The following is a 139405-nucleotide window of genomic DNA, read 5'->3' as shown; positions in this document are numbered from 1 at the left end:
TTTTTCATTTTTTCGAGAAAGGATTTTTACTAAGGCAGAAGTCGTAACTTTTTCATTCAAACAATAGATTTAAATTACAAAACTTGTAACTCTACAATAAAGACACTTAACATCACAATAAACTCACATAAATTCAGAAACTTAAAAACATAAAACTGACATTTAACGTTTGCTGAATTAAACCCATTAAAAATTAAACTGACACATAACTCCACATTTAACGTTTATTTAACAAAACTCCCCCGTAAACTTAAATGCTTCTGCCATCCTTCATGCCGATCAATTTCTTGTAGTTGTCAAGGAGTACCGTCGGTAGCGGTTTCGTGAAGATATCCGCGACTTGCTCTTGACTGGTCACATGTGTTAGCTCCACATTTCCTTCCTTTACTTGATCCCGGATGAAGTGAAATCGGACGTCAATATGCTTGCTTCTTTCATGATTTACCGGGTTCTTGGCTAGCTCCGACTTATTGTCAATTCGGATCACAGTTTGGCCGACTTGTTTTTCCTCCAGCTTGCTTAGCAAATTCCTGAGCCACATTGCATGACAAACACACCAAGATGCAGCTACATATTCAGCTTCACATGTCGACAGTGTCACAATAGGTTGCTTCTTCGAAATCCAAGTGAATGCCGTGTTGCCCATGAAAAACACATAACCAGCCGTGCTCTTTCGATCATCTACGTCTCCACACCAATCACTGTCAGAATATCCAATCAACTTGTATTTTGCCGAGCTCGAGTAATGTAACCCGTGTGAAACTGTACCTTGAACATACCTCAGAATTCTCTTTACCGCCTTCCAATGTGTGTATCTTGGCTCCTCCATGAACCGACTTACTATGCCGACACTCAACGAGATATCCGGCCTCGTGCATGTGAGATAGCGTAGGCTTCCCACCAAACTTCTGTACTTGCTTGCATCAACACAGTCTCCTCCATCAAACTTAGAAAGTTTTGAACCGGGTTCCATTGGTGTTGAAACCGGGTTGCAATCTTCCATCTTGTACTTTTTCAAAATCTTTTTTTGCATAAGCCTCCTGTGTCACGAAGATTCCCTTCTCATTTTGTTTTACTTTCAAATTGAGAAAGAACTTCATAAAACCGAGATCTGTCATTTCGAACTCTCTTGTCATTGTGCTCTTGAACTCTTGTATCATCTTGGCATTGTTTCCCATAAAAATGAGGTCGTCAACATAAAGAGCCACAATTAACAAGTCTCCTCCATTTTTCTTGACATAAACAGCATGTTCATATGGACACTGTTCAAGTCCATTCTCCTTGAAATATTTGTCAATACGAGCATTCCATGCTCGTGGTGCTTGCTTCAACCCGTAAAGTGCTTTCTTCAATCTCAGCACCTTCTTCTCTTCTCCTGCCTTCATGTAGCCCGGCGGTTGTTCCACATAAACTTCTTCTTCAAGAACACCATTCAGGAATGCCGACTTTACATCCATTTGATGTATTGGCCATCTGTATTGAGCAGCCTGTGAGATGAGTAGCCGAATTGTCTCCATCCTTGTAACAGGGGCAAACACCTCGTCATAGTCAATTCCAGCCTTCTGCTTATAACCTTTTGCAACTAGTCGAGCTTTATATCGTTTTATCTCCCCTTGAGCATTCATCTTCTTCTTGAACACCCACTTCACTCCAATGGGCCGACTTCCTTTTGGTAGCTCGGCTAACTCCCATGTGTTATTTCGGTCAATGGCTTCTATCTCCTCATCCATGGCGTCTTGCCATTTCTTATCTCGGATGGCTTCTTCAAAGCTTATATTTTCAGAATCTGCAAGAAGACAAACAAAATGTACCTCACTTGTTGACTCATATATGTCTTGTATGCTTCGCATCCTGGGTTGTCGTACCTCGTCTTCATCATCAGAAGCTTCAGGACTTGCCGGGTTGATAATTTGTGTTGTGATTCCGTCTTCAAAGTTTATCTCAGATGAATTGCTCCAATCCCACTCATTTGCTTCATTGAGCTTTACATCTCTGCTCACTATGACTTTCTTGTTGATGGGGTCAAACAGCTTATACCCCTTTGTTTTTTCATCATATCCAATAAAAACATATTTCTTGCTTTTATCCTCGAGCTTGGTTCTAAGCTGGTCCGGTATGTGTGCATAGGCCACACTACCAAAAACTCTGAGATGAGCCACTGAAGGCTTTTGACCGCTCCATGCTTCCTGTGGTGTTTTGTCATCCAAGCTTGAATGTGGACATCGATTCTGCACATACACAGCACACTGCACAGCTTCCGCCCAAAACTCCTTCGGCATCCTTTTGTTCTTCAGCATTGACCGAACCATGTCAAGAATAGTCCGGTTCTTCCTTTCAGCCACGCCATTCTGTTGTGGTGAGTATGGTGCTGTTAGAAACCTCCTTATCCCCTGTTCCTCACAGAACGACATAAACGTTGTTGAGGTATATTCCCCACCTCTGTCAGACCGCACCGATTTGATATATCTTCCTGTTGCTTTCTCAATCATCACCTTGAACTTTTTGAACACATCAAACACCTCAGACTTCTCCTTCAGAAAGTAAACCCAAGTTTTCCGTGAGAAATCATCAATAAAGGAAATAAAATACTTCTTACCGCTGAAGGAACCCGGATTGATGGGTCCACACAAGTCGGTATGTATTAGTTCCAGAGGTTGCTTAGCCCGGAATCTTGCCATCTTCTAAAACGTGGTCCTGGCATGCTTGCCAAGTACACAACTCTCACAAAACTTTCCTTCAAAGTTTATGTCAGGTAACCCGTCCACCATCTTTTTCTCTGCCAACTTGGTTAGACCACTATAATGTAGGTGACCAAACCGGAGATGCCAAAGTGACGCCTTATCTTCTACCTCGGCTTGTAAACATTCAACCTGTACACATTTCAAATTCAGTTTATACATACGATTCTTATCCATTTGAACTCGGACTATCATCCGACCTTGCTCATCTTTCAAATACAATACCCGGTCTTTCATAATAACCGAGTAACCTTTCTCCATCAGTTGACCCATGCTTAAAATATTGCTTTTTAGGTCGGGTACATAGTACACATCTCGAATTGAGCCAATTAACCCGTCCTTTTGTAGGAAACAGATCGTACCTCGGCCTTTTACCTCAACCTTTGAGGCATCCCCGAACGAAACATGTCCGGTTTCCACTTTTATCATCTTCTTGAAGAAGTGTTTATGTCCGCACATGTGGTTGCTCGCACCCGTGTCAAGATACCACTCCATGTCATCGTCAGGACTTCCTTCACTGTGTGTCATTAACAAGACACCATCCTTCATCTCACCTTCTGTGGCTAGGTTGGACGTCTCCTCCACCTTTTTCTCCTCTCTGCATTCTCTTGCGAAATGTCCGACTTTGCCACAGTTGTAACACTTGTCCGAGTTACAATCTTTCGCATAGTGACCAAACTTTCCACATTTGTGACACTCGATGTTTGAATAATGTGACCGACCTCCTCGTCGACCTCGTCCTCGTCCTCTCCAGTTTTGTTGATTTGACTGTCCTACCTCATCACCATACACTTCTTGACTTCGGCCTCGACCTCTACCACCACGGCTAGTACCTCGTCCACTGCGGCCACGTCCTCTACCTCAGAAACTTTGAGAATAGAGCATCTTCTCATCTTTAATTGTTGCTTTGGTCTGAAGTACCTGCTCAAGAGTTTCCTCCTTCTTTTTCTTTCTTTGTTCATGCGCTTCAAGGGAACCCGCCAACTCGTCAATGGTGAGTGTAGACAGATCCTTGGACTCCTCTATCGCACAAACCACGTTTTCGAACTGGTCTGTCAAAGATCTCAAGATTTTCTCCACCACTCTAGTGTCAGGTATATCTTCTCCATGTGTTATTTGCCAAGTACACAACTCTCACAAAACTTTCCTTCAAAGTTTATGTCAGGTAACCCGTCCACCATCTTTTTCTCTGCCAACTTGGTTAGACCACCATAATGTAGGTGACCAAACCGGAGATGCCAAAGTGACGCCTTATCTTCTACCTCGGCTTGTAAACATTCAACCTGTACACATTTCAAATTCAGTTTATACATACGATTCTTACCCATTTGAACTCGGACTATCATCCGACCTTGCTCATCTTTCAAATACAATACCCGGTCTTTCATAATAACCGAGTAACCTTTCTCCATCAGTTGACCCATGCTTAAAATATTACTTTTTCGGTCGGGTACATAGTACACATCTCGAATTGAGCCAATTAACCCGTCATTTTGTAGGAAACAGATCGTACCTCGGCCTTTTACCTCAACCTTTGAGGCATCCCTGAACGAAACATGTCCGGTTTCCACTTTTATCATCTTCTTGAAGAAGTGTTTATGTCCACACATGTGGTTGCTCGCACCCGTGTCAAGATACCACTCCATGTCATCGTCAGGACTTCCTTCACTGTGTGTCATTAACAAGACACCATCCTTCATCTCACCTTCTGTGGCTAGGTTGGACGTCTCCTCCACCTTTTTCTCCTCTCTGCATTCTCTTGCGAAATGTCCGACTTTGCCACAGTTGTAACACTTGTCCGATTTACAATCTTTCGCATAGTGACCAAACTTTCCACATTTGTGACACTCGATGTTTGAATAATGTGACTGACCTCCTCGTCGACCTCGTCCTCTCCAGTTTTGTTGATTTGACTGTCCTACCTCATCACCATACACTTCTTGACTTCGGCCTCGACCTCTACCATCACGGCTAGTACCTCGTCCACTGCGGCCACGTCCTCTACCTCGAAAACTTTGAGAATAGAGCATCTTCTCATCTTTAATTGTTGCTTTGGTCTGAAGTACCTGCTCAAGAGTTTCCTCCTTCTTTTTCTTTCTTTGTTCATGCGCTTCAAGGGAACCCGCCAACTCGTCAATGGTGAGTGTAGACAGATCCTTGGACTCCTCTATCGCACAAACCACGTTTTCGAACTGGTCTGTCAAAGATCTCAAGATTTTCTCCACCACTCTAGTGTCAGGTATATCTTCTCCATTCCGTTTCAACTGGTTCACAATTCCTTGAACCCGGGCAACGAACCCGGATACTCCTTCTGTGTCCTTCATCTTCATTCCCTCCAACTCGGCACGAAGGGTTTGAAGCCGGACTTGTTTAACCCGGTTAGCTCCTCTATAGACATTTGCCAAGATGTCCCAGGCTGCCTTTGAGGTCTCACAATTTGCTATCTTCTCAAACCCGGATTCGTCTACAGCTCGGAAGAGCATGAATAACGCCAGCTTGTCTTTTGCACGCGTCTCTTTCAACGCTTTAGTTTGAGCCGCCGAATAGCCTCCAGTATCCTGTGGTTCTACAAAACCTGCTTGAACATTCTCCCAAGCGTCCTGGGATCCGAGAAGAGCCTTCATCTGGATGCTCCAATTCTCGTAGTTCTCCTTCGTCAACTTAGGTAGTGCCATATCACTCCCCCTTTCCATAGCTCTGATACCAATTTGTTAGGAGAAGAGTAAAACAAAGGATTTTTACTAAGGCAGAAGTCGTAACTTTTTCATTCAAACAATAGATTTAAATTACAAAACTTGTAACTCTACAATAAAGACACTTAACATCACAATAAACTCACATAATTTCAGAAACTTAAAAACATAAAACTGACATTTAACGTTTGCTGAATTAAACCCATTAAAAACTAAATTGATTGTTGAATTAAACCCATTAAAAATTAAACTGACACATAACTCCACATTTAACGTTTATTTAACATGGATCGGGTTGGGTTGAGTCGGGTTGGCCCGTTTTGCCAACCCTACATAAATCCTCGACTTTCTTCAAGAGCAAGTTCGACTCCGAAAGATAAAAAGCTCTCATGTGCTTGTTCTATCTCCTGATTCGAGGATCTAGGGCATGACTACATGGTAGGTTGAAACTTTTGTTGCGATTCTGTGGCTAGGTCATTAGATTTACCCTTTTCGTTATCTGATTTCTCTTGCAACTAATTTAAGTTTTGCTTATGGTGAGGATAGTGCCACAAAGGACCAGCTCATCACTCCATGGACTTTCTCAGTTGCCAGGTGATCACTAACTAACATCTCAAATGTGGAAGGAAAAAAAAAAAAAAAACCTAGCAAGAAATTTTATGTAGCTTTTAGTTTCTGTACTCAAGTTTAATGATCTTGGATAATTTTATTAATAGTTTGAGAACAAAATCCACGATATTCGAGCAGCATCATTCGCTTCTTCCTTATGGCAATTTCTTAAGATCTTAGCATAGAGTTTGTGTGCTAATTAATCAAGCATTTTTTTGGTTACAGTGGCTCCACTTTGCTGAGAGATCCACACTACAATAAAGGGCTTGCCTTCACCGAGAAAGAAAGAGATGCTCATTACTTGCATGGCCTTTTGCCTCTAGCTGTCTTCACTCAGGATCTTCAAGTTAATTAGATGGCTCAGTGTTATGTTTGATGTATTCAATTATTTATTTACATAAATGGTACCTTAGATGCAGTGTGGTTTGGGGATTTTTGGCTAACTGATCTTCTTGTTATTCCGGTGTTCAGGAAAAGAGGTTGATGCACATTCTTCGCCAGTATGAGGTTCCTCTTCATACGTACATGGCCATGATGGATCTTCAGGTACTTGCTGACTTACATACAATCTTTCCCATGAAGCGTGCATATAACACACTATTGGGTTGCATCTTTAGAGTTGAGGCATGAAAATCTTGGGAAGTTCTAATTTTGCCATTGCTTTTTGCTGTGAATTCCATAATGTTTTTGAATTTGGTAGATGATAGTTTAATTAGTACCCTATATTGAGATACATAAATTTGTAATTTCAGTATGTCAAACAAACAACAATTGGCCTTCCTACGTGTTACCTTATTTTTTTTAAGTTCATTTATAGTTTGACTAAAGACTTAATCCGGTGGAATGTTTTGGAAACAAAATGGTCAAAACGCCTTGTGATTGAGGTGTAAAAAAATCCGAAATATGTGATGTTTAGTAAATATATTTAATAAAATAGGACATAATCAAAAAAAGATTTAAAAACTTAATTGTAAAATAGACTATTTGCTTACTTTAATGACGCCTGTCTATAAGTTTATCGATCGATTTATATTATATTACTTATTTTAAATTAAATTACTATTTAAATAATTTTAAATAATAAAATAATATTATTTGTTAAAAACTAATTGAATAAGTTAGACAAATAATATTGTACATTGAACCGTTAGTGGGGCAAGAGAGTCAAGTATGTAACCCAGAAGGGTGTTGCGATCACTGTAGGGGTGTCCTCTATAGCAATGGTATGGACCAAGGCTATTTGAGGTAATCCCAGGTGCTATATGATTATCAACAGGGTATGGTGTTTGAAGGGCTATAATGGTTCTCAAAAGCGATAGAGTAACAACTCATAAAATGGTGATCAAGTGTGTCCTTTGGTGTAGAAGATGAGGGGTATAGATAGTTAGGGTTGAGCCCTCATCTATGTAGGGGAGTGAACCAAGTCAACTGTCATGGGGAAGAGCCATATGAGACTGGCCTTGTTGTGGCAAGGCACTTTGTAGTTACTGCGATGCTGACAGCAGCTGTTGTGCTGTGCAGGGAAAAAGTGAGGAGAGAGTTATTTTGGGTGCCTGAGGAGGAAAAAAGGAAGGGGGAGTTTCCCAACGTAAGACACTATAGTGTCTTAAGTTGGGATGTTTGCCACAAACGCAGGAGGTAGCAGCGCTGGCACAACAACTTTGGTATTGTAGCTAGGGAATACTTCACCTCCGATCTCGCTTGAGTAGTTTAAATAAATTTCAATAACAATTTATTTCAATTGTTTCAAACGATTCATCTTCTAATTAATTGGTTGGTTAAATCCTAATTTCTTAGTGACTTTAACCTTTAATCCAATTAGAATTCTAATGTCTTAGTAATCCTTTTTAGATTAAGCCTTAAGCGCGATGAATTATAAAAGTTTGCAATTTCTACAAGCTTATGTCTAGATCATGCAAGAATTGATGTTTACCCCCATCAGGATTAAAATTTCAATATGTCTATTGTGAATCCTAACCCTCAAATCCCTCCTATATGAGTGATCAAGTCATACAAGAATGTATAAAATTATTCCAAGGTAAAACACAAACAATTTGAGATAATTTATTAAAGAAACAATTTAAACCAAACAAGGATTCACGTTGGATCGATATCCCTAATTACAAAAGAAACTTAGCCAAACATAGTTGGCTTAAACAAAATAAAGAAAATAAGAAGAAGTAGAAGAATTCATGAAGAAGAAGAAGAAAAGAAATCAATGTTGCCCAATTCTTCAAGTCTTTTCTCTCTCTGAAATTCTCCAATATCCAGCAAAAGCTCATAGAATTCTCTCAATTGTTTCTCTTAAAAAACTCCTAAGCCAAAAGTTTGTTTTAGGTTTCCTTTACTCTATTTATAAGGTGCATCAAATCTTCACCAAATCTTGCACATAATCCTCCTTTAGATACAATTTGATTTATTTTAAACAGTCACGTGCTTCTGGCGCTACTAGCATCATTCCCACGCTAATGGTGCGGTTGATATAAAACTGGGTTTTGTTCTGGCGCTTGTAGCGCCATACCGCAATACTGACACAATTGTTTTCGTGATCCTCGCGCTATTAGCGTGGTGAAACAGTAGCTCCAAGATCCTCTGGTGTTGTTGGTGTGGTTTTCGTGCTAATAGCACGGTGAAACAGGGACCCATGATATTTTGGCGCCAACCTAGTGCTCATGGCGCGGAAGGATTGTTGTCTACTTAACTTTGCTATGGTGAATTGATCTCTTTTCACTATAAAATTCCAACAAAATAAAAGATTTTCAGTGAGAGTAGGTATGAGCACAGTTTATCAACTTTATTACGAATACGAGCTCTTTTTACTTCAAAGTAGATTTAATTCTTGCTCTTTTAGGCCTTAAAAATATCATATGCTGGAGGCATATCACTGGTCAAAAACATAATATATATTATCAAATGCAAAAGACTCTTGAGTTTTTATGATTGGACATGATACTAACTTACAAATATATTGGTTTCAGATTTAAATTGTTAAATTGAAGCAATGTTTAAGTTAGAAGAAATTAAAACAATAAACGAGGAGCCGTCATTTAGTGAAAATCCCCTTAAAGCAATATTCTAGCCAATTTTTAGCAGTGGCGGAGCCAGCATAGCAACCCAGCTAGGCCCAAACCTTGTTACGGTATTTAGCCACTTCTAAAACGTGGCTAATTTTTGAAATTAGCCTGTAAAATAGCTATGGTTATTTAGCCACGTTAAAAAGTGGCTAAATTTTGAATTTTAGCCCGAGCCAAGGCCCCCTGCCCCAACATGGCTCCGCCACTGATTTTTAGTATCCAAGATGATGGATTAAGATCTTGTTTTCTTTGTAGAAGTTGTAGAGTCCAAAATACAAAACTATATTTTTGTTGTCAAAGTTGTTTTATGTTGTAGCTAATTAGCGAGCAAATCGTATTTCCTCGCTTTAGCGAGCAAAGGTAGCGAGCATGTCGTTTATGAAAGCCCATGGATCTTTTTGTTAAATAAGGCATGTATTAGGGTTTTCTAAACACTTTTTGATGGCTTAGGGACGACTTTGGAGGCAGAGGAGCTCTGTTCTGGACCTGAGAAGGTGGAGGAATGGTCAAAGTTTCACTATGGAGATCAGTTTATGAGTTCTTTTTGTGCTTTTCATTAGTTTCTTAATTGTTTTCTTAGTTTCCCTGACTATGTCAGGCTAGGTTTTTTGCAGTTAGGGTTAGATGGAACCAATGGATTTCTAGTAATATTTTTTCTTTTCCTGTAATTTGATTCAGTTTTATGTTATGCAATTAATCTGTTTTATCATTCTTGGCTTTGTTTATAAACTGATCACTCATATGTGAACACTTGAATCTTGTATGACTAAAGGGATATTGGTGTAGGATTTCGATTGGTTAATTGCTAGGTATTGCTTGATCTAGGGATAAACTTGTGAAATCTATTACCTTTAATTCTTATTCTTAATGCTTGCCTTAGGAAAGATCACTAAGGAATCATGGTTTTGAATAGGGTTAAAGATTGAAACAAAAAGGGGTTGAGTTTTAATTAATCATGAAAGAATTGTCAATAACATGAATTGAATGTTAATTTTTGAAATGGTAGATTCATCGAGAAGACAAATGGGAAATCAACACCCTAGCTACGCTTTGCATTCTTGATTTCACACCATTCTTGATTCTTGGTTCTTGATTATTATTCTTGTTAATTAATTGTTAGTTTTATTTTTCGTTTTTTATATATTTCAATCATATTTCCAACAACTTTTATGGTCAATCCAACTTTGATTGCATAGATAAAATTATTTCTTGATAAATCAATCCTTGTGGAAACAATATCTTACTTATCACTTTATTACTTGTACAACCTGTATGCTTGTCGTGATTGCAATAATATCCCTTCACATTTTCTACTCATGTATGATCTTTTACATGTTAGTTGTCACGCAGACTCACACCTAGTGAGGCTCATAGGGCTGAAAACGATTATGGCATTAGACTTTGCGTACTAAGAGAAAATCTCTAACACCCTAAATAAAAGGACCCTCACTTCCTCATTTTCCCATCTTCATTTGCTTGCTATTGCTATTACTATGCTAAAATCCCTCCTGAACCTATAACCATAGCTTAATTATACCTCTTCCTTTCACCTTCAGCTAGCCTGAGGCTAGGATGGTGACTCTATAGAGCTTTGATCTGTTCAATTGGCTCCGTTAAATCAACATATTTCACCCTTTACGAGAAAGGAATCATTCTTTCTTACTCTAATCAATTCAATGGCACTATATGTGAAGTTCAACCCTAGACCACATGGTGTTTGTAAGATAGTGTAGGCGAAGGGGCACTCCAACCTTGTCATCCAATTATCCATATAATTTATATCTAAGAGTAAGATGTGAATCTGTATATATGGAGACACATAGTTACGTCTTTGTCCAATATGATCCGAATTTGACTTTTTAAATTTTGTTTATCTTTTCGTGTAATCATATTACATTAAAGACAACGATATTTATCTTTTCGTTTTTTTAATAAAATATAAAACACATATATATATATTTCAATACATTCCGTTCATATATATATATATATATATATATATATATATATATATATATATATATTTTTTTCTTCTATTATCTATCTTTATTTTATCTATATTTTTATTCTATTTTTTATGTTTGTTTCCAAATATCATTTTCCGTTCATAAAAATATTTATTTATTTATTTATTTATTTATTTTTCTTTCTTCTTATTTATTTTCTCTATTACCTATTTTTATTTTCTCTATATTTTTATTTTCTATATGTTTCTTTTTTAAATTTTAAATTTTCTTTTCTTTTCTTTTATTTCCATCGATCTTTTTATTTGAATTTATTAATCACCAATCTCAATTAATTTAGAATAATAAAGATATTGTTATATTGTTGATGTTGGAAAATATATACGTCTAAATAATACTTCATTTCTTTGCGACCAATAGTTTAAGGGGTTTACTAATCTCATATTACATGAGATAGTACTCTCATGTGAGTGATACAAATATGTGAGGTCCACATGTTAAAAAGAAAAGAAAAAAGAAAAGAAAAAATTGACACAAAATTCTATGGATGTATGACATGAGATATGTATCTTATGCAACATAAGACTATCATTTCTCATAATTTAAATCAATGATGTAACACACCAACCAGAACTTTCAAATGGTCAATTTTCTTGCTTGTGTGAGAAACCATCTTAAATCTTTTAAACACAAACGTATCTTTCTTTGCTAGTTACACGTAAAAACCTAACCTCTTTAGCTTAATATATATAGATATAGACGTAGGGATAGTTGAGATTAAACTCCAATAGTTTGCGTATGTATATTATATTAGGCTTCCAATTTCCTTCAATGTCTCCATAATATTGCTTATAGCCAGCAGTTATCCATTTTGGCCTTTAAATCATAAAAGCTCAATATTTTATAAGGAAAACACTACTCTAAGCATTTACCAATCTTTACTATGCGAAATATTTCCAGTTTATTTGTATATTAAGGTACAATATAATAAGCATTAATTTTATTATATCCTTTAAAATTAGGTTTTAAAATTTTAAAAACTCACCCCACAATTTTTCACTCATATGTTTAATGGTATTACCAAATTGGCTCACGAGTAAAGCATTTCGTGGATGCCTACAATTAATAAGGATCATATCAATCACATCATTTATATATACGAAAATTCCCATTTTATACGTAATCCCTCCCAGAAATTCTCAAAGAGGTTGGGGGGTCTTCCCTGACCCTAGTGGAATAGCGGTGTCTAACCCCACTTAAACTTTTTTGTATTAAAAAAAAATAAAAAAATTCCCATTATATAAATGAAATGCAATTACAAAATTTATGCGTTGGTTTTATCATATACAAAATTTATACCATGAACTTGGTAAATGTTTTGGATGATCGTGAATTGACTATCCATCAAGGAATATCATATACCTACTTGTTGGATCCATGCATATTAGCTCATGGTTATCTGGTGCTATAATTTAATGTCAATTTAGCATTGTAGTTAGGTTATTTGGATGGAATTATGTGCATATTGATTAGTTTATTTATTTTATCTATTAAAAGTATATATTCACTAAAAACTCCTAGTTTATCACATTTTAAAGGGGCTAAAATCACAATAATTAATTTTCAAATATAGCTTAAAGCATGAAAATTTAAAGTTATTTAGTTAAAAAGCATTACCCTTGTTCCTTTGATATACCTAGGGGTGTAAATGGGCCAGGCTGGGTTGGGCTTTGGCCTTCCTGACCTAAGCCTACGTAAAAAAATATTCAGCCTATCTGGCCTATTGCCTACTAAAGGCTTTATTTATAGGCCAAGCCTGACCTATTTTAAAAAATTAGAGAGCCTTATATGGCTTACAGGCCTTGTAGGCCTCCATAGTGATATATTTTAAAAAAATTTAAAATATATGCACATAAATAAAGGCTTTATTTATGTGCATATATGAATCGGGGTTGGTAATTAAATTCATCATTTGATTTATATGAATCTAGGGATAGACATATGTATCGTACAATCTTTGTAATTATTATTTTTAGAGTTCATTTTTTCTAATGTTACTTTAGAAAATTTTGTCTAATGTTCACCGAAACGGTGTGATTTTGGAACGAAAATTATGGTGTGTTTCTAATGTTACTTTACAAAATCATGGTGTCTAATTTTAGTCTTTATCATTCTAATCTTTTAATCTTTCAACCCTAAAGCGACATCGTTTCGTTAAACATTAGACAAAATTTTCTAATATAACATTAGACACTTTATTCCCTTATTTTTAATACTTAAACCATTTTAAGAAACACCGAGAAATCGGGATTCTAAAAAGGGCGTAAAGGGTTAGAATAGCAAGATGTTGACTTTTAACAAAATTAGGAAAATTAATTGATAATATAAAAAAGGAGATTAATTAAGATTTTAATTAAGAGCATGAACGGGAGATAGAGAGAAATTGAATCCTTAATTATGCTTTTATTGATTGCGTAAACCTTTGTTCTTGTGTTTTGTTACTCTTTATTATTTTAATTATTATTTAATTTTTAATTAAATCTCTCAATCAAATTATCCAACGTAAGTAAAACTAATGAACTATTGTTTTCCCTGACTTTGAGTATAGAAAAGGTTTTATTGGAAGAGACTATATCCATGATTGCGTAATCTCTCCGCCTCAAGGGAATTCGTCCTTAACTTTCGGTCGGGATACTCTTGAAACAATTTCCAAAAAAAAAATGAACTGTTGTTCAAACACTAATTAAATAATACTCTACTCACTTATTAATGAGTGTACAACCATACATAGCTTCATAACAATAAAATTTCCAATTGACCTGATGAAGTCTAGTCGAGTACTCAACAATAATGCCATATCCCATTGGTTTAGTATAAAGCTTACAAGAAACTTAGAATGAGACAAAATGACAGTCGGCGTATGCATGAAGCTAGCACAATTAGTTCTGAATCTGTATCTATAGTATATATTAATATTACATGCAAAAGAGCAACATAAAGCACTAATATAGAAAACTCCACAACGTGGACAATAATTGCAGCAGCTGGTTCAACAAGTACTCCAAGTTAAGGATGAAGTTAGAAATGGAGGTAATCTCCAAAGAAATCATCAAACCCTCTTCTCCAACCCCTGACCATTTACGTCACTACCAACTCTCTTTTCTCGATCAAATCTCTCCCGTGGTGTATAACCCATTAGTTCTCTTTTACTCTTCCGATGGTACCACTGAATTCAACAGAACCACCATATCTAACCATTTGAAGAAATCTTTGTCAGATGTCTTAACCTATTTCTACCCTCTTGCTGGGCGAATCAATGGCAAGAACTTCATAGACTGCAACGACGATGGCATCCCTTACTTACAAGCAAAAGTGAAGTGTAAACTAGTCGATGTTATTCATAAGCCAGTTCCAGGAGAACTCAACCATTTGGTTCCATTTCAACTAGATGATATCACCGATATCCTATTTGGTGTTCAACTCAATGTTTTTGATTGTGGTGGTGTTGCAATCGGTGTTTGCCTTTCTCACCAGATTGCTGATGGTTTATCATTTTTCAAGTTCCTCAATAGTTGGGCAGCCATTGCTAACGGATCACAAGATGTGTTACCAAATCCACAATTTGTTTCAGCTAAGCTCTTCCCACCCAAAAATATATCTGGGTTTGATCCTCGAAGTGGCATCATAAAGGACAACATCATATGCAAGATGTTTGTGTTTGATGCTTCAGTTGTTGAAAATCTAAGGGCAAGATATGCAGATAAAACAAGCTTCGAAAACGAGAAGCTCCCAACTCGAGTGGAGGCATTATCTGCTTTCATTTGGAGTCGTTATGTGGCTGTGACCAGAGACCAATCAGGTTCACAGAGAACACATGCTGTTATTCACGCAGTGAACCTTCGTCCAAAGATGGAACCACCACTTCCTCCAGAGTCCTTTGGAAACTACTACCGAATCAGCATGACAATTCCATTGTTGAACACTGAAGAGGAGTGTCACGGGCTAGTGAAACAGGTAAGGGATCAAATAAAGAAGATTGACAAGGATTATGTGAGGAAACTACAAGAGGGAAACGAGCATTTGGATTTCCTTAAGAATAATTCATATAGAGTGCTTGTGAAGGGGGAGTTAGTGTCGTTTAGTTTCACTAGTTTGTGTAGGTTTCCTCTGTATGACTCTGATTTTGGTTGGGGAAAACCAACATGGGTTGGTTCACCTGCTTTAACTTTTAAAAATCTGGTTGTGTTCATCGACACCAAGACGGGTGATGGCATAGAAGCCTATGTTAGCTTGAAGGTGGAGGACATGGCAAAGTTCGAAGCAGATGAGGAGTTGCTTGCTTGTGTTAATAAAGACTGAACTTGTTGAATATGCATGCATGTGATGTAATTAATAAGGTGAAATCATCAATAAGTTGTGAAATAAGATGCATGCCAAACAAAAAGAGTAATCGTTTTCGTATTATTTGGTTTCTACTAGTACTTTTTAAAATACGTATGTGGATGCATTTGTTGGCATTTCAACATTATTAATGTCTGATGTACGTCTAGTATATGATGCTTTCTAACTTAAATGAAGTAAGGAATTAATCATAAATATCATAAATGTGTGAAAATAAGTCATAAATGCAAGAAATATTGATTAATTCCTTCTCAATCATTCTCTCTCACAATTTATGTGTTTTAATAGCAGGAAACACCAAAAAAAGAAGTGAACGAGAGAAGTGCAGTTTTTCAGCTGGCGCACTTTGCGCGGGACTTGGCGCAAAGTGCGCCATTTGATCCAATTTGTCCCTGTATCGTGGCGCACAATGCGCTGGAGGTGGCGCACAATGCGCGGGATTGGCACACTTTGCGCGGGACCTAGCGCAAAGTGCGCCATTTGATAGCTTTCCCTCTGTTTTCCCATGCAAATTGCGCCAGAGTTGGTGCAAAGTGCGTGGGCGATAATTTTAATTTTAATCTGATGCGAATTACTAAAAAAGGAGGCCCAATTGGAGACCAATTGAAAGTAGGTTTTCCTAAAACCTAATAAAAGGATCAGAAACAGAGAAATGAGGAATTCTTGACAACAAGGAAGAGAAAAACAACAAAGAGAGGGAGAATTCTTGGGAGCTTCTTGGAGTTTCAAAGAATCGAACGATCAAGACGGAAGATCTTCATCTCCTTCCTCTTCTTTAGGTTCTGAGTTTTAATTTCTTTTGTATTGATTTTGTCAGACATGAATATGTCTGGCTAGTTTTCATTATTGTGGTAAGGGTCACAACCCTTGATGTTATGGACCAATAATATATCAATAATCATACTCTACAAGCATACAACATAAAGACCATGCCTTTCCTTTACGTTTTACGTCTTAATTAAGGCTTCACACAAAGCCACAAGCCTTTAATCACTTTATTCTGACTTAGTTCAATTATTACAGAAGTTCAACTTCATTAATCTAGGGTCCACAAACCCCAAACATCAGTTCTGGATGAACAGTAAACTACTGTTCCTCGAAAGCCCAGAATATCTGGATGTTTGTCGAGGACATATCCGGATATCAATATCCGGATATCCATATCCGGATATTTCGCGACAGAATGCAGTTTCTGCATTTCGCGAAGATATCCATCAAAGGTTCAACTTTTAACACTTAAACACGTCCAAGGATTCATTTTTAAGCATATACAGGTTCATACTCAGATTACACATTTGTTTAACTTATTAAACATGTCAAGACATCTCTTTTACTCAACAAAACTCAAGATTAAAGGTGGTAACACTTACCCAAGCTTCAAGGCAGTAGCTATGGGTGCTCTTGGAGCTCACACTTCAGCTTCAAGGTGCTGACTACCAAGAAAACGAAAATGGACCAACAAAGATGGGTTCTTTCTTCACAAAGGAAGCTACTTGGAGCTTCTACAACCAAGAAATGTCTCCCACTCCTCCAATCAAGAACTCAGGCCACCACACTGACTCAAACAACCACCTAAACTCAGAATAAAAGACTTAACACTCACCCCAAGACTCAACCACACTCAACCAAGGTGTTTAGATGAAGAAATCAGGTAGAAAGGTGATGTATTTGGAGGTTTTAATGAAGAAAACGAAAATGGCAAGGTGAGGGTAAGGTGGCAGCAGCCAATGACCAACAAACTCACGAAGCATGGCCTAGGGTTCTGTGCATAAGTTGCATTTATAGCCACTTAACAAATAAGCACACATTATTAACATTAATTGCTAAGCGTAGCATTTTAATCCCAAACTCATGATTCTTAACCTACTCAATTTTACAAGAATTCTCATATTTTTCTTATATTTTTCGCAGCACCTTTCCGATACGCGCTTTTCCCATAGCCAGTATCAGTTCTGGAACCAGTTCTCATTATTTTAACTTGAAATTCGTTTTACAAGTCCTATATATTATTCTAGTAATATTCATGTATTTATTATAATTTTTTGGGATACTTTATCGGTACGTATTTATACCGACTAGCAGAACCGGCGTTTGCACTTTTCGTCAGAAAAGCGACTTTCAGCATTCTTAATCACTTACTACATTTATTTAAGCCTCATGATAATTATTAGAGTCAATTATGGAATTATTTCTTAATTTCACATAATTAATTAATTAACTTCCTTAATTAACGGTGCGGGTTCTTACAGTCGGCGTCTCTTTACCACAATATTTTCTCAAACATTTTCTCAACTTTCAATCTTTTGTTCTTGAATTTCTTTAAGAACCTTTGAATTATTTACATTTTCTTGAATTGTTCTCATTTATTTCACAAACCACAATTGTTCTTAAACTTTTTTTATTAATCCAACAAGAGAGGAATAGTTGTAATAACTTCGGTGCCTCAATCCTCGTGGAGATGATACTCTACTCATCATTTTATTACTTGCTACTATCGATAGACTTGCCGATTTTACGCAACAATACCTTTTCAAAAAAGGGTTTTATAAAAGTTATATTGTAGGAAAAATGTTGTGTCATGTTGTAGAAATTTATTTTATGTGTCTTAATTTTTTTTTTCTTCAAAAAATGCGGACTCCACAAAATGTTGTGTGTGTAGAAAATGTGATTGTATCACGTTCCATGATGAATATAAACCCCTTCAAAAAATATTGTCAAGTTAATGTAGTTTTAAAATAATTTTCTCATCGAATGCAAAAAGTATCGCGTATAATAGGTACGAGACTCGGTCCCGCGTGAAGATGGGATTAGATAGGTCGCGCTTCAGAAGGACGCGGGACTCAATTTTATTATTTCCGTTTCCCGTTTCCTGTATTTTTTTTACCCTTTTTATCTTGTGTTACTGAAATCCGTATTCTACAGTGAAACTTGGAGTATGTCCATGGTAACAGCACGAGCCACGAGGAATACCAACAAAAAATGATTGAGTCCGAAAACTAATGAAAGTGACATTTTCCGAAAAAAATTTTACTCAGTACTCGACAATGGGTCCACCGTGTAGACGCGGATTAAGATTTTTTATTCTTGAAAAGAACACAGAGGACGTTTACTATGGAAGAAATTTTTTATTACCGGTAATAAAAGATTATCTGAAATATGATGGAAATAATTTTTGTTTGGGTAAGTTACAAAAAGATATTTGGTAGGCATCGATTTTATTGAAAAAGTTGGATTCTTTTTAGTAATATCACTTTGGTTGATGTTAAAATATTAATAAAAATGCGTCATAAAATTACATTTTTATCCATTATGTTAAAATTATCAATAACAGAGACGTAGGTTAAAGCATTCGAGTCAAGTTTAAAATTTGTTTATGCAAAACAGCTATCTCAATTGCAAAACAAGTATCTCAATTCGTGGATTAAATTAAAGGTTTTATAAAAATTATATTGTAGAAAAAGTGATTGTGTAATGTTATAGTGATTCGTTTTGCGTGCCGTAATTTTCTTTTTTTCTTTTTTCTTCAAAAAATGTAGACCCCACAAAATATTGTGTGTGTAAAAAAGTTTGTTATATCATGTTAAATAACAAATATAAACCTCTTAAATTAATACCACGGTTTACAACGCATTTTTTTGTGTCATCATTTAGTACAAAAATATTTTCTCGGTTACATTATTATACCAGTTATTTTGGTCAAAACCACTTACCAAACATAGTAAACATTATTTACTTACATCACTTTTTCGTGATTTCCAACAGAAGCTACCTAGCAAATAGCTGTGTCTCAACTATACAGAAAAGATTCTATTATATAATATACGGAGCAGAGATTATTATATAATATACTAAGTAGAAATATACAAAGAAATTTTCATGATTTGCAAATCTCCTATACTAATCTTATATACTGTGAGACTACTATAATATTAACGAGATTGAACCTTGAAGTCTCTCATTCCTCGAAATAATATTCAAAAGAAAATTATTAAAAAGCAGTGCTTAATTAATGTTTGCAGCTTGGCGTGGGGAAGCACGTTCATATTCGCAGTGACGAGAGCTATCTTAATTATTATTTTTTAATAAGTTGAGTAGTACTATTTATTTAACATTACAACTTAACCACGACTTCTTATATTAATATCATTTTTCACCAAGTTAAATAATTCCTGTACTAAAAAAAAAAAAAGTCGTATTATGACTTACAACTCCACAACTCCACAACTCAATAAATAATTGCACGCCAAGATCTACAATTTTTTTTTTTTTTTTTTGGTATACTGATCTACACTCTTTTGGCTTGTATATATGGTGCAGATGTATGTGAACTGTTTCTGCAAACACGAGACGATAGAGAAGCACATTGTCAAACATTTTACAAGTGCAAGTTAAGGATGAAGTTAGAAATGGAGGTAATCTCCAAAGAAATCATCAAACCCTCTTCTCCAACCCCTCACCATCTTCGTCAATACCAACTCTCTTTTCTCGACCAAGTCGCTCCCTTGGTGTATAGCCCATTAGTTCTCTTTTACTCTTCCGACGGTACCACTGAATTCAAAAGAACCACCATATCCAACCATTTGAAGAAATCTTTGTCAGATGTCTTAACCCATTACTACCCTTTTGCTGGGAGAATCAATGACAAGAATTTCATAGAATGCAACGACGAGGGCATCCCTTACTTCCAAGCAAAAGTGAAGTGTAAACTTGTCGATGTTATTCATAAGCCAGTTCCAGGAGAACTCAAACATTTGGTTCCATTTGAACTAGATGATATCACCGATATCCTATTTGGTGTTCAACTTAATGTTTTTGAATGTGGTGGTATAGCAATCGGTGTTTGCCTTTCTCACCAGATTGCAGACGCTTTATCATTTTTCACGTTCATCAATAGTTGGGCAGCCATTGCTAATGGATCACAAGATGTGTTGCCAAATCCACAATTTGTTTCAGCTAAGCTCTTCCCACCCAAAAATACAACTGGGTTTGATCCTCGAAGTGGTATCATAAAGGACAACATCATATGCAAGATGTTTGTGTTTGATGCTTCCGTTGTTGAAAATTTAAGGGCAAGATATGCTGATACAACAAGCTTTGAAAACGAGAAGCACTTAACTCGAGTGGAGGCATTATCTGCATTCATTTGGAGTCGTTATGTGGCTGTGACTAGACACCAATCAGGTCCACAGAGAACACATGTTGTGGTTCACGCTGTGAACCTTCGTCCAAAGATGGAACCACCACTTCCTCCAGAGTCCTTTGGAAACTACTCTAGAATTTCTATGACTTTTCCATCGTTGAATACTGAAGAGGAGTGTCACGGGCTAGTGAAAGAGGTAAGGGATCAGATGAAGAAGATGGACAAGGATTATGTGAGAAAACTTCAAGAGGGAAATGAGCATTTGGATCTCCTTAAGGATAGTTTTGATAGAGTGCTTGTGAAGGGTGAGTTAGTAGCGTTTAATTTCACCAGTTTGTGTAGGTTTCCTTTGTATGATGCTGATTTCGGTTGGGGAAAACCAACGTGGGTAAGTGTACCTGTTTTAATGTTTAAAAATCTGGTTATGTTCGTTGACACCAAGACGGGTGGTGGCATAGAAACCTACGTTAGTTTGAAAGTGGAGGACATGGTAAAGTTCGAAGCAGACGAGGAGTTGCTTGCCTGTGTGAATAAGAAGCCTACTTATTCGTTCTTCATGAGTAAGTTGTAAAACAAGATATGCAAGACAAAAAGAGCAATCTTCTTCGTATTATGGAGTTTCTACTGTTAAATGTCTTTTGTCTCCTTGTTAATTTTCTTGTGTTAGTTACAAAGTTGAAAAGTTGTATTTCTTGTGTTTATGGGCGTTTATTGGTAATTTAATGACACTGCTATTAGTGATGTAATGGGGCTCTTTGTTGATAGTGATGAAATAAGCTCTTTCAGTTTTCAAAGAGGAATAAGATTAAACATTCACTTTTTAATATCTTATATGCGTGTCAAGAATACAAAATTTTATCACTTAATAGTGCTACGAGAGAGCCAAATTGTGAGTCAAATATGATATTTCATAGGTTCTCTTAATGGTGTTTTTCTCACACACAAGATACACAACAATTCTCTGAATATACCTATATTGTATTACTGATTCTACCAAGCCACTTTTCAAGAGTTACAATGTGCTTTTTATAAGCAACAACAAATGATTAAGAATAATAATGACTAACATAGGAAATCTAAACATATTAAATGTCCACTAACATATGCCTAGGAACACACCATAAACCAAAACAAAACCCTCCATATTTCTATTTTCTTTATTTAAATTAAAGATTAACCTAACAAAATATATGAATTCAGAGAGTTGAAAAAGTAAGAGTCATGACAGCAAATTCTAATTTTATGCAAACGGTCATATTGATGATCACTATATTTTACCTTCTGAACCATGACGTCCCACCAAATATTAGATAGAGTTTGTCATACAAAAGAAAAACTGTTAGTACATAGGTGTCCTAGAGACAATCTGAGAGTCAGATGGACTCATGTACTTCTTTATTTGTTATAAATAAATTTTATGAATAAAAGCATTATTTATCTTGTTTTATATTGCATGTCTCAAATATTGAATATGAGTAACTGGATAAAACCCTTGGAATGAAACGAGTGTCACATTGAGGATTTGTGATGGGGATCACGATCATGAGGGCTCAATGACACCACATGTCCATTGCCAGAAATATGTTCCTAGTCTAGAGATACCGATAATGGGCATTAGTGATCTCGGGTAAGACTAGCATGACTCAGTTACATGCATGGAGATGCAAGGTAGAGTCCTCGTGAGCTACAGACATGGAGATATCTTAGCTGACTCGTGGATGGACCTATTGGAGAATAGCTTGCACTGAATTAACCCACAAAGAGACATTACAAGGAAATCTTACAGATAGTATCATCAATAGGTAATGTCTCTTATTATTTGGGTGTGTCTTTCCTTAGACCTGATGTTGTCGTATAAATATGTGCCTCTGAAAGGCTTGCTTTGATTGTATACCTTGTCTGCGTGAAACATGGAGACTCGTAGGTATACTCTTGGGCAAGCCCTAAGGACTCAGGCCTAGTGTGACAAGCTGGAGGAATTCGTCAATCTCTGTGAGAGATTAGGTTATCCATTGACCGGTGAAATTGGGCTGACATTTACGGGACTCGAGAATCTATGCATAGTAAATGAGTCATGAGATGGCCCGCTCTTTAGAGTCCGTAATTGAAGATTTCCTGTTTCGACAAAAGCTAACCTTAAACCGCAAGGGTTGATATGTTTTCCTTGACCTAGGTCAATGGAATGGATAACTGAGACGAAAGGACAATTCACACGGTAACCAAATAGGTATAACAGGTTGATCATTCGATGAACTCAACTAGCTCTGGGACAACAAAGCATTGCTAGTGCTATGTGTTGTCATTAGATGGATTGGGCCTAATGAGCCCAAGCCCATTTATGTAAGTGGTTATGTTGGGCCTGATGGATCGCACACAAACACCTTAGGTTGTCTTGAATTCTAGCATATGTGTTTTGGGCCCAATAAGACATAATGGGCCTAAGTTGAAAAAGCCCACATGTTGAGCCAAGAGAGAGTAGGTGGCATCATGGGTTAAGTTGGACTTGATCCATGATGTAACGTAATTAATTTAAATATTAAATTAATAAAATTAATTTGAATTTGAATTTGAAATTTGAAATTTGAATTTAAATAAAATTAATTTAAATTCTAATTTTGAATTTGAAATTAGAATTTAAACATAGTCATTAAATTATATTTATTGAAAATGGAGAAAATAAAGGAAACCAATCAATTAGATTGATTGGAAACAAATCAATTGGATTGATTAACCAAAATTAAGAAAACCAATTAATTATATTAATTGGCTGAATTTGGGAAAGCAAATCAATTGGATTGATTGACCAAAATTAAAGAAAACCAACTAATTAAATTAATTGGCTGAAATTAAGAAAACAAATCAATTGGATTGATTGACCAAAATTAAGGAAACCAATTAATTAAATTAATTGGTTGAAATTTGGGAAACCAATCAATTGGATTGATTGGTTAAAATTAAGGAAACCAATTAATTAAATTAATTGGCTAAAATTGGTAAAACCAATCAATCCAATTGATTGGATAAAATTAAGAAAATTACCCAATAAGATTGGGATTTGATGAGGGCGCTGATTTGACCTAGTCTTAGGTGAAAGAGTCGTCACATCTATATATAGCCCCTCTTCTTCCTTAGTTTCGTATCTCTTCTTTTTCTCTAATTTTCTCCACTGAAACCTTAGACAACACACACATCAGTGTGGCAGCTATATCTACCTCTCTCTTAGAATAACCAAAGGCACCACTCAATCTCTATTCTTACTTGTGTCTTGTGTAAGAACCTGCACCGTTAATTAAGGAATTTAATTAATAAATTATGAGAAAATAGAAAATGATTCCATAATTGACCCTAATAATTATTATGAGGCTTTAATAATTATAGTAAGTGAGTAATAATGCTGAAAGTCGCTTTTCGGAAGAAAAGTGCAGATACCAGTTCTTCTAGTCGGTATAAATGAGTACCGAAAAAGTATCCCGGAAAATTAATGTAAGTGCATGATAATTACTAGAATGATATGTAGGACTTGTAAAACGAGTTTCAAGTTCAAATAATGAGAACTGATTTAGAAATCGGTACTGGCTTGGAAAAGCGCGTACCAAAAAATGCTCAGAAAATTATAAGAAAAATATGATAATTCTTGGAAAAATGTGTAGTTTCAGATTCCAAAGTTTGGGATTAAAATGCTAAGCGTAGCAATTAAAGTTAATACTGTGTGTTTAAGGGCGTTTGGGCTATAAATACCCTCTTTAAGGGCACTCAACCCTAGAAAATAGAATTTTGAGCGTGAGAGTGGCTGGCCAGAACTTTGAAACACTGTTCCATAGGCTTCTCTTCTCCCTCTTGAGACTTGAAGCCATTTTCTTCACACTTTCTTCTTGTAGACACCTTGAGTGAGTGGGAAACACTTTGGTGAGTGTGTTGGGAACATCATTCTGAGTTTTTACCTCTGTTGGAGGGTCCTTGTTTGCTGACTTTGGGGGTTGAGAGTGTTGAGCCTTTGTGGTGGCATTTTGGAGCTCAAAGGAGCTTCCTTGTGGTGTAAAAGAACTAACTTTGTGCACTATTTTCGTGTACAGTGAGAGACAGAACCTTGGAGCTGTTGTGTGAGCTCCAAAAGCACCTTTTTTCTGAGTTTGAGGTTGGTAAGCTTCACCACCTTTGATCTTGAGTTTTTGAGCTTAAAAATGGAACCTTGATGCATGTAAAGGTTAAAAGATGATAACTTAATGTTGGGGTTGGTCAAACACACCTAGAAATGCATGTTTAGGTGTTTAAAATCGGTAAAAACCTAGCCTTGATGGATATCTTCACGAAATGCAGTTTTTGCATTCTGTCATGAAATATCCGGATATCTGCCCGATGAATATCCGAATATGTGATATCCGGATATGGGATTTGGATATCCGAATATTGGATATCCGGATATGGGATTCTGGATATCCAGATATGTGATATCCGAATATTGCCAGTGAGATATCCGGATATGTGATATCCGGATATGGTCCCGAGGAATATCCGGATATTCTGGGATTTCGTAGAACAGTAGCTGTGTTGTGTGTACAGTAGGCTATTGGGGGTTGTGGACCTTAGATTGATGAAGTTGAACTTCTGTAATTAATGAACTAAGTCAGAATCGTTGTGATTAAGGACTTATGGCTTGGTAGGGAGCCTTAAGACGTAAAACGTAAGGAAAGGCGTTGTCTTTAAGTTATATGCTTGTGGTGCATTATTATTGATATAGTATTGGTCCATAACAGATTGTGAATCTGTTGTGTTTGGACTTTGAGCTGTGGACTCTCGGCCTTGGGTGTTAGCTTGCAAGGTAAGCTTTCGTGTCCTCGGTTTAGCCATGTTGTGGTTCCACCATGTCCCATGGGGGTATGGTTGTATGCATGATGTGTTACATGCTTTGAATATTTGAAATGTTGTTGAGCTTTATATGTAATGGCTTTTAATATGCATGTGTTGTTTCATCTTGACGGTATACCTGAGTATGTAGCGTCATACGATATGGTGATCCGGGGTGAATACAAGTAGCGTCTTGCACTAGTGTGGGTATTTGGCGTATGTAAATCATGCATTTCTCTGGCCAGTAGAATAGTATTGACACACATGACATGATTATCTGCTGCATTACACTGTTTTAGAAATGATATTGATGAACTGCTTTTAAACTTATTATTGCAAATGTAAGTGAGCTTGGGGTGGAAGATCCTTGAGGACCCCTTGTCTTACTGAGATTTCTTGTTTAGAGATCTCACCGCACGTTTGGGGAATTCTTATTTCAGGTTCCGGTAGTTTGGTGACTGATCCCTCTGGCGGCAGGAGACCAGAGCTTAGTTGATGATATTATGCTGTATTGCTGCCATGACTGGTTATGGATGCTGTTTATGTTTTCCGTTATTTATGTTTACGTTGTTGTTGAGACTGATGTTGGGCGTGTTGCCTTATTTGAGTGTGCATGGGGATTGTCCATGACACTTTATGTTAGTGCTTTAGATTGGAGTTGTATAAACTGTTAGATGGTCCGGTCTACGTTGTTGTAGTTCCGTAACTAGAGCCACACGTTTATTATCTATGTTATGAGGTATATTCAGATAGCTGTTTTATTGCAATTACATACAGGCGTTGTTTTATTAATTGATTAATAAGCAAGTTGGTAATGATAATGACATCATAATTGAAAAGAAAAAGATATTTCGCATTTTTATTAACCGCTGCTTAATACGATAGTATGATAACATGGCCGGATATATACGGGGTGTTACATCTTGCAACCTCCATTGAAGGATATTGGGCATTCGGTGAAGTGTTCTTCTCTTTCAAGACAACAAGGTGGTGTGGATTTCCATGGGAGGACTTTTGTTCTTGAAGTCTGAAGAATTGATCAAGAACGCATTTGATCAGGAATAATTATCCGAATAAAGGTATCAACTTTAAACCCTAACATGTCTATTGCATGATTCAAGGGTTGAACATGATTGAGGGTGGGTAAAGGTTGCTTCTTTCGCACAAATATTTAATTTTTCCCTCTTTTTTGTTCAAGGCCTACAAAAGGCAACTTACAAAAACTTCATCAAGAGTACTCTTACAGAATAATATAAAAAATTAAGAAAATTTTCATCCAATGTTAGAGAATAAACCATTTAAAAATACTCTCATCTAACACCTTAAAGTTTTGGGTTGAGATGGTTCTTTATATGATATTAGAGTTTCAGTGACCATAAGGTCACGAGCTTGATCCTCACTGTAACACCCCATATATATCCGGTAATGTTATCATAATATCGTATTAAGCTGCGCTTAATTAAAAATACGGAATTACTTTTTCTTTTCAATTATGATGTCATTAACATTACCAACTTGCTTAATAATCAATAATAAAACATCGCCTGTATGTAATTGCAATAAAACAGCTAACTGAAATACCTCAAAACATAGATAATATAAGTGTGGCTCTAGTCACGGAACTACAACAATGTAGACCGGACCATCAAACAGTTTATACAACTCCAATCTAAAAGTACTAACAGAAAGTGTCATGGACAATCCCCATGCTCACTCAAATAAGGCAACATGCCCAACATCAGTCTCAACAACAACATATCATAAATAGCGGAAAAACATAAACAACATCCAATTCCAGTCATGCTAACATAAAGCAGTAAAACATAATCAGCTAAGCTCCGGCCTCCTGCCGCCCGAGGCATCAGTACCCATACTACCTGATCCTGAAATAAAGAATTCCCCAAACGTGGGGTAAGATCTCTAATCTAGAAATCTCAGTAAGTCAGTGAGTCCTCAAGGATCTTCCACCCCAAGCTCACTTACATGTGCAATATAAGTTTAAAAGCAGTTTATCATTTCTAAAACCATGCAATGCAGCAGATAATCATGCCATGTGTGTCAATACTAATCTACTGGCCAGAGACAGTGCAGATATACGTCTATCACCTACACACCGTGCAAGTACCACTTGCATTCACCCCTGTACACCGTCTTGTATGGTGCTACATACTCAGGCTTCCCGTCAAGATGAAACAACATATGCATATTAAAAGCCATTACATGTAAAGTTCAATCAACATATCAAATATCCAAAAGCATGTACACAGCATGCATAAACCATACCCCCATGGGACATGGTGGAACCACAACATGGCTAAACCGAGGACACGAAAGCTTACCTTGCAAGCTAACTCCAAAAGCCAAGAGTCCACAGCTCAAAGTCCAAACACAGCAAATTCACAATCTGTTATGGACCAATACTGTATCAATAAAAATGCAACACAAGCATATAACTTAAAGACAACGCCTTTCCTTACGTTTTACGTCTTAAGGCTCCATACCAAGCCATAAGTCCTCAATCACAACGATTCTGACTTAGTTCATTAATTACAGAAGTTCAACTTCATCAATCTAGGGTCCACAAACCCCCAATAGCCTACTGTCCTCACATCACAGCTACTGTTCTTCGAAATCCCAGAATATCCGGATATTCCTTGGGGCATATCCGGATATCACATATCCGGATATCTCACTGGCAATATCCGGATATCACATATCCGGATATCCAGAATCTCATATCCGGATATTCAATATCCGGATATCCAAATCCCATATCCGGATATCACATATCCGGATATTAATCGGGCAGATATCCGGATATTTCACGACAGAATGCAGAAACTGCATTTCGTGAAGATATCCATCAAGGTTGGGTTTTTAACAATTTTAAGCACCTAAACATGCATTTCTAGGTGTGTTCAACATTACCCAACAACAAGCAATCATCTTTTAGCCTTTAGATGCATCAAGGTACCATTTTTAAGTTCAAAGACTCAAGACCAAAGGTGACAAGGCTTACCAAAGCTCAACCAGCCAACAAGAGGTTCTATTGGAGCTCAAAAGGTCACTCCAAGGTTCTGTCTCTCTCTGCACACGAAAATGGTATACCAAGGTAGTCCTTTTACTCAACAAGAAGGCTCCTTTAAGCCTCAAAACCCAATGAGCAAGGAGGCACTCCACCCAAACCCCAACTCAGAATACAAACAGCCCACAAACAGTGGCCAAACCTCAAGCACAGCACCCTCACACCCCCTCAAGATGTTTCCCAAGTGTTTTCCAAGTGAAAGGATGAAGAAAATCAAGAAAGATCAAGACTTGGTTCAAGAATGGAAGGAAAGGCCAATAGAGCAGTCACCAAGCAGCTGGTCAGCTCCCTCTCACGTTGGTTTTCTGTTTTATAGGGCTATGTGCCCCTTAAAAATGGGTATTTATAGCCCAAGCCACTTAAACACACAGTATTAACTTTAATTTCTACGCTTAGCATTTTAATCCCAAACTTTGAATTATGAAACTACATAATTTTCTAAGATTTATCATATTTTTCTTATAATTTTCTGAGCACTTTTTCGGTACGCACTTTTCCAAGCTTGTACCGGTTTCTAGCACCCGTTCTCATTATCGGGACTTGAAACTCGTTTTACAAGTCCTACCTATCATTCTAGTAATTGTCATGCACTTATTATAATTTTCCGGGATACTTTTTTGGTACGCATTTATACCGACTAACAGAATCGGTATCTGCACTTTTCTTCCGAAAAGCGACTTTCAGCATTATTACTCACTTATTATAATTATTTAAGCCTCTTAATAATTACTAGAGTCAATTATGAAATCATTTCCTAATTTTGCACAATTAATTAATTAAATACCTTAATTAACGGTGCGGGTTCTTACACTCACTATCCCACTTTCAAGTGCAATTAAAATAAGCACAAGGTAAAAAAAGAATGGATCTGTGCAATATTTACACTTCAAGCGCAAATAGCTCTTGTGTGAAGGAGTGTGTTAGAAATTAATATAAACCATTAAAAAGACTCTTACCTAAAACCTTAAGATTTTGGGTTAAAATGATTCTTTACAATGTTAGAAAATAATATAAATCATTAAAAAGACTTTTCACCTAAAACCTTAAGATTTTGGGTTAGGATTGTTCTTTATATGGTATCAGAACTTCAGTGACCATAAGGTTACGGGTTGGATCCTCACCTCCTCCACTTTTCAGTGAAGTTAAATTAAGCACAAAGTAAACAAGAAAATTGGTTGAGTTATTCAAGTGTGATAAGTCTCACATTGATTAGTAATGGACTAAGTAGAATGGATATTCTCTTACACTACTTGGGGTAAATGTAGAGAAAAAACTCAACATTTTCACCGTGTTAGAAGAAGGCTTGCTTGGATTAAAAAATTTGTGGTATAACTGAAATTGAATATCCAATTACTCATTTTCACCGTGTGAGATGTCTATGGTTACAATTGCTAACAATGAGAAACTTTGACGTGATTTCTTTCTTAATTATTCTTTGTCACTCACTCTATTTTCTTTTATATAAGGGTAAAGTAAAATTAATTGTCTCCTCCATAAATTCATCCCACCTAATTTTTTTATTGTCACTTTTTCATTTTTTTTCTTTTTTCAATAAATTCATTAGATGAAAGTTATATTTACAAATTTAACTATGTATTATTATTATTACTTATATTAATCGCCCAAAATTATGTAATTAATACTCATTTTTCTGCGATGTTTTTTTATATTAATTTAAGTATTGATTTTTTATTTTTATTTTTTTTACATTACATGGGAATTGAACACACACTACTACACTACATACACTTAACACACACCCCCACACCATTAGCCAACCCTAGTGGTTTTTAAATATCGATTTTGAAATGCATGTATATATCAACAAGAAAATGATTTCAGATTTAATTAATCATAAATCAAGCATTTTATCGTTTGTTTTTTAAAGTGCAAACAAAGTTTATTGATTTTATAGAAAAATAGATAAAACGATACGATTTTATACAATATCTGATCTTAAATAGAGAAAAATGAAAAAAAAAAAAAAAAACTTGTGAAAAAATGAAGGAGACTAATGAATCGGTTTTGCAACCAAACCGATGTAAAATAGGCGAACTGGTTAAGTTTGACCAATATTAAACTGGTATAAGTTGTTCATAGATTTTTTATTTTTTATTTAGTAGACATGCAGGATCAAACATAGAATTTGATTACGGATATTTGTAACTTCAACCACTACGCTAAACCAATTTATTTGTCATAATATTTTTATAATTATATTTATTACGTATTTTTATATAAATTTAATTCAAACGGTACTTATTACTTGAACTAATAAGCTATTGACTCAATATCTTGACTAAGGCCAGAGTTTTTTTAAAAAATAAGTTTTAGTAACATGGGCCGCCACGATTTCCTGCCTATTATGGGTAAAATTGAAGTGTGATGAAGGGCACATGGATAAGGTTAACATCTTCATAATTCTCGGCATGAAAATGATCTTCTTATTCGCCTTGGTGACGAGCTAGATAATTTAAAAAATGCTAGTGGGTTTATTATTTTTCATATTATAAGATATAAATTTATTTTCTACACAGATATAAGAGTATATGTGAAACTCATATTTTCTTTTTCTCTTTTCTCCTCATATGGCTCCACATATTTTTATGTGTGTGAAGATAAATTATCTCCTACAACATGAGAAATATTAAACTCATTTTTTAAATATTAACTTTTAACAAGATGAGTAATACTATTTTTTAAATATATAGTATTAACAACATGTTTGTTTTTTCCGTAGTCAATATAAATAAGTTATCTATATGGAATCTAAAATGACGTCGGACGGAAATCAAAATATTTTTATAATTATAATTTATTTCATAATTATAATAATCTTTTTTATCATAATTTTTTTATTTTTTAACTCAAAACAAAATCGTTTTGGGAATGAATGTAGATAAATAAACATTTAACTATATAGAAACACTAAATATTAATTTTAACAAGATGAGTAATACTATTTTTTAAATATATAGTATTAACAATTTAAGTAAGTCGTATTCTGACATTCAACTCACAACTCAGTCAATAATTGCAAGATGTATACTATTCTGGCGTGTATATATGATGTGAATTGTTTCTGCAAACTACAAGACAATCCATAAGCACCTCATAATTAAAAAATGCCACCACTTTATTTTTAATTTAAATATTAACTTTAACAAGATGAGTAATACTATTTTTAAATATTACAACTCAACTATGACTTGTTATTTTAATACTATCTTTTAACAAGTTAAGTAAGTCGTATTCTGACTTTCAACTCACAACTGTCAATAATATTAATGGCAAGTCATGACGTATAGTACTATTCTGGCGTGTATATATGGTGCAGATGCATGTCAATTGTTTCTGCAAACTGAGACAAAATCCATAAGCACCTCATCATCAACATTAAGTTAAGGATGAAGTTAGAAGTTGACATAATCTCCAAAGAAATCATCAAACCCTCTTCTCCAACCCCTCACCATCTTCGTCATTACCAACTCTCCTTTCTCGATCAAATCTCTCCATCAGTGTATGAACCCACCGTTCTCTTTTATACTTGCGATGGTTCCACTGAATTCAACATAACCTCCATGTCCAACCATTTGAAGAAATCTCTGTCAGATGTCTTAACCCATTACTACCCTTTTGCTGGGAGAATCAATGGCAAGAATTTCATAGACTGCAACGACGAGGGCATCCCTTACTTCCAAGCAAAAGTGAAGTGCAAACTTGTCGATGTTATTCATAAACCAGTTCCAGGAGAACTCAACCATTTGGTTCCATTTCAACTAGATGATATCACCGATATCCTATTTAGTGTTCAACTCAATGTTTTTGAATGTGGTGGTATTGCAATCGGTGTTTGCCTTTCTCACCAGATTGCTGATGGTTTATCATTTTTCACGTTCATAAATAATTGGGCAGCCATTGCTAATGGATCACAAGATGTGTTGCCAAATCCACAATTTGTTTCAGCTAAGCTCTTTCCACCCAAAAATATATCTGGGTTTGATCCTCGAAGTGGTATCATAAAGGACAACATCATATGCAAGATGTTTGTGTTTGATGCTTCCGTTGTTGAAAATTTAAGGGAAAGATATGCTGACACAAGCAGCTTCGAAAACGAGAAGCCCCCAACTCGAGTGGAGGCTTTATCTGCTTTCATTTGGAGTCGTTATGTGGCTGTGACTAGAGACCAATCAAGTCCACAGAGAACACATGCTGTGGTTCACGCTGTGAACCTTCGTCCAAAGATGGAACCACCTCTTCCTCCAGAGTCCTTTGGAAACTACTACAGAATTAGCATGACAATTCCATCGTTGAACACTGAAGAGGAGTGTCACGGGCTAGTGAAACGGGTAAGGGATCAGATAAAGAAGATTGACAAGGATTATGTGAGGAAACTACAAGAGGGAAACGAGCATTTGGGTTTCCTTAAGGATAGTTTAGATAGAGTGCTTGTGAAGGGGGAGTTAGTGGCGTTTAATTTCACCAGTTTGTGTAGGTTTCCTTTGTATGATGCTGACTTTGGTTGGGGGAAACCAACATGGGTCGGTGTACCTTCTTTAATGTTTAAAAATCTGGTTGTGTTCGTTGACACCAAGACCGATGGTGGCATAGAAGCCTACGTTAGCTTGAAGGTGGAGGATATGGTCAAGTTCGAAGAAGACGAGGAGTTGCTTGCTTGTGTGAACAAAGCTCGGAGTTCTTGATGCATGCATGCGATGTAATTAATTAGGTGAAATCAACAATAAGTTGTGAAATAAGACGCAGAACAAGAAGAGTAATCTTCTTTCGTGTTATGGAGTTTCTACTAGTAATTTATACTGTATTTTACGTCCCTGATTTGTAAAATAATTTATTAAGTGTTTGCTAATAAATTTATACTTTTTTAAATGCTTATATCTATGTATTCAGAAGACTGTATAGTTATAATATCAAAGTTATAATTTTTACTCTTCTCTTTAGAAACTGTCGGCTCTAACGTAAAAAGTAAAAAAAAATTACAATTCAATATTATAATTATATACTCTGGGAATTACAAAATTATAAGCATTTAAAAGGACATAACTTAAGTCTTTTGAAAGGATAGAAAATTTACCCTTAATTTTACTAAAAGATTGTTTGATGATATCGGAATTTTTAAAACATGCCATGGCAAAGAAGCCAGACTCAGATAAAAAGGCCATTTCAAAATAAGCCGGCCTTCGGTAATAAAGTCACTGCAAAAGAAGCAAGGTTCAAATAAAAAGGTGAACATCGCTTCCCCGGGTTAAACGACTCTGATCAAGTCATAATAAATAAAGCCACGACAATCCAAGTCGGGTTATAATCAATAAGACAAGCAAAAGGCCAAGTCAATAATTCTGAAGTCGTGGTGATCCAACCCGGCCTATGATCGATAAGACAAAATAACTCAATCCGGGTCAATTCCAATAAAACCATGGCAAAGAAGCCGAGTTCAAATGAAAAGAGTCGGAGAACTATCTCAATAAACATGTGACTGACAAAGAAGTCCAAATTTTTATATACAAAAAAAAAAAAAAAAAGTCCAAATTTTGAAAGCTACAACATGGGAAATCGGGCTAAGAAAAGAAGCCTCCATCAACTTAAGCCTTCGCCAAAGAAGTCGAGCATAAGAAACTCTAACAAAAAGAATGGCAAGACACATCATAAAAGTATGATAGAAGTTGAAATTGAAATGGCTATGTAAAAAAAAATAAAGGTCGGGAACAAACTCAACAGTGTACTCCACAACACAAAAAGAGGATCAAGCCCGCAGAAAAGGAAGGCATACATCGACACAAGAACGCCAAGCATATGCCAATTAAGGATGGACCTAGATGTGTCCGAGGTGCAAGAAAAACATTTTAGCCCGGCAACATGAATGCTAAAACTACCAAACTTGGGGGCAAGTGTTATGAACCTATTCAAAGGGCCCATATCTTAACAACATAACAACCTGAGATAGACTAAAGAGATAAGGATAATCCCAAAGGATAAAGGATGAAACAACTTATCTTATCCCCCAACAATCACAACACCAGGACTCTACACTTACAGGTAATGTAACACCCCCTGTATACCCGGTTTGTTATCATATTACAGTATTAAGCGCAGCTAAATAAATGCGGAAGCTAACTTTTTCTTTTCAGTTATGACGTCATTATTATTAACCAAGTTGATTACGTAATCCTTTTTCAAAACATTGCCTGTACGTAAATTGCAATAAAAAACTAACTGAATAACCTCATATTATAAATAAGTATGTATCTAATCACGAAACTACAACACGTAGTCCGGAAAATATCCTGATACATTATACAACTCGAATGAACTCAAACACAACATAAATCAATGTGGCATGGACAACCCCCATGCTCACCAAATAAGGCAACAAAGCCCAACATAGTCTCAAATCAAATGGTCATATACTAAAAGAAAGCATAATCACAAGCAGGCATAATCAGCATGTGTAACGCCCGACCGCTTCAAGAATCAATGACTATCCCCACATACTAACACGAGACTTTTCAGTGTTTTTTTTCCTCACTCGCACACTTCTCGGGAAAACTTCTCAGGAGGTCACCCATCCCAGAATTGCTCCAAGTCAAGCATGCTTAACTGTGGATTTCTTCCGATCCGGGCTACCGAAAAATGCATCTTGTTAGCATAGGTAGTACCAATTAATTCTTATAAGCTATCTCAAACTGCGCAGTCTTATAGCTACACAACCTTTGGAATCCCTCTTTTCGGGTGTCGATTCGATTCATTCATGCATGTAACCCCCCGTTGGAAGCCTGTCAAGAGCCGCTACTTGTTCGTAGGGGTGTAAATGGGCTGGGCTGGGCTGGGCTTTAGCCATCTTGGCCCAAGCCTACGTAAAAAAAAATTCAGCCTATCTGGCCTACTGGCCTATTAAAGGCTTTATTTATAGGCCAAGCTCGGCCCACTCTCAAAAATAAGAAAGCCTGACATGGCCTACAGGCCTTGTAGGCCTCCCACTATATATACTAAGCAAAAACGATAATTGTATAGAGCAAAGAAAGTTCCATTCATGCATGCACTAGTACTTCTCATAAGAAAAAAATGACAAACAAGAAAGAGTCAACATAATACCTCAGCTCTAAAATGTATATCATAGAGGAATAGAGTCAAAGAAATGGGAAAAATAAGAAAAATACAATTACTGGATGCTGAAATAAAGTCTACAAGAGAATGTCATTCATCTAAAAATCTTTAAACCACCATCAAGACAAGGGAAAGAAGAGTATTATTGAAAGATCTTCATCAGTAACATCATAATCCAGCAAGGTACCCATTGCTCCATGGTATTAAGCTGCAACAACATGTAAAATTTGGAGACATTAGACAAGTTTTCCTTTCATAAAATAAAATAGCACAAAAAGTAAGAGATATTGATATTTGGTACTTTGTGTCTTTGCCACATAAAATAAATATTATTTTATTATTTTATTTTAATAAATTAAATAGGCCAGCCTACAAGGCTGTAGGCCGGGCTTGACAAAATTGGCCTATGGCCTATTTATTAAAAAAGCTTTTTTATAAGCCTAAGCATACTCTACTTTTCTGAAAGGTCGGGCCTGGGCCGGGTTCAATGTAGGCCGGGCCGTAGGCTGGGCTGGGCCAGCCTGGCCCATTTACACCCTTACTTGTTCGTGCCTCTTTGCACCGACGATCACTCCCCGCCCTCGTCAGCGCTCGGGATGTTACATGCCCGCCAGCTTCCTCCTGGTTCGTCCTCGAACCACACCGTACTGGATGAGAGGCCCTGCTCGGATACCACTTGTAACGCCCGACCGCTTTAAGAATGAATGACTATCCCCACATACTAACACGAGACTTTTCAGTGTGCTTTTTCCTCACTCGCACACTTCCCGGGAAAACATCCCTGGAGGTCAGCCATCTCAATATTGCTCCAAGTCAAGCACGATTAACTGTGGAGTTCTTCCGATCTGGCTACCGAAAAGCAGATGCATCTTCTTAGCATAGGTAGTACCAATTAATTCTTATAAGCTATCCCAAACTGTGCAGTCTTATACCTGAACAACCTTTGGAATCCCTCTCTTTCGGGTGTTGATTCGATTCATTCATGCATGTAACCCCCTGCTGGAAGCCTGTCAGGAGTCGCTCCTTGTTCGTTCCTCTTTGCACCGGCGATCACTCCCCGCCCTCGTCAGCGCTCGGGATGTTACAGCATGCATATCAACTAAGCTCCGGCCTCCTGCTGCCAGAGGTCTCAACCACTGAGATACCTGAACCTGAAAATGTGCCCCAAACGTGGGGTGAGATATCTAAAAAGAAATCACAGTAAGACAAGGGTTCCTCAAGGATCTCTCCACCCCAAGCTCACTTACATGTGCAATATAAGTTCAAAAGCAGTATAATAATATAAGTTCCAAAATCTGTGCAATGCAGTATATAATCATGTCATGTGTGTCAACATCATTCTGGCCAGAGAATAAACATGCAGGATTTACATACGTCTACAACCTACAGTACAAGACGCTACTTGTACCTCACCCACAGAATCACCATATTGTATGACGCTACATACTCAGGCTTACCGTCTAGGTGGAACAACACATACATGTTATAAGGCACTTGCACTTAACAGTTCAAAAGCATTTCAATAATCATCTTTTCATGAAAACACATCATGCATATAAACCATCCCTCCATGAGGTATGGTGGAACAAATAATGGACAAAACCGATAACACGAAAGCTTATCTCGCAAGCTAACTATCCAACTCAAGAGTCCAACCCAGTCCAAGGACCACAAACAGCACTCTCACAGTCTATTTATACCAACATTCATATCAATATTCGTAATCTAATAATTTATGACATAACGACAACGTTTCATTTTATGTTTCATGCCTTTAGACTTCTCCCAAAGCCACAAGCCCTTAATCTAAGTGATTCTGACTTAGTTCAATTATTACAGAGGTTCGACTTAACCAATTATGGGTCCACAAATCCAAAATATCATTCTGTACGAACAAAACATTGACCATCTCGAAATTTCCAGAATATCCGGATATATGTCGGGGCCATATCTGGATATCCATATCCGGATATCATATCCGGATATTCCAAACCCCATATCCGGAAATCATATCCGGATATTTCGCGACAGAATGCAGTTTATGCATTTTGTGAGATATCCCTTCCAAGGTTCCTCTTTTAACACTCATACACGTTAAATCATGCGTTTTTACATTCTTTTAGGTCAGTGTTCACATTGGTTACTTAACATAATCATTTTACATGCCAAGACTCCACTTTTATCAAAGAAACTCGTGATCAAAGGTTCAAGGACATACCCCAAGGCTCCAAAACAGAACTAAAAGGTGGTCAAGGAGCTTCCAATGCAGCTTCTAGTACAGCAAGCACAAGGTCCACGAATCTAACTCTACAAGTTGGTGTTTCTACTTCACAAAATGACTTCTTAAACTCATAAAGAGCAAGAAATGGTTTTCCTCTACCAAAACAGTGAAGTCAACCCTCACTCACTCTCTTAATGGCTTTAACAACTCAGAAATGGTGTCTCTCTAACTCTCAAGACTTGTTTACCACATCCATGGTGATTAAAGGAGGAAACTTAGAAGAAAATGACTACTTGGCTCACAAGAAGAAGAGAGGAAGGCAATAGAACAGTGCAAGGGCTGGTCAGCCACCAAGGGTCTCACGTATCATCTGATTATGGCCTAGGGTTTTGGGCCATTAAGCATTTATAGCGTCATTAAGTCTTAAACACACTGTATTAGCACTAATAGCTACGCTAATCTTTTTATTCCCAAACTTTGGATTCTGAACCTAGCCATTTTTCTAGGATTTTTCATATTTTTATTTTATTTTTCGCAGCACTTTGCCGGTACGCGCTTTTACGTAGTCGGTATCAGTCCTGACGTCAGTTCTCATTATTTCGACTTGAAACTTGACATACTAGTTCTAAATATTATTCAAGAAATATTCCCATACTTATTATAATTTTTTAGGATACTTCATCGATACACACTTATACCGTGAAGCAGAACCGGTATCTGCACTTTTCGTCGGAAAAGCGACTTTCAGCGTTATTAAGTCCTTATAATAGTTATTCTTACCTTACCATATTTATTTAAGGTCAATTATGTAATTATTCACTTAAGCTAATAATTAATTAATTAAATTCCAAATTTAACGGTGCGGGTTCTTACAGGTAACCCCTTCTATAAATAAACTGTCAAACCTCTTAGGTACACACTCTGAATTCCCTACTCTCTTGCCTATCACTGTGCACACACCTCACGTCTTGGCCATACGCCTATTATTAGTGCACAGTGATTGCTATATTAGCTATATGCCCGTATGATATCTCTCTCATAGATATCTCTGAGCGCATACATCTATCACCTAAGCGGTGAATATTCACGGTCTACCTGGACCGAGCTAAGTTGTAAAATAAGATGCAGAACAAAAAGAGTAATCTTCTTCGTATTATGGAGTTTCACTTGTTAAATGTCTTTTGTCTCCTTGTTTGCTTGTGTTAGTTACAAAGTTGAAAAAGTTATAGTGGCATAATGGTGTGGTGTTATGAGTGTAATTAACTAGTGTTTATTGGTAACTGAATAATGCTGCTATTAATGATGTAATGGGCTCTTTGTTGATAGTGAAATAAGCTCTAGCTTTCAGTTTTTACCTTGTGTATATGGGAGGAATAAGATTAAAGATTCTCTTTTCTAATGTCTTATATATGTGTCAACATTACAAAATTTTATCACTTAATAGTGATATGAGATAGTCAAATTGTGAGTCAAATATACGAGGGAAGAGAGTTTAGCGCAGACTTCCAACTAAGCCCTTAAAAACATTGAATCAACTTCTTCTCCCTCATCATACTTGTCATCATACTTGGATAGCTCGACTCCACATTTCATTTGGGTATTGATAGGCTTGTAATCCTCCAGCTTGAATTTCTTCAACCTCTCCCATGCATAACATTCTTGAGTGTTGAAAATGCCTTTTTCCTTTTGCTTGATTTCAATGCTAAGGTAGTATGACATCAATGGTTTTGTGCAACCAGTCATATTCGTGATCATTATATTATACCTTCTGAACCATGATGTGTGCCACCAAATTATAAATAGAGTTTGTCATACAAAGAATTTTGAAAACTAGCATCCTGTCTACTTAAATTTGAGGATCTTATACTCGATCTTGTTTCTCTTTTTCTATTTTGAAGATAGCATATTTGACAAAATCAAGCACTATAAGATTATATCCTATTACTTTGTTTTGTCTGATAACCAACAATTTCTTCCGCTATCAGCCTATAACAATTCTTCTTCTCTTCACCATTCTTGCACTCCTTACTTTATATTTTCTTCTTCTTTATATTGCAAAGGTAAACCTCAAGGCTAATTGATTCTTTGATCTCTTGCATAGCTCTTATGTGACATCGGCTTCCAAATCTGTGAAAGTATGCTTAAAAGACATTTCTTGTCACTTACGAATAAATAATCTCCATGCTTAAACATTCACTTGATCTTTCATAAAGAACTGGATCTAGAAGATCTTTGACCTGGAAATGTACGATATAACTTAAAACAAATATTGTTTATGTTACGTCTATGAACTTAAAAGGTACATGATTACCTTTTTCCAATTCAAATATAATTATATGTTAAAAGTAGTCCATACCATAGACAATGCAATTTTTTTTTGTAATCCCAAAATTAGCAGTTATCAAAACCAAAGCCTGAAATATTATCTCGGAGCCCAAAGAGACACAATCAAATGAAATACCTGAACCATTCTAGGCTGATGTGGAATATATACTGCTCGTAAATGTTAAAAATGATGATGTGTCAAGCAATCTCTTTTTTTGGTGCGGAGTTAGACATGATTCTTATCCATATGGAGAATGACGAATTACGTGATGAGGAACAAGAGGCATATTCAAGTAGTGAACCAGAATTGGATGAATATAAGACTCCAGAGGAAGGTGTGCAAGAAAAGGTAGAAGAATAGGATTCATCCGGGTGATCACTTCATATTATTTCTTTATTGCGATACATTGTACTAAAGACATTGGAAAATTTGCTTTGATTTGTATTACTGTTTCGTTCATTGCATTGCACTTCTTTTATATTTGCTCTCTTTCACATTAGTAACTGGTTTATGGTTGGACATTGCGTATTTCTTTATACATATTTTTGTTAAGGTTTTCAGATAGATTCGGACACTCAGCGAGACGGTGCTGATGGTTATGGCAAAAAAGGGTGGCCGTAGCGGCAAAGGAGGCAGGACGAACACCCTCACTGGTAGAGGACGTAGTAGGGATTCTCCCGAGTTACCTCCTCTATCTATGTCTATCTCTCATTCCACCTACACTTCCAAGCATGCCAAAGCAGGCTAAACCTAACTCCAATTTGAATTAGATAAATATTAATATTTTGATTATAATTTTTTATACTAACATCTTCAATGGATAACATGTTTTCCTTTTACAAGATCTTCCCCCGTCCTATAATGTGGGAGATGCATCTTCTCACCAGCAGCCACTGTGGGGATCGATTGATCCTGTTGCGAGGCATGTCTGGGTTCGTCTGATCGGGACAACCGAGTAAGTTCTTTTGTTACATTGTGGTATTAATTTCTTTTATTTTTTACACTGGTGTTTTTATGCTAATATTTTGATTTTTTTCTTGTTATCAGGTTCGAACCACGGAAGGATACTCATCAATTCATTATGGATATGATATTTCGCAATTTCAACTAGCCATGGGGCTGGTGGAAAGATGTTCCCGATGTAACGCCCGACCGCTTCAAGAATGAATGACTATCCCCACATACTAACACGAGACTTTTCAGTGTGCTTTTTCCTCACTCGCACACTTCCCGGAAAAACTTTTCAAGAGGTCACCCATCCCAGAATTGCTCCAAGTCAAGCACGCTTAACTGTGGAGTTCTTCCGATCCGGGCTACCTAAAAGCAGATGCATCTTGTTAGCATAGGTAGTACCAATTAATTCTTATAAGTTATTCCAAACTATGCAGTCTTATACCTGCACAGCCTTTGAAATTTCTCTCTTTCGGGTGTCGATTCGATTCATTCATGCATGTAACCCCCCGCTGGAAGCCTGTCAGGAGCCGCTCCTTGTTCGTGCCTCTTTGCACCGACGATCACTCCCCGCCCTAGTCAGCGCTCGGGATGTTACACCCGAAGACACCAAGAACGGTTGGTGTAACCAATTCATGGTAAGTTTGCCCATATTTAGGTCACTAAACCATCATTTTTAACATGCGTTTAAATTAATGTAATGTGTGATAATGTGCACTAATCACTTGTATTTTGGGAAATTGACAGTAGCACTTCAGGTAGTTGCCTGAGCATGAGGTTAGTTTAATAAAAGCTTTGAAACCCAAGGCTTCCAAGTGGTTTGGCAATAGAATGCACCGCTTGAGATATAACTTGGGCAGCGATACTTAGATTACCACTGAAACTAAGAAGGAATTGCTAGAATAATGGGAGGCAAATGACAAATTTAAGGAGGTGCAAGAGCAGAACAAGCGAAATAGGGCGCACATGCCGGGACCCTCTTATACTAGAGGCTGCATCCCAATATCGGAGCATAAGAAAAGACTTGTAAGTATACATTCTCTTTTATTTCGATATCCTATATTTTGCACTTTCAAGTAATTAATTATGCTAGTTTTAATTTGCAGCAAGCTTCTAGGGTGCCTGAAGATGAGCTTTCTTTCGCCGCTTTTCAGAGGACTCGCAGCCTTGAATCAGGAGTTGAGCCCGGGATTCGATTAACGACACGACCAAGGGATTAGTTGTGAGTTATTCATTACTTCATTTTCATTTGATTTATCAGTGTTTAGTTCACTTTATGGTTATTAATAATTTAGTTTTTTTTTAATGTAATCTGGTAGGAGGCGTGTGATAGGCTTTGGGAGGAGAGCTAGTCGCAGGTGCTGACATGTGGTGGCACCCGCACCTCTCAAGTCGACAGCAGTGAACTCTTCTTGAAAAGGTGTTCAACGTGGGAGCATTTGGCAGCCAATTGAAGACGACCAAGCACCCCTCCAGCCAATGTACATGAGTTTCTGAAGGTAAAGGCACACAATTAGTAATTGTTTACAATTTTTACTCCTTAATCCATTAAAATTATTTGCAAAAAGATTGACCTAAGTCGTAATGTATTTGCAGATAAGCTCGCCAAATGTGATGGATGACTGATGCATTGCAGACCGAGCTGAAGCAAATGAAGGCAGAACAACAGCAGATGTCTAAGGCCTTCAAGAAATTTCTTAAAAAGATGGAGAAGAAAAAACAGAAGAAGAAGATGAAGAATAAGAACAAGGCACCTGCAGATGACTCCTCATCCTCATCCTAATCCTCATCTTCTTCCCCTTCCCACACCCTTACCTCGTGATGTATTTCAAACATTTGTTTATGATTAGCTTTATTATTATTACTTTTTGTAATTATTAGTAATTTACTTTTAATGATATATATTAGGATATTTTATATATTGTTGGACTATTTACAGGCCAAAAATTAAATGATTTCAAATATATAATTTTAATAAATTTGTAAATTTGCGACGGAAATTATTTAGATATCTGTCGCAGAATTTTGCTGCTAACTGCGATGGCATACATATCCGTCGAAAATTGCTACGATATAAGTACTAAATTTTGTCGCAAATAAAGATGTTATTTTACGACCGTAATACATTTTTGTCACTATCTGCATTAGAATTACATATATATTCCATCTCAAAATTACGGCGATAGGTTCCTTAACTTATCATCACATACTCTGTGATTGTGTTTTTAGATATATTTTTTCCGTAAAGTGCGACGGTTATTTGTGTGACGAATCTCGACGATTTTTTCGATCGCAAATTGCGACGGCTTGAAGTGCATTATTTCTGGTTCCATTTACTTCTTCACGACAATATACTCCGGAGCTGCGACGAAAATTTGTCGTCAAAACTGGTTTGAGCCAAAATAGCATCACAGATTTCCTTTGCATCGCCTTTTTCCCTGAGAATCTTTTTTCGTTGCACAATTCATCACAAATTGAAATTGCGACGGTTTTTTAATGCTTTGTAACGATATTTCTCGTCGCAATATCCGTGTTTTCTATTAGTGATATGTTGCTCTTCATAATTATGAAAACGTAATTCATAATTATTTTATGTATTTCTGATTCTTGGAATAAAAAAAAAAGTGTTAATAAATATAATTTTAATTCTCAGAACACTTCAAAGGCATAGAATCAAAAAAATTGTTTCATCTCAGAATTAATGCTGGGGAACAAAATGGTTATCATGCACACCCTAATGCTTACTTATTTAGATATATTTTTATGAGTTCATTTTTTCTGCAGTCAATGTAGATAAGTTATCTATATTGAGCCCAAAAAGACGTTGTTTTAGGGCGAAAATCAATGTATTTTTGTAATTATAATTTATTTCAGGATTATAATAGTCTTTCTCATTATAATTTTTTAATCTTCCAATCCAAAACGACGTCGTTTTAGAAGTGAATGTAAATAATTTACTTACATTCAATATAGAAACATTAAAGCCTATTTTTATGTGGGTTTCAATTTTGAAATGCGTGTATCAATGAGAAAAAGCTTTTTATCGTTTATTTTTTATAGTGAAATCAAAGTTCATTAATTTCATAGTTAAAATGGATAAAACAATTAGTCTTTATATATAATCTGGTCTTAGATAGAGAAAAATGATAATAGAAAAATAATGAAATTAAAAAAATTGTATTTGATTTTTTTTTTTGAGAACAAGAGAAAACAAAAAACTACAGACGACACATACGGAGTACTGCAACTGCTACCCCTATAAAATCAGTTTATTAATTTGTGTTTTGCTAATACTGAAGAAAAGAGTTGTACGAAATAACGATTATAAAAATATTGGTTTGAAATTAGAAAAATAATAATAATAATAATAATAATAATAAGTGTTGTTAAAATTTAAAACTGGACCAGATTGGCCGGCCCAATTGGCAACCAAACCATCAACCGGTCCGATATAACTAATGAATTGATTTTGCAATTGACCTTATATGTGATTGGTAAACCAGTCAATGTCATAAATCAAGTTCAGTCCATATTAAACTGATTTTTGGATTATTGATGCAAAATATTTGAAAATGCAATGATCGGTTTTTGATACTTGAAATCATACATATGAATAAAAATGTAAATTATTTATATTGATCTCCCAAAATTAAGTAATTAATACTCATTTATCTTAGATGTATATTTTATTTTAAGTATCGATTTTGAAATGCATGTATCAACAAGAAAAAGATTTCAGATTTAATTAAATATAAATCAAGCTTTTTATCGTTAGTTTTTTAAAGAGAAAAAAAATTAAGTTTATTAATTTTATAGAAAAATAGATAAAATGGTTAGATTTTATACATAATCTGATCTTGAATAGAGAAAAAAGATAAAACAAAAAAAAAAAGCTAGTGAAAAAATTAAGATGACTGATAATCGGTTTTGCATCAAAACCAATGTAAAATTGGTGAACTGGACATAAATCAAGTTTGACCAATATTAAACTGGTATGGATTTTTAAAGTTGAACTAGGATCAAACATAGAATTTCATTACGGATATTTGTCTCAAACACTAAGCTAAAGCAATTTATTTGTGATAATATTTGTATGTGTAAGTTATATTTACAAATTTTTTGTTTATAAATTTTTATGAACTATACTATATACTACGGGTAGTATCATGGTAGTTAAAATTTCTATTTAAATATGCGCTTTTACGATTTTATGATTTTTTTTTTAATGAAAACGATTTTATCAAAATTTCAAACGTTTTTATGTTTGTACGATTTTTTTTACATTAAAATTTTAAGTTTTACGATTTTTTATCTTCATTCTGATTTTAACTATCATGGATAGTACATACTCAAGTAATATGTACTACCCGTAATACATAGTATAGTTTGTAAACAAAAAATTTACAAATATAACTCTACTCATATCTTTATAATTGTATTTACTACATATATATTTTTGTATAAATTTAATTCAAACAATGACTTATTGGTTCAACTAATAATCTATGGACTCAATATCTTGACTGAGGGCCAGGGTTTTTTTTTTGAAATAAATTATAATTAGATGGGCTGCCGCGATTTCCTGCATGCCTATTCAATAATACAATGGGTAAAATTGCAATGTGATGCCTACTAAAAAAAAAATTATATTGCAGTGTGATGAAGGGCACTTCCCAACCCAAAATTTTCCATTTTGCATGGGTAAGGTTAACATCTTCATAATTCTCGGCATGAAAATGATCTTCTTATTCGCCTTGGTGACGAGCTAGACAATTTTAAAAATGCCACCACTTATTATCTATAACAAGATGAGTAATACTATTTTTAAATATTACAACTCAACTATGACTTGTTATTTTAATACTATTTTTTAAAGTTAAGTAAGTCGTATTCTGACTTTGAACTCACAACTCTGCCAATAATTTGCAAGTCATGACGTATAGTACTATTCTGGCGTGTATATATGGTGCAGATGCATGTCAATTGTTTCTGCAAACTGTGAGACAAAATCCATAAGCACCTCATCATCAATAACATTAAGTTAACGATGAAGTTAGAAGTTGAGATAATCTCCAAAGAAATCATCAAACCCTCTTCTCCAACCCCTCACCATCTTCGTCATTACCAACTCTCCTTTCTAGATCAAATCTCTCCATCAGTGTATGAACCCACCGTTCTCTTTTATACTTGCTCCACTGAATTCAACATAACCACCATGTCCAACCATTTGAAGAAATCTCTGTCAGATGTCTTAACCCATTACTACCCTTTTGCTGGGAGAATCAATGGCAAGAATTTCATAGATTGCAATGACGAGGGCATCCCTTACTTCCAAGCAAAAGTGAAGTGTAAACTTGTCGATGTTATTCATAAACCAGTTCCAGGAGAACTCAACCATTTGGTTCCATTTCAACTAGATGATATCACCGATATCCTATTTAGTGTTCAATTCAATGTTTTTGAATGTGGTGGTATTGCAATCGGTGTTTGCCTTTCTCACCAGATTGCTGATGGTTTATCATTTTTCACCTTCATAAATAATTGGGCAGCCATTGCTAATGGATCACAAGATGTGTTGCCAAATCCACAATTTGTTTCAGCTAAGCTCTTCCCACCCAAAAATACAACTGGATTTGATCCTCGAAGTGGTATCATAAAGGACAACATCATATGCAAGATGTTTGTGTTTGATGCTTCCGTTGTTGAAAATTTAAGGGGAAGATATGGTGATACAACAAGCTTCGAAAACGAGAAGCCCCCAACTCGAGTGGAGGCATTATCTGCTTTCATTTGGAGTCGTTATGTGGCTGTGACTAGAGACCAATCAAGTCCACAGAGAACACATGCTGTGGTTCACGCTGTGAACCTTCGTCCAAAGATGGAACCACCATTGCCTCCAGAGTCCTTTGGAAACTACTCTCGATTTACTTTGACAATTCCAACGTTGAACACTGAAGAGGAGTGTCACGGGCTAGTGAAAGAGGTAAGGGATCAGATAAAGAAGTTTGACAAGGATTATGTTAGAAAACTTCAAGAGGGAAACGAGCATTTGGATTTCCTTAAGGATAATTCATATAGAGTGCTTGTGAAGGGGGACTTAGTGGCGTTTAATTTCACCAGTTTGTGTAGGTTTCCTTTGTATGACGCTGATTTTGGTTGGGGGAAACCAACATGGGTCGGTGTACCTTCTTTAAAGTTTAAAAATCTGGTTGTGTTCGTCGACACCAAGACCGGTGGTGGCATAGAGACTTACGTTAGCTTGAAGGTGGAGGATATGGTCAAATTCGAAGAAGACGAGGAGTTTCTTGCTTGTGTGAACACATCTCGGAGTTGTTGATGCATGCATGCTATCTAATTAATAATTAGGTGACATCAACAATAAGTTGTAAAATAAGGCGCAGAGCAAAAGAATAATCTTCTTCCTATTATGGAGTTTCTAGTACTTGTACTTGTTCTTTCTTTTTTTTGGTAAACACTTGTACTTTTTAAAATACGCGTTCCGATGAATTTGTTTTTATTACTTTGACTTTTTTGCTTCCAACAAGTAGATGGAAATCGTGGATGTTCTGTGAGCCTCGTGATATCTAAAGTCGTGATATCTCAATCGATCATTAGTGTTAGAATTCAATGGATGAAACGACACGACACCAATAATTGACACAAAATTCGCATTAGATGCCGGATTTCTAAGATAATCCTTCCCCACGTCTCAACTCGTTGATACTATGCCCCTACGAGAAGTAATATACAGCTTATTTTATAAATAAAAAAATAAAAAATTAAGGTGCTTGATTGTATGCTTGGTAAAGTCAAGAGATATATAATCCATCAAAATCAATAAAGATTTGCAACGGGAGTATAAATTAGTCATTAGTAAAAGATTCCTTGGCGCGCGCACATATGTATACGAGGATCGGGAAGGATTATATTTATAAATTTTTTATTTACAAACTCTTACAAATTATACTATGTTCTTTAAGGAGAATATTACACTATGTTCTTCTGGAAATATATAGTATAATTTACAAAAATTTATAAAAAAAAATTGTAAACGAATCTTTCCCCTTTATATATATATGATTTCTAAGATAATCCTTCCCCATGTCTCAACTCGTTGATACCGCCGCCCCTACAAGAAGTAATATACAGCTTATTTTATAAAAAAATTAAGGTGCTTGATGATTGTATGCTTGGTAAAGTCAAGATATATAATCCATCAAAATCAATAAAAGATTTGCAACGGGAGTATAAATTACTCATTAGTAAAATATCCCTTAGTATTTGATTGTTGCACCTATATAGCAGCTGCAAAAATGTAAACTCCATATATATATGGATTAAATACGAGAAATAATAACCATACAAAGGATGCAAGCATTAAATATGAGGAATCTTGTTATCAAAAAATAAATAAATATGAGGAATCATAACCATACACCTGTCGTTGTTGTACGTAAAGCGGCTGCAAAAATGATTTTACCTATATATATATATAGAAAATATTATATTTACAAATTTTTTGTTTACAAACTACACTATGTCTGAGCGGTCATACTTCAATCAAGAGTGTATGACTGGTCATACTTGATGTAATGTAAAAAAAAGTTTGTAAACGAATCATTCCTCTCTCTCTCTATATATATATATATATATATATATATATATATATATATATATATATATATATATATGAGAAAAATATTTCTCAAGCAGTTTGAGATATTTTATCTACGTCCACCTCAAAACTAAATCATTTTATTTATTTCCTTATATTAATTGATTTACTTTTAAATGTTATGATTCCATTTTTCTCTCTCATCCATTATCACCATTGATTTATCTTTATACGGTTATAATTTAGTAGCTGGAGATAAAATTGTCTAGCTTAAGAAACGATAATATATATATATATATATATATATATATATATATATATATATATATATATGTATATATATATATAGCAGGTGGTCATGATTTTTACTGTAAACTACTTAGGGCTTTATTTTGATTTAGCTCGTATAATTTTTTATCATTATTTATATTTGACTTATTTTGATTTTTTTTAATTATAGGTAAGAAACAAATCTTTAAATTTCCCCTTGCTTGAGTTTTATATTTATATCTTTTACTTATTGAAATATTAATGCTTTTATTTTTTATGACGAAAGAATAGTTTTTATAATTTTCGCACGTTAAAATATCGGTCCCTTTACTAATAAAAACTGCTTTTGACATTAAAACCTTAGATGTGAATACAAATGTATTTTTCATAAATTGATTGTCCAAAATATTAAGTAAAACTTATTTATCTCAGTTGAAGTTTAGGTAGGATATGGTAGATATTCTTATTACCAAATGTTTCTATTACCAATCAAATATAACTATGTACTACTAGTAGTATATCAAAAGTTTTTTTTTCTCTCTCTTCAATTTTTTTTCAGAGATTGTCTGCTGAAAAGTGGAACCCATGCAATAGCTAAAAAGTGATAGTAAATTAGTAATATGAATATTTGGTAGTAAGAATATCATACTTCATCTCAATTATGTTTTTTATTATTTAAGTTTTGATTTTGAAATGAACAATGTGAAACACATTTAAATTTAATTAAATATAAATCAACCCTTTATGGCAAAGAAAAAAATAAATAGATGATAAGCTTACACTTTACACATGGCTATGATCTTTGTTTTGGCTTAGCTCCACAGGCCCAATATATTGGGGCAAGTAATAAAGGCCCAATAAAAGGACTTTCTAGATAGTATCCCATGATAAGCAATAGAGTTTAGTTATAGGGTATTTTCTTTTTTTTTTTTTTCTTTTTTTTTTTTTGGTAATCAAAAGGGGCAGAGCCCCAGAAACAAAAAAAAAAAAGAAGAAGAAAACTACAAAACAGGAAACTAAATCAAACTACAAACAAAAAGACAAAACAGAAAACTAAAAAAATAGCCTCCTAGGAAAGCTAGCAAAAGTGACCAGGATCCAGAATGACAGCAGCAAGGAGGTTGATAAGATCATTGTGAGGAGATGAAATTGGGTTACGACCCGGGATCATTCAAAGCCTTTTTCGCAATCTAATCCGCACAAGAGTTACACTTCCTCAGGATCCCAATTAGATGAATAGTCCAATCCTTTTGAAGAAAAACTTGAATCTTAGCTACAATAGATAGCTTTCGAGAATCAACACCATCAGAGGTAAGAAGGCTTAAAGCTTGAGAGGAGTCCGATTCCAAAATAAGAGGTTTCCAACCATGATTCCAGACAAAAGCAAGACCATGATAAACAGCCCAAAGTTTCGCGATTAAAGGAGAGTAGAAGCCTATAAAAGCTGAGAAGCCACCAATCCAAGAGCCACAACAGTCCCTTATAAGGCCTCCACAAGCAGCCTTGTCCCCAGCTACAGCACCATCAACATTCAGTTTGAGAAAACCTTGAGTGGGAGCTAACCACATTGAGGGAGAGTGTGAGGAAGGGTTACTAGGAGAGCCTTTTAAAATCCTACTTTTGCAAAACCAGATTTCCTCAATAAGATCAGCTAAGACAGAAGATGGATCCTCTGGTCTCTTGAAGTTATCTTCATGCATTTCTTTGTTCCTCCATAACCACAGGGAATTACAAACAGTGAAGAAAGAGTCCCTCCAATCCTTTGCATTCTGGTTATAGGGTATTTTCTTCTCCAGCTCAGTATTGTACACACAAGATGGTGAGGTTGCACAGCTCACCATCGTACACACAAGATGATAAAGAAATATCAATCTACGATAGTGGAGACAAGGCTAACGATTTTGACTTACATTTTTTCCTTATCTATCGTCACTAAGAAATATTCATTCCCCTAAATTCTACTTCTCCAATAAAGAAGGCACCTAATTTCCATAACATTTATGAGTTGTTACTGTTTCATTCCCCTATAGATAATTTTTTAAAATTAAATAAGTAAATTCAAACATCCATTAAACCTATTTTTTTAATTCCACTTTGTGTTCACGGATCCTAGTCCGAATCAATAATTGCACGCCATGATGATCTACACTATTTTGGCGTGTGTATATATAGTGCAAATGCATATGAATTGTTTCTGCAAACCACGACCAAATCAAACACGAGACATCAGTTATTAGCACAAGCTAAGAGGAACTAAGAGGATGAAGGTTGAAGTTGAATTAATCTCCAAACAAGTCATAAAACCCTCTTCTCCCACACCCAATCATCTTCGCCATTACAAGCTCTCCTTGCTCGACCAGCTCACTCCTCAACTCAACAACTCCATGGTTTACTTCTACGCTCATGAATCCATGAGCATCACCGACGACCCTTCGAACCACCTTAAGAAATCGCTGTCTCAAGCCTTGTCATATTACTACCCACTCGCAGGAAGACACGTGGACAACACTTTTGTAGAGTGCAACGACGAGGGTGTCCCTTACTTGGAAGCTAAAGTCAGTTATTGCAAGCTCAACGATGTGTTGGAGAATCCTATACCAAGCGAGGTTAGTAAGTTGCTTCCATTTGCAATGGATGAGATTGTTGACACACTCCTTGGTGTTCAACTCAATGTTTTTGATTGTGGTGGAATAGCCATTGGTATATGCATGTCCCACAAGATAGGTGATGCACTTTCCTTTTTTGGGTTCATTCAAAGTTGGACAACTATTGCTCGTGGAGAAGCACGTGATCATGAAGGAATCAAGACACGTTTCATATCTGCAACCTTATTTCCCCCAAGGGATATGTCGTGGTATGATCCAAACAAAATCATCCCAAAAGATGAGAACATCGTGTCTAAGAGATTTGTGTTTGATGCAACTGTCATAGATGCTCTCAAAGCAAAATATGAAGACATGATGGCTTTGCAAAAAACCCCTTCAAGAGTTGAGGTTCTATCAACTTTCATATGGACTCGCTTTATGGCCACTACTCAGGTCGCTTCTAAGGGGCACAGATCCTATGTTGTGGCTCACACAGTGAACCTGCGTTCGAGAATGGACCCACCATTACCAGCTTACGCGTTTGGAAATTACTATCGAGCTGCTACAATGTTTCCATTGTTGGATTATAAGGGGGAGTGTTGCGATCTGGTGAGGAACCTTAGAGTGGAAATAAAGAAAATAGACAATGATTATATACTCAAACTTCAAGAGGGTATTGAATACTTGAACTCTCTTAGAGAAGATTTTAAAAGATTGGCGAAGAATGAGGAGAAGGAGATTGTGCCGTTTACCTTCACTGCTTTGTGCAGGTTTCCTGTTTATGATGCTGATTTTGGTTGGGGGAAGCCAACCTGGGTAGGGCCACCCGCATGGAAAGTGAAAAATGTTGCTATTTTTATAGATACCAAGTTAGGTGGTGGCATTGAAGCATATATAAGCATGACAGAGGAGGATATGGTTGAATTTCAAAATGACAAGGAATTGCTCGCACATATTTCAAAATGACTCTTAGGTATGGCTCATACTTTGCACATGCTGACGAGGGCCCTAGTTGTCGGATCAGCAGAAAAGCAACTAGGTGAACCAAGACAAATCTCTGTGTCTATTCTTTTTCTTTCTCTTTTCGTTTTCGATTTGTGTGATTGTCAATTTCCAACAATGACACATAGGAAAGTCTTATGTACTTAATTTGTAATTTATCATCCTGTCCTAATTTCTAAATATGTCTTTGTTATCGATAAAATTTCTCAAGATTTCATCTATCTTGAGCCGTGATATGCAAAGGAAATGTTTGGATGTTTCTTTCTTTCTTTATTTATTTTTTGTGTTCTTTGTTGAGTCAGTTAAGTCAACTAGTGCATCACGAAAATTCAGTTTTCTGATAAGTAAGCTTTGCTTCTCAGAGTTGAGAACATTCTTAAAATCTGTCAATGCTCCGTAAGGAGGAGTAATTACTGAATTACCATTCATTGTTGAGTTGAACATTAAAGGAATTTTACTTCCACGACCAGAACAGAACAGAAACCAAGCCAAAGGATACTAAGCTGAACTGAGAAGAGCATGAGTACTAAGGAAAGAGTTGAAATTTGTGGTCTCCTCTTAGCATTTAAGTCTCCGATTAATGGGAGTAAAGTGATATCAAGAAGAGGACACTAAAGTAGTATTTGTTCATTAACATGGTACAATAAGGGGACACAAATGTTGAAATAGTGAAGTAATTAGAATAAGTGAGAATTTGCTGTGTTAAGGGGAGATAGAAGAATGAAGAATCCGAGGTGAAAAATGAAAAGACATTTTTTTATTCTTGTTGAAGCCAAGGAAATGAACCATGAAAGGGCTACCTGATATTCCATTTTTTTGAGTGGTCCTCTTGTCTCGTGAAATTTTAGAGGAAAAAAAAATAGAATAGTTAATAAATTGACTCTTCTCGTAAAATAAATTTCATATAATATAAATTATCCTTATTATAATTAAATTAATGCATCCTCATTTTTATTTTAGAAACTACATTAATAAAATTTTATAAGTTTGGCTTACCGAAATAGAAGATTTTAAATTATTGTATTTTAATTAAATCTTTGGAAACATATTTTGGTGAAGAGTAGTGAATTAATTAATAAGATAAAACTTTAATTAATAAGATAAAACTAAATCAATATAGAAAGTATTTAATTCGATTTATGCTGATATTTTATAATGAATACACGTTTACTAATTATAATATATCTTACATTATTTTTTATACAATTTATCTATTTTAAAAATGTTGTTGGTAAAAAGTCTTGTTAACATAGTTATAGTTGTCAATTTCAATTCATTTCAAAAGACCATTATCTAATTAAATTTGATAAAATAAAAAAAGAGGTGAATGTAATTTTGAAATAATGGAAAATCCAATTATAAATTTAAAAATAGTTATGCTTAAATATTTAAAAAATATCATGACCTACCATGGTATGTGTCCTTTCTTTTATCAATTTCAATTTTTTTTAAAAAAATTAAGCTGATTTTTGCAAGAAATTTCATATTATTTCATTGATAAGGCTTAATAGTATGCCGGCATATACCTTCCTTTCATCCACAAATCGCAATCATGGGTTTGGTGTTTGTCATTTTAAATGACATAAGTTATGTCATTTTAGGAGAGAGATAGACACAGAAAAACGAAAATCATGGGAGAGAGAAAGTGAGTGATTTTTTTTAATTTAAAATTCAAATTTTCTGTATCTGTATCTCTCTTAAAATGACATAACTTTCTGTCATTTTAAGTGACAAACACTTTTCCCCGCAATTATATATGATAATATATCCATTCATTTTGTTTGCAAAGACTTTGAAATCCCAGCCACAGATCGGCGGGGAAAAATGATTGTAATTGCCAAAGGTGAGATGAATATAGCTGTCAAAATGGGCTATCTTCGCGTTCGCGGTCTGGATTGGATCGATTTTAAAAGTAAAAATCATCTGATTCAATTCCTTCGGTTTAATCATGTAATCATTCATTTGGTTTAGATTTTTTTTCAAATCTGATCCAATCCAATTCAATTTTATTCGGTTTGGATTGGATCGGTTTTCGGTTTTTTGAAAAGTCTATGATTTGTATGGTGATTAATGTGCAAATAACATATCTTTTGTATGTATCGACTTTATAAAGTTTGTATGATGATTATTGTGCAATCTAAAAGCATTGTACAACAAAAAGATGAATTATCATCTCTTACCTCCAACAATAACCCATGTAATAAAATTATATTATGTATCTTACCAAACAAAAGAAGCATAACATAGATCAAGCACAATCCACTTTCTCCAACATGATGGGTTAATGAGTCTTGGATTAAGAATTTTTCTATATGATTTTTGGACTACGATTTGGGAAAGGCCCTAGTAAGTAGATGGTAAGGTTGGAAAATTATTGGATCGGTTGGGATTGGATCGGTTTTCACCTACCAATCCAAACCAATTAAATTTTGCGATTTTTTTCGATTTTCAGTTAATTCGGTTATCGGTTTTTCACCGCGGCTTTAATTGGTTTGGATCGATTGATGAACACCCCTAATCCATCCTATTTGATTCTAGTCAGTGTGGGTTAAGGTCAAAAAGCCTGAGGCCAAATGAACCTCAATAATCAAGGTTCGCACGGGTCAAAAGCCCTATTGGTTATAGCCAACCCGCAGGCCATCCAAAATTATAATTTCATAATTTTTTTTATTATATTCAATACATTAAAAAATATTTTATCAACTAAATTTTTAATACTTTCTTAACATATTTTATACAAATTATCAATTTTTTATAATTTAATTTTTTTTAATAAATAATATTTGTACATAGATATACAAGTGAAAATGTAAACAAAATTTTAATATAAGTGAAAATTTAGTTATTTCTTTTGCTAAATTCATTATTAAACGATGCTGTAAGAACCCGCACTGTTAATTAAGGAAATTAATTAATTAATTATGTGAAATTAGGAAATAATTTCATAATTGACCCTAATAATTATTATGAGGCTCTAATAATTATAGTAAGTGATTAAGAATGCTGAAAGTCGCTTTTCGAAAGAAAAGTGCAGATACCGGTTCTGCTAGTCGGTATAAATGTGTACCGAAAATTATTCCGGAAAATTATAATAAGTGCATGATAATTACTAGAATAATATGTAGGACTTGTAAAACGAGTTTCAAGTCAAAATAATAAGAACTGATGCCAGAAACTGGTACTAGCTATGAAAAACGCGTACCGAAAAGGTGCTCCGAAAATTATAAGAAAAATATGTTAATTCTTGTAAAATTGAGTAGGTTAAGAATCCTGAGTTTGGGATTAAAATGCTAAGCGTAGCAATTAAAGTTAATATTGTGTGTTAATTGGTTAAGTGGCTATAAATAGGCTTGTTAAGGCACAAAACCCTAGGCATTCAGTTTCTCTACGTGAGTTGGGTGGCTGGTCTGTTCTTGCTACTGTTTCTTTGAGTTTTCTTCACCATTTTGGAGATCAAGTGTCACTTTTGCTTGGTTTCTTCATCTCCAAACACTTGAGCCTTGTGTGAGTGGCCTTTGTGAGTGTGTAGAGAGCTTTGGTTCTGAGTTAAGAGGCTGTTTGAAGTCAGTTTGTGGGCTGAGTGGCCTTGTGTGAGGGTGTGAGCTTATTCCTTGGCTGTTGAAGCTCCAAGGAGCCAACTTTGTGAAGAAAGATCCTTGCTTGAGGAGTTTTTTCGTGCACCCTTGAAGTCAGTACCTTGGAGCTATTGTGTGAGCTCCAAGAGCACCCATTTTGCTGAGTTTAAGCTGTGGTAAGTTGTACCAACCTTGGTCTTGAGTTTTGTTGCTTAAAGATGAAGTCTTGGCATGTTTAATGAATTAAACAAGTAACCAACTGTCATATGAACCTCAATGAACCTTAAGATGCATGTTTAAGCTTCTGGAAGTGATAAAAATGGAACCTTGGAAGGATATCTTCGCGAAATGCAGAAACTGCATTATGTCGCGAAATATCCAGATATTGCCGTGGAATATCCGGATATTGATATCCGGATATGGATATCCGGATATTGATATCCGGATATGGGGATCTGGATATCCGGATATTGCCAGAGTGATATCCGGATATTGGATATCCGGATATTGCCTGTGAGATATCCGGATATTTCCTGTGAGATATCCGGATATTTCCTGTGAGATATCCGGATATTTCCTGTGAGATATCCGGATATTGCATATCCGGATATGCCTCCGAGGAATATCCAGATATTCTGGGTTTGCGAGGAACAGTAGCGTACTGTTCATCCAGAACTGATCTATGGGTTTGTGGACCCTAGTTTGAGGAAGTTGAACTTCTGTAATTAATTAATGTAAGTCAGAATCATGTGATTAAGGGCTTATGGCTTGGTGAGAAGCCTTAAGACGTAAAACGTAATGAAAAGACGTTGTCTTTATGTTGTATACTTGCAGAGTATAATTGTTGATGTATTGTTGGTCCATAACAGATTGTGAATCTGCTCTGTTTGGACTTTGAGCTGTGGACTCTTGGCTTTGGGTGTTAGCTTGCAAGGTTTCGTGTCCTCGGTTTAGCCATGTTGTGGTTCCACCATGTCCCTTGGGGGTATGGTTATATGCATGTTGTGTTACATGCTTTGGATATTTTGAAATGCTTTTGAGCTGATATGTGCAATGGCTTATAATATGTATGTGGTTTTTCCACTTAGTCGGTAAGCCTGAGTATGTGGCATCATACAAGATGGTGAGTCCGTGGGTGGGTGCAAGTAACGTCTTGCATATTGTGTGGATAATAGACGTATTCCTGCATTTCTCTGATCAGTAGAATAGTATTGACACACATGACATGATTATATGCTGCATTGCACTATTTTATAATTGATGATGATAAACTGCTTTTAAACTTATATTGCACATGTAAGTGAGCTTGGGGTGGAAGATCCTTGAGGACCCCTTGCCTTACTGAGATTTCTTGTTTAGAGATCTCACCCCACGTTTGGGGAATGCTTATTTCAGGTTCAGGTAGTATGGTGACTGATGCCTCTGGCGGCAGGAGGCCAGAGCTTAGTTGATTTTGATATTTATGCTGTATTACTGACATGTCTGGATTGGATGTTGTTTATGTTTTCTGCTCTTTATGTTTTGAGTTGATGTTGGGCTTTGTTGCCTTATTTGGGTGAGCATGGGAATTGTCCATGCCACTATGTTGTTAGTACTGTTAGTCTGAGTTGTATAAACTGCTAGTTGGTCCGGTCTACGTGTTGTAGTTCCGTAACTAAAGACATACATTATGTTATTTTAATTATTGAGGTATTTCAGTTAGCTGTTTTATTACAATTGCATACAGGCGATGTTTTATTAATTAATTAATAAGCAAGTTGGTAATGATAATGACTTCATAATTGAAAAGAAAAAGATATTCCGCATTTTTAATTAAGCGCAGCTTAATACGATAGTATGATAACATTTCCAGATATATACGGGGTGTTACAGATGCCATCAAATAAAGATTTTCTCACTGGGAGTCGTAACAAAATACAATAGTTATGATGGAAAACTAAAAGTAATGATGGAAAAATTATCTTAATAGCAGTATTGAATAACTGCTCTTAGCATGCTATATATTTGAAAGTAAAATCATTGATTTTCTTTAACTACTACCATTACAAAACAAAAATTAGTTATTATTATCCACAAAATTACTAAAATGCATTGTATACAATATGTTTCAATATAATTTGGATGTATAACATGCTTAGATGTCAAAAGAAAATTTTATTTTATTGATTCACAGATGAAAATCTCTGTTAAAACATATCACTACTGAAAAATTTATTTTTGTTGTAAAATATTATGAATGAACTTTCACATGGTTCATAACATGTGACTCTTTATATTCTATAATCATCATACTAATGGTGTGTTGAATTGTAGAATATATTCAAGGGGGTATTGTAAAATATTATGGATGACCTTTCACATGGATCATGGATAACTTTTCACGTGAATTATGAATGACTTTTCACATAATTCATAACATGTGACTCTTTGCTTCCATTGTAAAATATATCCATTTTTTCATGACTTCCATGTTTAAAAATGCATCTAAGATATACTCTTATATAGGACTCTTTGCTTATACTTATTCTTATTTTATTCTTTCTTTTATTTATTTTTTCTACACTTCATTTTCCTTTCTTTCATATTTCACTTTCTCTAATATTTTTCATCAAATTCACAATAATTTTTACTCATATTTATAAATATTTAAAATTATATTATTTTTAACTTTTTAAATAGGGAAAAGTTCACCAATACCCCTGTGGTTTTCTTCAGAATCACTTATGCCCCTGTGATTTTTTTTCTATCACATATGCCCCTGTGCTTTGTAAAAAATAAAAAACTACAGGGGCATATGTGATAAAAAAACATACCCTTTTACAAACCACAGGGGCATATGTGAAAGAAAAAAACCACAGGGGCATAAGTGATTCTGAAGCAAACTACAGGGGCATTAGTGAACTTTTCCCTTTTAAATAATAAAAATTTTGATGAAATTTTTTTTTTTGGCCCGCAGGTCAACCCTAACCCAGCCCGCTAAATTATAAGGCTTTGAGAGTTCGGGCTAAAAAATCACAAAAAGACCTTAATAGATTAGAGCCAAATATAATGCTTTTGCGGGCTGACTCCCGAGCTTTAACTCATTTTAACACCTCTAGAGATGAGAGCCCTAATTTGATCCCACCCAAATATTGTTCACTTAATATATATCAATTTAAAATTATTTTAACTAATTAATCTTCTTATATATACTTTAATTTTAAATACTTACAAGTTGCGACAATTCTCAAATTTCACCAATTAATACGAAAATGGGAATTTTTATCTTTGTTTTTTCACCAAACATTATTGTACTAATTTTTCAGAACACTCTAGCTGTCACATTACAACAACTTTAAAAATGGTCATGCTTTCCTTTGCTCAAAAAAAAAAAAAAAAAAGGCAATGCTTTCAGAAACATATTAACAGGGCAGCACCTAATAGCGTAATACCAACGCATCATCCAATACTTGGGTTGTGCTGGACTTGTTGCACAATGTCTCAAACACAAACATTCTATCAATCCATGCATGCTGATGCAGCCAGCCTTGTGGAAAGAAGGAAAGTAAACTCGCGAGTATAAGGAAATTCAAGTCCTTGAAGGAGGGAATTTCCCTTGAGAAATGGTATCTGAGTGCCAACTATGGGTACAAATATATAAGCTATATGCTAGTTAAGCTTTGGATGATGCCTTGCATATGTGATATGTGCTACTAATCATAATCTTCAATTCTATCCAATAGGAAGAAAGTATTAAAAGAAATTGCCCCTCTTGGCCAACCCATCACATACAAAAAAAATACCATAAAATTCTTTTAAAAAAAAAATGAAGTTTACAAATTGTAGCCGAATACATGTTGCAGTTCTATCTAACCTGCAGAGCTGCGAGTGGGTTTACCAATAAGCACTGCTTCACTACTTGCAGCTTTCTTTGCAGCAAGCTCCTCTAAGCGTTTCCAAGTGGCTTCACGTCCTGCTGTGACTTCATCTTCCTTTGATTCATCTTCCTCAAACTTTTGTAAACATTCTTTGAATAGATCAGGATCGAGATCCTGGAAAATCTTCCGCACATTTAAAGTCAAACTATGGACAGCCTGGTTCCAATGACTTCTAGCATTTTTCTCCAATGCAGGGAAGATGATGGGCAGTATCACTTTGCGGTTTTGTTTGATTAAGTTCACAATGTGATCATTGTTCCACAAGAACAAAGCTCTTTCTGCAACCTGAGGAAAAAGACAAGATTCATGTTTGTAGACTGTCATGGGAAAATAGCATATTGCAACTGCATCTCCATTTCAGGTTATGACAAAACTGGACGAATTAAACTAGAGAAATCATTGTTCAGCTTTGTTGGCCCAACTTTAGCACTTTCACATCACATTATATCATTAAAATGCATGCGAATAATCATTTGTACCCATTACATTAGCAATTGAGAGATCATTCACTGAACTTTATCCAGTGTCAACTAACTCTTGAGAATTGCAACAGACAATTTAACAGCAATTCAAGAAAGCATAGCCTGCATACATCTGAATGGTAACAACAACAAAATATCCACTCAAACTAGAAATATTATGAACAATTGTAAGCTATAATCAATTCCCATTCATGCAAACACCTCCAAAATGAAATTAGCACCATCTAAACATTTCGCACATGCTTTCTTACTTTCCTATTTAGGAGGTGTAGGGGGAGGGAGGGGTACAGCGAAGGATGGACCCCTATTAAATTTTTAATGGGCTTTTTGACTAGAGGAGGGGCCGTAGCTTCCCTTTCCCACAAACGTAAGCAATGTAAGTAAAATAGGATTCAAGTCCTCTGAAAAAATACCAAAAGAAAAGAATGAAATAGAAGCTCCAAAAATTCAACTTGTAGCATGACTGTTGTCATCATCAGTGTTAACTGTTAAGCACAACCAGATCTAACATTATAAAGTTCATCTCATCAGAATTATTTCATCTTTTTACCAAAAAAAAAAAAACAAAGAAAAGAATTATTTCATCTTTTGACAGCTCACTGCCAACGTATTTAGCACTATCTAATAATGAGTGCAAACATTATAAGATTCTAAATTTATATAGGAAAGTCAAATCAGAGACATACCTTTACTAGTGGTTTACAACTTATATTTCAAGAGTGGACTACTGCAGAGAATTAATTACAAGTGCCAACTTATAATCATTAACATCCAAGTTGAGCGTAACAGCACTGTTACTGTTAGAATCTATTCACATCATATGGCATTTTAAATTGTAGGCAGCACCAAATTGCAAATTACTTGACAAAGATTTTCTAAGTGGAAAATTATCAAAAACATCAATCTCATTCCAGTCTAGTAGGAACGCCCATAATGAACTTAAACCCAGCCCCCCACCCCCCCACAAAAAAAGAAAGATAAAATGTAAGAGGTTATTGCACACATGAATAATATAATCGATCTACGCTTCATAGGGAAAGGATAGTCACATATTTTCATTTACTTGTACAGAATATAGAACTGACACAAAAGTTACCTTTAAGACACAGGCTTACATTTTAAGACACCAGAATAAACTTTCCTGATTATTAAGGGATATAATTTAACAGTTAGTGACTTGGTGGAGGTGATACCAAACCTGTTAGACATATGAATAAAAACCATTTTTTCAGCATTCACTAACAGTTTAAGCTTTCAAGATATTTGGCTAGTTAATATGGTATTAGAATCTCTTCAACCAAGAAGTCAAGAACTCAATCCTTGCCACCCCTATTCTCTCAATTAGAACTAATTTCAGCAGAAGATTTTTGGTTGGCCTATGCTTCTTCCATGGTTAGCTTTTGTGTGAGAGGGCACATGAGAGAAATTTAATAAGAAGCTATCCTTGGAACTTCTCCTAACAGCATGGTCATGGGATTTTACCATAGTTAATTAATTGACAAAACCAAAGTTAATAACATGAGAGAGAGAGAGAGAGAGAGAGAGATATCTCTGACTGAATAGAAACAAGGATGATACAATATATAGAATGAAAGATATATAAACTTGCAGCAAGATCAAAACCTGCAATAGTGAAAATCACATACCACCATTATTGGTTTTTTATTTTTTAAAACCCTTTAGCGGGGAGGGTTTACCATAGAACATGACTATACACTTAATCATCCTCTGCATGTTTAGCCTTTTTGCGCTTCGCACAACAGTGCAGTGACAATTGACATAAAACACAGATATTGGAAGCTGACTGTACTCCTAAATTATTTAGGTGTAATGGATAAATCTTCATATGAAATCTTCTGGATCACAGCAAGTAACCAGGAGACGGATATTCTTGCATGTTCGAGTGGAGAAACATCAACAAAATTACACAAGTGAGGGCTTAACCACAAGACCTCCTTCCTGATACTTTGATTATTTAACAGATACTACTAAATCCAAAGTTATTAGAGAGTATAGATTTGAATGATTTCCATGTTTTAAGAAGGCATAAGGAAACAAAAGGATTCAAGTTTCTTTACCTCGACCATTGTTGTTATGTTTAAACTTTAAAACTACAAAACGAAATATGCATTGAGCAATAGGGTGGTGCAAAAAGTTTATCCTTTTCTTGGTAGCTTAAATGGCTTCTCAACTAGAGGAAATCAATTAAGGTATAGCATTCAATATCAAGGAGGTTGCTATTGAGAGGAGTCAGATGTAATTTCTACATGAAATTAAAGAGGGAAAACATAAAAAGGAACTAGAGTAAAGCATTGAAAATTTCATACCTGAAAATGGAGGCTATTCAAACAATGGGCAATACGCCGAAATAAAGGTGCCATACAACGCTGGAATTCTGGAGGTTGAGTAGCTTCTAAGACTTCTTCCAACTCACCCAGGAACATAACTTCCTTTGAACTATTTGTTATTGGCCAGTACTTCAATAATCCCCTAATAATAGCATCAGCAAGCTTGAAGTCTTTCTCCACAAATTGGGTAATGCAATAAGATAACTGCTGATGATACATTGCTAAGCACTTTGGTTTGTGCAGGGGAATCAGTGTCCGAACAAGAAACAGTTTATGCTCTTCTTTCAATGGCAGCGCGAAACCATTAATGATGCTCCCTAGAATTTCCAAGAACTCAGCAATGCCATTATGCTTCTCAGTCTCAAACATGAAATTAAAGAAGATATTATTGACCGATTTCCTGATGAAAGGGCGATGTGCCATGAATTTCCCATAGATGCGGTGCAGAGTCATTTTCAAGTACTCCCGTTCTCTAGGATCTTCAGAGTCAAACAAATCCAGCAGCCTCAAAACGAAGGACTGATCAATGAATCTCTTAGCCAACTTTGCATCCAGCTCAGGTGATGCTACAAATCTCAGAAAAAGCTCATACACGATTTGCAAATGAGGCCATGCAGGATCCATTGAAGGCTCCTCCTCCTCCACTTCAAGGCCATCAACAAGTTTGTTCTCTCGCGGTTGAGGACTAAGTGTTCTGAATATATTTACAGACACCATTTTCACAACTTCTTGCATCACATTCTCAGGGAACTTAGCATTAGCAGAAGTCACATAATCCACCAGTTCCACCAAGGCCTGTCTCTTAATTTCCTTTTCTTTGAGGTGCTTTGTGGGGTCAGTGAAGTCAAACACCACACTGCACATCTTGAGCTTCTTCATGAACAAGCTAGGCTTCTCAGAATCTGGAACATCCCTGAATGCAGGCAATGCTTCATAAGAATTGAAATTCCCATTGGGATTCTCATTCACACCCAATGGTATTTGAGCTCTGTTACCACGATGCTGTCCCGCATTCAAAGATGAAGAATTTCCTTGTTTGCTGCCCCCTGCCACAACAAGATTACTGCTTTTCGAGGTGGTAACGCCATGGCTTCTTCCACTTCCACCATGTTCGCGATGCTCAGAACCTTTTGATGACTTTCGAGGAAGTTTACTAAGTATCTGTTTGAACATAATTCATCAAACGAACACACAACACCCTTTCTCCTAATCTGAAAAATAACAATCCCTGAAACTTTGTCAACGACACGCTACGACACGATTTTGTTTGTACGGAAGAATCATATAATTCGCATCAGTAACATAGAACCATCATCATGTCCTGAGCCGACCAGACACAAAGGTTCTTGTTTGAACACTCTGATAACTGATAACTGATATGATGGCGAGGTTGGCATAAGAAAAAAGAAAAAAGAAAAAAGAAACCCTTTTGCTTATCTGGGTAGCAGAAGAAAAGCCAGTTCTCTAATTCTACCCATGGTGATGGAGCAGACCCGATTTGATGATTCAGAATCTGTGAAAACTGAACGTTAGCGATCACAAACACTGATGGAGAAACCAGAAATCAGAATCAATAATCACAAACACAGTGACACGAGGTTCAGAATTCAAAAATACAAATATCAGAAACCCAATCTTCTACGCTGTTGGGGTTGAAACGCGAGAGGAAGACGAAGAATGTTCTGCAGATTTCCCTTTTCCTCTCTCTCTCTCTCTGTTCTTTTTTCTTTTTTTTTAGGATATGTAAATTATTTTCGTTTCTATTTAAAAAAATAAAAAGAGAATTTCGAACTATCAGCAGAGAATATAAAATAAAAATATAGGTTAGGATATTGGAAGAACCAATTACGATTATTACTAATGTTATTACTAATCAATTTCATCGTTAGATCAATTATGTTGATCCAACGGTTATATTTATTTTTTACTTTTGTATGATTATGATTTCTCATATTTAATATTTTATATTTATTTCCATCTTTGTATAAGTATAATTTCTCATATTTAATAGATAATAATAACCGTTGTATCAAAATAATCGATCCAGCGATGAAATTGATTGATAGTAATATGTGTAGTAATCCTAATTGATTGTTACAATATCTTACCCCTTAAAATAATAAAAATAAATTTAAAATCGAGAAAAAATGGTAAAATGCACATGCAATACAAGCATCATATACTGACTGTAGATTAATCAATAGAAGAAGGAAGAATATTATAATAAAGGAAAAGAACATTGAAAATGTTTTTAAGACACAAAGCCAAACACGGTTTTGTAATCTTCGCGGTTGGCGTTTGTTGACCTGGGAATTTTTTTTTTTGTTAATTCTCATGATTCGATCATTCTTCTTCTTCTTCGAGAAGTAGTCAAGTCAGTACAATGTGTGATTTCGACCAATTTGAAGTCAGCACAAAAATGCAAAAGAAATTGGTACCCAAAAAATACGCCGGACACGAGAATAGATCAATTGCTCAATCAAATGCCTAAACGATATCGTATACCTTTCGCATATATAATGAATTTGAGTGCACAACAGCATTTGACAACCCAATAAGGCCGTCCACTCGCCTACTGAATATTGTCCCTTTTCAATTTAAATTTTATCACAAAGTAAGAGCTAGAATTCATATATATTTTAAGCCATTTTTTGTTAGAATTCATGTATATTTTAAGCGATTTTTTGTCACATCACCTAGAGTTTTATAAGAGTTATGTAGTAAGAAAAGTGATTATATAATGTTATAGAAATTCGTTTTGCGTGCCATAGTTTTTTTTTTTTTGCTTCAAAAAGTGCAAGCCCCACAAAATGTTGTGTGTGTAGGAAAAATTTTTGTGTCTTGTGACATGATAGATGCAAACCCCAATCACCTAACCCATAAAGTTCACCGTTACCATTAATTTCATTTGTTTTTTTTTTTTTTTCATGAATGATTCACATCTATGTGAGTTAAATGAATTACTTTATCCATTTTAAAATATCAAAATTTTTACAGATAATATTATATTTTGTTTTTTTTTCCATTTTAGGAATTAAAATATATTATTGACCTAACTTTAATTTTAACTTTGTTTTTTGATATCTCTATCAAATAAAATTTAAATTAACCACATCATAATGAATTATATATATTATTCTGTCCTTCTCACAATATCACTTTTATTGTATCTATAACTCTAAAAATATTAATGAAAAATAAAATTAATATTAGAAAAATATTAATTACTTTTTCAAATTTTAATTTTATTTCTTAATATCTTAAGTAAAATAAGAAACTATTAATGAAATAAAAAGACAATTTAATAAAATATAATTATATATTTAAAAATATTAAAGATATTTGATGACTTCCTTTTTTAATCTTTTTACAAAAAATGGTTAATACTTTAAAATAAGGACAATATTTAACATTAAATAACCTTATTAAATGATTTTCTTTATATAAAGAATTATTTACATTAATTCTTGTTTCAAATCATACCTTAAGAATCTTCGTCCTTATCCTTTCCACTCTAACCCCAACCTGAGGAATCTTCGGAACGTTACAGGACAATTCAATATTATTAAAATTAGCTCGATTTTGATCCAGTGGAAATACCGAGTCACTGAATTACTGTTTTAATCAATGAATAACTGATTGAATCGCATTAAACAATAATTATATACAATTCTATAATTTATACTAAAAAATTATAAACATACTCAAATATTTAAAAATTAAAAATTTCAAATATTTAATATAAAAAATAATAAATCACACATTACTATCCAATAAAAGATAAAACAAAAATATAATGATCGTAATATATGATTTATGTAAGTCAATAAACAAAAAATATTTAAATTTTTTGAAATCAGACCGGAATACCAATTTTCACAAAAATCGTTTGAGTCACACCAATTCACATCGATTCTAATGGATAGCTAATTCATTGCTTCATCCGAACAGTCATATATGATCGATTTACCAGTTTTCGAGCCGATCCAATTTTATTAATTGGAGCAATCGATCGAGAACTAGCTAAAAGGCTATTCTTACCAACCAAAAGCGCGTTCAAACAGGACAAGAGGATTACGTGAAAGGATTACATTTTTTTTTGGCAAACTCGGTGGCTTGTACAGAAATTAATTTTTAAAGTGTTATATATTTAAAAATAAAAACAAATTCACACTCTTGATTTATTATTATTATTTATTTAATTTGAGCACGTGTCCTTAAATATATCGATTTAAAAATTAGACCAAGAACAACCACGTCTATTTTTACTAATTCTGAGCATAACCATTAAAACAAAGAAGACATCAGCAAAAAACTAATCAATGTTTGAAATTATTCAACTACTTAAATTACAATGTTCTCTTGTCTATTTGAAAAAACTAACTTTTCTCTTAAAAATACATTATACTGTAATTTATTTTATTTAAATAAATTTCTTAACGGAAAAATACTAATACTTGACAATGCATACTAAATATTCATAAAAATAAATAAATTATTTTAACACCTTCCTTCAAAGTCAACTGAAATTCTATTTAGTTAATTAGGTGGAAAACAAAAGTAAATATTTTAAATAAAGTTTTTCCATTTTATTTGATATAATAAATATAAAAATTGTTAATAGACATGTACTCAACATAAAAAATGTCAATAGACAAATACTCGACGAAAAAGCCTTACAAAATATACTTGGCTTTGTTCTCAATGTAAGCTTCAATTGATGGTTCTCTTCCTAGAAAGTCCGATAACATTCCAATAGAATCCTTCGCTCCTCCTGGGGCCAATACCTGCAAATGTTTTGAAGCAAGAACGCAAATAAATACTAAATTTACAATAAAAACTCAGAAATCTGCTTAATTTAGGAAACCAATAAATTGCTGCATGTGATCTTTACTCCTAATAACAAACAATTAGAGCGCCGTGAAATTGGGAATGGAAAATTTAGAAATGAAATTTTTATACAATTTTTCATATAAAATTCATTGATTCCCACATGTAAAGGGACACATACTGATGATTAATATATTTCTGGGGGAAAATTGGAATGTCATTGTCATCAGTTACCTTGTTCCTAAATTGCATTCCGGCATGCTGGTTTGAAACATTATTGCAGAACTTTGAGGCGAATATATCAGCAGCAAAAACCTGAAACATTTTAGGCTTCAGTTTTAATTCTTCAAAAGCAATGATCAAGGAAGACTTTCTCCAGAAACAATGATCTTCAGAAAACTAAAAATGCATGATTGAAAATTAAAAGATTCTTGCAATGAAAATTGATTATGAATTTTGACAACGGTGTAAGATAAAGAAGTAGCAAGTTATTCAAACCTCACTCCATATACGACTGTAGCACGCTGCTTCATAACCAATAACACTAGAAGGAAAACATGAAGCTGGATTGGTTCCTTCTAATACGGGCAAGCCTAACATCACCTGAGAAATGAAATTTACATAGAACTTCCATTCAGTCTTTTCATTACAAACAGAACTTCAAATTAGTACTAATGTTGAATTCATTTACCTTGGCATGAAGATGCTTGAATAACTCTTGAATGTCTATGTTATCCGCAGAATGTATGATTTGGTCAAAAAGACCTGATAGCAAGCAGTTCTTAAGTTAAATGAAAATGAAACGCAACTATTCAGTGTATGATATTATCTATCAATACCATGTCCCACTTCCTAACCAAAAGAAAAATATTTGCAAGCTGACAAGTAAATAGCAATTGAAAAGCCATCCAAAGTAATCAAATGTCTGTGCATCAATCCACATTAATGTTAATACTTGAAAATAATAAAAGTTTCACCTTTTTTCAGTAGAAAATAACCATTTCCGTCACTTGTAAAACCTTCACTTTTATTTTCAAACATAACTACATCATGCGTACATTTCGTGTAAATATATACAATATATAGCAACTGATTGAATATGTTAGACAAATATAATATAAAACCATTCATGTGGCTTCATCTAATAGCTTAAGCTTGGGGGGTTGAATTGGTTGTTTTATATGGTATCAGAGTTTCTGTGACCAAGTGATCACAAGCTTGATCCTCACCGCTCCTATTCTATTAATAAATAATTAAATATTGTAGAGCTACTTAGCTCAAGTAGGTGACTCTGGGTATTATTCACCCTTCATGCCCAATGGGCTCTTGTGTGAAAGGATGTATTAGAGAAATATAATACAAAATACAAAATCATTAGTGTAACCTTCACCTAAAAGCTTAGACTTTTGGGTTGAATTGGTTGTTTCACATGATCAAATCCCAGACAATAAGAACTATTCACTACTCTAACGAGATCATATCATAGGTAAAGACAATGGAACTACCATCTAAAAGAAACTGCAATTTTCACTAAAATTGACTCCCCACAGCAGAGTAAGATATTATAAATAAGAATCCACCAACATAAGCAAAAGCATAAGAAAAAACTGGTAATATAAGGTTAAATTGTCAGAATAAAAAATAAAACATCATACAGTATAGAATCTCTTGCTTCAATTTAAGTGCAGAAAAGGAAGTCATCCATCTTTTAATTGATTTGCATATGTCATCCTTTATGGGCTTTGTAATATCCTGCAAGTCACAAACTTAATAAATTGAAGTACAGAAGCATTTGGTAGACGTATTCAGATTGAGGTGAGTTCAAAAAACAATGACTAATATCAACAAAAATCAAACCATGTAATTTTCAGAAAATTATGGAGGGAACAGTTGGCAAAACTCACCTGATGAAATCCAGAAATCAACTTCAGAGAAAAGCTTTCATAACACCTACGATTTCCACATGTAGGAAGATTGAATGTGTTTAATCTAAATTAGAATAAGGAAGAACTTGGAGTAGTTTTGTTACCAGTTTTCTAGCAGTTTAGCAGGTATTTCCACAAAGTCAGGATCAACACGTAATCCAGAAAATCTAGCAAATGATGCACGGTTGCAAATTTGTTGAACCTAATATTATTTTAAAAAGATTTCAGAATAAAGATAAACCATGTTATGTGCAAACAAAACTAAATTAAACTGCGATTTACAATATCTCACACCTTCTGCAGGAATATAGTGAATATATATTCAAATTCAAGCTATTGGCAGAATGAATCTTGTAAAAAACTGAGGTGGAGCAATAAGTAATCATAAAAATCTAGATTTATTGTCAAAAGCAAAACACCCGTCTCCTTTAGTCAAGGGCTCAAAGCACAGCAAACAATGACCCCAAAATCCAATTCCACAGTGGTATGTCCATTCTGTGAATGGGTGAAATAACATGCTCGAGAAGAAAACATTCTGGATTAACTTAGCTGACATGAACATCTATGAAACCTATTTACTCTAGGATACAAGTTGACTAATACAAGCCAAGAACCAAATTGAATTCATTTATATCAGTTTCTAAAAGTATATGCATTAGTCAGAGATAGAGAACCAAGTTGTTTCAATTTTATGGCTGGACACTGGGTAAACCAGCAAGCATGAAATTGACTTTAACAAAATCGACACCCAAGGGGATGGGAGGGAGAGAGATTAGTTTCAGGAAAAACTAGCAAATGCAACTACTAAAATCATAATATTTTTAAGAAAAATTGGTTACATGTCCAAAAACAACTTCACTCACATATGCCTTAGCAGTATTCATTACTAATCTAGACCGTTTACATGAAGCATCTTTTACTCACCAAAATTTAGTAGGCTTTCCAAATCCGTTCTTTTATGCTAGCCCTTGTTGCGGACAAACACTACCAAGGGAAATGCATATGAAGTAGCGCCAGCCAACATCATTATCATAGGTTATGTCATCTAAAGAATATGACCTCTACCCTCAGTTAACAATTCACAGCACCCTAACAGCTGGCAATATAACCAAAAACCCTTCCTTATTGCCTGCACATTCTCCTTTCCCTCACAAATCCAATGGACCTTCAATCCCCTAATTTCTATTCTACCCCTAATTCATTTTGAATTGTTCAATCCTATGCCTTCCACCGTCCAGTATCAGTTTTAAATACTACAAAGAAAAGGAAAAGGAAATTTAAATGTAAATGTAAAGACATTCTGAAAAGGATCTCAGTTATAGACAACTTTCATTTTACTCCCCTTTGACCCAAACCCAAACAAGCAAAATATGAGAATAATAATGCAAATCATGGGACAAGAAAATCTTATTCTGATTATGAAACCGTGCTTCACGGATATGAAAACAAACATACCACATGGCCAAACTCGTGGAAAAGACTGACCACTTCAGAAAACCGCAATAATCCTGGAGTACTGTCGGCATCCTTTTGATACTGAGATATTAGTAATGCAACTGGTATCTACATAAACATTAAAAATGAACAAAAATTGAGAGGCATGATATTTTATCCATACAATTGCCAAGATCCTAAATTTACAAAAAAATTGCAGTATAAACTTGGTGGCAGTCACTGTGTAAGGGTTGAAAACAAAATAAAAAAAGGCCGACCCAGTTCAAGACCCACTCCGTGAGTGTCTGGGGAAGGGAAATTTGAGTCAAGCCTCACCCCTCTTTGCAGGGGGGCCGAGTCGAACCCCTGACCTGGAACACCACGGTAAGCAAGCTCACCGCTGAGCCAGGCCGGCTCTTCGGTTGAAAACAAAATAATAACAAATAAAGACATGCATCAATGCATCACAACCAACCGTGCATAAAAGTTTTACCAGCTCCAAGCAATATATGCACACTCTGTATCACCAAAGTGCCTACTTAAACTATGGCCAAAGGGAAATGCCCTCTCAAGACAAGTCTACAACTCCAAGGACAAGATTTTTATCTTGACAACAGTTCTCAATAGGATTCCAATGACATATTGGAGAATAATCTTTTTGGAGTTCTTGTTGAATACTGGCAGTGACCTTCCATTTTAGAACAATATCTCATGGAAATGACACACTTCAGAGGTTTTGGAGAGAATAAGGCTAAATTTATTTGGTAGTGTGCAATTTATGCTATTCTAAGTTCTGTGTGGCTGGACAGTTGCATGCTGATATGGTCAGACAGAAGTTAGTTAGAACAGTTATGTTTGGACAGAAAAAATTGTTAAAGGTAGGAAATTAGTTTAAATAGGAGGGTAGAAGAGGGGGCATTCTGATTTGCTATTGTTTAGGAATTGAGCACTAGCTTTGTTATAGAAAGGGGAAATGCTTTATGAGGTGAAAAAACTTGGAAGGAGAATTCTCTCCTTTATGTTTCTGTTTATAATTCAACAAACACTACAGCAGTATTCTTTGTTCATTTCTCTGTTTTTCACATATCTTTCCCTCTCTGAAAACTCAGAATCCATTTTTGGGTTCCTAACAATTTGGTTCAACCTGCCAGATCTCTTATTGAGGTAGAGCAGAAATGGAAAATCAGGAGGGTTCTTGAAAAAGGTGACTAGCAATCAAGCATTACGGCCTCATTCATGGGATTCTAGCATTTCTAAGCTTGCGCAGATGCTGTATCGGTTGATGAAGAAAAAAGGTATTAATCTTGAGTCAGAGTAAGATGACAAACAACCCATTCAAGAAGAGTGACATTTAGTCAAATATGCAGGGAATGGAAAAATAGTAGGACGATGATTCAGAGAAATTCTTTGAGGTAATAGGATAGCCCAAAAATTTGAGGGCAACGTAAGGGTTATTGACAAAAAAGAGTCATAGAGGATTTGTGGATAATGAAGATAGCAGTGAACACTCCAGTGTCAGTCATTAAACAAGATCTATGCAATGATGGTGGTGAATAAAAAATCAGAATCTAAGTTTCAAAGTCGCGAAGAGAGTGAGTAGGAGGATATTCCAGAAGTCCAAGGCCAAGGAAGCAACTTTGACAGAATCATTGAAATTCCTCCATTGGACAAAGGCAGTGGGCATCTCCGCCCTGTACTGGCTTTTCCCTTTTCTCCATAACCAGCATCATGTCTCCACTGGAAGCCAGACATTATGCAGGGCCAACAGATGCGTTATTCCAGCATGTCACTTTGGAGACTGCTCAGCCACCAGATTTGTGCAACAGCATGTTGCCAAGATGCAAGCTTTCACAGAGAGACGCCAGCAGAGGTAGCGACAGCGGAACTGTGCTAAATGTTATGGTTTCAATGTTCAAAACTTCAAATCATCATGAAAATGATGAAAGTAGCAGCACAGCCATAAGGAAAAACTAAATAAATTGCTTGTCATGAGAACATGTCATTAAAACAGGGGAAAAGTAGAGAAACTTCAAAAGCTAATCCAACTACATAGGAAATGGTGCTTAAAATAAGAAAATTAAACTTAAAAGAAATTTAACTTTATTCACTAAAAAATAACCTGTTGTGCTCCACTGATTGTTAATGCACTGTTCTGGAGAGCCATCACACAAGTATGGCCAAATTTTCCTTCCCTGTAAAAATAAACCAACATGAACCTATTTTCAACTTTCACTGGCAAAAAAAAATTAAAGGAGCATTAAAATTTCAAAAGTTAAAAAGCTTAACCTCGAGAACAAATCAAGGTAGCAATAACCTAAGAGTTCACTAGAACCTAAGTCAAGTACTGAAAAAACACGAACATCACAGTGCCAAACCTCAGCTCCTGCAATTTCCTCAAACTTTAAACCTTCAAGGAAAATAACAAGAATGGGTATCAATGTGCATTCTACCACAGAAATTAAAACAAACAGAAAAATTATAAAAAAAGGAATTCTTGACAAAAATATTTTGGTTTAGGAATAACTAAACACTCAAGCAGTTAATAAAGTCAGTAAATGATTACTCATGAACCACTTCATGAACATTGTTAACCAATTCAATGGTTTATTTTTCCTAAAATGGAAATATTTTACTAAGAATTCCTTTCCAATTACTTTCCACAATAACTGAATATCTGATGGTCAAGGTAATAAAACATAAGGACAAATATAAAATTACCAAATAGATCTTGGACAATTTTGAAGATCCCAGATAGAACTAAATTAATTGGTAAGTATTGCTTGATCTCGCCAAAGTCCAAATCATAACTCTGCTCTTCAACCCGTTTTACATAATACAGTAGGTCCTCAATTCCAAATGGAAATTCCCCTTCCTCTTTCTTCTGATATCATATCACAATAAATTTGTAATGAGGTATACATAATTAAAGCAAAACAGGATACACCAAAAATATTCAAACCTTCAAATTTTTCAACATTTCAAGTTCTTCCATGGCCAAGTCAGTCAAACTTGTTGATATGCCTTCCAAGAACTCAAACACCTGGATGAAATTCGGAAAATATTAAAAAAAAAAAAAAAAAAAAAACTATGTGATTAGCTATATTAATCTGTCAAATTACACTTAGTCTATGGCACAGCAACAAGACAGCCTCTCCAGTTCTCATTTCATTGTTTATTTTCCGAGAACATCACCCAGCAGTTATCAAGCTGGTCTGAGCTTAGAAAGTTTGTCGAACAATTTTTTTGTTTTAAATTAGAGATTTCCTGCACTGGATGTCATTATAATCTCATATCTGTATCATTATCATATATAGATGATTCACAGTTGGTCATGACTGTCTGACACATCTTCAGAGTAAGTGATTAAAAAAAATGTTATAATTTTTAGAGATAAACTTAAAAATATTATAAAAAAACTCATGATTTGTGTATAATTTAGTTTTATAACTAGCACTGACTATTGATTCTTGCTACCCTTCAACATTATCTGTTACAAACAAGAATGGGCTAAACTTGCCCAAACAACATAAGTGACTTGACATGCAGCCTCAAAAGAACGATAACTATCTCGACGATTTTGCACTCTCTTTCTTATGACTTTGCATTTCAGCAAAGTTGCATATGCTGCAACCTAGGTTGTCAGTAGCGGCCCGTAGCGCCGCTACCGTAGCGGGTAGCGGCGGTCGGCCGCTACAAACCGCGACGCTACGCGACATTGGCCATAGCGGAAGGTAGCGGCGTAGCGTAGCGGCAATACCGCTACCCGCTACACCAATACACCACTCCCATGTTGGAATTTGATGGAGAATCCGGAGATGATGATGATGATGATTTTCTTCATTAGTTCACTTCTTGTACTTGACTATTTGACAATTTTATTGTTCGTGTTTAGTTTTGGATCCTTCCTTGATGTTCCTTGTATTTGACATTGATTGTGGAATTATGTGTTTGATTTTGTGTGACTTCTTATGTTTGAGCATTAATACTAAAAGCGGTATTGCCTTGTTTCTTGACTGTTAGTATAATATTTGTGGAATTAATACTTCACCGTAGCGGCAATACCGCTACCCGCTACACCGCTATACCATTTTCGGGGTCGGCCGCTAAATAACGAGCTAATGAATCTCCTTCTTTTTGCCATTGAACTTCCCAATCAAATTCCTCGTAACTGCTACTGACAACTATGGCTGCAACCTATTCATCTAAGGGAAATACATGGTCAAAGATGAAAGGTGAGTATAGAGAGAGGAAGTAAAAACAGGTGTGTGCTTAGAGAGGCTTGATGGCATGATAATTTGTTGAGTTTTACTTCCTTCCTTTTCCAGACAAATTTATCTACTAAACACAACTTAAAAAATAGAAGCTCCAACGGAACCCTCTAGCAGTAGACAAACCAAAAGAGACGCAATTCATACTATAATCTAACCAGCTTTTTAGTGCTTCTGAAGGAAAATACATTATTGCATCTCTACAACGATTTTACAAACCTTTGTAGGTGTCTTTGCCATTCTAACATCAACGGCATACTCTGCATAGCATGAATAGCCAAGTAAACGAGCATATTTATGGCGTTGTTGCACCTGAATCATGCCAATTGAGTATCAACATCAACAACCTTTAATATGATTTTGGCAACAAAGATGTCTAGAACAAACACAAAATCAAGAATCATAAAAAGTCATAAGCTTAAAGATGATCAAATGAGCCCCATAAACAATTCAAACTTTAAACTAATAACTAACCTACAAGTAACATTTGTCATAATCATATACAAATTGATAACTGAAATTTATCCATTCAAATCCAATAAATTCAACTGTGTTAACCATCATTATTCATTGGTAAGTTGTTCGCAATAATGAAAATATAGAATTATAAAATTACATTGGAACCATTCTCACTCCCTTTGCCAAACTCTTATTAGTCATTTAAGTACAATAACAAGAGGTTGCCTGCATGTCAATGACCGGTTACAACTTACAAGGTCCAATTACAAGATAACTTCTCAATTTATTGCTCAAAATCAAATTAGAAATATTTGACAGTAAATAATGAAGTCTTTAATGAGTAATCTCATCAGTGAAAATTACCAGACATTCCAAAATAGTAAGATTGACTTCTCCACATCTATTCCCATACGCCCCTGATACCATCCGCCTTGTAGTTCCTACCTTCATGTGCTCAATATAGAATTATAGACCTTGTTAGTACAGTTTCCCTGAATAAAAGAAAACATAATATGCCATGACAACAAGGAGAAATCATGGATGCATTTCTGAGAAGAATATTATTTATGCTTATGGAGATATTCAAGTGATCCAATGTAGCAATATGTTCTGTGTCAATAAATACCTTTACCTACTGTCTTTTTGTGTCACATTAAGAAACAAATTTAATTAATTAATTAAGAATCCAAAATACACAAGAATTAAAAAATAACAATTCATAAAAAAATAAAAAAATAAATAAAAATAAATAACAATTCATTGTGAACAATTTATTAAATTAAAAAAACAATTCTTTGTGACAATAATTTAAAAATAAATAAATAAATAAAGGTAAGGAAGTCATTCTAGCTTATCAGTCTATGTTTTTTCCAAGTCAAATTCCTGTGGAAAGTATTAGACACACATTCATTTCACTAATTTTAAAAAGCAAACCCTTACAGAGACAAGAATACCATTTTATTAAATAGAATACAACTGAAAATTCAGATGCTTCTCATTATTGGTGTACTAGTGGTACAAGATATAGTTTAATCTTGTTTCATAATATAGCACTTATTTAGCTAATAAAAATGCAACCATTAGTTAATACTTCATCCACCATACCTTGCAAAATTCAAGTACAGCTGCGACATGATGACTTCTCAGAGAGATCTTCAATTTTCCATTTTCAGATTTATCTAAACCCTGTGAAGGAAAGCATTTATTCCAACAAACAACCGGGGGAAAAAATAAACAAATGTTTAACAAATGAAGTCCTTGCTATTGCAGAAGCAGTAATGAGCCTCCATAAAAAGCTCATGCATTAGGTATTAATCGTGTATCCATATTACACTTATCTGGAGCAAATATGTAATAAATCTGTCTAAAAAGTGGAGAGAGAATTGGTAAATTATGCATTAATTATTCCCTTAGGTAGTCCAATCGGTTAAATATTATCTTGACCTTAAAATCTACATTTCCCATATCTCTGTATTTTTATTTTTCGATTTCTCAAATGATGGCTACTTTGTATTCCTTTTTGTTGAGTCACACGAGTTCATATTTGAGGGCTATATTTGGTATTTTAGATTGGAATGGGAGGGGATGGTTTTCAAAAGGAAGGAGAGGGAAGGTATTCATCTTCTTGTTTGGATGTATTAAGTAAAAATTTAGGAATATACATTATCTTGTTTGTTTATGAGACAACATTATGGGGAAGTAAATGGAGATCAATTTATTATTTTATCCTTTTCCAATGCGGGAAGGGGATGATTTCGAGAGAAACAAATTCAACTCTCTGGGAGGAAAATTGAGGATAACACCATAACAGGTTACTCCATGTCCCCTCCACTTCTTAAATAGGACAGCCAAACATACATGTGAGTGACACTAGTCCTTCCCTTCCCTTTATTTCCATTATTTTGTCCCAATCACAAACTCAGTGGCAGAGTCTTGTAGTGTGTCCACCTACTACTTACAGTTCAAGGAAGAGGAAACAATTCCAAGCCCACCCAACAAAAGAGTGTTCTGATGCAGAAAAACGAGTACAATGAAATTTATGTTGAAACAAAAAATAGAAGACATGGGGTTTAGAATAAAATAATATAAGCTATAAATTTGAATGTTCATAATTTACAAGCAAGCGTTTAATAGTTGACATGAGCCAAGATGCCAAAAGGGAAAGGAAAAATTTCAGAACATGCATACTACACTTGTTAAGTTGATTGATGTAAGAGCAATCATACTGAACCTTGAGAAACTCTGTAGGTAATCCAAGTAACTCTGCCTCGTTGAAGAGAAGAAACGTGCTATCATCATTGAGATTTTGGATATATCTAAAGCTTAACTCATCAATCTGGGCCCTTAGACGTAGCAACTCTTCTCTTTTGCTCGCAGTGAGGTTCAATCCATTTCGTTCAAAGTCTCTCACCTGTCACTGATCAGGAAAGAATCAACATCTGGATTTCATAGTTTTCATGGAGAAGTATATTAGAATATGGTGCAACCCTGCAATCAATTTAGTAACATAGAATGATACAAGCAGTGCCAGTAACAAATTGATGCCATTAATCCCCCCCACCCGCCAAAAAAAAAAATTAAAACAAGACTATGTTACAGACAACTATTTGGTTCTTACCAGAATTTGAACAAAGCGTTTGACTTCAGCATTCATCCAATCCCCCCTTACTGCAAATGCTTTAACAACAAGATATACATCTTCACGTTTGCTGATCCACTTGCATGAAACAACACAGCATTCAATTTCATAATCGATGAAATGAAAAGACACCTGTGAAGAAAGTCATGATACCATGCAATGCATGCAGCAGTATTGTGAGCTTATCCTCACTGTCCACACCACATTGTATGAGTCCAACAAGCTTAAGAACCAGCCTAAATTCCCTGAGCTGATAAGGCATTTCTGCCCCAGTAAAAGCCCATGGGGACAGAAATCACAAATAGTGTAAGAAACTAAAACTCAATGGAAACAAACCTGCACACATCAAGATGAGTATCTATTCTTCGCTCTGCTTCTGCACTTGCTTTGCGCACATCCTCCCGAGTAGATACCAGCTTCGGAAAGACACATGATTGGATCAGTGGGAATTGCATCGCTTGCAATTCTGCCAGAGGTGATATAACATTCGTGCATGTAACCTGTAGTTTTTGTCGACACAAGTAAGACAATCAGCTTAAGGAAACAGTAAATAGTGAAAAAAGAGAGAAAGAGAGAAAGATACACAACAAATAAACGAACACAAGCGACGTTGATCCCAAACAGCGAGATTTAAAAATTTGGCGCCGCTGCACCATGTTCAATTTGCAAAATTTGAACGTGAATAAAAAAATTTCAAAATCTCAAAAATTATCTCGCCGATAAGTTTTATAAACAAATGCGAGCTTGTTTTGAAGTCATAATTCAGTAAATAAATAAGAACAATGAGATCAGCGAAGCATAAAGATGTGAATCTGTGATACCTTATCGAGAGGCACCGACGCAACAGAATTATGGACCTCGTTTGACTTGGCAATGATTTGGTCTGCCAACTTAAGAATCTCAGATGCTGATAGGTTAACAAGCACCTTAGAACCTGCAAGATCTACAAGTTTCCTTAAGTGACTTTCAGTAAAAACGATCTTAGTTTTTAATAGCTAATGCACTAAGCAATCATACGGAATACTGGTAACTGAGAAACGTTAGAGTAAGAGAAAATCGAAAGAGTTAAGAAGAAGGAGTACCTTTCGTCTTTGCATTTTTTTCCTTCCGGTACTTGATAGCGGTGAGAGCGAGGTTCACAGCAATTGCGAGCAACGCAGCAGTTCCGGTGAAGGCGAGCAGGTTTCTACCTTTCTTCTGTTTGTCCATTTTCTCACACTTTCCTTCACTTTCCGTCATTTTCTATCCTCTTTTTGTCTTTTTCTTGCTCCCTCGGCGAGCGCGAAGGGAGATTTTGTCTTGGGCGGAAAATGAAATATGACGCAATTGAAATTTGACGCGAATTTCGCAATTCTAAAAACAAGAGAAAATGAGGCTTTGACTTTGATAGATTGGCCTAAATTTATTCAGAAGGAAACGCACGGTTTGGTTTCTTTCGGCCCATTGTCATTTGTGGGCCGGCCTCTGTTGACCCATTATCAGTTGTCATAACTCATAACAGTGAACCTCTTTGCATTTTGGGGCCTGTTAAAGACATCATTATTCATTCAATGCTGTCAAATAGATTTAGGTAGTATTTGGTTGAAGGTTTATGTTGGGATTGATGGAAAAGTGTAAGTGGATATTAAAAAATATCACGTTTGGTTCAAGTTTTTTCAAAAAATACCATACAAATAGGATAGATGGGAAAATGACTTTTGTGTTGATTTTTTGATGAAATTCACTGTTACAGAATACCACTTGAGATGTGGTATTTTGAGATAACTGGAGAAGTGAAAAAACAGGTGCAAAGTTTCTCCCGAACATAGATTTTGCATATTTAAGTAAATTTCCCTGGTAATATTTGGGTCAACCAAACAACTTTTTTTACATTTTCCTACCAAACTCGCTTTCCAACCATTTCCCTATCAATTACATTTCCCTAGTAAAAAAAAATTTCTCCCGAACCAAACACAACCTAGGTATATTTAGATATGTATGCAAAAAAAAAAAAAAAAAGTATATTTAGATAAGTCATTAAGATTGGTATAGTGACAAAGATTTGGGTAGTTTTATATTAGGTATGTGTTTAAATACTACCATTGTATCCAAAAATAAAAAAGTATGTTTAGATAGCAATTAATGTTTTTGATGTTGGATACAAGTATATAGGGCCATGTGGAGCTATATAAATGAAGAGAATAGAAAGAAAGAGAAAAACATTGGTCTCACATATTTTTATATGTATATAGGAAATAAAATTATCTCTTACAACATAAGAAACATTAATCTCATTTAGATAAGTTTGAAAAAAAATATTTTATAATATTTTATGTTATTTTTATTAAGTTACTTTTTTTTACTACATAAGTTACTGTTTTTTTATTAAAATTATGTAATTATCATAAGACTTGAAACATATTTTGAATTAAAAAATATTTTTTTTTATAAAAGTACCAACAAACTGCCCATTGCTTTTAGATAAGGAAAAAAATTGAACGCTGAAATATATTCTGTAAAGATGGACAAAGAGCATTTGAAATGTGTTTTTACGGAGAACAAACTTGGTGTAATTAAAATATGAGGAATTTGTTTCTCATCGCAAGAGAAATTGTCTCATGTTACACATTATCCTTAAAATATATAAGATTGTTGTTTAAGAGTATAAAATCATAAATAACGGCTCGCAGAAGAGAAGACTACATTGTTACTCGGGAAAATGGAGGATCTAAGGTATAATGGAAATGAAAATTTATGCTCAAAGTTATGCAAGAAATATAAAATACGTTTTTGTTGCCTGAGCTTTCGGCTAAGCGTGTATGTTCTTGTGGCAAGGCAATGAGCCATCCATGATCCATTAAGTAACATCAAGGAACAGAAAAGGAACAACGACCAAAAGAAGAGATAAAACAAGCAATTATCTTCCTGTACTGTATTTAACAAAATTAATTGCGAAACAATAGTTTGGATTTTGGTTTAACATTTGTACCAATAGAATATTGTACTAATAAATTAAGAAACGAATAGGATTATGATAAATTCTAACAACAAACTAAAGAAAGTGAAGGTGGAATTTATTTGATTCAACAAGGTATTTTCAGACAGGGACAACGCCAATTACACAATATATTGCATTCTTAATTCACAAGAGCCAGAGGGTTCTTAAATAATTAACACATATGATGATGATGTTTTCATCATTTCTGAGTTTTCTTGCGGAGTTCTTTTACCCATTTGAAGTTCATCACAGCCTTTCCAAATTTGCTCACACTCGACCCATCCTTGCCCTTCTTCTTGTCTTTCTCTGATCCCGGGAGAGGGTCTTGGTTGGTGTCCCATTGATCAGCCCAGGACGTTCCAGAATCCATATTTTCGTTTGGTGTTGTTTTGGTTTAGGAGAAATTTTTAGCTGAGTTGCAACTCAAGAGAAATATTTCAAACCTGTCATTTACTTATTATAACTCTTGTAGGATGTGGATCCTTTTCTTTCATTTGAATCAACGAATATTTTTGGTAAAAAGTTAGTTAAGCTGGAATGCTCTCATTTGGGACACGCCTTGTCTAAATTAAACCTGATGCCACTTTAAATAGCTTTTTGTTCTTAAATTTTGGTCACCTATGTCCTTGTGGATTGAGGTTTTATTGCATATCTATTTTTTAAGTATATAATTCCACTATTCAGATTCTTTTGTTTTGACTTTTGACTAAGAGAGAGAATGAAAGAGAGGGCGGTTTACATGGTACTGGCTTGAGCACTTGATACCTCTAATCAGCAATAAAATTCAACATGAATTCCAACCTGTTAGGTCCTGGATAGATCGTATTGCTATACCGTAGAGTATGTACTTAGAGATAGTATATATCAACTGTATATTAGGTTTATAGCCGAGGTCTCAATCACTGCGCACAAGCAATAGGCTTATAGCCAAGAGGTGGGTGTGTGCACAGCGTGGGCAAAAGTAGTAAATGAGTTCTGAGTGTTTACAATTTTGCAACCTATCTAACATAACAGCTTTGCCTCACTAGCTACATGTCTCCTTTGCTCCCAACAGCACAAAACAGCGCTAGTATTTGATAAAGGGATAGGATCCGTTTACAAATTTTTTTTACAAATTACATTAAGTAGGACCGGTCGTACACTGCATGATTAAAGTATGACCGGTCGTATTTAGTGTAGTTTGTAAGAGTTTGTAAACAAAAAAGTTTGTAAATATAACCTGCCCCTTTGATAAATAATAACCATTGACACAATCAGAAAAATAAATGGTACAGGAACATGTTTGCTAAATTTCTCCTGATACTGAAATTCTTAAAAAAAATACTGTTATTTTAATTTTGCATTATAGTCCTAACACAACATAAACTCAGTCGGTGTCATTACTTTAGAAATTAGAATTTAACAATTCAAGTATAATTCTATATCAAGCCCAATCAGTCACATAATATATATTTAAGTAGTAGGGAGGTGTTTCCACTGTCATGGGGAAAATTAGTTTAGCATTAGTAGGTGTTATTACAACTATTCAACAATTCAAGTAAAATTCTACATCAAACCCACCTAAACAGGTCCACTCAATGGAATATTATGACATCGTTGTTTCCTTAGGGAGGCTTTTTTGTCACTGGTAATCATGTAGAGCTTTCTTATCATTTGGGTTAATTAGGCTGTTTTGGGTTGTTGGTAAAGCATCCACACTGACATGGAAGTTTACGTGAGCCAGTGTGTGGTTGGGCAACATGTCTTATGGTTTGCATAAATGGTGCAAATGTGTCTACTTCGATAGAATTACTATGGTTGAATAATGGGATAAGATGGTTCACCAATTGTTAATAGCGTTTCTGCAAGATACAAGGTTGGATATGCCAAAAGGAGGTCTACAACATGGAGAGTACATAGAATAAGTCAACAAGGTATTCAATATTTCCATATAAGGAGAGAATGAATAAATGCTGAAGAAGAAATGATTATTAACCTTTGAATTAAGGCTGAGAAGTGAGTGGTTAATTGTGGTAGGTTTGTTTGGATAGGGTCATGATTGGATGGGCTCACTATGGGTCCAATTATCCATTTGTTAGCCATTTAAATTTGGTAAGGATTATAGAAAATTCAAATTATTCATCACCCATTTTTTATTAGAAAGAATCAAAGAATTAGACACAACCAACCCATTTTGAACTCCTGGCACACAGTGACGGCACATGTCGTGCACCTAAAATAAAAACATACTAAATTTGTAAGTCCTTTTTTTTTTCCAGTAAAGACTACTGATTCTAAATTTTAGGGCAAACTTTCTTTTTGGACTCCTTACATGTCAATTTTATTTTTAAGAAGAAGCTTTATTGACTGATTAATAATTTGAATTTGGAAAGCAACTTTTGAAATTTAAACCTGTTTTTAACTTATTTATTTCTTTTTTTTCCTTGAATAAAAAAATTGATAGTAATATTAATTTTCTAACTGAGAGACAGACATGTTGATTACCAAAAATAAAATAAAATAAAAGAAGAAAAAAGTTATTCTCATGCTACATGTGAGCAGAGCCGTCAAAATGGACTCGGCTTGGCGGGCCAACTCGTCCAACCCGCCAAACGGGACGGGGCGAGCTGAGTTTTTCAACCCATCTCAAAAGCAGGGCGGACTCATTTTTTGGCGGGTTGATGGCGGGCATAAGCGGGGCGAGACGGGTCAGTGTAAAATAGGCTCGGGCTGGCAAGCCAACCCGCCAAACCGGGCGGGGCGGGGCGGGACGGGCTGACTCATTTTTTGGCGGGTTGATGGCGGGGTGGGGCGGGCCGCCCACTTTGCCACCTCTACATGTGAGATAAGTTTTCTTTCCTACACACCCTTCAAAAACTGTGACATATTTTTTTTTTGAAATATTCCAATCGGTTCATTGCTTCGCAATTAATCCAATTCGGAGCGGGTCCAGGATTGAGGCTTTAAACTCCTCCCAAAGGTGACACTGGAGAGATTCAAACACATACTCTCATCTCCACCTGCTTAGTGCGCCAACTGAGCTACCAATATTTGGTGTGGCATATTTTTTTTAGTTGATGAAACTCACAAATTTATCTATATGACATGAGATAATTTATCCCCTTCAATTAATAAAACCCATAAAAAAAAAAAAGACAGACATGTCCACCTCAACCTCATCCCCCAATACCCCGCACACAAAAAAGCCTTTACTTCACGCTGACAGATACAGAAACCCTTAAGCTCTCACCTTGTGCCATTGCTTCACCAGAGATAATAGTAGAAAACACTTCAAAATTTTTACCCAACCCAATATTTCTTCTCTTAAAAAGTTACAAATTTTACAACAGACAACACAAGAATCGTTGGTTTTCTCTTTCTCTTTCTCTTCTGCAATTGAATCCAAAACAAACCCTGAAACCGATTTCAAACACAAATAGGGGAAGCATATAGATAGCATGTATTTATCAGAAAAACCTCGTCCCATCGATTTCTACAAAGAAGAAGGGACGCGAGACATGATGATCGAGGTGGTCTCGAACGGCGAGCTTCCGCCGCCGCCACAGCACCACCAGCAACCGCCGCCGATGATCCTCGGCGAGAGCAGCGGCGAGGATCCCGAGGTTGAGATAAAGGCACCGAAGAAGCGCGCGGAAACTTGGGTGCAGGACGAGACGCGAAGCCTCATTGCGCTTCGGCGCGAGATGGATGCGCTTTTTAACACTTCAAAGTCGAACAAGCACTTGTGGGAACAGATATCGGCGAAGATGAGGGAAAAAGGGTTCGATCGTTCACCAACTATGTGCACCGATAAGTGGAGGAACCTTTTGAAGGAGTTCAAGAAGGCTAAGCACCAAGATAGAGGAGGAAGTGGCTCTGCGAAGATGTCCTATTACAAAGAGATTGATGAGATTCTCAGAGAAAGAAGCAAGAGTGTGCAGTACAAAAGCCCTACTCCTACCCCTAAAGTTGATTCTTTTATGCAGTTTGCTGATAAAGGTGATTAATTCATTACGTCCTTTTGTTTTGCTTATCTAGTTCTATTTTTTTATCTGGGTGTTAAGGATTCGTTTAATTGAATGGTGTAATGTTTGATTTCCTTTGTTATGCAATCATAATACTTATTTGACCTCTGGGATGGGTGTAATGCATGTTAATGGTTTAATTTTGATGCAGTCTCTGTATAAATTTGTTTTGTTTTTATACTGCCTTTCAGATCTTATGTTGCACATCATTAAAACAATGTGACATTTGAGGTAATTGTTGTAACTTGTGAGAGTCATACTTCTTTTGTGGCAATGCATGATTTGGTGATAGTGTAAAAATCTTTTATACTGACAGAGCATTATACTTAAATCTTAGAGGTTAACTCCAATTCTAGTTAGACAACCATGCACTGGTGTTGGTGTTGGCTGTAACTCGACTCAAACGGCCTTGGTAGCAACTACTTACTGCCAAGGTAGTGTTTGGCTCGGGAGAAAAAAAAAATTACTAGGGAAATGTAATTGATAGGGAAATGGTTGAAAAGTGAGTTTGGTAGGAAAATGTAAAAAAAGTTGTTTGGTTAACCCAAATATTACCAGGGAAATTTATTTAAATATGCAAAATCTATGTTCGGGAGAAACTTTGCACCTGTTTTTTCACTTCCCCAGTTATCTCAAAATACCACATCTCAAGTGGTATTCTGTAACAGTGAATTTCATCCAAAAATCAACACAAAAGTCATTTTCCCATCTATCCTATTTGCCTGGTATTTCTTAAAAAAACCTGAACCAAACGTGATATTTTTCAATATCCACTTACACTTTCCCATCAATCCCAAAATAAACCTTCAACCAAACACTACCCAAGAGTAATGCTAGTTACCCAACCTTTATTAGAAAATTGCTTATGAAGCTGCATCTAAGTTTAACAGGAAGTGGGAACATTTAACATCTGATGCAGATGCGTCAGACAATTTGTGCCTTATCTGTATTGGAAGCTGTAATCGGCCATAAAGTAGCTGGCCCACTAATCACATGATTAAAGCAATTACAACCTTCTTAAATACTTCCTTCAAATTATTCTCATCTTTCTCTCCCTACCAATCTTTCATTCCCGCCTCCCGCCTCCCTCCCCCCTTATCCTCTGTCATTTTCTCTGCAATTCTTCTCACTCCAGAAATTCCTTAATACATTAGTCGAAACCAAACCGTGTGTAGTTTCCCAGTTCCAACAAATTTTGTCCAAAAAGAAGGGGTACTTCTTTATCTTTTTCTAACATTCTTGGTTGGGAGTTGGGAATATTAGGCTGTGCTTCTTGTCTTACAAAATGGGTATACTAAGACGGAACACTTAACTGGGAAAACATAACTGCCAGATGCATTTTCCAAATTTGGTCCAAAAAAGTGCATCTTGATTAAAATTGCTGATTTTGACATGCATTGATTGGTTTTTATACCTTTAGCTTTTGCTCCTCATTATTATCTTGCGAAACAGAAATTTGAAGTAGTAAAGATGAAGCTTTCAGTTGCCCTGTATAACTATAGGAAGTTTCCTTGTCTTGGTTGAAACTCCACCCTTCAGTAATGAGCCTCTGCCTATATCCATTGATTTTAGGCTTGATAGTCGATAGCTGTGTTATTTATGTCTATGCTTATTATTTTTGACAAAGGACAGTATAAATCACTACAATTTAAAGGTTCCCAAGGGGATTTAACTCCTATCCTGTTGAACTATCATCCACAAGTGAAGCCATTGTAACTTTTCCGGGTTATCATTCCTGAGTCATGACATTCGAATGTCTGTCCAGTTACAGCTTCACTCATTTCGACTTCAGGAACAGTTTTTGACTGGTTATGTTGCTGTACAGGTATTGATGACACCAGCATCTCTTTTGGGCCTGTTGAAGGTATGTCATTGTGATACAACTGTCAGTTTCCTACTTTGTACTCTGTATTTTGTTCCCTTGTGTTCTTAGATTATTTCATATTTTGTAGCACACGAATTATATAGGATTTTAATTCCATGTAACTTTTTGGTTTATTTCTAGATTGTTATACTTGTAAGTAACTAGTGTACACTACATTCAAGTCACTTGAAACATGCATGTGGAATTCTAAACTATTATAAGGAATAACCATGCTGATGTACTCACATGCATTGCATGGAAATTAACCACTACCATGGATGACCTTTTAGCATTCTGGTAAATGTTTTCACATAATGAAATGATGGAAAGTTTGGGACATATAATGAAACAAGAATTCAAATGCCCTACTCTGTACGAATGTTCTGGTTATCTTATTTTACTAGAAGCTCATTCAGTTTATGTGTGGCCGGGTATTTATTTCTTCTTCTTCATATAGTGGGAGAAAGTGTTATTGCTGCTTATTGCTTATCATATATCGGTTTCTCTAAATTAAAATGTCTAGTAACTCAATGGGTTTATTTGTGTCCAGTTAAGTATTTGTTCATATAGTGGGAGGAAGTATTCATACTGCTTATTGCTTACCATTTATCAGTTTTTCTAAATTTAAGTGTCTGTATTTTGCAGAATTTTAATGGTCCAAATTAGTACTAATTATAACTTGTTTTAGCATTTTGGAAACAAAATGAAGATTTTACCAATTCAGGAGAAGGAATCTTTATTGAAAAGGATTTAGATGTATGTTTGATCTTATTTAGATGTCTACCCATTCGTTAATTCCATAGTAGTAGTTGCCACTTCATGTTTATCATTATTCTTGAATACTTGGCATTTAGCTACTGGAAGACCGACACTCAATCTTGAGAGAAGTTTGGATCATGATGGACATCCTCTTGCCATTACCACAGCTGATGCTGTTGCAGCGAGTGGAGTTCCCCCTTGGAATTGGAGAGAAACTCCCGGAAATGGTAAGCTATGTAAAGATTCTTAGTTTGATGCGTGCTTGCTCACCGTGAATAAGAATGACAATGGATTGTTTCATGTCTTGGTAAATGTACTGTAATTGTAGCTGCATCCTGGGTTTATATTTAATCAAGTTTTGTAGAACCTTAAAAAATAAATATAAATAAAAAATAAAATAAAATTACTCCCCATTAAACCCCTATTAGCAAGGGTGGGGTGAGAGCAATTTTTGTACGCAGCCTTACCCTTATATAATTGCAAAGAGACTGATTCCTGAATTCAAACCCGTGACCTTTCAGTAACAAAGAAACAGTTTTATCACTGCTCCAGGCTCACCCTCTTTGTAGAACCTGAAAAACATAGTAAAATAAATTTAGTAATTCCATACCCCAAAAAAACAATATGGAAACAAAAAAGGACTAGTTTCTCCCTCCTTCTTTAGCTTAATTACTTTCTTGTTTCTGCTACCAATTCTTCCTATTTTGGCAGGTGCAGAAAGCCAGTCATGTTGTGGAAGGGTTATATCAGTCAAATGGGGAGATTACACAAGACGAATTGGCATTGATGGTACTCCGGAAGCCATCAAGGAGGCAATTAGGGCTGCTTTTAGGTTGAGAACTAAACGTGCTTTTTGGTTGGAAGATGAAGACCTGATAATTAGAAGTATTGACCGTGACATGCCTATAGGAAATTACACTCTTCACCTCGATGAAGGTTAGTCTCAGCTTATTCTTGTAGCTACTGTTGTGATTTGTGCAAATTCAATGTTTTCATTTCACTTTAATGTCTAGATGCTTTAATGTAATTTTAAAATTCATTGAGTTTGTGGAATCCCTTAAACTCCAGTTCACTCTAAATATTATGATGGTGATTAATATTAAAAATATTTCATTCTCCTTTTTATATTGGGAATATATGATTGCTGTAACACTAAATTATCATTGCAGGAATAGCCATTAAAGTATGCCTCTATGATGAGTCTGATCATATCCCTGTGCATACTGAAGAGAAGATATTTTACACTGAAGATGATTACCGCGATTTTCTGACACGCCGGGCTTGGACATGTCTAAGGGAATTTGATGGCTATAGAAATATAGACAATATGGATGATCTTCGACCTGGTGCCATATATCGTGGTGTGAGTTGAGAGCAGGTGCATGGTATGATCAATCTTCCGCTATTTGCATAAATGTCTAGAGAACTATGGGTAACCTGGAACTGCATGTGTTTAGTTTTTGTAATGCTGTTTATAGTCTATGATAGGAAAATGAACAAGTCCCTCTGCACAAATTCCGTCCCCGTCATTGGCCTCAACATGTCTGTAAATATGAATTTGCAAGGAGAACATATCATTGTCAAGATTTATATTAGGATCATTTTCATCACCTATTTTTATTTATTTCTATGTTGTTCACCTGGACAGTTGCGTGTTTTTCTGACACGCTGCCTAAGCAGGGAGTCTTCTGAACCATTGTAACTGTTACCTTTAATCAGATGAACTTTTGTTTGGAATTTATTACTTGTCAGGAGTCCTCAGAATTCTATGTGGCAAACCGTGAAACTGATTTTACATCCAAAGGGAAACAAGATGTGACATATTTAACACAAGCAGACTGGCTTCCTGGAAGTGGAAATCTTAGTAAAGGGAGCTGTTGGGTTTGCTCGAAATTGCTGTGGTAACTATTAAGGGCTGCGCAGCTTGTTTGAGTACTAAACCAGTTAATGGTAGAACCGTGTTTCATGCATGCATGTCTCACATGGATTTACCTTTGTCTCCAAACTCATTGAATTGTTATAAACTTATAATATACACTTAGATACGTTACTCCGAATGCTTTTAAAAGCGTGCAAGAAAATTTCAGGAGATTTCAGCGATGCCTTGCTGTGTTGAACGTAGATACCAACAGCAACAGCGTGTGGATATATTATAGTATATATTGGCTTGGTTGTTGCCTGCATTTATTTTGGGTTCTTGTGAAAGTCAAGCGTTGTTTTTTTGGTCCTCTTGGGCTTTTTGTGCGTAATGGTTTTATTCGTTGCGTATTTCTATCTCTCTTTTCTTTGTGTAAGAAACAGGGCTGAGGTCCAAAAGAAAAGAAATAAACTAATCTTAAACATTACAACAGTGGGCAAGTTTAGAAATCCCTTACCAAATCAGCTTGTATTAACGAGTTTAATTCTCTTGGAGGATTGGCACATCTCTTCTTTGAGGAAAGTTTATATGTTGTTATCCCCCTAAAAACACCACAGCAACCTGCCATTCTTTATTGATAAAGTTAAATTGTTATAAAAACACTCCCTGATACAGGAATCGTAAATTACGTGAAACTTGAATGGGGTATTGAAAAGCTTCTTCGATGTGAAAGTGGAAAGGAAAAATAAATTAAGTGGGATTTCAATATTTTCTAAGCATGCATTTCTTGTTCTCCTTGTTTCATTGGGCGAAAGATGTGGGTTGAAAACTTAACCAACATCTACGAGATCTTCGTACCCAAAGAAACCAACATCTACGAGATCTTCGTACCCAAAGACTTCAACCATCTCTGGAACATAATTTCAGTAACTCATCGTAATTTATGTATTTTGTAAGGAAAAATAAGTGGGATTTCAATATTTTCTAAGCATGCATTTCTTGTTCTCCTTGTTTCATTGGGCGAAAGATGTGGGTTGAAAACTGAACCAACAACATCTGCGAGATCTTCGTACCCAAAGACTTCGACCATCTCTGGAACATAATTTCAGTAACTCATCGTAATTTATGTATTTTGTCCGTGGCTGTAACTCCTTGTTTTTGGAAGATTTGCATATAGTATGACTGATATTCTAACTCCGCGAATTAATAGACTCGGAGTGATTCATACATAAAATGATAAAATCATAAAATTGAAATAATAGTCGTCGAATTAGAATTCTGAAAAGAGTAGGGAAATTTCTTGAGATTCCCCCATTACATGGCAATTCTTTTCTGCCACATACATCAGCGAGGTTTAATAACTATATTGCCCATCCACATTAGTACACACATCTAACAATGTGAATAGAAAATTCACAACTGGTACATCTGACAGTAGCGAATTCACTCGAGACCTTGAGGGAGAAAAAAAACACAGAAGCTGAATAAAACAAGAGAAAGACATAGACGGGTTCTATTACTCATCCCATTCGTCATTCTTGTATGAAACAAGTGTGTCAACCTTGTGAATCTGCACAGCCAGAACAACCCATTAGTAACAGTCAAATTAACATAACTATGTCAAACAAATAACCAAATTGCAAAAATCCATATTCACCTTGGTATCGAAGGAATGCAATTTCACCATTTGCGGATTTGCAATCAGTTTTGGATCACTCTCAATCCAAGTGAATGGAACTGCCACATCTTTGTCAGTATATGCCAACACATCAAAAACACCTGAAACAAGATGGCAGCCATGCTCAGCTGGGAGATGAGAATAAAAATAAAATCAAGAAGAAGATGCACAGGACGTGGCAATTCTTACAAGGTTCATCCAGGCATGGCAAATAGGTGATACTCGAAGCAATCTGCCTCATAATCGCTTGTATCTCTCTCATGATTTCCTTGTCACTCTTTTCCCTCGACACACTAAAAGATTAAAGAAAAAGAAAGAAAAGCGTAAACCAAGGGAGAAAATCATGAAGGAAGAAAATCTAGACTGGGATTCAGTTATGCAAATTACACACCCTTTCTCAACAACTTCACTGTCGGTCTCAATGCTGAAGTTCCACCTTTCAAGGACTTCACTAGTGGCCTTGCTCATTATAACAAGGACAATCCTCTGTAACTTGCCAGATTCAAGCCATTCTTTTCAACATTTAAAATTCAAACAAGTCAATCATCAGCAATGGTCAACAATGATATCACACAACTGAATCACTAATTCTCCATTTAAGTAGGTTTAACTTAAAAGCATTTATAAGACAAGGAAGCAAACATTAATCATAAAATTGATTCAAACTCAACACCATTTTTTAAAACGAAAACATAAACATTCCCAATTCATTATACCAGATACTATGAAAAATTTAATCCGAAACAAAAAATCACAATTAAACAATGAATTGATTGATTTAATTTCTCTACAGCTTCTTTGTGATGAAGGAAATTAAGGGGCTTTGATTACCAGAGAGCTGAGCAGTTAGATTGGCTATGAAAGATTTGACACCTTCATCTTCAGTAAGCAACATGGGGAGGCCATATTTCTTCACCTTCACAAAGCTTTCTTCTGGATAAACTGCACGGTTGTAAAGGATGCTGAACAAAATTCCCAGTTAAATTTACACTTGTTAATGTCACATAATTCCCAGCCACATAATTGGGATATGAAAAATAATAATTCCAAGAAATAAAAAATGCAGGACCCAGAGGATCAAACCTGTTGGCAGCATATCCTGATAAAAATAAAAATAAATCAGACATAACTTCCTAGAGTGTAAAATACCCAAATATGCAGAAATGAAAGAAATCGGAGGAGAAAAGGGAATAACGAAAAGAAAAAGAGGGATATGAATACCGAAAAACTCGCTAACGATTGCTGCTGAACCACGAAGAGTGATTATGTCTTTGGCAACTGTTCTTGCGGCCATTCCTTTTTTTTACCGTTATGTATAACACGCCTGGGTTCAGAAATCAGAGTCTTGATTGCTAAGAAGAAGGAACAAAGAATGTTGAAAGGTTTAGATGCCAAAGCGATAATTTCGATTATGGAATCGGAAGAACAGTTAGTAGGGTTCGTGGATAATTTCGATATTGGAATCGGAAGAACAAAGAAGGAACTGATTTGAAAAGGGGGAAGAAGAGGGCAAATAAATTAAGGGTTCGTGGAGCAAACAGAACTTGAAGAGAAAGCAGTGTAACGGCTAGTTACTTGTCTTTTTTTTATACCGGTGTTTCTCATTTTAATTCACATAAATTATTAAAAAAATAAAAATCATTAAAGAAAGAAAGTAAATAATTTTTTTTAATTTAAAATTTAAATAAAAAATCATTTTGTGTCTATCTCTCTCTAAAAATAATATAACTTTATCTCATTTAAAAACACTTTTCCCTTTATTTTGTGTGGGTTCCATTTGCGCCTTTGTTGGGCTTGAACTTTTATGTCACTGTATACATTTTAAAATTAAATTTGCGTATTTAACGGTAAAGTGTAGGATTCCCCTTTTGCGATTCTCATAATTTTGTGTGCTCGTGCATAGGTGGGTCCTTTGTCTTCTGTAAGCATCTTTCATAAATGTTGATTTGAGTTTCTCACTTTCTCTTATTATTTATCGTAGGTTTTTTAAGTTTTCGTTCAACCTAAATATTTTATAAAGGTATGCTAGTTTAATATAATCTAAAATAACATAAATTAATGTTATTTTAAATGAAATTATAATAATTTTATTTAAATGACACAAATTTGTGTCCTTTGAATGAAAAATATTTTTTCTTTTATAAAAACCATTGATTGAGTTTAATTTTTTTTTAAAGTTTTTAATTTTTAAATTAGTATTGTTTTTAATGAAATAAGTAAATAACCATATTATGTATATTTATAATGTATTGCGTTAACATTTAAATAATAATTTTATCTATAAAAATAAGGGAAAGATATTGTAACAACCAATTAGTGTTATTATCAATGTTACTACCAATTCCCGAGATTTGAAACTTTATATTTATTTTCACTTTTTTATGGTTATAATTTTTCATATTTAATTTTTTCACATTAAATATGTGGAATCATAATCATACAAAGATAAAAATAAATATAACCGTTGGATTAACATAATCAATCTAAAGGTGAAATTGATTGGTAGTAACATTGGTAGTAACACTAATTGGTTGTTACAATATCCTACCCCTAGTTAATTTAAAAAATTAATTTACTCATATTTTTGTATTAAGTTATTTGGGGCATTCTATAAGGTATAGCTCATTTTAATAACAAAATTTTTTTCTCTGGCTTTCCTTTTCTTTTTTTTGATAACATTCTCTGGCTTTCTTAAGAGGAACTAAATGATACATTTTGACCCATTTGTATATGAGCATACTATAATTTGTATATCAATTTTACATAAGCTAATTATATACAATTTTTTTGAACAATGTATATGGTTATTAATTAATTTATTTTTGATACATGATATGAATTTTTAGTCTATTCATCGAAAAAAATATATAATTAAACTTATACACAGTTAATTAAAGCAAAGCAGATGCAACCAAAATAGAATGAAGAATATTTTGTATTTTGGTTCAAGCTTTAATCGGGGCTTGGATCGAATCTCAAGCTAGAGGACTGGTTCGGATCCAATTTTTGACATGTGCTGGAAGCTACGCATTTGCGTAACATTCGCATCTCAAAATACGTGGGGCCTCAATAGTGGTTTCAGCCCACGGGTTTTTCATTATTCAGATCTATTGGTCAGTCAAAACGGTTCGTTTTCTTAGTCGTTCTGAATATGATATCATTAGAGTATGTCATAGTTTTCTGAAGTTATTGTAATTGCTTAATTGCTTCAATGATTGATTGCTTCATTTTGCAGGATTACTAGCGACCTATGGTTGAACTTGATGCAAGAAGCTCATGTGGATAACATTGACCAGCCCACAGATAAAAAGTATATGTCTTAATTGAAGTCTTTGTGTCACAGTCTTGACTGTTTTTCAGACCAAACATTATAGGTCTTTCGATTCTTACTGTGATTTTTGTGTCGCTGGTTTCTTTTCTGATTTGTTGTGATTAAGAGAATGAGGCTAGCATGTTATGTTTTTTTGTTGGAAAAAATTTAATCACTGTGCTGCACAAGCACAGAAGTGAGTGATTAAACACTCTCCTTTGTTCTCGTTTATTTGTCTCTGGTATTGTTAAGTAATGGTAAATGCTTAGGGTTAAAGTCTCATTGGTTGAACAAATCACCTAAATTTCAATTTTGGACAAAGGAAAAAGAAAAGAGTAAAAGAACAGAAATTAAAATGGGAAAGGACAAAGATTTGTTCTAGTGAAGAAATTATTAGAGTATATAGAAACAGCGTTGTTAATAGGCATGCAACTCATGTTCACTAAAAGGGATAGAGTAAATGAGATGTAGAACTTAGTTTCCGTGATATTCTAACAAAGATGGGTCAACGATGGCATAAATTGATTCAACGCAACAATTAAATCTATGCAGTCGTTTAATACATATTTTCCTCAAGCATGTACACGTAATTTTATATGAAGTCTTTAGTTGTGAAGTTTTAATAATAAAAACTTGGAATAGGTATAGAGGAAATAATAATTTCAGGCACAAGAATTCTTTTGAGGATCACTATTTTCACTTAGAATTACTTATGACTCAATGTTTGATTATCACTTGTAAGTTCCTTTTTATCTTATCTTGATGAAATTGTCAATTAAACTCAAAAAGCTTGAAATTAATCATTTGACAACTACTAACTAGGAAACCACATTTGTTGAGAAAATTGAAGGTAGACGACTGAGGATCCTTTTTGTCTATAATGCATGATAATTTCTAATAACAGCATCCAAGAAAACTGATGAAGACCATTTGTAAATGTAAAATATAAAACTTTATTATTAGACAAATCGAATGTCATCAACAAATTACACAATCATCATATATCCAATATCTGAAAAATCAAATTCATTTGTCCTACTTCTCAACTCACAATACCAGACAGCCAAAAATCAATTCCAAGAATCAAATTTATGGAACAGAAAATTTGGCATTTGTTTTAGTTTGGATCAGAGAAGAACTTGTTGATGGATGGCATAATTTGAGGGCTCTTATTGCGGACAAACTTCCTCACGCTATGTTGTGAATATTTCTCACCCTCTGCAAAATTCTCAAGAACTCCTGCAGCTCTCTTCTGTTTGGTTACCCTGAAAGCAGAATCAAATATAGATCAGAATAGTTACAAAAGATGCAAATATGTGTACACACGCTGTAGCATGTCCATAGTAGTTAAAATTGGAATTTTAACTACTATCAGAAGAATGATAAAAAATCCTAAAACATAAAATCCTAACTAAAAAGAATCGTCAAAATTCGTAAAAGCGTTTGAAATTTTGATAAAATCGTTTTGATAAAAAAACAAATCATAAAATCATAAAAACGCAAATCGTAAAATCATAAAAAACTCATATTTAAATTGGAATTTTAACTACATTAACATGTCAATATTTGCACCTACCTTTAATTTCAGCAAAATAGAACTAAAACCACAAAATATCATACATAATCTGGGGAACAGATCCAAAGAAAGGTATTATGAAAATTTTCAGCAACGATTATGGTGCAGTTATACATAGCTTCTACTCTACTTCTAATAATCCATTAAAGGAACCAAATTGGCCGATGATTTGTATTTTGACAGAGGAAACATTGGATCTGAATAAATCAAAAGAAGTCCAAACCAACAACATATAGCAAAACCATAAAAAACAAAAGATCTATACCTGACTTCGGGATTGGTAGTTATATTCCTAACAAGTTGCATACCGCAGATCCCAACAGCCAAACCAACTGTGGCAAAAAGTGGGTATACCTATTCACGTGAAAAGAAACAAAACTCGTTTAGGATATATATATCATCACATCTTAATCGGTCCCTCGTAATGCAATGAAATAAATATCTCAGAATAGATCTGAGCATATTAGATGCAGCCACAGCCAAGAACACGATAAAACATATAAAAAACATAACTGTATTATGTACTATATATATATAAAGAGAGAGACAGAGACAAAAAAAGGAAAAAGAAATCGGGAAGTACCTCAGGTCTTAACCATCTGTTGGTAGCCATGTCGAGAAGAGAGACAGGAACAAGAGAACAGAACAAAAGAAGAGATAGATAGATAGATGCTCCGCCTCCGAGGAAACTTATGAAACAAGAAGGATGCGGAGCAAAACTTAAGACCAATTGGTGAATGTGGGGGGACAGGTTTATATGTGTGAATGCGATACGAAAATCGTGGGCTTTATGCAATAACCCGAGAAATTCGAGAAGCATGTGCGTTCCAAATGCAAAGAATAGGTCAGCAATGCGCGACCGCCGTCTATGGTAATTAATTTTTTGCTTTGAATTGTGATCGAATGAAATTGAATGGTTGCCTTCCTAATTCAACAGGAGAGTGACAATATTATCACGTTTTGGACAAAAAAATTATCAGAGACAACGTCAAAATGTCACGCGACATAATTCGCTACACAGTGTAGCGAAGAGAAATACGTCACGTTAGAACCAAAAAGGTGACATGTCAAGCGAATTTCTCAAAATTTGACATGTGGCATTTTTGGTTCTGACGTGGCATAATTCGCTACACTGTGTAGCGAATTATGCCGCGTGATATTTTGACAAAATTTACTATTAGCGTGACAGTCTGATAATTTTTTTGTCCAAACGTGACACTTTGATCACTGTTCCTAATTCAATTCCTTGGCTTTCAAATTTTGACCTTCCATTTTAGATTTTTTTTTATTTTTTTTTATTTTTTGGTTACAGAATATTAATTTTAAAAGAATATTGATTTCTTTTTCTTCACGGAGAATATTCTTCATCATTATTTAGTATATGCCTAACCATAGTGGCACTATTCCTTTTAAAAGATTTGTTAATTTTTCCAAAGAAATCAAAATAGTGCTTTCTTAATCTGCGTGAAGACCAAGGTGGACGAATCAAACTTGAACAGCCTGTCTCTGCCTAACACCATCAAACAAAGTGTATTAAAATGTGAGTCGCTTTATTTTCTCAATTAGAAAAATTGGAAAATTGAACCAATTTTTTTATTTTTTTTGGAAAAGTGAATACTAGTAAATAACTTAGTTAAGTATAATAAAAGTGAGCAGCACATAAACCTATCATACACCCACGTTAATACAGAATATGAGATACACTTTGATATGTCAATTTTAAAAAATATTGAATTTTAATATGTTAGGTCACGTTTTGATATTAAATAATATTTTTAATTTATGTAGTGTATATTATATTCAATATTCAATAATTTAACAAAAAAAAGTAAGCTAAATTTATAATATCAATCAATTTTGTAAAAAAACATAAGATATTTTAAATATTTATATTAAATTCAATAAAATGGTAAACGTAATTCAATAAATTTAATAGTTGGAACTAAAAACGCAACGCAACATAATCTTTGAATCCTTTTTTGAGGCTCTACAATACGAGAGTTGAAGTGTCAGAAAGTATCGAAATATCGAAAAGTGTTAGACACAACACGTCAAAATTTTTAAAGTGTCCGTGTTGATAGCCCTAAATTGTCTCCTGATGGTGTCGTGGTGTAGTTTGTTTATTTAATTTTTTGAAATTTTAATAATTATAATTAGTTCTTTTCTGAGAGTTCAAATCATCCTTCGACCTTCTAGATGTTTTGAATTTGTAACAAAACCTATTCGGCTTGTTGCGTGTACAAAGCAGCCCATAGACATAATTCATGAAGTGTTTATTTTTCATGGTAGCACTGAGGTAAAGCTTTGATCCTTGCCATTCATGGTGTTCTTAATATTTTAGTAAGTCAGCAGCAGGTTATTATAGATGAACAGTGACACAACGTGAAGACTGATGTCAGGCATCACGCTCATGCCCCACCATTTGATTATATACATACAATGACATACTATCGGTGAATAATAGAAAGGGGTCAACGAAAAAAATTAATAATTACAAATTAAAAAAACAAGGGTTTTTATTTGCAATTATTATATTGATACCTTTTTTTTAATTTGTAATTATTATTATTTTTTGGTTGACCCCTTTCCATAATTCACCAATAGTATGTCATAGAGAGAGATTTTTAATTTGCAGTTGTTAGGTGAACAATGTCAATGGTGTTCTCTCTCTATATATATAACTTTCTTTTATAACGATTAACTTAATTTAAATTTTTTATTATTTATTCTCACTCCTAAAATAAATCTTGTCTTAAAAATCTTCTTTCATCTTTAAATTACTTATTTTCATATTGTTTATATGATATTTCAACTTTATGAAAAATATCAAAACAAAGTTTGAGAACATATCTTATTTTTTCACAATATACAAAGCTCAAAAATACATCTAAATTTTTTCTTGTAAAATCAATTGTATATAATGCTAACAAAACTATACATTATTTTATTTTAAAAATAAAAAGTAGTAATTGAAAAATTTATATAACTCCATATAATTTATAAATTCATTTTAATCCAATCACAAAAAAAATAAAGTAATTTAAAATAAAATTATATGAGAATTAATTCAAAGAAGGAAGAATAGGTTGTCAATCCTATTCCACATTGATAATTGATGTACTGACATATGGTTACAGCATGTGATAACATATGGTTGACATTAGGATAATTGATGTAGGTTTGTGTTCTACTAAAACTAGGATTTATTATGAGAAATATTTTGAAAATTAAATGATAATTGTGTCATTAAGTTAAAACTATTTTAAAAAATAAAATTTAATAATATTATTACTTAACATTTATGTTGCATCGACACCGACACGGAACTGGGGATATGACACGACACGATACTCCGATACGTTAATTCTAAAAACTATTAAATTTCGACACGTTAGAACACATTTTGATATTATATAATATTTTTAATTTATGTAATGTATATTACATTTAATATATAATAATTTAATAAAAAATAAAGCTAAATTTACAATACGCATCAATTTTACAATAAAACATAAGATATCACAAATGTTTATATTAAATTCAATAAAATAGTAATCGTAATCCAACGACTCTAATAGTTGGAATTAGGGGTGTTAACGAGCCGAGTCGAGTCGAGCCGAGCTTTGGTCTTAACGGGCCGATCTTGTGTTCAAATGTGTCAGACTGGCCTTAGCCTGTTACCTGCTACGAATAGAATATCAGCCTGTGGCCTGACTCATTTACAAAAAATAAAAGCCTTGTTTAGTCTGTTTAAAAAAATATTACAACAAAAATTTATCCAAACAAAATATACAATTAACAGCACAAGTAATTCCATAAATATTCATAAATTTAATGTATATCCAAATAACATAGTATAAAACAAAATCATTTAAAAAGTCTATTTAATTAACAAAATGGGATGAAATGAATTAAGAAGAGAGAGAGGACTATCACAAGTAGTATAAAAAATAAAATAAAATAAAAATAATAATATATTAGGCAAGCCTGAAAAGCTCTAAGGCCGAGCTTTTGAATTGGAGCCTGAGACCTTTTTATTAAACGAGCTTTTATACAAGTCCAAGCCTTGATCCAACAATCAATTTTAGACATGTAAGTTCAGGCCTTCACGAGCCGAGCCAAAGGCCCCTGGCTCGTTTAGCACCTCTAGATGGAATTCAAAATAAAGCGCAATGAGTATTGGAGAGTCGAAAAATGTCAGAATATCGGTGAGTGTCGAAAAGTATTGGATACGATACGTTAGAAATTTTGAAGTGTCGGTACTTCATAGCTTAACATAACTGAATAACGTAAATATATATATATATATATATATATGGGAGGGATTATATTTACAACCCAAATAGTTTACAAACTCTTACAACCATATCTTAACCGTTGATTTTCGCCAATCAACAGTTGTCATTTATTATGAATTAATAATTAATTAATAAATTTAATTTGCGAAAATCTTAACCGTAGATTGATGGAAATCAACGGTTAATATATGGTTGTAAGAAGTTGTAAACGAAAATAGGTGGTAAATATAACATTCCCCTATATATATACATCATAAATTTATAACTGCTAAAAAAAATATTTCCTTTTTTGAATTGAAGAAATTATAAATATTAAAACACCATAATTATTCTGCAACCACTATTAATTAACCGTCTAAAATTTGGAGGAAAAAAATAACATAGATATCCAAACTTTTTGTGCATAATTTTTTTTTCTTGACGGCTAAATACTTTATTAAGTTCTCGTAACAGGAAGGATCTGTTTACAAATATTTACAAATTATGCTATATATTCATAAAAATATACTAAATTTGTAATAATTTAATTTTTATTTGTAAATATAACTTTCACTTTCTTATAAATATAAAAAAAATTAAGACTTTTACAAATCTTTTATGATTATGGCCGTATTTACTTCGACTTCCTTAACACGTTACTTTATATTTTTTTCCCCTAAAGTGACCTACGTTTTTTTTTTTTTTTTTTTAAGGGAAGCAGTTGCACAGAAGCATCATGGTTACATCATCTAACGACTTCATTTGTTGATGGCAAATGTCGTTTCCCCACAAATTGATTCTGTCATATCTTATATTTCCCCCTCTTTTTTGTGAAATATTTTTTTTTTTCATACATTTCGTTATGGTAGAACAATCTAGAAACTCGGCTGCCTTTCCATTTTATAATAATATTCTTTAACTATCACCAAAAAAAAAAAAAAAAAAAATTCCCGTCTGTTTATTACACAAATTATTTTTGTCTCACGAATACAAATAGTCAAATACTCAACATTAGTTAAAAGGAAAAGTGTGTATAATTTTGAAGGATGTAAAGTTGTGTCATTTTAAGAGAGAGAAAGAGATAGATAAAGGAGGAGAGAGAGTTGACAAAAAAATAAAGTTGTGAGTCCCACCTCTTTGTGAGAGTGAAAGGATGTAAGTTGTGTAATTTAAATGTATAGACACTTTTCCCTTAGTTAAAAACGTCAAAGTAATTTCCCATAACGGGACAGTAGATAAATGAAAATACTCTATCAGGAAACCTTTCCACAATGTTACATTACAAATGAAAATTATACAGATTAGTTTTGTATAATATAATAATAATAATAATAATAATAATAATAATAATAATAAATTATATTTTTTTCCTCATAATATATTACTGTAATTTCAAAAAAAAGAGAGAGAACAGAAATATACCCACAGGCACAGTGAGAATCCAATAATAATCCATTGGTCTACAAAGACAATTGCATTTAATATATTTTTATTTCTAATTGGACTTTTCAAAAATAAACCAAGAACAAATAAAAAATCTCAATAATTATTAATTTTATATAGTTAAATATGTATATACGTTTATTAAAACCTATTTTCTTGATTTTTATAAATAGGTAAAATATCTCCATTTTTTCTTGTAAAGTAAATTTTCTTACTTGTTTGTATAAACTATAAAGTGAAATTTTCATTTCACTGCCATCAACTATCAAGTTCGTTAACAATTAACTCAAAACCAAAATGGCTAAGTTCATTTGGAAGGTTTGTATCCTTAAAAACGCAGTTTCAACTTTCAACCCTTCTAGTTTTGTGTTTGACACGTCTCAGCACAGAAACGGCTAGAAACCCGAATATTCTACGATTCCAATTTCCAATTTTCAATGGGAGTGAATTTTTCTCGTGTAAAAAAGTGGTCATGTTATTTGATCACAATTACTCATTTAAAAATTATACATTTTTTTTTATCTCATCAATAAGTGATTGTGATCAAAGATCACATAAACACTTTTTACACTACAGGATCCCTCCCGTTTCAGTTGCCTCGTCTCACGCAGTGTTTATTAGTTATTACCATTTGACAAATCAGGGGTAACCCTCGGTTTTCATCCTTCCATGTAAATCAGCGGCCAGAAGCTACTTTAACTTTTTCCCCAAGCACAACGGTCACGTGACTGTGACCCTTGTTCTTGTTACACAACCCTTTTAAATACCCCTGGCTAACCCCTTGTTTTCCTCACCAAATCACACTCTAATTACTCTCTCTGTCCCTGCTAATCTCACTCTCATACAAACACTTTCTCGTCCGCCATTTTTCAACTCCGCTTCTCATGGGTATTCTATTCTTCTTCCCCAGCTTCTTCAATTTTTTTATTTTTTATTTTTGTGTGAAAAATACTTGTATAGCATGTTTGGTTTCTTACTTATAACTCCAAAATGATAGTTTGACCAAGAGTTATTAAGAGAAACATGCAGTTAATATATCGTTTTTCTATTGTGTTTTTCTTTTCTGAGCAGCATCAGACAAGAAGATTAGGATCGGAATCAATGGTAATTTATTTTTTTCGTGTGACACACAATGCTTATGTTTTTTGGTTTTTGGTATTTGTGTTTTTGTTTGTACTAGGATGTTTTTCATATACGAATTCTCTGAATGCAGGATTTGGAAGGATTGGCCGTTTGGTAGCCAGGGTTGCCCTTCAAAGAAATGATGTTGAACTCGTTGCCATCAATGATCCTTTCATCACCACTGATTACATGGTAAAAGCTTTTTCCTTTGACTCTGTGATCTGTTTGGAAAAGAAAAATAAAAAAGGCTCCAACTTTGCATTTGGGAGTGGTAGATTTTGCTAACAATGTGCGTTGTTTTTTTTTTTAATTTTGATTGCTCTCTCAGACATACATGTTCAAGTACGACACTGTTCATGGCCAGTGGAAGCATTTTGATCTCAAGGTGAAGGACTCTAAAACCCTTCTCTTTGGTGAGAAGCCCGTCACCATTTTTGGAATCAGGTAATAATTCTTGTGTTTAGATCTATGATTTGTAATTGCAGACACTAGGGATTTCATTCCCCTTTTTTTCTATTTCATTTATCTTGTTGCTCTATGTTTCTGAATATCAGGAACCCTGAGGAGATTCCATGGGGTGAGGCTGGCGCTGATTTTGTTGTTGAATCAACTGGTGTGTTCACTGACAAGGAAAAGGCTGCTGCTCACTTGAAGGTTCGGCGAGATCAATGATTCTTAATGCTTCTATTGATTATTTGTTATGGATCATGTCTTTTGGTTTATCAAAACTATGTTCTATTCCCTGGTGTTTGATTTTGTTTTGAATACTAATTGCTGTGTGTTTTTTTTTTTTAATGAAAAAAGGAAGTAAAATCTTAAATTAGATGTTTATGAAGAAAGATTATTCAATGATTTAAGATGGGTATAAATTGGATTTTGGTTGTGATTAGGGTGGTGCTAAGAAGGTTGTCATTTCTGCCCCTAGCAAGGATGCACCAATGTTTGTTGTTGGTGTTAACGAGAAGGAATACAAATCAGACCTTAAAATTGTTTCCAATGCTAGCTGCACTACCAATTGCCTTGCTCCCCTAGCCAAGGTATTTTTGTTTGATATCCCTTGTGACATTTTTGTTGATATTTAAAAAAAAAAAAATTCAAAAAAAATTATTAATCTTAATTTTTCGCAGGTTATCAATGACCGATTTGGAATTGTGGAGGGTCTTATGACCACTGTTCACGCCATCACAGGTTCGCGGTTTAGCTATGTTATTTTGAATCAATCTCTGATCATTTTTCAAATTAACATGGTATTCATTATCTACTTTTTGTGATGAATCAGCTACTCAGAAGACTGTTGATGGTCCATCAAACAAGGACTGGAGGGGTGGAAGAGCTGCTTCCTTCAACATAATTCCCAGCAGCACTGGAGCTGCAAAGGTAACTATAATATGTAAATTGATTCAGCATTTGATTTGGATGGTGGAAATTTTATTCCAAAGCTTTTGTTCTTTCTGACCATTGAATGTTGAATTTGTGACAAACAGGCTGTAGGAAAAGTTCTTCCATCGCTTAATGGTAAATTGACTGGAATGTCTTTCCGAGTCCCTACTGTGGATGTTTCAGTTGTTGACCTCACTGTCAGGCTGGAGAAGGCTGCAACCTATGACCAGATCAAAGCTGCTATCAAGTAAATTTTAAACTTTTTGAAGTCTTCTTTTAGTCCTTACTTTTAGTAAATTGAATTGGGTTTTCCTCCTATCTCAATCTTTTCTTGTTGAAATAACAATATCCAGGGAGGAATCAGAGGGCAAATTGAAGGGGATTTTGGGTTACACTGAAGATGATGTGGTGTCTACTGACTTTGTTGGCGATAGCAGGTAATGTTGATTTCTGAAGCAAAGTTTGCTTCTTTGACTGCTTTTATTGGTGAAAGATAAACTATCATGATCAGTTTTTGGTGTTCTCTCTAACTATACTTACAATGTTGGATATTGCTTTCATATGCAGGTCTAGCATATTTGATGCTAAGGCAGGAATTTCATTGAACAACAACTTCGTGAAACTTGTTTCGTGGTATGACAACGAATGGGGTTACAGGTAACTTCCCTAAACCTTGCTGTCTTAAACAGGTCTTGAATAGGATGACGAATTTTTTTTTCTTTTTTATTTTTTTCCCCTCAATCCTTTGTTGTTACTCTACAGAGTTTTACTGGTAATAAGGACGTTTTGTTTCTTTGTTTGCAGCACCCGTGTTGTTGATTTGATTGTCCACATTGCATCTGTGGCTTGAGGCTGAGCTTGGATTGTGCATCATTACACCATTCTAAATTTTCTCAGTCAAGGTTATTTTGGTGTAAATTCGGAAGTGTGTTTCGGAATAAATACTTGTGTTATCGTGAGTGATATCAGTGACACAAAGTGCCTAGTCTTTTTTGTTTTTCTTGTTCGTGTCAGTACAGGGCCTTAGGTTTTTTCTCCTCTTGTTTAAGAGATGGATGGAACAATTTTATTTCATTATCATAATCATCTCAATATAAGCAATACTTTGTTTTCCGTTTCTCTTTGCGACCATACGATTGTTCTCGATTTTTGTTTCGATTATATGCGAATATTGCCAGAGTTTTTTTTTAGCAGAATATATTGCCAGAGTTATACCCGTTGACATGAGCATATTGCACATAATCTTAATAAGAGAATAAATTTTGTTTCAATGGATTTTTTTTTTTTTAATTTTAATGACTAAATTTAAGTTCTAAAATTAATGGTGCTAACAATTAATAGTTTGCAGCACTGAGTTGAAAGTGGATGCCGTTTTATATTAGCAAGGCTTTATTGGGATTAGTTTTGGGTGGAAGAACAAGCCTGTTCACTAAACAGGGGTTTTTACGTCTTTAATTTTCTTATCTGGTATTCGATCTTCGATATTTGTCAATGGAGATCTTTTAGTTTCGTGGGGGATCATTAGGTTGGAATATAGACCCCTTTTGGCGAGCTCACGAGTTTATTATTTTTTTCCTCCCTTTTTGGCGAACTCACAAGTTTATTATTATTTTTCTCTATGTGAGTGTCGTGAGTCATGTGTGACCCCCCTTTTGACACATTCAGACAATTATGTCAAGTGACACAATTCTAATACGATAGGCAGTTTTATTATTATAAACTTTGGAATGCTATAATTTTTTATTCGAGTATTTAAATCTGATAATTTTTTTTTTATTTCACATAATATTTCATAATTTAGGCAATAACACCTCATTTAGGCAATAACATCGCAATCACAAGAGTTTAAATCCAGAACTTCCAAGTTCTTTCAACTATCCAACAATAACATATAATGACAATGGTTTCCTCTCCATCAATGCGCATTGGCAACAACGGATAAGAACATTTCTTCTTAAGTCAACGGATAACAACATTTCTTCTTAAGCCCTGAAGTACTTATCTTGTTGCTGAAAAAATTGTTTGCTTAGCAGCTAAATATTCTTGTTATTTTGGAACTATTGTTGCAAATTTGAACTATGTTCGTGGAAGATAAAATATGTCAAATGAGGCGTCATTGCGTAGATCTCGAAAAGTTATGTGAAATTGAAAAAGAAAATTATATGATTTAGACACTGAGTCAAAAATTATGGCATTCCAAAATTTTACGCTAACGAAACTGCTTACAGTAACAAGATTGCATCCCCTTCTCGCGAAACTCACAAGTTTTTTTTTTAGGTGAGTGGTGTAAGTTGTAACCCAACTGAGGGACTCGCAATGCTGTGCCAAGTGGCACAATCCAAACCTAGCCAAGATGTTATCGTCTATCCATGCTTTGTTCCTTCTTTTTCTACTGCTAGGTTTCTCCATTTTTTTTTCCTACTGCTAGGTTTCTCCATTTTGGCTCGCTCTTTTTGTTCGTTTTCTTTTCTTCACAAAAAAAAATTTTAAAATTAACTACTGTCTCACATAGGTGTTGCTGCAACTCTAACAGACAAAAATTAAATTAATTAAAATCTCAACAAAACTGATTTGAAAATCGAGGAAGCGAAACAAATCAAGAGTTTCTACCTCTTCCCACCAAATTTGGCAAATATCATATGTTTTTATCCTAAAATATGCATGTGTAATTAATAATTTGTAGATATTAGACATAGTGTTTAGTGGTTAATGAGCAGTGATTAGTATTATAATAAATAAAATGTAAGAAAAAACGTTATTATTCGTTGTTTCCTGTGCGTATTGATAGAGAGGAAACCACTATCATTATTTGTTATTGTTGGATAGTTGAAAGAACTCGAGAGTTTCTAGATTTAAACTTTCTTGTGATTGTGGTACCATTGTTATAAATTCGAACTATGTTTATGAGAGATTAAATATGTCAAATGAAGTGTCATTGCGTAAATCTCAAAAAATTATGTGAAATAAAATAAAATTATTTGATTTGGATAATCGAGTCAAAAATTATGCATTTCAAAATTTTACGGTAACAAGACTGCTTACAATATTGAGATTGCGCCACTTGGCACAATCGTGTGAGTGCCTTAAGGAGAGATCACAACACTCACCTAAAAAATAAAAAACATGTGAGTTCCTCAAAGGAGATCGCGACACTCAATCCCGCTAGGGTCCCCACAGAACTAAAAGACCCTCCGTTAATAAATACTGAAAATTGAATACCGAATAAGAAAATTAAAGACTTAAAATCCCTATCTGGTCGAAGTGCCGAAGAACAAGCCTTCTAGACTGGTGGGTTATTATTTTCGGAAAAAGAACTAATAATTGTTAAATGCAAAAAAAGTGCATAGATAAAAACTTTATGAATTAATCTTTCAGAATTTAAAGTTGATGGACTAATTTGTAATACAACCAATTTTATTTAATACAATAATATGAGAAAGTTATATTTATAATTTTTTTATTTATAAATTTTTACAAATTATATTATGTATTATGAGTAGTATATTCCAGCATATAATATATTATCTCTAATATATAATATAATTTATAAAAATTTGTAAATTTTTTTTTTATAAATATAACCCTCATCTAATAATATACACTTCTTATTTTTTTCGAGGAGTGTGCTAGAACGGGTAGGTTCCGGTTGTGATTTCAGGTCCATCATCCAAAGAACAAAAACTATGCCTTAAGAAATACAATACCCATGCCGTTACCTATTGGGCCAATAGCCTCGTAGGCGGCAGCTATTCGTGTGTAGTCTCGATGGGTTCGTTTCGTCCAATTTGTGTAAAAAAAAAAGTTCTCCGTTCCATGGGAGACGAGACGACCTTGGTTTCTTTTGACCCTTGAGGACTGATTGGGCACCTATTTTTTTTTTTTTTTATAACATTAAGGGGCGAAGCCCCAAACAAAAGCAAACAAACAACCAGAAACAAAAAATAACTATTCAGGGTCTATATTCCTACAAGAGGAGATTTCCTGAAGATCGTGATCAAATAACTGAGCAAGGTGAAACGGCATAATTCTATGACTCCAGAATCCAGTATCTTTGTGAAGAGCAAACTTGACTAACCAATCTGCACAGGAATTAGCTTCTCTTGGAATATGAGAAAGTGTTACCTCGATTGGTCACCTATTTGATTGAACATGGGGCGCAGATATTAAATTTTATGATTTTATTTTGTTTTTTTACTTTTAAAATTGAGGACCACTTTTTCAAAGCCTCTTTTGAGAAGTAATGCTAACCCATGTCTTAAAAATCTAAAATGACACCGCGATCTATAAACTAGGAAAACATTTATCTTTTTTCACGGTGTTTAAAGTTGCATTAAAAAAGACTTTTCTATTATACAGAGAGAGAAAAAAAAGGCTGAGGGATGTACTTTTCTATAAACTAGTAAAACATTCTATTGCACAGAGACTTTTTTTTTTTTACTTTCTCTCTTTTTGTTTAGTTGAATAAAATCTTTGATTTACAAAGAGAAAAAAGAGAGGCTTAGGGATGTACTTTGCGCTAATTTACCCTCAATTTCTTTTAGTGCCGGATTTCGGTCATTACAAACAAAAAATTATTTTAATTCGGTCATTACTTTGGTTAATCACATAATGTCAACATAAATTTAATTTTTTAATAACAAAAAATAACATCAAAATAAGTTTTCTGTATAAGAATCTTAGATTAAATTAATATATTGTATAGTTAAAAGCTAAATTAATATTGATTTTTATTAGAAAAAGAATAATACTTTTATATGATTAAAGATATGTATGGCAGTGTCTACTAAAAGAAAAAGAAAAAGTCTACTAAAAAAAAAAAAAAGATATGTATGGCAGAGGCTTGTGTCACAAGATATGTTCAACCTTTTCTTCAATACTGACTTGTACTCAAGCCTCAAGGCGGGCTAGAAATATTGCAAATGGTGTCCCCTAGAACACATTATTTGGAGTCACTTGCAGGCGTGGAGATGGAGAAACGCCATTCTCCGTGAGACAGAGCCGCAAGAGAATTTATACCACTTGGAAACCATTAAAAATCAAGCCGGGGAGACTTGTGATGCATTTCCAGGTATAGTGCTTATGGTGGGATTTTGAGCGTTTGGTACGCGGGATTCTTTGGGATTCCTGTCAAACTGAATTTTTCTAAATTTTTAATTTCTAGATATTATCATAAACTGAATTCAAAAATTATATTTTTGAAATCGAGATTCCCGAACAAATAAAAATTTCTCCTGTACCAAACACTTAAGGGCTATTCGTATCGGATTGGGCATCGAAATGCATTACAGCAGAGTTGTTAGCTAGCTTAGGAGGATGGTTGGAGAAAAATAATTCTGCAAATGCTATAACTTTACTCACCAAAGATGGTGATATAGTCCCTTAGTCTCATTTTATTACTCGCATAAGCTTGCGTATACCTATAGGGAAGGTAACACCATTGCAGATTGATTGGCAAACCTCCCTCAGATGAAACAGGATGATTTCAAGATCTTTTTGTTCCCCCCACCAGACCTTCAACGGCTGTTCTTTGCTAACTTTGCTTCTGTTGGTAATTATAGTTCGTGCGGCAGTGTTTTTCCCTTGCATACCAAAAACAAAAAAATAAATCAAAATTAAAATTAATTTTTTTAATAAAATTAAAATAATGGTGTAATTTTTAGAAGAGGAGTTTACTAGCTTTATTTTGCCATTAGCTATCACTGGCCGAGTTTCAAAATTACATTGCCGGTTTGGCAGGTTTTATTTTCATATTTTTTTTCCCTGAGCACAAATTTAGACGAACATAATTTAATAAAAGCTTTTATCATAAAAACATTTTTTTTTGTAATGAATAAAAATAGAAAAAGCTAAAACCTCATAGGAGAGTTTTTTAAAAAAAAAAAAAAAAAAACTGTTATGAAATGAATTTTGTTTCACCTCCCTACCTTTTCATCTCCTTGCCTTTACATATTATTCATTAAGAGTAGTGTAACCACTTGTATCATCTTTTTGGCTATTAACCCTTTCTCTACTCTTCTTTAGCTTATAAATGTTATTGTAAACTTGTAAGGTGAGATGAAATTGAATAAAGTCTAGCACAAGTTCTCGTGTATTCTCTTTCTATATTTCTCGTTTTCATTTTTTTTTTTTTTTTTTTGGATTACAAAAAATTTAAGTGGGGTTAGACACCAGTATCCCACTAGGGGCAGGGAAGACCCCTCAACCTCTTTGAGAATTTCTGGAAGGGATTACATATCACCCACCAACAAAGTCCTCACATCGGCCAGCGGGGTTTGAATCCACGCCCTTGAAGGGTATGGACCAAACTCTTAGCCAACTGTGCCCACCTTTGTTGGCCGTTTTCATATTTCTTTGTCTTAACAATTTTATGTCTTTTTTTATATTTCATATAAATTTCACAACACGTTATTAACATGATAGCCTCTACTATATCAAGTTGAGGTTAACATATCTACAAATGAAGGAGAAATTTTTATTTTATTTTTTGCTACAGGATGGGTATTCTTTAACACCTTCTAATTCATCTTTGTCAACCGTTTCTCATTCATTTTTTTTCTTTCAATTCTCCATTTTTATTTTATCTCCTGAAGCAGCAATGTGTATTTGACAACATATATCATTCTCCTGTAATAAATTTTATTACGTTCTATTATTTGATCAAACAATTAGGATGCATCTTTAAATGTTTTTAATGGACGTTGTGACTATAGGTCACTTCACGGTGATATTTATTTGAAAATTTCTGAAGGATGAAGGCCTTAAGGTTTATTATTGTACTCTTTTTTCCTTCTTTTTTCCATTTGCCAAGTTTTTTTAAATTTATTATGTTCTGTTGTGATTGTTTGTCATTTAACTCTTTTTGTAAATTTTATGTTTATCAAAACGATGTAGTTTTGAGATTGAAAAATTAAAAAATTAGAATAATAAATATTATTATAAGCCTGAAATAAATTAAAACGATCTCATTTTGACAAATATGAGACAAAATTTTCTAAACTAACTCTAGAAAAAACAAATCCTTATTTTTAATAAAAATCACTTTGGTTAAAATCTCATTGCAACTGTTTCTTTTATTCATATCACCACTCATGCGGCACTTCACAATTTTTTTAAGAAACTATATAATAAAAGAAAATTTGGTTGTATTGATAGAAAGCCTTACAAAGCTTGAGGAGCAAGATGATATAAAGGGTAGAATTAATAGACAAATTTATCAAATTTTTAACGGTGTTAAATAAGGACTTGAATGAAAAAAATCATAAAACGTAGAGATTCAAAGAAAAATTATAAGAGATTTTTTGAACTTTTCCTTATTCTTTTACGGGGAAGATATTGTGACAACCAAGTTGTGTTACTACTAAGTGACTACCAATCAATCTTACCGTTAGATCGATTATATTGATCCAACGGTTATATTTATTTCTATCTTTGTATGGTCATGATTCCCCAAATTTAATACTTATATTTATTTTCACCTTTGTATGGTTATAATTTTTCATATTTAATGCTTTCACTTTAAATATGGAGAATCATGATCATACAAAGATGAAAATAAATATAACCGTTGGATCAACATAATCGATCTAACGGTGAGATTGATTGGTAGTCACTTAGTACACTTAGTAGTAACACAACTTGATTGTCACAATATCTTTTCCCTTCTTTTACTATAAAAAAAAAATCTTTTTCCCCCGCTATTTACACAATTTTTTTTTGTCATATATGTGTCTCACGAATACAAATAGTCAAATAATCGACGTTCGTTAAAAACGTCAAATCAGTTTCCCACACCGTAACAGTATAACGTTGATAAATGGGAAGAGTCTATCAGGAAAACTTTCCAGTTTCTGTTATGTTACAAGAGAAAATTATACAGAATAGTTTTGTACAATATAACATAGGTTTTATAATTCTCGTTTAACATGAGAATTCAAATTTTTCTACACACTCTTCGATTTCCGTGCTGACATGGATCTTACATATAATTTTTTTTAACACCTGGATCCCACATGCTTTGAGAATTGAATTCTCATTTAACTTGAGAAAATCAAATCCAATATAACAAAGGATGAATATTTCTTATGTTATAATTGATAATTTTATCTGATATATATATATATATAAATAATACGTGAGAATCATATTTTTTTATTTATGAACTGTAAAATGAGAAAGAGAAAAAAAAAATGAACCCGCCCACTTTTATTATATAGAGAAAATAAAATTATTTCATTATCAAATTTAATCCGTAACAATAAACTAAGGGATGCATCCTTAGAAACGCAGTTCAACCATTTTTTTTATTTTGTTAGTGTAACAAGAGGGCATAAGCTCGAGAGAACAAAAAGAAAAACCAAGTCAATATCATGCTAGGACTATGACTCGTGGAGCTTCCTCTACGATCGCAGGACAGGAGGTGCTGTAGTTCATCTGGAATCCTGGAAATGTTGTGATAACAAGTGTTCCAATTAAGGGCTTGATGTGCTAGCCAATGTGCACAGCAAGTAGCTTCTCTGTTGATATGCCACAAGCAAACTTGCCAGGATTTACTTAGCCACCTTGTTGCACAAAAGATCAACGTTGAGTCACCTTCGTGCTGAGTGGTCAGTTGAACCCTTTTAGTTTTGAGTTTGACACGTCTCAGTTCAACCCTTTTTGGTTTTGAGTTTGACACGTCTCAGCACAGAAGCTGCTCGAAACCTGAAGATTCTACGATTCCAATTTCCAATTGCCTCATCTCACGCAGTGTTTATTACCATTTGACAAATCAAGGGTAACCCTGGTTTTCATCCCTCCGTGTAATTCAGCTGCTAGAAGCTACTTTAACTTTCCCCCCAAGCAGAACTGTTACGTGACTGTGACCCTTGTTCTTCTTACACAACCCTTTTAAATTCCCTTGGTTAACCCCTTGTTTTCCTCAACAAATCACACTCTAATTACTCTCTCTGTCTCTGCTAATCCCACTCTCATACAAACACTTTCTCTTCCGCCATTTTTCAACTCCGCTTCTCATGGGTATTCTGTTCTTCTTCCCTAGCTTCTTCATGTATTTTTGTGTGTGTGTAAAATACTTGTATAGCATGTTTGGTTTCTTATTTATAACTCCAAAATGATAGTTTGACCAAGAGTTACTAAGAGAAACATGCAGTTAATCTATTATTTTGTTAATGTGTTTATTCTTTTCTGAACAGCATCACACAAGAAGATTAAGATCGGAATCAATGGTAATTTATTTTTTTCGTGTGACATACAATGCTTATGTTTTTGGTTTTTGGTTTTTGGTATGTGTGTTTTTGTTTGTATACTAGGATGTTTTTCATATACGAATTCTCTGAATGCAGGATTTGGAAGGATTGGTCGTTTGGTAGCCAGGGTTGCCCTTCAAAGAAATGATGTTGAGCTCGTTGCCATCAATGATCCTTTCATCACCACTGATTACATGGTAAATGTTTTTTCCTTTGACTCTGTGATCTGTTTGGAAAAGAAAAATAAAAAGGCTCCAACTTTGCATTTGGGAGTCGTAGCTTTTGCTAACAATGTGTCTTGTTTGTTTTGTTTAAATTGTGATTGCTGTCTCAGACATACATGTTCAAGTACGACACCGTTCATGGTCAGTGGAAGCATTTTGATGTTAAGGTGAAGGACTCTAAGACCCTTCTCTTTGGTGAGAAGCCCGTCACCGTTTTTGGAATCAGGTAATAATTATTGTGTTTAAATCTATGGTTTGTAATTGCAGACACTGGTATTTCATTCCCCTTCTCATCTAGTTCATTTAATTTATCTTGTTGATCTATGTTTCTGAATGTCAGGAACCCTGAGGAGATTCCATGGGGCGAGGCTGGCGCTGATTTTGTTGTTGAATCAACTGGTGTATTCACTGACAAGGAAAAGGCTGCTGCTCACTTGAAGGTTCGGCGAGATCAATGATTCTTAATGCTTCTATTGATTATTTGTTATGGATCATGTCTTTTGGTTTTGCAAAAATATGTTCTATTATTCCCTGGTGTTTGATTTTCTTTTGAATACTAATTGCTGTGTTTTTTACTTTGAATAAAAAAAGGAAGTAAAAACTTAATTAAATGCTGATGAAGAAAGATTATTCAATGATTTAAGATGGGTATAAATTTGGAATTTTGGTTGTGATCAGGGTGGTGCCAAGAAGATTGTCATTTCTGCCGTTAGTAAGGATGCACCCATATTTGTTGTTGGTGTTAACGAGAAGGAATACAAACCAGACCTTGACATTGTTTCCAATGCTAGCTGCACTACCAATTGCCTTGCTGTCCTCGCCAAGGTATTTTTATTTGATATCCCTTGTGACATTTTTTGTTGGTATTTTAATTTTAATTTTAATTTTTTTTTAAATAAAATCTTAATTTTTCACAGGTTATCAATGACCGATTTGGAATTGTGGAGGGTCTTATGACCACTGTTCACGCCATCACAGGTTGTTATATTTACAATTTTTTTGTTTATAAACATTTTGTTTACAAATTCTTAACCACTACACTAAGTATGACTAGTCATACTCCAATCAAGAATGTATAACTGGTCATACTTAGTGTAATTTGTAAAAAAAGATTGTAAACGGATCCTTCCCCATATTATATTCTATTAATCTCTGATCATTTTCAGTTTAACATTGCATTCGTTATCTACTTTTTGTGATGAATCAGCTACTCAGAAGACTGTTGATGGTCCATCAAAAAAGGACTGGAGGGGTGGAAGAGCTGCTTCCTTCAACATAATTCCCAGCAGCACTGGAGCTGCTAAGGTACCTATTATATATATAAATTGATACAACATATGATTAAATGGTGGAAATTTTATTCCAAAGCTTTTGTTCTTTGTCACCATTGAATGTTGAATTTGTGACAAAACAGGCTGTAGGAAAAGTACTTCCATCGCTAAATGGTAAATTGACTGGAATGTCTTTTCGAGTTCCTACTGTGGATGTTTCAGTTGTTGACCTCACTGTCAGGTTGGAGAAGGCTGCAACCTATGACCAGATCAAAGCTGCTATCAAGTAAGTTTTGTTGGAAATCGACAATCGCACAAATCGTAAACGAAAAGAGAAAGAGAGAGAATAGGCACAGAGATTTTTCTTTGTTCACCCAATTTAGGCTACCTGTCTGTACTATATTCACATCAACGCCACTTGTTAAACGTCATTCGGTTTACAAGGAAAATATAAATAAGATTAGAAAACCCTAACAACAGCTATTCATGGGCTCAAGCCCAAACTACTAAGAAAATTACAATAAATAATAGGCCCACAACAGTACCTAGCCTCTACGGGCCTGTTGGCAGCGGTGACCCCCGCCCGCTAACCTGAGAGCGGGACCCCAGTTGTCTTTCAGCTAACTCCGACAATTAGGGCCCTCGTCATCAGCATGCGAAGTATAGCCGTACCCAACAAGTTTAAAACTTTTTCTAGTCTTATTAGTCCTTACATTGAACAAATTGAATTGTGTTTTCCTCCTAACCCAATCTTCTTTGTTGAAATTACAAAATCCAGGGAGGAATCAGAGGGCAAATTGAAGGGGATTTTGGGTTACACTGAAGATGATTTGGTGTCTACTGACTTTGTTGGCGATAGCAGGTAATGTTGATTAATTTTTGAAGCAACATTTACTTCTTTGACTGCTTTTATTGGTGAAAGATAAACTACCATGATCAGTTTTTGGTGTTCTCTCGAACTACACTTACAATGTTGGATATTGCTTTCATATGCAGGTCTAGCATATTTGATGCCAAGGCTGGAATTTCTTTGAACGACAACTTCGTGAAACTTGTTTCGTGGTATGACAACGAATGGGGTTATAGGTAACTTCCCTAAACCTTGCTGTCTTAATCAGGTCTTAAATAGGATGAGGAAATGTTTTTTTTTTCTTAATCCTTTGTTGTTACTTTACAGAGTTTTAATGGTAATAAGGACATTTTGTTTCTTTGTTTGCAGCACCCGTGTTGTTGATTTGATTGTCCACATTGCATCTGTGGCTTGAGGCTGAGCTTGGATTGTGCATCATTACACCATGCTAAATTTTGCCTCAGTCAAGGTTATTTTGGTGTAAATTTCGGAAGTGTGTTTCGGAATAAATACTTTGTGTTATCGTGAGTGATATCAGTGACACAAAGTGCAAGTCCTTTTTTGTTTTTCTTGTTCAAGTCAGGACACGGCCTTAGGTTTTTTGTCCTCTTGTTTAAGAGATGGATGGAATAATTTTATTTCATTATCATAATCATCTCAATATAAGCAATACTTTGTTTTCCGTTTCTCTTTGCGACCATGCAGTTGATCTCGATTTTTGTTTTAATTATATTCGAATATTGCCAGAGTTATACCCGTTGACACGAGCATATTGCACATAATCTTAATAAGAGAATAAATTTTGTTTTAAGTTACAAATATACTTAGTTATATTAAAATTTTGTTCCAATGGATTATTTTTTTAAATTTAATGACTAAATTTAAGTTCTAAAAATAATGGTACAAACAACTAATAGTTTGCAGCAGCACTGAGTTGAAAGTGGATGCCGTTTTATATTAGTAAGGCTTTATTTGGATTGTTTTGCAAAAAAAAAAAAAAAAGGCTTTATTTGGATTGATTTTGGGTGGAAGAACCAGGCTGCGAGGCTGGTGGGTTATTATTTTAGAAAAAAAGAACTAGTAATTGTTAAATGCAAAAAGTGCATAGATTAAAACTTTATGAAGTAATCTGTTAGAATTTTAAGTAGATGGACTAATTTGTAATTCAACAAGACACTAGAATTGGCTGAGATTTTTATAAGTTGTATTAGGTTTTGTGTTTAATTTTCATATATATAATAAAATATTTATAATTCAACCAAAATTTTATTCAGTACAATATATGCTTCTTCTTTTTTACGAGGAGTGTGCTAGAATAGGTAGGTTCTGGTTGTGATTTCAGGCCCATCACTCAAAGAACAAAAACTAAGTCTTCGGGGCGTTTGGTATACGAGAAATTTTTTTTTTAGCCGGGAATTTTAATTTTCAAAAATATGATTTTTACATTTAGTTTTTGATAATATCTGTAAATTTTAAATTTAAAAAAATTCAGTTTCCCGAAATTTTTTAAGAATCCCGCGTACCAAATATGCGCTAAAAAAAACACAATATACCCATGCTGTTACCTTCTAGGTCAATAGCCTCACCGCCCTCATAGGTGGCAGCTATTCCTGTGTGCTCTCGATGGGTTCATTTCGTCTAATGTACCATTTGTGTCAAAAAAAAAAAAAAAAAAAGGTTCTCCGTGCCACGGGAGACAACCTTGGTTTATTTTGAGTACTGATTGAGTGATTGGGCACTAATTTGATTGAACATGGGGCGCAGATATTAAGCGTTTGATTTTATTTTATTTTTTTACTTTTTGAAGAATGAGAACCACTTTTTCAAAGCATCTTTTGAGAAGTAATGATAACCCATGTCCTAAAATGACCACACGATCTATAAACTAGGAAAACATTTATCTTTTTTACGGTGTTTAAAGTGGCATTAAAAAAGACTTTTCTATTATACAAAGAGATTAAAAAAGGCTTAGGGATGTACTTTTCTATATACTAGGAAAACATTCTATTATACAAAGACTTTTTTTTTTTTAATTTTTCTTTCTTTATTTGGTTGAATAAAATCTTTTATTTAGAAAGAGAGAAAAAAAGGCTTAAGGATTTTTTCTCTCATTAATCACTTCGCGAATCCCATTGCATTAAATTGATAAATGTTTTTGCAAATTACATTAGATTAGCAAAATGTTTTAAAATCTGCATTACGGTCGTTTTAAATTCTCTAACACGAGCCATAGAATAAGCCCTAATAAAAATCAATTCAGATTTTAATTGTTAATGATTTTAAAAATCAAGTCGTTCACTTATTAAAATTCACAAAAAATATCGCCAAACCCCGGTAGTTTACAATTAAAATATTAGAAAAAGCTGTTCTATCTCTTATTTATTGATATATTGTGGAGATGGAATTGGAATCTATAAGCAACAATGCGTTATTTACTTATTTTGATCTTTTTTTTGTGATTTGCCAAGTCAGATTTTGTCTTATGTAATTATTTTAAGGCTTCTTTCACAATTGAAATATGGCAGTGGCACATGATGTTGCCCATTTCATTTGATTGCGGAGAGAGGACAGGCGAAAGAGTCAAATATCGTGATCCCATGACATGGATCTAGAAGATGAAATGCTGATACTGGGACACAGAGATGGTGTCATGTCCCACATTGCTCCTTGGTTACTTCGCCAAAGGTACCTCCCATGTGAAAAGATCCAAGGATGGGTGCCTATTAATTTATGAGAAAAATGTATATAATTTTTTTTTTACCTCGCATGTCCCACTTGTCGATTGACATATACAGAGAAAAATAGTTTTAACGTTATAAATAGTTAACAAGTTTTAACGTTATAACCAACAAAGCATCGATATGCGATTTCTTTTAAAAATTACGTGTCGGATATTCACACGTGTTTTTTTGATACACGGTCAATATTTTAAGACACGTGGTCCCGCCACTCGATCAACTCTTCGACACAGTGTTATTAAATTCAGACCGACCCAGTCAGGTCAACCCGAATTCCGGTGACCCGGTGAGGTGACCGGATGGAGTCACCATTCGGACTGGACATGCATTCAGCCCGTAACGACTCGTATGACCGGCCCGATTTTTTACGGATCCCGTTAACCTGCTGAGCTTTTTCTCGGGTCCGGATGACCAAAAAGAAAAAGAAACAAAAAAATCTCCTCCACCGACAAGCTCTCTGTAGAAGTTACAAGCTTTGCCGCCTTATGAAGAGGGGTCACCGGTCATGAAGAGGAGACGGGAATCGACGAGAAGAAGTGTTGCCTTGGTGAGCTCAATGTATCTTTAGTAATGGCAGTCACCATCACAGGACCTTACAAAAAGTTGTAAGTTTTGCCTTACATTGCCTCCCTTGTAAGGGTTTCGTCCCCAAAACACAAAAATCTGATGTTTTTCCATCTAGATCAAGTGGTTGCCAAATAGGTATGCTCCAGATTCAACATTCCATGGAAACAGTGAGTGTAGCGCTCCTGGTTGTGGGATTTTAGAGAGTGAAAGAGTAAAAAAAAAAGGGAGAGTAGAAAAAGCCATTGAAAGTAGGGATTTTTGGCCAATCAAAAAGCATCACCCAGATTTGTGTTTTATATTCCTCCAAATTCAAGTGAATTGATCAGCACCATCCCTTCCCAAGCCCAAGATTTGATTTAGTCTGTCCATCAACAAATGCTTATATATATATATATATATATATATATATATATATATATATATATATATATATATCCGGGTCAACTGGTTCGATCCGTGACCCACCGGTCCGACCAGTGATCCAGTAATCCAGTATCCCGACCGGGTCGATGCTCGGTCCGGGTTTAATAACACTGCTCCGACACGTTTTTTTTAGGTCTTAATTTTATTTTATTAATTAAATATATAAAAATAATTTATAAATCAATTTTTTCCTGTTATGAAATTTGACATAAAAATTAACAAGATACGAAAAATAATTTTTGTTTATATTTATGTTATTAAATTTGAATTTTCGATTGGTTATATGACTTATTATGAGCTGTTGTATGTATTAAATATAGATTATATTATATATATTAAAAATATTATTTAATATCATAACGTGTGCCAACGTCTCGAAATATGATATTTTTTAGAATTAACGTGTCGGCGTGTCGTGTCGTTAGGGTGAAAGTGGGCTGGGTTGGGCCAATCTTTTCCCCGAAAAGCCCAAGCCTACGTCAAAAAATTTCAATTTGGCCTGGCTCAAGCCTACTACGAGTCTAATTGTTACCTAACTTGACCCGTTTATAAAAAAAATGGTCTGACCTAGCCTGTTAGCCTTTTAACTTTAACTTCCATGAATCAACTTTACAAAATACTCAAATTTTGTTGCCAAACCAAAACTTATAATTTTAACATCCAAACAGAATTATGAATCACAACAAAACTCATACAATCTGAATTTAAGTCACTTTCAAAAGCAAAATGCTCAAACTAAATAACATATATTTTATCAGATCCAATAAACAAATCCATACTATGTAAATTAAAATAATTACATGAATCCAACGAACACACCATGATGCTTGTAATAAGTATAACCTCTCCCAAAAATCTTTTAATATATTCATATACACAATCTAACATGTTGAGATGTTGGTTTCTCTTACATAAGAAATAAAGTCATATTTCTATTAAAATATAATCGAATATAATTAAATTATAAATAATTGCAATTGATTAAATTTATATCTTTTGTTTTTTTTTCAACGCATACTTATTCTTTTTTATTTTATTTAAAATAAATAATACAATATAGGCAGGCTATAGGCTTATAGGCCAGACCTTGTGAAAGTGGACCTACAGCCTTTTTATTAAATAAGCTTTTTAAAGGCCCAAACTCGGCCTATTTTATGAAATATATTAGGTCAGGTCTGGCCTTTCGTAGGCCGAGCTGTAGGCCCCTGTAAGTCGGTCCGGCCAAGTTTCATCCCTACTCGTGTGTGTCAGTGTCGGTGCAACATAGGTTATAACTATTTATTTCCAGAAATATATAGTTAAAAAAGATAACTAGAGATAAGTTTATCTCAAATGACTAAAGAAATATTTTTCTCATATTAAATATAGCATTACGTTATTTTCCATATATAATGCTTCTCTTTAGTTAAATACTAGTATTAAAGGTTTAATATTTCTCATATTATAATAAAATGATCTATCTTACACAATATGTATGTGTTTGTGACTTATATTTTCTTTCTTTCTCTTATTTTTATATGATCTCACGTAGATCCCATATATATATATATATATATATATATATATATATATATATATATATAAGTAATATAAAATTCTATTATTATATTTTCTTACATCACATAAAAATCTCATTATGTGGAGATATAACCCCACGTGCTTTACCTATAAGTGCAAAGGCTAAAATCGTGGGCCGGCGAACAACTCCTAGTATTTGGTTTGGCTTTTACAAAATAAATAATGTTTGATGAATAATTTTTCACGTATATTAAAATGATATTGTTTTATTAATTAAATTTATCTTTTTTTAATTGTATGATTGTACAGCTCTAGAAATATTAATATTTTCATTAATTAATACAAATAAAAAATATTGTACATTATTGGTTTTTACTCTTTAAAATAACTTATTTATTAATCTTTAAATGGGGTGACTTTTCTATTGGTGTACCTAGACTTTGTATAAAGTATAGGGATCCATATGTCCTTAAGAAAAAATAAAACAAAATAAGGTCAACCGTATATTCATACAGTCATACACAACTAGGGGTGTTAACGGGCCGAGCCGAGTCGAGCCGAACTTTGATCTTAACGGGCCAAGCCTGTATTTAAACGTGTCAGACTGGCCTTAGCCTGTTACCTGTTACGAATATAATATTAGCCTGTGGCCTGGTTCGTTTACAAAAAATAAAAGCCTGTCTCAAGCTTGTGGTCTGTTTATTTATTAAAAATAAAAACCATGCCTTCCAATTTGTAGCAGTATATAGCCCATTAATCATGCACTGATATGTATTTTTTTTTGTAAGAAAATAATAGTTGTTTCTTTTATAATAAAAAAACATTAATATTAAAAAATCAAAATAACAACAGCACCTTTACTTTATTTTACGTTGCTTTTCCTTAATTTTCTTCCACATTCTAGATTTTTTACATTAAATTTTCTTCCATATTCCTTAATATTCTAGATTTTTTACACTAGATTTGAACCCCACCAATAAATTTTCTTCCATATTTTACATTAAATTTTCTTCCACGGTCGCCGCCATAAGCATCATTATAAGTCGTGGAATCCGCATGGCTTATAAAAATAGATGATGAACATGACTTCATTTACCTGTTGGTGGGACGATGACTTAAATCGGGGAGAAGAGATAGAGCAGAGACAGAAAACTGAGAAAAAGATGTTGAAATGATTAATATAAAAATATATAAAATAAACAAATTTAATGTATACGGGCCAGCCTTCAAGGCTTCAAGGCCGAGCTTGACTATGGAAGCCTGAGGCCTTTTAAATAAAAATGCTTTTGCTTGAGTATAAGTATGGGCTTAATAATAAAAAAAGACGAGCCGAGCCGAGTCGAAACGGGTCGGGCCTAAGGCCCCTGATAGGCCCGTGACCTTATTATCACCCCTATACACAACTATAAGTTGTGCATAATGTTATTTCCGTATTTCAATAATGTTATTTACATATTACTTTTGAATATTTTATTGTTTTCTGAATAATGAAATAAAAAAAATACAAATTTAAGATTCAATTTTTTTCCCATCCTTATCATAAAATCTAAACAAATTCACATCTTTATTGGCAGGAAAACTTTGCTACCATAGATTCGAATCAAATTAGTTGAATAATAAATAAATTCATAGATAATAATAAAAATAAAACAAGGGTATGAAAACTTCTTGTTCCTTCTTTCATCTTTTTCAAGTCACAGGTTACACCTTATGTTGCATCGACATCGATACGACACAACACAATAATTCAATGCATTAATTCTAAAAAATATTAGATTTTGACACAATAGGATACATTTTGATATTAAATAATATTTTTAATTTATGTAGTATATACCATATTAATATTTAATAATTTAACAAAAAAATGAAGGTAAACACCCAATGGGTGCAGCTCAGTTGGTAATTTGGCGCTGAGTTAGTGGGGTTAGATATGTGTTCGATTCCTGCTGAATGTATTCTTGGGGAGGGGGCTGAACCTTTAGCCATCACTGTTCCCCTGCACTCCGGATTAGTCTCATAGCCGGTTCAAAGAGTCGAAGCTCGTGGGGATACCAGAGGGAGCCAACTCGTCTCAAAAAGATAATTAGGGTTGTGTAATTCCAAAAAAAAAAAAAAAAATGAAGCTAAACTTGTAGTCTACAAAGCACGAACACGCTTTGTTTTTCAAATTGTGCGTGTCGGACACGTGTCGGACACGTTCCGACACACGGTCAACGCTCCGACACGTTTTTTTTAGGCCTTAATTTTATTAACTAAATATATAAAAATTAATTTATAAATTAATTTTTTTTCTGTTATGAAATTTGACATGAAAAATTAACAAGGTACAAATTTTTTTTTTTGTTTATATTTATGTTATGAAATTGAATATTTGATTGGTAATATGACTTATTATGGGCTATTATATATATTGAATGTAGGTTATATTATATATATTAAAAATATTATTTAATATCAAAATGTATAATTATGATATCCCAAATATAAGATATAAGATATCCCAAATATTTATATTAAACTCAATAAAATAATAATTATAATATAATAAATCTAATAATTGAAACTAAAAATACAACACAATATTTAAAATCTGTTTTTGGTCTCTATAGTATATATTAAAGTGTCAGAAAATATGTTTACCAAAATAAAAAAGTGTCAGAAAATATCAAAGACACCTTGAGAAGAACATTTCCCCTGTGTAGAGGACGAGAGTACATGACCGTAGGTGCTTCCCCAATCTTTTAGAAAGTGACATATCCATTCCTGCCGTGAAGATGTTATGCTCCAAATGATATCAACAGAAGTTTATAGCCTTCTGCTTTCCGCAGTGCAATAATCTTTGAAGCACAAATACTGCATGTATGAAAAGGATTTGCCTCAATAGTCTAAAAATAGTAATAAAAAAGGAAAAATATACTCTTATGTCGTAGGATATAATTTTTCTCTCCTACACATACATCGATTTCCGTGTTACTTTTTTATTCTTTTTTTCTTTTTCTATAATAGGTGGGTCCCACACATGATTATCTCTATTGCATGAGAGAGTTCTCTCCTATTGCATGAGATTAATAAAGCCCATAAAAAAAACTTGTGCTCACTACCTTTCTTTTCTCCTCTGCTGATATAAGTGATCCTTGAAATTTCAAGAAGTTAACGAAACAACCTAATGAGGTCAGATGATTTATAATTAAATAAAGGAATTAGTTTATATTTTTCTTTTCTTTTCACATTATTCCACATAAATTTAACACACTTTTATGTATGTAAGATAAAAAGAAAAATACCCTTTTGTCCATATGGTCACGGACGAGAGAATCTCAATCTTTCTATGCTTTCTTTTCAACTTTTTCCTCCATCGTTGACAACAGTGTCCGTCCCTCTCATCTAATATCATACCATGTGACAACAGTTTATACTTGGTTTATTTTTTTATCCTTATTCCACATTTTGCCACCGACTTCTGCAGAGAACAGCAGTAGTAGTTAGCTTCATGTTATCAATTAATTATAGCATCCCCACCGACATTTTCCCATTAGTTTAGTTAGTTTGTACTTCACACAGTTAACCCTGTTAACCTCAAGCCTAGGTTCAAAGAAATTTTGATACCATTTAATTGAAACAAAAAACTTTCAATCCAAGAGAAGATCAGCATCTAAAAAAGTGAAATTGTGGTGTGCCAATGCCTCCTTCGAACTTTCCTCTTCGTTGGGAGAGTACAGGAGAACAATGGTGGTATGCATCACCCATTGATTGGGCTGCAGCAAATGGCCTCTATGATCTAGTGGTGGAGCTTTTACACCTTGACACCAATCTCCTCATAAAGCTAACTTCACTTTGTCGAATTCGCCGCCTCGAAACCGTGTGGGATGATGAGACACAGTTCGAAGATGTCGCTAAATGTCGCTCGCAGGTTGCTAGGAATCTCATGCTTGAGTGCGAGACAGGAAAAGGCCATAACACTCTCATTCGAGCTGGGTATGGTGGATGGCTTCTTTACACTGCTGCCTCTGCTGGTGACGTGGATTTTGTACAAGAATTGTTGGGAAGAGACCCTTTTCTTGTGTTTGGTGAAGGAGAGTATGGAGTCACTGATATGCTTTATGCTGCAGCCAGGAGCAGCAATTCTGAGGTATTCAAACTCCTCCTTCATTCTTCTCTCTTGCCAAGAGAGTGCCAGAGTAGTGGTGAAGAATTGGATGAAAGTTCTAGAGTTTTCAAGAGGGACATGATGAATAGGGCCATCCATGCTGCTGCCAGAGGAGGGAACTGGGAGATTCTGAAGCAGCTTGTTGGAATTGCTTCTGACATTTTAGCTTATAGAGATTCTCAAGGATGCACAGTGTTGCATACAGCAGCTGGCAGAGGACAGGTTGAGGTGAGACAGTTTACTTTTATTTTTATATTATCCATTGATTCATTGGTTATTTAACTAGTTTGATTGGAGCTACTGGAATTACATGAGCGGCAAAGCTCTCCCGACCAAGTATTAATACAGCTGCATTCTCAGCGACTCGAATATAAAATCACTGGTTAAGCTGAAACAACCTTTTACTAGTTGATCCACATGCTTGGTGATGCATCATAGCCGGTTTACTTTTAATGTGTTTGTAGAATATTTATGAGTTCTGCTTGTTTAATATGAGTCTCAAATTGGAATAAATGTTATAGAATATATATGGTTCTTTGCATTATCAATATCAGGCTTCACAATAAATCAGGTTCCTTTAGAATGAGTATGAAATGTAAGATATTGAGAACACTGTTCAAACAATAGTATTCACATTTTGCCCTTAGATTGGCATGCCCTTTGGCACCTTCCTACAGGTACAAAGCATTACATAGACTCCAACCAGGGTTAATGTTAAATTCTTAATTCTACATAAGTTCAATATGTCCAAACTTGCATACACCCTGCATTTTCACTGTCCCTTATTTTGATCACTGTAATGATACAGGTGGTGAGAAATCTACTTGCGTCATTTGATATTGTCAACTTAACTGATGCTCAAGGGAACACAGCATTACATGTAGCTTCTTACAGGGGTTACTTATCTGTGGTTGAGATTCTGATTCTTGCATCACCCTCACTAGCATTGTTAACCAATCACTATGGAGATACTTTTCTTCATATGGCAGTTGCTGGTTTCAAAAGTCCTGGTTTCCGTAGACTGGACAAGCATATTGAACTCATGAAGCAATTGGTGAGTGAAAAGATTGTGAACGCGGGGGATATTATCAATGTCAAGAACAATGATGGAAGAACAGCTCTTCATGTATCAGTGATTGATAACATCCAATGTGAGCTAGTGGAATTATTGATGTCTGTGTCATCAATTGATTTGAACATCCATGATGCTGATGGGATGACCCCTTTGGATCTTTTGAAGCAAAGACCAAGATCAGCATCTTCTGAAATTTTAATCAAACAGTTGATTTCCGCTGGAGGAATCTCTAATCATAAGGATTCTATGGCAAATACCCTTTTCACTCATATGAAAAACCATGTCATTGGAGGGAGTCCTGGGACTTCATTTAGAATACCAGATGCAGAGATATTCTTGTACACTGGCATTGAGAATGCATCTGATGGCAAGTATGATCAAGCAAGTGTGGAATCATATTCGTGCTCAAGCGAACTAAGCAATTCTGACTCGGCCAATTCTCCATATAACATTAAGTCTAATTCTGTCAATTATGCTGCAAGGCGCTTAAAGTTTCTTCTCCAGTGGCCTAGGAGAAGAGAGACAAAAGCAGCAGCCTCAAATTTGGAAGATGATGATTCTCTTGATCCTTTCAGTTCAAGTAGAAACTTGGAAGAGTTTCCAATCCCGTTACGGCAAAGATACTCACAACCATGCTCCCTTCCAAACAACAAAAGAACACAATCTATGAGGAATTACATTCCAAGTACAATCTCCAAAATGAATTTCACTGCGCGCCTAATGCAAGGGGTGATTCAGGTAAAGCCACAAGTGCCTCTTACTCCTGATTCAACTTCTAGTCCTTTTCAAGAATTATCTGTGGCTTCTCTTTCTTTGATCAATAAACAAAAGGGTGTTGATATAATGGGACCCTCTTGCTCCAACCGATCAATAGATGATTGCACACTTCAATTGAACCACAAACAGAGTTCCTTCAATAAGAAATTGATGAATCGGTATTTCTCGTTTGGAGCACAAGGCCTGGCTGTGGAAGATTCAAATAGCTGCGCTAAGTCAAATGGGAGTTATAAGCGTTTCAGTTCTTTAGTTGCCTAACTTTTAATACATTGAAAGTGTGATCGACTTAGTAAGAACATGAAAATATAGATTCTTAGCTTGTATTAACACACACAGTTTATCTGCAAAAGTTTTCCAATTCCAAATTCAAGCAGCAATGCCAGTTGCACACATGCTATTTACTCTGGATTATGCACACACAGATTACATTTTTTTGTCATTATAACAGCTTTTATCCTCAATAATAAAGAAAGGGGGGAGGGGATCAAAGAAAAAAAAAAGGAGTTATCGGTTGCTGATAATCCTGCATTGTGTTTGAAATGATAAAACTTGAGAATCAGATTTATAAAATAAATTATTTGTTTGAAAAATAATTGAATTGATATGATTTTGAAGCCCTTGCCTTTTTGTTCATAAATATGGTTTGAGTTATTCGGTGTTGAGATCCGAGAGAAATTTGACATCTAGATCACTTTAAAAACTTTTACTTTTATGGTTTATTGCTTTCTTTTTATATATATTAATGGGAAAGGATACATTTAGCAAAAGGTTTATCACCATAAATGTATCTTTTTTAGCAATGTGAATTAGCAACACATTGTCATCTAGAAAGCATTTCCCATTCAGGACGGTTAATAGATTTAGCTCTATTTGCCACCCAATTCAAATTGCCACACACAAAATTTCCCTCCTCAATCATGGGATAACCAGGGAATTTCAAATTCGGTTTTGTTTTCCAAGATCCATCACCAAATGCATAAACTTTGGTCTCAGTTCTGTGCACTTCTTCATTAGAGCAGGGATCAGTAAAAACAATAACCACCTTGTACTTGCCACTCACATGATCATAACCAAAACCTCGAAACAAGGCACACTCAACACCACGTACATCCACAGACGGAGTTTTTTTTGACAACAACCTTGTAGATGGGTTCCACAACCAGGCATTTCTTTGATCGCGATCAAACAAACACACCAACCCATTGCAGGATCCAACGATTCGGTAATTGCTCCTCATGGTGAAGTCAACATCCTCAGTAAGGGTTAATGGGTTGTTAAACAGTGATTTCGCGGAGCAAGATGCTAACTTGTCGTTGCCTTTCCTGTTGGGTGCCAGCAACCGGTGGTGGGTCAAGGTTGGATCCACGGTGGACATAGAAAGGTGCAATTTTGCGAAGTGGGTATCGGAGATCATGGACTCCCCTTGCTTGCACACACACCTGCATCGCAAAAGAGATCTCACAGGGAGCCTCAACAGGATTTCATATGTGAGGTCGCATGGAAATAGTGCTTGTGGCGGCGAGTCATTCTCACTCGCCATCATGGTTTATTAGTTCCTTGGTCTAAGGTGTCTCGGTCTTCATTTGTCGGAACAGTAACCATTTTGTCACTGTTCATCATACTATTTACCAGAATGTCACGCTTACAGTAAAAATTTCTAAAATGCCACGCAGACTAATTCGTTACACAGTGTAGCGAATTATGCCTGCTGATGTGTCACCTCCCTAGTGGTCCACATATTTCGCTACACAGGATAGCGAAATATGTGGTCAAATGGTCAGACGGACAGTCACCTGTTGGACACATGTCACACCACCAATATTTCGCTACACTGTGTAGCGAAATATGTGGCAACGATAACCTGCTGCACTGCGCATGTGGGACACGTGTCATCCATCTACAAATTCGCTACATAGGGTAGCGAATTATGTGCAACTGATTTTCTATTTAAACCCCACGGTCCCACCCCGCACCCCACCATTTCTACCTCACTCCCTCTCTCTCTAACTGGTTTCTCACTCTACAAGGTTAGGCTTTTTTTTTTTTTTTTTGCTTTTATAATATATTTGTTTTATTATTTATGCTTTTATAAATATGTTACATTCTTTTATATTGATACTTGAAATATTAGGTTAGTAAATATGTGATATTATTTAATATTGATATTTGAATAATTGTGGTTAGTAAATATGGTAATTTTATTTTATGCATAAATTGTTAGATATAATTTATTTAATTTATTATTTATGCTTTAATACATTTTTTATGTTATTTAAATTTTGTTTGTGAAACCTTAAGTTAGTAAAATGTGTTAATATTATTCACGCTTGAATGCTTAGGTATTAATTTATTTAATTTATTATTTATGCTTTAATACATTTGTAATTTATTTAGGGTTTAAGGTTTAGAAACCTTAGAGTAGTAAAATGTGTTAATATTATTTAATGTTGGTATTTGGGCCATTAGATTAATAAATGTGTTAATTTATTTTGTGCATAAATGAATGGTTAGGTCTACATAATTAAATTTTTTAATTAATTTGTAAACGTTAATAATTTATAAATATTTTTTAATTTTTTAATCTTCATTTGTCTCACCCCGGTTTATTTATAAATTAAAATTAGGGTTCATGGGTCTCATACCTATAATTTTTTTTAAGTGGGAATCCAAATTTAATATGGGAAAAATGAGAGAGATAAAATATCAGGATAGGAATAAAAAAATCAACGAAATAATTAAGATCTTTTATGTGACGATGAAGATGTGGACTGTGTCATAGATGCAATTGTGGACCGAAAATTTCAAAACTTTATTGAGATATATGTTGAAATAGACTGTGGTCAATCTTCTTCTGCACCTGTGCATGGAAGAAATCAAAGTCAAGAAGACAGAGTGGTCGGTTTATCTGCACCTGCACCTATCTTAAGTCAAATACCACTGAGGGAAATAGACGAGGATAATTATGGACCTTCATTTGGTATTAATTACGTAAACGGTTCACAACATAAACATCAAATAGTTCATTTCATTAATATTACATAAACTACAAATGTCAAATAGGAAGACCGAAGTCAATTACATAACAACATACACTACAAACGTAAAATAGAAACATAAACCCTAAATCTAATCCTCATCCTCCTCGGACGTCGTCTCCTCGTCATCCTCATCTGACACATCAGCCCCCTGCCCTGCAACATCCTCAATCTGCTATCCTCGTCCAAGCTCTAGACGAGCAAGCCTATCTTCAACACCCTTGAACCGTCCCTGTATATGTCTAAATCTTTCATTTCCCTTATGCACGTGACTCTTCCTCCATTTTTTGTGTTTCAGCGCCATTTTTCCTATTTTCTTCAGCGTGGCGTTTATGCCCTTCATGACATCACGTAATAAAACCCACCCTCAGGCTCAGCTATCTCCTGCTGGTCACCCTCATCATCATCGTCATCATCATCCTCCACCTCGGGCTCAACCATGTCTACAACTGGAGCAACATCAGGAACCTCAACATCAGCCGCACCTGTGAACTGCCACACTCCTGTTTTGGGGTTCTTTGTCATCTTGCACTGCTCCAGTAGACGTTTTCCAAATATGATTATACCATGTGGTCTTCTTCAAAGTCACATTACCCATGGGAACATCAAAATGCTCCAATATCCTCTGAACAAGACAAGCAAATGGAAGTGCACCCTTGTGTTTGGCCTTATAAATCATCCAACAGATGTAGTGCCTCCAGTTCACCGAAGTACCATGTCGGATAGCCCACATGATGGGAATGTCATGCTCCAACACCCTGGAATGATTGAACGCTCGCGGAAACAGAATGTATGACATATGTAGTATGCGGGATCCACAGTAAGCAACCCCACCGTATAGGCAATGTGTTGCCCACGGAACGGCATCACCGCGTGTATATCCTGGAAGTTTTTTTAAATTTTGCGTCATATTAAAAGTCTGCGCAGAATCAAAGTCATACCCCAGTAACTCCAACCATACCGGAGCCGTCATTGATGATCTCCACCCCGCAGACCCTAGACCTCAGCTCACCCTGATGGTAGCTGAGGTTAAGGTATGCAGCTCAGAATATGAACACGACAGTTCAGCCAAGGTCCTAAGATAAACCACCTCACAATGTTAAAACCTTCTTGTTCAAAAAAGGTCTACTTCTAATAATTTATATAATAATTTAATATTAAATAATTAATTTTATTTTTAAGAAGACATAGTTTCTTTGGGCTCAGATTTATTTTTATTGTCTTTAATGTTATTTCATGCATAGTTATTATTATTGTACCATATACAATATGATTCGTATGATACGATACGATTTACAAATACAGTGATACATAAAGGCTTTGTATCAGACAATATAACACTATATCATACGTTACAATACATATCATGTATTATACGATAAGAAAATTAAATTAAATTTTTTTAAATTTTAATATTAAAAAGAAATAAATATTTGGTTTATGATATAAATTAAAAAATTTAAAAAACTATTATTAATAAAAAAAGAAAATAAAGATTTGATTTGTGATATAAATTCAAAAAAAAATCTATATTAATAAAGGAAATAATTAAATTAATATTTTAAATTATTTTTTATTATGTGTCTGTATCTTACTATTCGATATGATTCACGATACACGATACAAAAAATTGGTCAAACGATACACAATACATATTGCGATTCAACAACCTTAATTGCATGTACTAATTTTTTTTTCCATCCATGCTTTTATTTTGTTTTATTACATTTGATTTTTTTCAAATATTTTCTTAAACATAAATTATTTTGCTATCGTGATTTTGCAATTATTTTTCTACTAAACTTTACCCAATCTTTGTTGATTTATTTTTAAAAATATATACATGGTGTTACCAAGTAATTGATATTTCGCGACGAGATTTGTGTTGGGTATGTTTCATATTTCGTATTCATCGTAACTTATGATTGACAACTCGTTGTCAACTCATAACTGATTCATTGTCGACTGATTGCTGACTCATTAACGACTCATTGTATTTTTCTTTTCTTAATAGTTTAGGTTTGGGTCCATGAATAACTATTATTTTCAGGGTTTTCTAAAATTTATTTATATTATCTTGTAAACTGAGTGGCTTGTCACGAATGTCAGTGAGACGAATATAGTACAAACAAGCTAGACGTAGTTTATTTCGAACGAATCAGGATAAATCGATGTGTTATTTTTCTCTTCCCTTTCTCTCTTTTCTTGTTTGCAATCTTGTGTATGTGTATCAATTTCCAACAATTCGAGTGAAATTTAAATTTTTAGAGCACACCTTTATTTTTATGCTTTACTCTTTTTTCGGAAAAAAAAGGATTTAGGAGAATGTCGAGTTTTTTCATTATAAGGCTAGATGCATCACAAGTCTTGGGGATGACACCAACACGAAACTGAATACAATTTTATTTTTATTTTTTTTGTCTAGTTTAGTTCATATGACCCAATTCTATTGATTTAATTTTCAATAATTACAAACCCAGGCTTACAAGTAAAGATATTTGGTGGTGAGATTTGATTGAATATTGACTTTTATATCACATTAAAAAAATTCATTTTTATACTATATTCTTTTCAAGCTGTAGCATGTTCAAATTAAACGTTTGGCATGCAATGACAGCAGACTATATATCCTGATAATTTCTTCACATAATCTGCTGAAGTGCTAATACTTCTTTTAATCCGGGCTCTACACCACTGCATGTTTTGTTATTATAACAGGTTTTATCCCCAATAATAAATGGGGGGTAATCGAAGACAAAGGAGGAGTTAAGTTATCGGTTGTTGTGTACCAAAAAAGAAAAAAAGTTATCGGTTGTTGATAATCCCGACTTATGTTTGAAATGATAAAATTTGAGAATTGCTGATAATCCTGAATTATGTTTGAGACGATAAAACTTGAGAATTAGATTTATAAAATAAATTATTTGTTTGAAAACTAATTGAATTGATATGATTTTGAAGCCCTTGCCTTTGTGTTCATAAATATGGTTTGAGAAATTCGGTGATGAGATCCGAGAGAAATTTGACATCTAGATCACTTTAAAAACTTTTACTTTTGGGAAAAATATTTCTGCAGTTAATGCAGATAAATTATCTGCATTTATCTTCAAAATAACGTCGTTTTGGTATTGAAATCTTAAAAAATTATAAATATAAAGACTATTATAACACTGAAATAAATTAAAACTACAAAAAAACCATGATTTTCGTCTAAAACGACGTCGTATTGGGCTTACTGCAGATAACTTATCTTGATCTGCAGTAACTGAAGAAAAAACGAACCCTTTACTTTTATGATTTACTGGTTTCTTTTTAGAGAAAACATTTTCTCATGTTGTAGGAGAATTATTTTCTCCTACTAGTGATCCTTCTATTTTCGTGCTCTCCTACCGCGTGAGAAAATCAAAACCCTTCTTTTTATATATATTAATTCAGATTCTCTGCCTTAACCCAAATCAAAAGTAACTTAAACTATTCATATACCGATGGTGGAGAAATATAACTCAAACTATTCTTTCTAGTAATATTGGAGATGCAAGCAAGTAAAGGAAAAGAAAAATGGCCTGACAAGGAGAAAAACCTTCAGCCTCAATCCAAAATCAAGATTTGGACAAGTGCCAATTAAGCTACAAACTTAATAGCAGATAACATCTCTTTGGCCATGCAGTATTAGAGTTGTTGCCTTCGTCAAAATTTTGACAGGCATAAAGTTAGAACCAAATCCACATTATAACTTAAATACCATGTTGTACCCCATCTATATGTCAAGTACTCTTCATGAGCCCTTTTCAACTAATGTGAGATTTGAACATAGCACATAATACACACCCTAACTTTTAAGTTCAAAACACTCATAACCACAAAGTACAAAAAATATTAAATGTAAAAGCTATCCAAGATGAGAATCTGACCACAATACATAAAACACACATGCAGTATAGAATAAAACAAGCATCACTACAAATATTTGGTGAAATCTTCAACAAAACATCACTATTAATTTTATATGAAACAAAACTTCGGAAACTTTGATAAGATAAGAAATAAGATAAGAAAAGACACTGCTTTAATAACAAAACTGATAAGCAAAATGTACAAACTTCAGAAGCTTAATTTCAAGTTTTCAAAAATATGGTGAGACCAGACTCTCAACGTAAATGCATCGCTCATACCAAAATCTGTGTCTCTGAACATCAGGATACTCCAATCTGTCTACCTTCGGGTCATACAGAGCTGGTCCATGATCCGTATACAATAGAATCGCACCCTTTTCTGATATGCAACATGGATTTATGTCAGTTTTACGAAACGAACCAATCCGATGATCCGCACGAGGGATTGCCATAAATTTAATCCATGACTCTTTAACACCATATTCCTTCATTAGCCACACAACCAAATGGGTTTTTCCATAGCTATTATAACAAACACAAAGGCAGTCTTTCAAGACAGCTTGTTCAAGGTAAAGAACATTGTCATCACCAAAATCAGGAAGCAACACATTGCTAATTGTATCCTTTCCCAGGTCAAAAGAAAGGATTTCCCATTCAGGACGCTTAATAGATTTACCTCTTTTTGCCACCCAATTCAAATTGCCACACACAAATTTTCCCTCCTCATTACTGGGATAACCAGGGAATTTCAAATTCCGTTTTGTTTTCCAAGATCCATCACCAAATGCATAAACTTTGGTCTCAGTTCTGTGCTCTTCTTCATTACACCAGGGATCAGTAAAAACAATAACCACCTTGTACTTGCCACTCACATGATCATAACCAAAACCTCGAAACAAGGCAAACTCAACACCATGTACATCCACAGACGGAGTTTTTCTGGACAACAGCCTTGTAGATGGGTTCCACAACCAGGCATTGTTTTGACTAAGATCAATCAAACACACCAACCCATTGCAGGACCCAGCGATTCGGTAATTGCTCCTCATGGTGAAGTCAACATCCTCAGTAAGGGTTAATGGGTTGTTAAACAGTGATTTCGCGGAGCAAGATGCTAACTCGTCGTTGCCGTATCCGGTGTGTACCAGCAACCGGTGGTGGGTCAAGGTTGGATCCACGGTGGACATAGAAAGGTACAATTTTGCGAAGTGGGTATCGGAGATCATGGACTCCCATTGCTTGCACACACACCTGTATCGCAAAAGAGATCTCACAGGGAGCCTCAACAGGATTTCATATATGAGGTCGCATGGAAATAGTGCTTGTGGCGGCGCGTCCTTCTCACTCGCAATCATGGTTTGTTAGTTCCTTGGTCTAAGGTCTCACTCTTCACTTGTGTCACCCTGGTCTATCTATAACTTGCGGTTCATGGTCTCATACCTAAAATTTTTTTGAATGGGAATCCAAATTTAATGTGAGAAAAATGAGATTGATAAAATATCAGCATACAAATAAAAAAATTAACGAAATAATTAAGATACGTTCATGTTAAATAACAGGTAATCTACTTCTAATAATTTATTATTTATATATTAATTTAATCTTAATTGATTTTTTTGTTTAAGAAGACATAGCATTCTTGGGGCTCAGATTTATTTTTATTGTCAATGTTATTCCATCCATAGTTATTAGTATCGTACGATACATGATATGATTTACAAGCGTAGCGATACGTATCGTAGAATATATCGGAAATGGCGACGATACAACACTATATCGTACGATATAATACCAATCATGTATCTTACATGAGTTGGCAACCATGAGCCAGTCATGAGTTGGCAACCATGAGTTGACAATGAATGCAAATATGAAATATACTCATCACAAATATCATCACGAAATATCAATTACTTGATAACACTATGTAATTAATTACAAAAATAAATCAACGAAGATCGGGTAAAATTTAGTAGAAAATAATTGCAAAATCACGGGAGGAAAATAATTTATTTAAGAAAGTATTTGAAAAATCACATGCAATAAAACAAAAATTAAATAAAAACTTATAATTTATAATATAAAAAAGAAAAAAAGATTTGATTTATGATTTAAATTAAAAAAATCTAAAAATTTATTATGAATAAAGAAAAGAAAGTAAAGATTTGATTTGTGATATAAACTCAAAAATAAATTTGAAAAATCTGTATTAATAGAGGAAATAATTAAATAAATATTTTAATATATTTTTAAAAAATTTATTATTATTTATATATCTTACATTTCAACACAATTCACGATACACGATATAAAAAATTAGTCAAACAATATACGATACATATTGCGATTTAACAATATTGATCGCATGCAATAAATTTTTTGTTTTTCATCCATACTTTAATTTTGTTTTCTTGCATGTGATTTTTTCAAATACTTTCTTAAATAAATTATTTTCCTCCCGTGATTTTGCAATTATTTTCTACTAAATTTTACCGGATCTTCGTTGATTTATTTTTTTAATTAATTACATAGTGTTATCAAGTAATTGATATTTCGTGATGATATTTGTGATGAGTATATTTCATATTTGCATTCATTGTCAACTCATGGTTGCCAACTCATGACTGACTCATGGTTGCCAACTCATGTAAGATACATGATTGGTATTATATCGTACGATATAGTGTTGTATCGTCTGATACTGATACAAAGCCATTTCCGATATATTCTACGATACGTATCGCTACGCTTGTAAATCATATCATGTATCGTACGATACTAATAACTACGGATGGAATAACATTGACAATAAAAATAAATCTGAGCCCCAAGAATGCTATGTCTTCTTAAAAAAAAAAATCAATTAAGATTAAATTAATATATAAATAATAAATTATTAGAAGTAGATTCCCTGTTATTTAACATGAACGTATCTTAATTATTTCGTTAATTTTTTTATTTGTATGCTGATATTTTATCAATCTCATTTTTCTCACATTAAATTTGGATTCCCATTCAAAAAAATTTTAGGTATGAGACCATGAACCGCAAGTTATAGATAGACCAGGGTGACACAAGTGAAGAGTGAGACCTTAGACCAAGGAACTAACAAACCATGATTGCGATTTAACAATATTGATCGCATGCAATAAATTTTTTGTTTTTCATCCATACTTTAATTTTGTTTTATTGCATGTGATTTTTTCAAATACTTTCTTAAATAAATTATTTTCCTCCCGTGATTTTGCAATTATTTTCTACTAAATTTTACCCGATCTTCGTTGATTTATTTTTTTAATTAATTACATAGTGTTATCAAGTAATTGATATTTCGTGATGATATTTGTGATGAGTATATTTCATATTTGCATTCATTGTCAACTCATGGTTGCCAACTCATGACTAATTCATTGTTGACTTATGACTGACTCATAACTAATTCATTGCCGACTTATTGTATTTTTATTTTTTTAAAAGTAAGAGCTTGGGCTCATAAATAGTTATTATTTTAAGAATTTTTTAGAATCCATTTATATTCTATTGTAAATTTATTTGCAACGAGTATAAGTGAGACGAATATAGTATATACAAATTAAATGTAGTTTATATTAGATGAATCAGGATAAATTACTCTGTTATTCTTCTATTCCCTCTCTCTCTCTTCTTGTTTGCAATCGATCTTGTGTATGTGTATATATTGATTTCCAACAATTTGAGTGAAATTTAACTTTTTAGAGCACACCTTTATTTTTATGCTTTACTCTTTTTTGGTAAAAAAGGATTTAGGTGAATGTCGAGTTTTTTCATTATAAGGCTAGATGCATCACAAGTATTTGGGGATGACACCAACACGAAACTGAATACAATATTTTTTTTTATTTTATTTTTTGTCTAGGTTAGTTCATATTACCCAATTGTATTGATTTATTTTTCAATAATTAAAAACCCAGGCTTACCAAGTAAAGATATTTGGTGGTTTGGTGGTGAGATTTGATTGAATATTGACTTTTATATCACATTAAAAAAATCATTTTTATACTATATTCTTTTCAAGCTGTAGCATTTTCAAATTAAACGTTTGGCATGCAATGACATGAGACTATGGGTGCGCATGACAACCTTTCCGGAATCAATTTTTTTTTTTAATTTTTATTTTCGAGAACAGAAATAGATAGGAAACTCGTTTGGTAAAACCGATTTATTTTTTTGTTCCCGGAATGAACCGGTTTAATTTTTGTGCTGGGAAACAGAAAAAAGAATCAGAAAATTTCTGCTTTTTTGTTTCCGGGCACAAAATGAGAAACACTTATCTCTCTTAGTCACTCTCCATCTCTATCATCATCACCACCACCACCATCATCCCGACACGACCACCGCCACCATTGTCGCCGCCGCCATCATACCACTAGTGTTGTCGTGACCACCCCCACCACCACGTTGCCCCTGCCACCATCACCACCACCTCCACCCAATCCACCCATCACTGCCACCATCACCACCACCACCACAACTATCACCGCTGCAACCACCACCACCATTATCACTGTCACCGTCACCACCACCATCACCACTACTGCCATCAACCACCACCATCATTGCAACCACTGCCGCCGCCATCGCCATCGCCATCACCACGCCACTGCCACCACCGCCATTGCCACCACTACCACCATCACGACGCCACTGCTACCATCACCACCATTATCATTTATGCAGCCACCACCGACGACTGCCACCGCCACCACCAACCACCCCCACCATCGTCACAGCCACTACCGCAACCAATACCACCATCGCCACTATCACACCACCCCGCCACTACCACCACCGCCGCCACCACCACCACCACTGTCACCACCGCCATCGCCATC

General features: G+C 34.5%; 16 protein-coding genes across 19 annotated transcripts; 9 read left to right on the top strand and 7 right to left on the bottom strand.

The window, feature by feature from the left end:
* The first annotated feature begins 14150 nt into the window (after window positions 1–14150).
* LOC133309155 (stemmadenine O-acetyltransferase-like) lies at window positions 14151–15437 on the top strand. Its single transcript, XM_061510194.1, has one exon. The coding sequence runs from the start codon at window positions 14151–14153 to the stop codon at window positions 15435–15437; it is 1287 nt and encodes a 428-aa protein (XP_061366178.1).
* A 4436-nt stretch (window positions 15438–19873) lies between these two features.
* Window positions 19874–21190, top strand: LOC133308338 (stemmadenine O-acetyltransferase-like). Its single transcript, XM_061509268.1, has one exon. The coding sequence runs from the start codon at window positions 19874–19876 to the stop codon at window positions 21188–21190; it is 1317 nt and encodes a 438-aa protein (XP_061365252.1).
* Window positions 21191–31956: 10766 nt separating this feature from the next.
* LOC133307549 (stemmadenine O-acetyltransferase-like) lies at window positions 31957–33252 on the top strand. Its single transcript, XM_061508350.1, has one exon. The coding sequence runs from the start codon at window positions 31957–31959 to the stop codon at window positions 33250–33252; it is 1296 nt and encodes a 431-aa protein (XP_061364334.1).
* Window positions 33253–46216: 12964 nt separating this feature from the next.
* On the top strand, window positions 46217–47553 carry LOC133300579 (stemmadenine O-acetyltransferase-like). Its single transcript, XM_061500435.1, has one exon. It carries the CDS (start codon window positions 46217–46219, stop codon window positions 47504–47506), a length of 1290 nt encoding a protein of 429 aa, XP_061356419.1. The 3' UTR covers window positions 47507–47553.
* Window positions 47554–51315: 3762 nt separating this feature from the next.
* On the top strand, window positions 51316–52605 carry LOC133305966 (stemmadenine O-acetyltransferase-like). Its single transcript, XM_061506529.1, has one exon. The coding sequence runs from the start codon at window positions 51316–51318 to the stop codon at window positions 52603–52605; it is 1290 nt and encodes a 429-aa protein (XP_061362513.1).
* A 7198-nt stretch (window positions 52606–59803) lies between these two features.
* On the bottom strand, window positions 59804–64690 carry LOC133303019 (serine/threonine protein phosphatase 2A 57 kDa regulatory subunit B' theta isoform-like). The gene is made up of 2 exons (XM_061503149.1): window positions 62943–64690; window positions 59804–60418 (listed from the first exon to the last, which is right to left on the bottom strand). Exons 1-2 carry the CDS (start codon window positions 64134–64136, stop codon window positions 60065–60067), a joined length of 1548 nt encoding a protein of 515 aa, XP_061359133.1. The 5' UTR covers window positions 64137–64690; the 3' UTR covers window positions 59804–60064.
* Window positions 64691–67600: 2910 nt separating this feature from the next.
* Window positions 67601–79778, bottom strand: LOC133310811 (probable thimet oligopeptidase). 3 transcript variants are annotated; one of them, XM_061513324.1, is made up of 20 exons: window positions 79588–79778; window positions 79339–79451; window positions 78854–79017; window positions 78497–78587; window positions 78110–78289; window positions 76984–77064; window positions 76243–76323; window positions 75640–75732; window positions 74112–74192; window positions 73871–74033; window positions 73439–73559; window positions 73272–73344; window positions 71174–71281; window positions 69823–69920; window positions 69698–69743; window positions 69449–69545; window positions 68485–68558; window positions 68292–68396; window positions 68028–68108; window positions 67601–67750 (listed from the first exon to the last, which is right to left on the bottom strand). In XM_061513324.1, exons 1-20 carry the CDS (start codon window positions 79754–79756, stop codon window positions 67640–67642), a joined length of 2130 nt encoding a protein of 709 aa, XP_061369308.1. In that variant the 5' UTR covers window positions 79757–79778; the 3' UTR covers window positions 67601–67639. The 3 variants fall into 3 exon arrangements, with proteins under 3 accessions (XP_061369308.1, XP_061368085.1, XP_061368704.1); XM_061512101.1 differs by having other exon boundaries at window positions 79339–79460; window positions 79600–79778; XM_061512720.1 differs by having other exon boundaries at window positions 73871–74030; window positions 79339–79460; window positions 79600–79778.
* Window positions 79779–81693: 1915 nt separating this feature from the next.
* Window positions 81694–81864, bottom strand: LOC133302201 (uncharacterized). The gene has a single exon (XM_061502251.1). The coding sequence runs from the start codon at window positions 81862–81864 to the stop codon at window positions 81694–81696; it is 171 nt and encodes a 56-aa protein (XP_061358235.1).
* Window positions 81865–84682: 2818 nt separating this feature from the next.
* On the top strand, window positions 84683–90419 carry LOC133303804 (trihelix transcription factor GT-1-like). 2 transcript variants are annotated; one of them, XM_061504671.1, is made up of 6 exons: window positions 84683–85472; window positions 87324–87362; window positions 88217–88348; window positions 88833–89057; window positions 89291–89506; window positions 89874–90419. In XM_061504671.1, exons 1-5 carry the CDS (start codon window positions 84932–84934, stop codon window positions 89491–89493), a joined length of 1140 nt encoding a protein of 379 aa, XP_061360655.1. In that variant the 5' UTR covers window positions 84683–84931; the 3' UTR covers window positions 89494–89506; window positions 89874–90419. The 2 variants fall into 2 exon arrangements, with proteins under 2 accessions (XP_061360655.1, XP_061360040.1); XM_061504056.1 differs by having other exon boundaries at window positions 89291–90419.
* A 1031-nt stretch (window positions 90420–91450) lies between these two features.
* LOC133314319 (mitotic spindle checkpoint protein MAD2) lies at window positions 91451–92951 on the bottom strand. Its single transcript, XM_061516091.1, has 7 exons — window positions 92879–92951; window positions 92741–92756; window positions 92489–92619; window positions 92049–92169; window positions 91847–91950; window positions 91637–91758; window positions 91451–91549 (listed from the first exon to the last, which is right to left on the bottom strand). The coding sequence occupies exons 1-7, from the start codon at window positions 92949–92951 to the stop codon at window positions 91496–91498; spliced, it is 621 nt and encodes a 206-aa protein (XP_061372075.1). The 3' UTR covers window positions 91451–91495.
* Window positions 92952–95913: 2962 nt separating this feature from the next.
* LOC133312707 (uncharacterized) lies at window positions 95914–97350 on the bottom strand. The gene is made up of 3 exons (XM_061514273.1): window positions 97127–97350; window positions 96809–96897; window positions 95914–96232 (listed from the first exon to the last, which is right to left on the bottom strand). Exons 1-3 carry the CDS (start codon window positions 97154–97156, stop codon window positions 96085–96087), a joined length of 267 nt encoding a protein of 88 aa, XP_061370257.1. The 5' UTR covers window positions 97157–97350; the 3' UTR covers window positions 95914–96084.
* A 5683-nt stretch (window positions 97351–103033) lies between these two features.
* On the top strand, window positions 103034–105877 carry LOC133315945 (glyceraldehyde-3-phosphate dehydrogenase, cytosolic). Its single transcript, XM_061517949.1, has 12 exons — window positions 103034–103154; window positions 103338–103370; window positions 103480–103580; window positions 103717–103832; window positions 103943–104042; window positions 104279–104425; window positions 104516–104576; window positions 104668–104765; window positions 104873–105015; window positions 105122–105205; window positions 105336–105425; window positions 105573–105877. The coding sequence occupies exons 1-12, from the start codon at window positions 103151–103153 to the stop codon at window positions 105616–105618; spliced, it is 1023 nt and encodes a 340-aa protein (XP_061373933.1). The 5' UTR covers window positions 103034–103150; the 3' UTR covers window positions 105619–105877.
* Window positions 105878–113697: 7820 nt separating this feature from the next.
* Window positions 113698–116971, top strand: LOC133301405 (glyceraldehyde-3-phosphate dehydrogenase, cytosolic-like). The gene is made up of 12 exons (XM_061501329.1): window positions 113698–113783; window positions 113960–113992; window positions 114110–114210; window positions 114348–114463; window positions 114578–114677; window positions 114916–115062; window positions 115155–115215; window positions 115445–115542; window positions 115652–115794; window positions 116287–116370; window positions 116505–116594; window positions 116728–116971. The coding sequence occupies exons 1-12, from the start codon at window positions 113780–113782 to the stop codon at window positions 116771–116773; spliced, it is 1023 nt and encodes a 340-aa protein (XP_061357313.1). The 5' UTR covers window positions 113698–113779; the 3' UTR covers window positions 116774–116971.
* An 8315-nt stretch (window positions 116972–125286) lies between these two features.
* LOC133315131 (uncharacterized) lies at window positions 125287–127864 on the top strand. The gene is made up of 2 exons (XM_061517034.1): window positions 125287–125982; window positions 126563–127864. The coding sequence occupies exons 1-2, from the start codon at window positions 125287–125289 to the stop codon at window positions 127862–127864; spliced, it is 1998 nt and encodes a 665-aa protein (XP_061373018.1).
* Window positions 127865–128426: 562 nt separating this feature from the next.
* On the bottom strand, window positions 128427–129146 carry LOC133305141 (F-box/kelch-repeat protein At3g23880-like). The gene has a single exon (XM_061505623.1). The coding sequence runs from the start codon at window positions 129144–129146 to the stop codon at window positions 128427–128429; it is 720 nt and encodes a 239-aa protein (XP_061361607.1).
* A 5618-nt stretch (window positions 129147–134764) lies between these two features.
* On the bottom strand, window positions 134765–135889 carry LOC133313521 (F-box/kelch-repeat protein At3g23880-like). Its single transcript, XM_061515205.1, has one exon. The coding sequence runs from the start codon at window positions 135887–135889 to the stop codon at window positions 134765–134767; it is 1125 nt and encodes a 374-aa protein (XP_061371189.1).
* Window positions 135890–139405: the final 3516 nt, after the last annotated feature.

The sequence above is a fragment of the Gastrolobium bilobum genome, unplaced genomic scaffold (assembly GCF_033153095.1).
Source record: "Gastrolobium bilobum isolate Gb01-03AN ecotype WA unplaced genomic scaffold, APGP_CSIRO_Gbil_v1 utg21156, whole genome shotgun sequence".
NCBI lineage: Eukaryota > Viridiplantae > Streptophyta > Magnoliopsida > Fabales > Fabaceae > Gastrolobium > Gastrolobium bilobum.
Note: the sequence above shows the minus strand (reverse complement) of the source record. Positions and strands in the feature narration are given on the sequence as shown.

What these genes read in the sequence shown, in the direction of transcription:
- LOC133309155 (XM_061510194.1), top strand. Translation starts at nt 14,151, where the DNA reads ATGAAGTTAGAAATGGAGGTAATCTCCAAAGAAATCATCAAACCCTCT.
- LOC133308338 (XM_061509268.1), top strand. Translation starts at nt 19,874, where the DNA reads ATGAAGTTAGAAATGGAGGTAATCTCCAAAGAAATCATCAAACCCTCT.
- LOC133307549 (XM_061508350.1), top strand. Translation starts at nt 31,957, where the DNA reads ATGAAGTTAGAAGTTGACATAATCTCCAAAGAAATCATCAAACCCTCT.
- LOC133300579 (XM_061500435.1), top strand. Translation starts at nt 46,217, where the DNA reads ATGAAGTTAGAAGTTGAGATAATCTCCAAAGAAATCATCAAACCCTCT.
- LOC133305966 (XM_061506529.1), top strand. Translation starts at nt 51,316, where the DNA reads ATGAAGGTTGAAGTTGAATTAATCTCCAAACAAGTCATAAAACCCTCT.
- LOC133303019 (XM_061503149.1), bottom strand. Translation starts at nt 64,136, where the DNA reads ATGTTCAAACAGATACTTAGTAAACTTCCTCGAAAGTCATCAAAAGGT. An exon ending in TGAATAGCCTCCATTTTCAG is followed by an intron (nt 60,419 to 62,942) that starts GTATGAAATTTT and finishes CTTTTTCCTCAG; the next exon opens with GTTGCAGAAAGAGCTTTGTT.
- LOC133310811 (XM_061513324.1), bottom strand. Translation starts at nt 79,756, where the DNA reads ATGACGGAAAGTGAAGGAAAGTGTGAGAAAATGGACAAACAGAAGAAA. An exon ending in TCCACGAGTTTGGCCATGTG is followed by an intron (nt 69,921 to 71,173) that starts GTATGTTTGTTT and finishes AAATAATATTAG; the next exon opens with GTTCAACAAATTTGCAACCG. An exon ending in GCTAAACTGCTAGAAAACTG is followed by an intron (nt 69,744 to 69,822) that starts GTAACAAAACTA and finishes TGGAAATCGTAG; the next exon opens with GTGTTATGAAAGCTTTTCTC.
- LOC133302201 (XM_061502251.1), bottom strand. Translation starts at nt 81,864, where the DNA reads ATGGATTCTGGAACGTCCTGGGCTGATCAATGGGACACCAACCAAGAC.
- LOC133303804 (XM_061504671.1), top strand. Translation starts at nt 84,932, where the DNA reads ATGTATTTATCAGAAAAACCTCGTCCCATCGATTTCTACAAAGAAGAA. An exon ending in GAGAGAAACTCCCGGAAATG is followed by an intron (nt 88,349 to 88,832) that starts GTAAGCTATGTA and finishes CTATTTTGGCAG; the next exon opens with GTGCAGAAAGCCAGTCATGT. An exon ending in CACTCTTCACCTCGATGAAG is followed by an intron (nt 89,058 to 89,290) that starts GTTAGTCTCAGC and finishes TTATCATTGCAG; the next exon opens with GAATAGCCATTAAAGTATGC.
- LOC133314319 (XM_061516091.1), bottom strand. Translation starts at nt 92,951, where the DNA reads ATGGCCGCAAGAACAGTTGCCAAAGACATAATCACTCTTCGTGGTTCA. An exon ending in AGTGAAGTTGTTGAGAAAGG is followed by an intron (nt 91,951 to 92,048) that starts GTGTGTAATTTG and finishes TTAATCTTTTAG; the next exon opens with TGTGTCGAGGGAAAAGAGTG. An exon ending in TGCATTCCTTCGATACCAAG is followed by an intron (nt 91,550 to 91,636) that starts GTGAATATGGAT and finishes CTGGCTGTGCAG; the next exon opens with ATTCACAAGGTTGACACACT.
- LOC133312707 (XM_061514273.1), bottom strand. Translation starts at nt 97,156, where the DNA reads ATGGCTACCAACAGATGGTTAAGACCTGAG. An exon ending in ACAGATGGTTAAGACCTGAG is followed by an intron (nt 96,898 to 97,126) that starts GTACTTCCCGAT and finishes TCACGTGAATAG; the next exon opens with GTATACCCACTTTTTGCCAC. An exon ending in ACTACCAATCCCGAAGTCAG is followed by an intron (nt 96,233 to 96,808) that starts GTATAGATCTTT and finishes TTCTGCTTTCAG; the next exon opens with GGTAACCAAACAGAAGAGAG.
- LOC133315945 (XM_061517949.1), top strand. An exon ending in TCATCACCACTGATTACATG is followed by an intron (nt 103,581 to 103,716) that starts GTAAAAGCTTTT and finishes TTGCTCTCTCAG; the next exon opens with ACATACATGTTCAAGTACGA. An exon ending in GCAGCACTGGAGCTGCAAAG is followed by an intron (nt 104,766 to 104,872) that starts GTAACTATAATA and finishes TGTGACAAACAG; the next exon opens with GCTGTAGGAAAAGTTCTTCC.
- LOC133301405 (XM_061501329.1), top strand. An exon ending in GATTAAGATCGGAATCAATG is followed by an intron (nt 113,993 to 114,109) that starts GTAATTTATTTT and finishes CTCTGAATGCAG; the next exon opens with GATTTGGAAGGATTGGTCGT. An exon ending in AGGCTGCTGCTCACTTGAAG is followed by an intron (nt 114,678 to 114,915) that starts GTTCGGCGAGAT and finishes GGTTGTGATCAG; the next exon opens with GGTGGTGCCAAGAAGATTGT.
- LOC133315131 (XM_061517034.1), top strand. Translation starts at nt 125,287, where the DNA reads ATGCCTCCTTCGAACTTTCCTCTTCGTTGGGAGAGTACAGGAGAACAA. An exon ending in CTGGCAGAGGACAGGTTGAG is followed by an intron (nt 125,983 to 126,562) that starts GTGAGACAGTTT and finishes GTAATGATACAG; the next exon opens with GTGGTGAGAAATCTACTTGC.
- LOC133305141 (XM_061505623.1), bottom strand. Translation starts at nt 129,146, where the DNA reads ATGGCGAGTGAGAATGACTCGCCGCCACAAGCACTATTTCCATGCGAC.
- LOC133313521 (XM_061515205.1), bottom strand. Translation starts at nt 135,889, where the DNA reads ATGATTGCGAGTGAGAAGGACGCGCCGCCACAAGCACTATTTCCATGC.